The sequence below is a fragment of the Trichomycterus rosablanca genome, chromosome 14, assembly GCF_030014385.1.
Source record: "Trichomycterus rosablanca isolate fTriRos1 chromosome 14, fTriRos1.hap1, whole genome shotgun sequence".
In the NCBI taxonomy this organism is placed as follows: Eukaryota; Metazoa; Chordata; class Actinopteri; order Siluriformes; family Trichomycteridae; genus Trichomycterus; species Trichomycterus rosablanca.
This window is the reverse complement of record NC_086001.1, coordinates 6,453,802-6,596,952: the sequence shown is the minus strand read 5'-3', so window position 1 is coordinate 6,596,952 and position 143,151 is coordinate 6,453,802. Positions and strand designations below refer to the sequence as shown.

Sequence of the window (143,151 nt, the reverse complement as noted above, 5' to 3'; positions counted from 1 at the left end):
TGTGTGTGCACTTGAATGTGTGTATCTTCTTTATTCATGCACAGATAAAAAAAAGTGCAAACCAAACTCTGCATATTTGCGCATGCACTGCAGCAATGTTCCTCAGTTCTAGCCTGGAGGAGTATCTTATGACTGGTAGCACCCCCCCCCCACACACACCCACGGCACCTGATTCCCTTAGTCAGCAAATTAAGACACCTCCTGAGTTAGACAAGGTTTATTTATTTATTAGGATTTTAACGTCATGTTTTACACTTTGGCTGCATTTATGACAGGACAGGTACTCACTACACAAGGTTCATCAGTTCACAAGTTTAATGTCAAACACAGTCATGGACAATTCTGTATCTCCAATTCACCTCACTTGCACGTCTTTGGACTGTGGGAGGAAACCGGAGCTCCCGGAGGAAACCCCACCGACACAGAGAGAACATGCAAACTCCACACAGAAAGGACCCGGACCGCCCCACCTGGGGATCGAACCCAGGACCTTACATTTACGTTTTCGACATAAAACAGACGATTTTATTCAAAGTGACTTACAGTTGTGACTGTACAATCTAAGCAATTGAGGGTTAAGGGCCTTGCTCAAGGGTCCAACAGTGGCAACCCCTGCTGTGAGGTGACAGTGCTACCCACTGAGCCACCATGCTACTCGTTAGACAAGGTAAAATAAAAATGTACAGGACAAATACACCGATCAGCCATAACATTAAAACCACCTCCTTGTTTCTACTCACTGTCCATTTGATCAGCTCAACTTTCCATATAGAAGCACTTTGTAGTTCTACAATTACTGACTGTAGTCCATCTGTTCCTCTGCATGCTTTGCAATGTTCTTCAATGGTCAGGACCCCCACAGGACCACCACAGAGTAGGTAATATTTGGGTGGTGTGTCATTCTGAGCACTGCAGTGACACTGACATGGTGGTGGTGTGTTAGTGTGTGTTGTGCTGGTATGAGTGGATCAGACACAGCAGCGCTGCTGGAGTTTTTAAACACCTCACCTCACAGAGAAACAGATGGACTACAGTCAGTAATTGTAGAACTTCAAAGTGCTCCTATATGGTGAGTGGAGCCGATAAAATGGACAGTGAGTGTAGAAACAAGGAGGTGGTTTTAATGTTATGGCTGATCGGTGTAAGTGTGTGTGTTTGTTGCTGACAAATTACTGCACTACTACCAATGTTTTCAAATTCAAAGCCAAATTTGGGTCGCAGGCAAGAAACAACGACGCGGGTGCACGTCCATGTCTTCCTTTTTAAATAACACAATGATAAGATGAATTTTATTTCTTTTATCGGTACTTCTTTCACCGGTACGTCCTGGTCACAGGGCGCCAGGCAGGAATTACGGCTGCCAATCATTCACAGGTCATCACTCACTCACACTAGGTACATCTCCAATTTCTTTATCCCCTAAAATTCTTCTAAGCTGCAACAGTTCATTTCAAACCATTCAGGAGTGTAAAAAAGCTTTCAAAGAGGAATTAAAATGTTCCCAAGGTCCGGGTGGCTAAATTGGGTTTTAAGATGCTACATGGTGAGTTTTTCTCCAACAGTATAAGGAGTGAATTATTTCATCATCATCATCATTTAAATTCTAATAAAATGAAATTAAAACTGCATCTCATTGTTTACTGATCTTAAATAAGAAAACATCAAATTTATCTATTTATTAGGATTTTAACGTCATGTTTTACACACTTTGGTAGTTACACAAGATTCAACAGTTTAAGTTTAATATTAAACACAGTCATGGACAATTTTGTATCTTCAATTCACCTCACTTGCATGTTGTTGGACTATGACATGGGGAGAACATGCAAACTCCACACAGAAAGGACCCGGACCGCTCCACCTGGGGATCGAACCCAGGACCTTCTTGCTGTGAGGCAACAGTGCTACCCACCGAGCCACCGTGCTGCCCTAGAAAAGGTCAAATAAGGCACATGGGATTTTTTCTGTCATTTAGTAGTAGTACTGGTACCTGTCATGGTTACAGGAGACCCAGCACCAACCAGAAATAGTGGGCGCAAGGTGAAACCACATGATGGACAGGGTGGCAGTTTTATAAGGGGTAACACAAACTCACACTCTCTTCCTATGGCAATTTAGAGCAGCCAATTAACTTACAGAGGGTTTAAGGGAGGTGGACCTGGAGGCATCCCATGCAAAACATGACAAACTCTTCCAGAGACCTGGGGTACCCAGGACCCATGATGCTGTGGTCACACACTTCCTATATAATACCAACTTGTATTCATTTTTATTATTATTATTATTATTATTATTATTATTATTACTACTACTACTATTAGACACAGAGACTTATCTGGTTGTGTGTTAGCTGGACAGCAACATGGCTCCTGGGTACTAAGGTTCAATCCTCACTTAAGACTCGCAAGTTGTAAACTCAGCTCTGTTACACGCAGGCCGGGCGCCAGTACAGACAATGATTGGCTCATCCGAGAGTGGGATTGCCTGAGGGGATTCCTCATACCTGCAGCAACTGATGCAATTTGCTGGCTAATTGATGGCGCCTGCAGAGAGACGGGGGATGATGGGGATCGGTGTGTGACTCTCTGTGGACGATACAAATCTCCATATGAACCCGCCTAGTGAAAGTGAAAACAAGCAGCCGGCTACTGCACACATGTCGTTGGGGAGATTGGGGGGGGGGGGGGGGGGGGGGGGAATGCATGGGGGCTAGGCCTGCAGCAGTAGAGGAAGCAAAATATGATCGGGTGATTGAGTACTGCTACATTGGGAAAAAATGCAAAACAATATCACTCACTACCTGTAAAAGAACTTAATTTAAGTTCCTTCCGTGTGCATATGGGTTTATTCCGGGTATACCGGACCCACCCACCTCCCATAAACATGCAGAGGGTGAATTGGTTACTCCACACTGCCTCGTGTATGTGAGTGGGTGGGTAGGTGAATAAAAAGGTGAGGAACTTGGAAAGCTCGCTGTCTGACTGCGGCACTGATGGAAACACACACACACACACACACACACACACACACACACACACACACACGCCCTCTCTCACTCTCTCAATTTCAATTCAATCAGCTTCATTGACCTGACTGTTAGTTAGAATAGGGCCAAAACATTGAAAAGAGATTTTACACACCATAAAACAGATATTAATAATGAAAAGGAAAACAGATAATTACAACAATTATTGTTACAATAATAAAATAAAAGTACTTTCTATATTTCACATTCCCGAACACACACACACACACACACACATTCTCCCTTCCTCTCTCTTACACACACAAACACACACATTCTCCCTTCCTCTCTCTCTTACACACACACACACACACACACACGTTCTCCCTTCCTCTCTCTCTCTCTTACACACACTCACACACACACTCACACATTCTCTCTTGCTCTTTCTTACACACACACACACACACACACATTCTATATTCCTCTCTCTCTCTCTTACACACACACACACACACACATTCTATATTCCTCTCTCTCTCTTACACACACACACTCACACACACATTCTATCTTCCTCTCTCTCTCACACACACACACACACACACACACTCACACAAACACAAATTCTATCTTCCTCTCTCTCTCTCACACACACACACACACACACACACACACACACACACACACACACACATTCTATCTTCCTCTCTCTCTCTCTTACACACACACACATTTTATCTTCATCTCTCTCTCTCTCTCTCTCTCTTACACACACACACAAACTCTCACACACAGGTCCCAGCACAGGGAGAGCGCGAGAGCGCAATGCAGCACCGACACAGAGCTGGACAACAATAGGACAGAGCGCGTGTGGCTTTAAACAAAGAGCTCGTGCGGTGCAGATTATTGTTGTCTCGTGCAGACTGTTCAATAAAGAATGATGCGGCTTTATATGGTTTCCATGGCGACGTTTCATTCATATATATATATTACAACACGCAGATCAGTGGGAGCGCGCGCACGCCGTGAATGAGCGCAGCCCGGGCCGTTTATTCACAGTGAGCGCAATAACGCATGCGGTTGAGACCGGACGGGGGTGGGGTGGGGTGGACGGGGTGGTTTGAGTGGGGTGTGGGGGGGGGGGTACAGCAGGAATCCCTCCCCGCTCTATGCGCCCCTTTCCCGCAGGGAGCACAGCGCTACCGGTAACAAGAGAGGAGGAGTGGAGGATGAGAAGAGGAGCGGCGCTTTCCACTTGCCGCAGCCGGACTCGTTAGACATTCCACCCGCGTGTCTCTGCGTCCTGCCCCGCTCCCGCACCCGCACCGGCTCCTCTCGCATCACTCTCCAGTTTCCTCTCAGCTATTCGCTCAGCGCGTCCCAACCCGCCATGACGTCATCAAAGCTACTACACTAGCTCATTGTTCAGGTCAGAAGACTTCAAAGATCAGCAGCATTTCAGCGCTCCACATCAAACACTGACGACATTCCAATTCCACTCATTAAAGCAGCGGTTCATTCCGAAATGTCATGCAGTCTATACAATGCCTCCATTCACTGTATATAGACATGTCTGGAGTTTTTTGTTTGTTTGTTTCTTTTTGTTTCATTTTGTTTTGCAGTGGACCTAGACTAAACAGGGTCTAAAGAGCTGCTAATCAAACCAAACAGCAGTTTAAACAGGGTCGTTTCAGGCACCCCATTCATTTTTGCATTTACTTACAGTGATACCTTGTAACTCAATGTCCCCTAAACTCAAAATCTTTGAAACTCAACGCCCTACTTCGAAAAATGTGTACCCCTAAACTCAATGTTTCCCCCCCCTTTTCTCCCCCTTTAGCGCATCCAATTGTTCAATTTGCATCGTGCTTCCTCTCTGTCTATGCCGAACCCTGCCCTGACCGAGGAGATCGAAGCTAACCCATATCCCCTCCGAAACATGGGCAGCAGCCGGATGCATTTTTGCCACCCACACATTGATGAATGTGGCGCCACCTAGCGTGGCATGCGGAGAGACACACCCTAAGGGCACTCTTCCTCTAATCAGCCGGCATAGGTCGTAATCGCATTCTGACAGAGAGAGATCTCTGTTCTTTGTCCCGCCCACCAACTGAGCAACCGGCCAATCGTGGCTCATACAGCCACTCAGCCTCGAGCAGGTAAGGCAGAGCTGGATTCGATACGATGTACTCAGAATCCAGCTCTGGTTGCAGCGTGTCTTTTTACCGCTGCGCCACCTGAGCGGCCCTTAAACTCAATGTTTACCTTAAACTTAAAATGTAATCCGCTCAGGTGGACACACGCTGTTCACCAGAGCTGAGATCTCGAATACATCGTATCGAATCTCGGCTCAGCTTTCCGGCTGAGGCTGAGCGGCTACATGAACAACGATTGGCTTGTTGTTCAGATAGGGGCGGGACTAAGCCGGATGGGGACTCTCTCTCAGACTAGTGCGATTACGACCTCTGCTGGCTGGTTGGTGGCGCCTGCACAGAGATGGGAAAGGAGTGTGGTAGAGGGTGTGGCTCTCCAAACACAGTGATGTCAAGTGTAGGTGATAAAATGTACGATTGCTGTGCACGTGTCGGAGGGGGCTGAGAGAATGACCCACCACCCAAATAATACCTATTCTGTGGTGGTCCTGTGGGGGTCCTGACCATTGAAGAACAGGGTGAAAGGGGGCTAACAAAGCATGCAGAGAAACAGATGGACTACAGTCAGTAATTGTAGAACTACAAAGTGCTCCTATATGGTAAGTGGAGCTGATAAAATATACAGTGAGTGTAGAAACAAGGAGGTGGTTTTAATGTTATGGCTGATCAGTGTATGTCCTTATATACTTGCCCTGATCTATACCCTGCCTTAATCTGGTCACAAAGATCCACAGACAGTTCTTTGGACTTTGGGTTAGATCTTTCCTGACTGTGTAAATTAAGGGCCCTGGTGTGTGTTTTTCCAAACTGAGCACAACTTGGAGTGTCAAAGCAAAGGGTATGAAAACTTTTTTAATACAAAAATTCAGTTTTTAATTTTTAAAAACCTCAACATTTTAATGGTCTTTCAGTCTAAATAAGCTGTACTTTAATAATCTTGTTTGGGTCGTATCTACTCCTTGGCTGACATGCTAAACTCAAAAATATTGGTAGAGGGTTTTAAGAAAACCGCCGTTCTAATCATTATGTAAACTAGAAGCTAGGAGCTGAAAAAACATCCATGAAAGTTGCATCATTTTTGTAATTATCTCAACTGTTTGGTAGAGGCTCATTAAAAAAATACTGTCTGCACAAGTAAAAACATATTAATTGTTTGTTGTTGGTATAGTCCCAAGAAACTAAGAAATGCACATAAATAAATTTTTAAACATAATTATTTTGGTGAGACCATTAAAGTGTTAACACCCATTTTCACTTCTTCTTTACAGGCAATTAAGTGTATAATGATGAGTAAACATGCAACTGTATCTAAAAAATAGTGTACATACATATATCCATACATCAATCCCTGAATAAACAGTGCACACACGCCCGACAATGAAATTGATCTTGGAGAAAATAGGATTCGTTAAACCCACTGACCTTCTTCTATTGAGCCAACATCCAGTTCTGAAGCCTGAGTGGCCAAAGTAGGTGTTTTCACTGGTGGACAGGGGTTAGCATGCCACTTTGACTGGCCTGCACAGCCCTATACACAGGAGGGTTTCATGTGCTGTGTTTCCTCCACATTCACCTCATCAATCACACAAAATGATCTGCAATTTGAGCCAGACTAGCCCTTCTGTTTGTCTGTACCACACGCCATAGCTGCCATGTTCTCTGGCATCGATGAGTCTTGGCCATCCAACCTGCTGGTGGATACTCACCAAGGCCTATAAGCACATTTTGCTGTTTTGTAGATAATTTAGCCCAGTTGTCTGGCTATAACAATTTGGTCCTCATCGAAGTCACTCATGTCTACATTCCACACGTGCACTACAAGTAACTACCATCAGCTCAACATTTAATATATACCTGACCGTGACATGCACAAATATAAAATATTATATTATAAAATAGTATTGCCATGTAGGTTTTTACAGAGGGGGCTTAATGTTTTGTCTGATCAGTATACCTAGGTCCTCCAAGCCTCCAAATCTTTTAATACAAGTCTGTCTAGCACTAATAACCATGCCATGCTCAAATCAACTCAGATCACATTTTCTCTATTCTTATGGTTAATGAATGAACATCAGGATAGAAAAAGAATAGCCAGACAGCAAGATGAATAATTGCAGCAATGAGCATGTAGTCCAAATAAAAGTGAGTGTATGAAGGAGCTATTAAAGATTGGGGCCACATATTACCTGCAGAGCTTTAATCTTTCTCTGAACGCTCTCCAACAAGTTGTGGTGGAATGTTGGCATTATTTCAAAAGTCTGATGGATGAAGTAAATGGAGATCTTATTTGCAGTCTGGATATTAGAATTTCTTTTAAAGCTTTAATGATTTTTATGGTAAGCTGGACTTTGTATTGATGTTTATCAAACCACTTCTGAATAATTAGAGCAATATGTTTGGGGGTGTAATCACCTGAAATATGGGAGCATCTTACTGGATTATTTATGGATGCTTTACCAGTATGGGTCATACCAGTATTGTAATAAACATGTAGAGGAATTTAATGATACACAAGAATAATTATAATAAATAATAGAAAACGCTCCAGAAGAGCAGTCCATTATGCTTTGGGTTTAAATCTTAGCAGAGCAATCGGCCAGCACTAGACATGAATGGCTGGGGGAAGTCTGTGGATTGCGTAATAGGCCTGTGATTAATGGAACCCTGTCCAGGGTGTTAATGCCTTGTGCCCAGTGATTCCTGATGGACCCAGACCCATGCAGCCCTGACCAGAACACAGCAGTTGACAAAAATGAAATCAAATTAAAATCATGTATAATCTATTCATACAGTAACATACAGAGCTGATGTTGAGAATGTGGTTGAAGAAGTGTTGGTGCACGTTGAGAACATCAGGGGTGTGTCGAACACTTCCAGACTAATTTGAATTTGTGATGAGGTCGGTTTGGTTAATGGATTTGAGTTTAAGCAAATGGTTTTATTTGAATGAAGACTCTAATAAGGTGAATTCAGGCAAATCTGCAAACTTTCTTGCTTAATAGTCTGTATCAGTATTAAAAACAAATAAGCATGTAATGCACATTTGATTGTTTTTATTTAGCTCTGCCTGTATTATTTTACACTGATAATAAAAAAACAAAAAGAGTTCTACTGATGTATAGAAGTACAGTAAGAAAAATTATTCTTATTAAAAAATTAAAACACATTTTCATACTCCTAGATGTTTAAGCTGTAAAAATTTATTAACTTGCATTTGTAGATGCAGTAGCAAACTGTGTTTGTTGACAAGCATTTTCTAAAGTATTCCCAAACCCACATGGTTATAGTTATTAATATATATATATATATATATATATATATATATATATATATATATATATACTGTATATATATATATATATATATATTTCATTATATCTTTTCATGGGACAACACTATAGACATGGAACTTGGATATAACTTAGAGTAGTCAGTGTACAACTTGTATAGCAATGTAGATTTACTGTCTTCTGAAAATAACTCAACACACAGCCATTAATGTCTAAATAGCTGGCAACATAAGTGAGTACACCCTACAGTGAACATGTCCAAATTGTGCCCAAATGTGTCATTGTCCCTCCCTGGTGTCATGTGTCAAGGTCCCAGGTGTAAATGGGGAGCAGGGCTGTTAAATTTGGTGTTTTGGGTACTATTCTCTCATACTGGCCACTGGATATTCAACATGGCACCTCATGGCAAAGAACTCTCTGAGGATGTGAGAAATAGAATTGTTGCTCTCCACAAAGATGGCCTGGGCTATAAGAAGATTGCTAACACCCTGAAACTGAGCTACAGCATGGTGGCCAAGGTCATACAGCGGTTTTCCAGGACAGGTTCCACTCGGAACAGGCTTCGCCAGGGTCGACCAAAGAAGTTGAGTCCACGTGTTCGGCGTCATATCCAGAGGTTGGCTTTAAAAAATAGACACATGAGTGCTGCCAGCATTGCTGCAGAGGTTGAAGACGTGGGAGGTCAGCCTGTCAGTGCTCAGACCATACACCGCACACTGCATCAACTCAGTCTGCATGGTCGTCATCCCAGAAGGAAGCTGACACACAAGAAAGCCAGCAAACAGTTTGCTGAAAACAAGCAGTCCAAGAACATGGATTACTGGAATGCCCTGTGGTCTGACGAGACCAAGATAAACTTGTTTGGCTCAGATGGTGTCCAGCATGTGTGGCGGCACCCTGGTGAGAAGTACCAAGACAACTGTATCTTGCCTACAGTCAAGCATGGTGGTGGTAGCATCATGGTCTTGGGCTGCATGAGTGTTGCTGGCACTGGGGAGCTGCAGTTCATTGAGGGAAACATGAATTCCAACATGTACTGTGACATTCTAAAACAGAGCATGATCCCCTCCCTTCGAAAACTGGGCCTCATGGCAGTTTTCCAACAGGATAACGACCCCAAACACAACCTCCAAGATGACAACTGCCTTGCTGAGGAAGCTGAAGGTAAAGGTGATGGACTAAACCCAATTGAGCACCTGTGGCGCATCCTCAAGTGGAAGGTGGAGGAGTTCAAGGTGTCTAACATCCACCAGCTCCGTGATGTCATCATGGAGGAGTGGAAGAGGATTCCAGTAGCAACCTGTGCAGCTCTGGTGAATTCCATGCCCAGGAGGGTTAAGGCAGTGCTGGATAATAATGGTGGTCACACAAAATATTGACACTTTGGGCACAATTTGGACATGTTCACTGTGGGGTGTACTCACTTATGTTGCCAGCCATTTAGACATTAATGGCTGTGTGTTGAGTTATTTTCAGAAGACAGTAAATCTACACTGCTATACAAGTTGTACACTGACTACTCTAAGTTATATCCAAGTTACATGTCTATAGTGTTGTCCCATGAAAAGATATTATAAAATATTTGCAGAAATGTGAGGGGTGTACTCACTTTTGTGATACACTGTATATACACACACTGATCTGCCATAACATTACATCCACCTCCTTGTTTCTACACTCACTGTCCATTTGATCAGCTCCACTTACCATATAGAAGCACTTTGTAGTTCTACAATTACTGACTGTAGTCCATCTGTTTCTCTGCATGCTTTGTTAGCCCCCTTTCACCCTGTTCTTCAATGATCAGGACTCTCCCAGGACCACTACAGAGCAGGTATTATTTGGGTGGTGGATCATTCTCAGCACTGCAGTGACACTGACATGGTGGTGGTGTGTTAGTGTGTGTTGTGCTGGTATGAGTGGATCAGACACAGCAGTGCTGATGGAGTTTTTAAACACCTCACTGTCACTGCTGGACTGAGAATAGTCCACCAACCAAATTTATCCAGCCAACAGCAACCCGTGGGCAGCGATCGTCTCTGACTTTACATCTACAAGATGGACTAAGTAGGAGTGTCTAACAGAGTGGACAGTGAGTGGACACGGTATTTAAAAACTCCAACAGCGCTGCTAAGTGCATCCACCATCTAAATAATACCTGCTCTGTGGTGGTCCTGTGGTGGTCCTGACCATTGAAGAACAGGGTGAAAGCAGGTTTAAAAAGTATGCAGAGAAATATATGGACTACAGTCAGTAATTGTAGATAAAATGGACAGTGAGTGTAGAAACAAGGAGGTGGTTTTAATGTTATGACTGATAAGTATATATATCATATGTTTATTATGTTGGTTTTTAAACCAGTGCCCTCAGCGAGATTGAGTCACAAGCATTTATTATTATTATTGTTTTTCCTTGATTCTTGAAATCCTTTACTAATGTTTAAACTGTAGATGGTAACATGCCTAAATTCATTGCAGTTGTGCATTTGAGAAACAGACCATTTACTCATACAGTGGCAAACTATTCATTAATTAAAATACATAAATAAAAAACCCATAACTTGCATTTATGGTTGAGCTGGTGTTGCTCCTAGAAGTTTCAATTTTACATTAAGCACGACAAAATGCGCTAAACTGACTTGTTGGAAAACTGCAAGCTAAACATCAGTGAGCTCTTCAGTGCGACCCATTCCATGTTTGTCTATGAGATTGCATGACTGTACGCCTGATTTTCTGCACCTGTTAGCAATGTTCTCTGCACTAATGAGATGAAAAGGACCTGCCTTGAATTTGCATGTTAGCACCGACCTTAAGCTAAACCAAGTGTAAAAAGCTCAGTGCTGCAAAATGAGAGGCAGAGATCGGAGCGTGGTGCTTACTTTAAAGTCCATTATAGTCCAACTTCATCTGCAATGTAAGACAGGGAGTGAATAAAGTTGAATAAAATGGTAAATTAATGACCGACTCCTGCTGTGTTGGAAAAGCTAAACCAGACTATAGTGTGTGTGTGTGTGTGTGTGTGTGTGTGTGTGTGTGTGTGTGTGTGCTGTTAAGATGTTACAGTTCTGTACAGTACAGTTCTGATTTCATCTGAAGCTGAATGGAAGGAACACCAACAATCCAAAAGATCTTACTTCAGGTGCTGTTTTGATGATAATAGTGGAGACCCTGTCCAGCACTTTGCTCCAAAATATTGGTCCATGGCTTGATCCAGTGAGCTCTTGTGCTCTGTTGATGGAGACATTGTCATCCTGACCCAGACAGAAGAGACAACTTCTATCACATCATATTGATCAAATAAAGACCAGAATCATAAAAAACCCAAAGAATGCCAGTGAGCTGTCTTGTTACTGACCTGTACTGTTCCTTTGGTGTACACACACCCACTCACTCACCTAAAAATGATAAACAATGATTCATTTAACCAGATCGCATTTTCAGACATCTCTGTAGACCAGTGTCTATGGTTTGACGCAGTTTGTTTATGTTTGACATTCACAGCCATGACGTTTGAGTGACAGATGATGAGAGAAAACGGAAAGGAGACAACAGACAGGTAGAGAGAGGAGAGACGGAAGGAAGCAGAGGGACAGCAATATGTGAAATGCAGTCCTATCAAATTTAATAACGCTCACCAAAACTGGACGGTTGAAAATTAATACAAGGTCACAAGAATGAATACCTGGAACCATCCTGCCTTATTTGAACAGTTCAAGCTGCTGTTGGTGGAGCAAAGGTGTTGGTTTTTGGCCCACACTGGCCCACAAATATCAATTGAGTATGATTTGAATGGCATAAATTGTTTTGTTGCTGACCATGTGCTTTTCTTTATAGTCACAAATGACAATCTTTCAATGTCTACTCTCAGCATGATGATGCACCATGTCACAAAGCACCATAAACTGGTTCTGTTATCATGACATGGACCATATAGAAGCACTTTGTAGTTCTACAATTACTGACTGTAGTCCATCTGTTTCACTGCATGCTTTGTTAGCCCCCTTTCAATGGTCAGGACCCCCACAGAGCAGGTATTACTTAGGTAGTGGATCATTCTCAGCACTGCAGTGACACTGACATGGTGGTGGTGTGTTAGTGTGTGTTGTGCTGGTATGAGTGTATCAGACACAGCAGCTTCCACTCACTGTCCACTCTATTAGACACTCCTACCTAGTTGGTCCACCTTGTAGATGTAAAGTCGGAGACGATCGCTCATCTATTGCTGCTGTTTGAGTTGGTCATCTTCTAGACCTTCATCAGTGGCCACAGGACGCAGCCCACGGGGTGCTGTTGGCTGGATATTTTTGGTTGGTGGACTATTCTCAGTCCAGCAGTGACAGTGAGGTGTTTAAAAACTCCAGCAGCGCTGCCGTGTCTGATCCACTCATACCAGCACAACACACACTAACACACCACCACCATGTCAGTGTCACTGCAGTGCTCTGTGGTGGTCCTGTGGGGGTCCTGACCATTGAAAACAGCATGAAAGGGGGCTAACAAAGCATGCAGAGAAACAGATGGACTACAGTCAGTAATTGTAGAACTACACAGTGCGTCTATATGGTGTAGAAACAAGGAGGTGGTTTTAATGTTATGGTTGATTGGTGTAGTGGAATTCAATGCCCTCCCCAGTCACCAGATCTGAGTTTATTAGGGCACTTTTGGGATGTGGTAAATTTGCAGCAATTATATAATACAACCATGGGGAGTTGGGGTGTTACAATTACAAACCTCATAATGCATAGAAAATGATATGAATTTCTAACCTTTGGGCCAGTCATACACAAACACACACACACACACACACACACACACACACACACAAATTAGCAGTGAGGGTGTAGTTGGGCACCATCATGGTTAGAATACCTTTATTTGTCATATTTACATCTATACGTGTACAAGTACAATGAAATTCGTTTTTCACATTTTGCAGCTCATTTGGAAGCTGGGGTCAGAGCGCAGCGTCAGCCATTGTACAGCACTTCTGGAGATGAGAGAGTTAAGGGCCTTGCTCAAGGGCCCAACAGTGGCTGGGAGCTGGGATTTATACTCTCAACCTTTCAAGCCCAAAGCTCTACCTACTAGGCTACCACTGTCCCGTCTGGGTCTGAAGAGTTGTCTGGGAGTTCGGTTAATGAAATAGACAATATGGTCAAAAGTTTTTGGACACCCCTCCTAATTATAAAATAATTTGCACCCATTGGCTAACTGATGTTTAAAATAAATTGTACGCTTATACAGTAGCTTTGTGGCAACCGATTGCGAAAGGCCATGCTTAAAGTGAGGTCCATTAAGGCATGGTTTGCTAGTTTTGGACTAGGTGTTGAGAAACTCCAGTGGTCTGAACAAAGTCTTGACCACTTCCTTATTGAACACTTTTGGAATGCACTATAATGTCGAATGCAAGCCGGGCATTTTTAATGCATATGGTTTGGGCATGATATGTCCTACAAGCTCATGTTTATGAGAGAGCAGCCATTAAAAGATTGTCAGTTGTGGCCATAAAGGGAAGCTCACGGTCAGCAACTAAACAGCAACAGACTGTGCCATTAAAACAATGCTTGATTGATATTAGGAGCCCAGTATGTGCCAAGAAAAGCTGCCACATCCGATGGCTTGAACAGCGTCCTGACCTACACTGTTGATTGATTGAACAGTGTTGATTGCAGGCCAGGCTTTTTAACAGCTGTGGTTTTGGGATGGAATGTCTAACAAGCTCCTGTTTATGAGTCCACATACTTGTATGTACACCAAATCAGCCATAACATTAAAACCACCTCCTTGTTTCTACACTCAATTTATCAGCTCCACTTACCATATAGAAGCACTTTGTACTTGTACAATTACTGACTGTAGTCCATCTGTTTCTCTGCATGCTTTGGTAGCCCCCTTTCACCCTGTTCTTCAATGGTCAGGACCCCCACAGGACCACTACAGAGCAGGTATTATTTAGGTAGTGGGTCATTCTCAGCACTGCAGTGACACTGACATGGTGGTGGTGTGTTAGTGTGTGTTGTTCTGGTATGAGTGGATCAGACACAGCAATGCTGCTGGAGTTTTTAAACACCTCACTGTCACTGCTGGGCTGAGAATAGTCCACCAACCAAAAATATCCAGCCAACAGCACCCCATGGGCAACGACCTGTGACCACTGATGAAGGTCTAGAAGATGACCAACTCAAACAACAGCAAAAGATGAGCGATCATCTCTGACTTAACATCTACAAGGTGGACCAACTAGGTAGGAGTGTCTAATAGAGTGGACAGTGAGTGGACCCGGTATTTAAAAACTCCTGCTGTCTGATCCACTCATACCAGCACAACACACAATAACACACCACCACCATGTCAGTGTCACTGCAGTGCTGAGAATGATCCACCACCTAAATAATACCTGCTCTGTGGTGGTCCTGTGGGGGTCCTGACCATTGAAGAACAGGGTGAAAGCAGGCTAAAAAGATATGTAGAGAAACAGATGGACTACAGTCAGTAACTGTGGAACTACAAACTGCTTCTATATGGTAAGTGAAGCTGATAAAATGGACAGTGAGTGTAGAAACAAGGAGGTGGTTTTAATGTTATGGCTGATCAGTGTATATGTTTGAATAAAACAGGTATATGACAGGTATCACAGAGTGGAGGAGCTTCCCCTCTTACAAGATACAGTGTATCACAAAAGTGAGTACACCCCTCACATTTCTGCAGATATTTAAGTATATCTTTTCATGGGACAACACTGACAAAATGACACTTTGACACAATGAAAAGTAGTCTGTGTGCAGCTTATATAACAGTGTAAATTTATTCTTCCCTCAAAATAACTCAATATACAGCCATTAATGTCTAAACCACCGGCAACAAAAGTGAGTACACCCCTAAGAGACTACACCCCTAAATGTCCAAATTGAGCACTGCTTGTCATTTTCCCTCCAAAATGTCATGTGACTCGTTAGTGTTACTAGGTCTCAGGTGTGCATAGGGAGCAGGTGTGTTCAATTTAGTAGTACAGCTCTCACACTCTCTCATACTGGTCACTGAAAGTTCCAACATGGCACCTCATGGCAAAGAACTCTCTGAGGATCTTAAAAGACGAATTGTTGCGCGACATGAAGATGGCCAAGGCTACAAGAAGATTGCCAACACCCTGAAACTGAGCTGCAGCACAGTGGCCAAGATCATCCAGCGTTTTAAAAAAGCAGGGTCCACTCAGAACAGACCTCGCATTGGTCGTCCAAAGAAGCTGAGTGCACGTGCTCAGCGTCACATCCAACTGCTGTCTTTGAAAGATAGGCACAGGAGTGCTGTCAGCATTGCTGCAGAGATTGAAAAGGTGGGGGGTCAGCCTGTCAGTGCTCGGACCATACGCCGCACACTACATCAAATTGGTCTGCATGGCCGTCACCCCAGAAGGAAGCCTCTTCTGAGGTCTCTACACAAGAAAGCCCGCAAACAGTTTGCTGAAGACATGTCAACAAAGGACATGGATTACTGGAACCATGTCCTATGGTCTGATGAGACCAAGATTAATTTGTTTGGTTCAGATGGTCTCAAGCATGTGTGGCGGCAATCAGGTGAGGAGTACAAAGATAAGTGTGTCATGCCTACAGTCAAGCATGGTGGTGGGAATGCCATGGTCTGGGGCTGCATCAGTGCAGCAGGTGTTGGGGAGTTACATTTCATTGAGGGACACATGAACTCCAATATGTACTGTGAAATACTGAAGCAGAGCATGATCCCCTCCCTCCGGAAACTGGGTCACAGGGCAGTGTTCCAGCATGATAATGACCCCAAACACACCTCTAAGACGACCACTGCTTTATTGAAGAGGCTGAGGGTAAAGGTGATGGACTGGCCAAGCATGTCTCCAGACCTAAACCCAATAGAACATCTTTGGGGCATCCTCAAGCGGAAGGTGGAGGAGCGCAAAGTCTCGAATATCCGCCAGCTCTGTGATGTCGTCATGGAGGAGTGGAAAAGCATTCCAGTGGCAACCTGTGAAGCTCTGGTAAACTCCATGACCAGGAGAGTTAAGGCAGTTCTGGGAAATAATGGTGGCCACACAAAATATTGACACTTCAGGAACTTTCACTAAGGGGTGTACTCACTTTTGTTGCCGGTGGTTTAGACATTAATGGCTGTATATTGAGTTATTTTGAGGGAAGAATAAATTTACACTGTTATATAAGCTGCACACAGACTACTTTTCATTGTGTCAGTGTCATTTTGTCAGTGTTGTCCCATGAAAAGATATACTTAAATATCTGCAGAAATGTGAGGGGTGCACTCACTTTTGTGATACACTGTATGTGTGTGTTAACCATGTGTCTTCAATGCCACTCAGTCACATAAAAACAGTTGCAAATACCATTGATCAGGTGTATTTATAACTTATTTCTCTAACTCTAATGAGTCAGGAGCAATTTCTTTTCAAATGTAATTGTGTCTATAACTATAAGATAGGTGTAATTATATCTAGTTTCTAAAACATTCCAGCCTATTTATTTGTAAGACTGTAAAAAGTTTGTGCACCCTGCTGTAACTGTCACTTTCTGTGTACGTGCATGGACCGTGTCCTGTCCCACTTCTCGGATGCGGCTCTGTTGAAGCTTGTTACCATCCAGCACGCTTTTTGGTTTCACACATGAGATAAGGTGGCGTTAGCTTCTCCACGTCCCTGTCAGACGGAGGTGCTGATGCTCGGTTTGGAGACAGATTCTCTGCTACAGTGCAAACATCTGTTTCTCTCGCTCAGATAACAGAGAATTAATCATTCACACATCTCACGTTCACACGTTCATCTCGAATTTATTTCCAGAGCTATCAGAGTTATTTTCTTTTGCCACAATGCAAACTTCTGATTTCTGATAATGAGATTTATAATTACTTTTAGCATAGTGACTTTCTGGTAACAGTCTACTAACATGAAGAAAACAGTAGTGTGTGTGTGTGTGTGTGTGTGTGTGTGTGTGTGTGTGTGTCGAAGAGCGGCAGGCATGCAATAATGGTAGGAGTGTAATGATCGCCTGTCTGGCTTTCTATCCTTATTTACTATAGTCTGTCGTTCTGTCTGCCTGTACAGCCACCAGCCCTATCTAGCTGTGTTGTGTGTCTGTTTACTTGTCTGACTGTGTATTTGGTTTACCTGTCTGTCTGTGCCTATTCCTCAATCCACCTGTCATTACATTACATTACATTACATTACATTTCTGGCATTTAGCAGACGCCTTTATTCAAGGTGACTTACAGTACTGTGACAGTATATTGTCTAAGAAATTGAGGGTTAAGGGCCTTGTTTAAGGGCCCAACTGTGGCAACCTGGCAGTGGTGGGGCCTGAACCAGCTTTGATTACTAGTCCAGTACCTTGTACTAGCCCTTATCTCCTGTCTATCTCTTTGTCTGTCTATCTGCCTGTCTCTTCGCCTGAAATTATAACAGATTTAGACCAAACGAATGATCTAAGTTGCAGAGATGTTCACAAGTCACAAAATACGAGTCCGAGTCAAATCACAAGTCTTTAGGCTAGAGTCTGAGTCAAGTCGCGAGTCTTTAGGCTAGAGTCTGAGTCAAGTCACGAGTCTTTAGGCTAGAGTCCGAGTCAAGTCATGAGTCTTTAGGCTAGAGTCCGAGTCAAGTCACGAGTCTTTAGGCTAGAGTCCGAGTCAAGTCACGAGTCAATATAATCTACACAAATCATATATTGCAAATGTAGCGTAGAAATAAACAAATAATATGTAAGTTCAGATAAAAAACAACAACAGATTAGCGACTGTATTTTGCTGTTTTACTTAGTGCCTTTACTTTCCTAGGTACCAGTTAAAAGCTTAAACTGACGTTTTGTTTTCATTACAAAACAAAAGTGCGCAATAAATCAGGCACAGTGGCCAAAATCCAAAACACAGCAAAAAATCCATAACCACTGCTTACCTTAGCTTATGTACTTCCAGATGCTATTAAATTTATAACCGTGTGTCCCATTAGGAATATAATCCATTATTTTGTAAATGTGCTTATAATTAAAAACCTCCAAACTTTTCCCGGTTGTGAAGTAAAACACGAACTCATTAGAAAGCCAATCAAGCGTTTCATTGACACATGCTCATCTGTGTGATGCTGCAAACTAAATAAATACAAATAACAGCATTTTTTACAAAAAATTTAAGTCAGAAGGTCTGATCGGTTCAGAAAGCAGTTCTTCCAACCATTAGTGCCAATTCTGTAAGAGCGTTTCATTTACACCGGCTGTTCCAGTGAAGTGCACTACGTAGGGTATTCCACCATTTAAAGTGAGATTCCAAAGGTAGGGAGCGATGCGCATTGCGTGCGTTGTGGGTTAAAACGGCTGGAGCGTTATTAGAGAGCAGAAATGACACGATCAGATTATAATATATAATTAGTTGTCACAGGTAACTAAAGTTAACACATTCTGACGCTAGGGACTCTTGTTGTGCACGAGTCATTTTTTGAAAGTCACGAGTCGAGTCCGAGTCATTTGCAACGAGTCCGAGTCGAGTCTGAAGTCGCTGTGTGACTAATAATAATAAAAAATATGTTGCACAAATGATTGAAATCCCAAAATACCATGAACTGTGTGTCACTCAGAATTAACCTGCAGTCAAGGACAAAACACTTTCATCAGGGACGATAATCTATAGACCTCAAGCACTGAATAATAAAATTAAAAATTACCTACACCTACACACACACAGACAAACACACACACCTACACACACAGCAAAACTGAACACTATCCAAAATATGTGGTATTTGCCCTCCTCATGCCACACTGGGTTCACATATTGAGGGTGTGAAAAATTAATTGAGCGCCCAGAGGAGCAGCCTTGTCGCTAATCATGAGTGTGTTTGTATGTGTGTGTGTGTGTGTGTGTGTGCGTGAACCCCTTTGGTTTGAGCCGAACCCCACAGTGGAGAGAGGTGTTAATTAAATATGGCTGATCTGAGTGTCAGTGGAAAAATGAAATGAGTGTATACACGCTCACATGCACACACACACACACACACACACATTCAGTCAGTCAAAAATAAAATGCACTCAATTTACCCTTCAGGCAAGTCATGTTCTGTATCTAAAAGTTGCATCTTTACTTTTGCACTTCAAGGCTAACTTTGCTATCAAGTAATAGAAGCTAACAGCTACCTGATTAGCATTGTGCACACTGCATTTTAAAATGTACATTAGCCTGTTCTTGTTGTGCAATTGCTGCTTTAAATAAATAATGCCCTCCTACCCCTCCCACCTACCTCTGTATAATTGGAAACTGAAGTGCAATAACTTTACAAGTCGAGCAATAATACTGTTATTAGTACATGTGCAACACTGCTACACTTCGTTATATACTTTTTTATACATATACACCGATCAGCCATAACATTAAAACCACCTCCTTGTTTCTACACTCACTGTCCATTTTATCAGCTTCACTTACCATATAGGAGCACTTTGTAGCTCTACAATTACTGACTGTAGTCCATCAGTTACTCTGCATGCTTTGTTAGCCCCCTTTCATGCTGTTCTTCAATGGTAAGGACCCCCACAGGACCACTACAGAGCAGGTATTATTTGGGTGGTGGATCATTCTCAGCACTGCAGTGACACTGACATGGTGGTGGTGTGTTAGTGTGTGTTGTGCTGGTATGAGTGGATCAGACACAGCAATGCTGATGGAGTTTTTAAACACCTCACTGTCCCTGCTGGACTAAGAATAGTCCACCAACCAAAAACATCCGGCCAACAGCGCCCCGTTGGCAGCGTCCTGTGACCACCAATGAAGGTCTAGAAGATGACCAACTCAAACAGCAGCAATAGATGAGCGATCGTCTCTGACTTTACATCTACAAGGTGGACCAACTAGGTCGGAAAGTCTAATAGAGTGGACAGGGAGTGGACACAGTATTTAAAACTCCAGCAGTGCTGCTGTGTCTGATCCACTTTACCAAATTATGGACATCCCTCATTTTAACATGAGGAGCTTGCTATGGCCATAATATTTTGACTTTAATTGAAACTTTAATTGATATGACTTTATACTTGAAATCAAAACTTAAAAAAATATCTTTTTTCAGTAGCTCTAATATGCCGTCGTACTCCTTTGTGCTCTATTTAATTAAAAAACTCTAAAAGACAGTTACATATTACTGCCTTCTGTTTTTAGTTGCACTTTACCTACTTTTTGTGAAATTGGATTTGTACTCACAAAGCTACCAACAGCACTGAGTACAGTTATATATAACAGTTATATATAACTTGAAACAAAACATCGGCGTACACCAAAGACCTTAACACCTTAGGAGACGGCTAAAAATGAACGTGTGTACACGCACACACACACAACACTAACACGAACACAAAACTTTGTTTTCCGCAGGCTTTCAAAAGTTTGCCAAAAGCCATGGAAACACTGTTACTATGGGCACAAGAAGCATGGTAACCGCTGGCAACAGATGCTTACTATAACCCGGCTAAACCAGGCATCTTCACCAAACACTGCGCAGTATGAACAAAATTTAAAAAAATAATATTTTAATGCGATGTTTGGTTGGTTGGTTGGTTAGTTGGTTGGTAGGGAGAAAGCAAAACATCTTAAACTGTGTGGTACCCTTTAAACATGCCAGCAGGTGGATTGGCTGCTCAAAATTGCCCCTAGATGTGTGTAAATGTAATACATGATTTCATGGATGATGACATATGATAGACTACACAACTGTACCCACATTACACCCAGTGATTTCACTGTGGACCTGAAGTTGCCCTGACCAGGATAAGTATAAAAGATATACAGTATAAAATAATAAATATAAATAATAAATTCACCATTGAACAATACAATAGTAAAATGTTTTGGCAAGCACAGCTGGTACAGTGGGTGCCACACAGCAAAATGTTTGACCACTGTGCCACCATTTGCAAGGCGTAGCTTAGTGGTTAAGGTACCGGACTAGTAATCAGAAGGTCGCTGGTTCAATCCCCACCAGGTTGCTGCTGTTGGGCCCTTGAGCAAGGCCCTTAACCCTCAATTGCTCAGACTGTGTACTGTAACTGTAATGTAAGACGCTTTGGATAAAAGTGTTTGCTAAATGCTGAAAATGTAAATGTAAATTTGCAAAAAGTTCTTTCCACACTGTTTTTGGTTCCCACTTGGTACTCAGTGATCCGCCACCTGATGATCTATGACAGGGGTCATCAAACTACGGCCCAATGCTTTTATTTAACCGGCCCCTTTAACTACAGCAGCAATACATGTTGTCTGGCCACTGTTCATCTTCGAACTCACAGTATTATAGCGGAAACAAAATAACAGTAAAAACAAGAATTGGCCACCCAGAGTCTCCGTAGATTTTACGGCGGCGCTCCAACCGATGGCGCTACAAGCATGGCGGGTTCTGCGAGAGGAGTGATTGTGCGCATCAGAAATGACTGACCGCAGCCACTGCACTGTGTTGCAAAGCAGTTAAGTGGGATTCTGTTATAAAAATCATTGTGTCCTGTGTTAATTTCATCAAAGCTAATGCTCTTAACCACAGACCATTAAAGGAATTATTGTCCAAGCTGAATGCTGCTTATGAATATGTGCTTTACCACACTGAGATCCACTGGCTGAGTCGGGGGGGCGAGTTTTGAAATGTTTTAAAGATCAACGTGTTTATGCGGTCCAAAAGCAAAACTCAAGCACATTGTTTAATTTTTATGTTTCTCTTTCCATTGTGAGCTACCCCAATCTCAAGAAAACATGCACTCAAAATGACTTTTTCAGCCGCTCGGGTGGCGCAGCGCAAAAAAGTACGCTAGCACACCAGAGTTGGGGTTTCGAATACATCGTATCCAATCTCAGCTCTGCCTTTCGACTGGGCTGGGCGGCTGCATGAACAACGATTGGCTGTTGTTCAGGGTTAGGGGTAAAAAGTCGGATCATCGGTCCTCATAACTGGTGCGACTGCGGCCCCTGCTGGCTGATTGATGGCGCCTGCACAGGGCTGAGGAATAATGCTGATGGGGGTGTGGCCCTCCGTACACAGTGCCCGTCGGTGTATGAACTCGACTCGTGCAGGTGAAAAATGCAGTCTGTACTGACTGTACGTGCCGGAGGTGGCGTATGTCAGTTGAGAGGCATCCTCAGTCAGCGGTGAAGGGTCGAATAAGTATAGAGGACATAATCAGGGTAATTAGACACGACTAGATTAGGGGAGAAAATTGGGGGAAAAAAAGTGGGAAAAATAGAAAAATTAAGTTGAAACACCTTAAATCTTCAACCAGATCCAGACCCACTGATCAACACTTGCATCACCTATTAAGACTGGCAGTAACAAACGTGAAACCTGGCGCTGACTGTCTCGTCAGCCAAAAGCAGACTCAGTTCACACTGATTTTTGGAGAAACACTGTATGAGGTAGAATAATGGAAATGCTTAAAATAAATAACAAGTCTGCATTATCATTATGAACTACAATTATAAATAGCACAGACAATACATCCATTATAAATGGTAAAGAGTGTTTTTTTGTGTTTACTTTTTCACCTGCTGTCCGGCCCCCAGAAAGACTGAAGAACAGTAATCTGGCCCTTCGGTTAAAAAGTTTAAGGACCCCTGATCTATAATAAACTGCCCTTTTGTCCAGGATGTACATTTGCGCCTCTGATTATCAGGTGATTCTGGACCCATCACAATCCTGACCAGGATGATGCAGTCAGTAAAATAAACGACTGAATGAACAAATGAATTTTTGGAGAGCGAGACGATGGATGATGTCACTGAGGTTTCTGCTCCAACATGCTGAACTTCTGGAACAGTAACTCAGGGGAAGGAATGCACTCGTATTTCTTATGAACCTTTACAACCATCCAACATGAGTGTGTGTGTGTGTGTGTGTGTGTGTGTGTGTGTGTGTGTGTGTGTGTGTAAGTGTGTGAGTGTGTTGTGGTTGGCGCTGTAGTAACAGAAGTCTGGGCATGTCCACTAAAACACTGGGGTTTAAAATAGCTGTTAAAAATGTGAGGAAGCCAAAGAATCTATTCATCCACACACACATCCACACACACACGCGCGCGCGCGCGTGCACACACACACACACACACACACACACAGAATGCAAGCCATCAAACTGAGGTACACAAACAAGACCACACACACACACAGAATGCAGACCACCAGACTGATGTACACAAACAAGACCACACACAACAGCCTCATAAACACTGACCCACACACAAGATTTAAGATTCCACATTTGCCCGGTGAGCACAGACTCAAGTGGGTGGATGGGCAAGTGGACAGGCAAGTAGTGGGCAACCATGAAACCCTGATTCATGAATCCACTGAGAAACAGTTCTTGTGCTAATGATGCTTCATAATAAGGTGAGCAGAGTGGCTGAAATATCATTGACATTTAACAGCGGGTGGCTTTGAATTAAAATAAATTCTGTTAAATGGCTAAATAGCTAAATACACTAATTACTGGGGTGTGTGTGTGTATGTGTGTGGGGGTAACATGTGCCACACACATGCCATTATACACTGATCAGCCATAACATTAAAACCACCTCCTTGTTTCTACACTCACTGTGCATTTTATCCGCTCCACTTACCATATAGAAGCACTTTGTAGTTTAACAATTACTGACTGTAGTCCATCTGTTTCTCTGTATGCTTTGTTAGCCCCCTTTAATGCTGTTCTTCAATGGCCACGACCCTCCCAGGACCACTACAGAGCAGGTATTATTTAGGTGGTGGATCATTCTCAGCACTGCAGTGTTAATGACATGGTGGTGATGTGTTAGTGTGTGTTGTCCTGGTATGAGTGAATAAGACAAAGCAGCACTGATGGAGTTTTTAAACACCTCACTGTCCCTGCTGGACTGAGAATAGTCCACCAACCAAAAATATCCAGCCAACAGCGCCCCGTAGGCAGCGTCCTGTGACCCCTGATGACGGTCTAGAAGATGACCAACTCAAACAGCAGCAATAGATGAGTGATCGTCTCTGACTTTACATCTACAAGGTGGACCAACTAGGTAGTAGTGTCTAATAGAGTGGACAGTGAGTGGACACGGTATTTAAAAACTCCAGCAGCGCTGCTGTGTCTGATCCACTCATACCAGCACAACTCACACTAACACACCACCACCATGTCATTGTCACTGCAGTGCTGAGAATGATCCACCACCCAAATAATACCTACTCTGTGGTGGTCCTGTGGGGGTCCTGATCATTGAAGAACAGGGTGAAAGCAGGCTAAAAAGGTATGCAGAGAAACAGATGGACTACAGTCAGTAATTGTAGAACTACAAAGTGCTCCTATATGGTAAGTGGAGCTGATAAAATGGACAGTGAGTGTAGAAACAAGGAGGTGGTTTTAATGTTATGGCTGATCAGTGTAGACCAGTACAAGCTCAACCACCGGTCCCTGAGTGGGTGAATGGGCAAACAGGCAGGCAAGAACTGGGCAGGCATGCAGGCCGGCAGGTAAGTAGATGGCAGAGAGGCAGGACAAACAAGTGAAAGAACGGGCAACAAGAGCAAACAAGCTTTCAAACTAGAGAATGGGCAAGTAACTAAGCGACTGGCAAGCTAGAGGGTCACCGTGACACTGGTCCTGACCCTGGCCCCCTAAAGACAGAATAGCCTTTGCTTGAATTGTTTTACGAATGCAGTAGTAGTAGCAGCGTTCCCTAGTGTGGGTAATGTGCTGACACTACAGTGTGTGTGTGTGTGTGTGTGTGTGCGAGTGTGCATGAGTGAGACATTTGGCCTTTCATTAAAGTCCAGGTCAGAAAATCTCAGCTCTTTGGGCCTCAGGACCTATAGGAATTGGGACGCTTTTGAGAAATCAATCTCTGTTGTTCACTTTCTCCATTCAGGTCAAAACAGCACTTAATCACTTAATCTCTGGTAAACACAGATAGCCAGCAGGTGCCAGAAGTATATAGACACAAGAGCATCACATCTGAACCTTCATTTAATAATACAGAGTGGGTGTTTCTTTGCAGATATACCAGCCCCCACTTTTCTGGTAGGCTTTACTCTACTTTATAAATAATGACTGTGGGAATTCCCTACTATTCAGGTGCCAATGTTGTGTGATGCTTAGAGTTGGCATTCCACTTAATCTCAAAGATAAAAAGTCAGGCATCTCTTCAGGCCACAACAAACTCATCAAATCATTTCTAAAACTGGAAATAGCATTCTTCAAGCTGTTTTTAAGTCAGACATAAAAAGGTCCAAACCAGTACCAGGTCCAAATGGTTCACATTTGTATGTACTGTATAATTAGGGCAGCAAATGCAATCTGAGGATCCAGATTCTTTTGGAACATCTTTTCACTGTTCCAGAGTCCAGTCTGGGTGTGTTTTACACCACTTGAATGTAAAGATTGTGTGCTGCTGTTTGGCTATAAAACCTTGATCCATGAAGCTCATGAGAAACAGTTCTTGTGCTAATGATACTTCATAAGCAGGTGAGCAGAAAAGCTTAAATATTATTGACATTTAGCACTGGGTAAAGAGTGAAATAATATGGTGGCTCAATAATTCAGGGACTGGATTATTGATCTGAATGGTAAGTTTAAGAGTTTAACTAAGAGTCACCACTGCCAAGCTACCAAAGTTAGGCCCTTAATTAGTAACTGCTGGGATTTTATTCTGTCTCGATGTAAGGTGGGGTGACTATATTTTGCTTTTCAAAAATAAGGACACTTGGCAGGATGGCAGCATGGGCCTGATGGACACATGTACTGGGTGGAAGATTTGGACTGGGGGTGGGCAGGCATGCAAGTATGTTATTGAGCTTTAATAAATAAACAGCTATTTAGCTATTTAGTGTCAGCTTTGCAGGTCATGCATTCTGCTCCCCAAGGATCCCGACCGAGACAAAAATACAGATTTAGAAATCCCAGCCAGACGCATTTTTAGATCCCTATAAGAGGACATGTCCAGGAAAAAGAGGACGTACGGTCGCCCTATGTAAGGTCGCTTTGGATTAAAAGAAACTCTGTTAAATGTCTAAATAGCTAGCCGCTCAGGTGGCGCAGCGGTAAAAAGATACGCTGCAACCAGGGCTGGATTCTGAGTGCGTGGTATCAAATCCAGCTCTGCTTCACCAATTCGAAGCTGAGTGGCTGTATGGGCAACGATTGGCCGGTTGCTCAGTTGGGGGGGTGGGACAAAGAACCGGATGTGGGTCTCTCTCTGTCAGAATGCGATTGCGACCTCTGCCGGCTGATTGGAGGAGCCTGCACAAGAGATGAGGAAGGGTGCCCTTAGGGTGTGTCTCTCCTCATCCAACGCTAGGTGGCGCCACACTCATCAATGTGTGGGTGGCAAAAATGCATCCGGCTGCTGCTCATGTTTCGGAGGGGATATGGGTTAGCTTCGATCTCCTCGGTCAGGGCAGGGTTCGGCATAGACAGAGGGGAAGCACGATGCAAATTGAACAATTGGATGCGCTAAAGGGGGAGAAAAAAGGGAAAAAAAACCAAAAAAAAGTCTAAATAGCTGAAACCAGTATTTGGATGTGTGAGGATGGTGGCAAAAATGCCCATTTTGAAACAAGGCTGAAAACCAGTGTTAAATCGGCTGACCCTCAGATGACACGGCGTTTAAAACCAACATGCTTCTGTAAAGAAAATAAGCTATAACATGGCTCGAAATACTTCAGCAAAACATCGTCGGGGGTGGGGGGCCAACAGCTGGTATGTGAAAGTGCATGTACAATACAGATATATGACAAGTTTGTCCGATCACAGCTGCAAATACATCAGTGTTACGCACACACACACACACACACACACACACACACACACATACACCTGATTCAGTACAGATTGGCTCTCTCTGCAGTGTTTTAGATAATTAATCTCCAGAGAGACTCACTATGTGACCACAACACACACACACATCAATATTCACAAAACATCAAACACATCATAGTTGCACAAGCACAATCCAATGAGTGAGCCATGTGGTGTGAAACACACTCTTATGCAAAAGTTTGGACTCCCAAACGTCATTAAACACACTGTAAATTCCTACTTGGATCCAGGGTTTAAATCCCCAATGGTGCTATCAGCCTGTCTACATACAGACATGATTGGCTATGTATGAGTAAGAAGGGGTGGCTGAGGCTCCTTGATGGATTGGCGTCTTGTGTGGGGTTTGTTACTGCATTTTGGGCAAACCAGACTCACCACAACCCTGAGGAGGATAAAGCAGTGGTAAAACGTGAAAATGTGTTTCGAGATTTAAAATCCTTCATCTGTATAATAATAATTAATACATTAGTACATTTTATACTTTCTGATTGGACTTTACATGTTACATAATGGATCTTTTGACTGTGTCAAATGAATTCAGTGTTTACTTAAGCTTTAATGTAAATGTCTATACTGTACTTTATATAAATATTTTCTATAAAGCCTGTGCTGTCAGTATGAAAAGATTTCATCTCTATTTAATTATGTGCGATAAATCTGACCTCGGCTTACATCCAACATGAAGACCAAGCTTTTCTATTTTTACCTGCTCTCTCTCGGTCTCTGATGAATGAGTATGCGGCAGAATAAAAAAGGCGACTATATGCTTTTTCCTCCGCAGAGATAAAAAGAATATATAGAATATATATAAGGACATCTTGTTCGAGCTCTATATCATTTCTATAATCTGCACTGAACAGCACAGATTAACATGATTTCATTCTGCAGTGAAAAGCAGGACTGCTGTATAGACTCATTTACTTCCTGGCGAAACAAATGTCCATGCACTTTTTTAATTAGCAAGTTCAGCTATTTTAGTCTTGCCCATTCTAACAGGTGAAGTGAACCAAGCAGGCAAACACTGGCAGAAGAATGACACTGAAAGTTTTAATTTTACCCTGTCACCATTATTGGCTCCCACTCCTCCAGCAACTTGGCTCACTGCATTTCTGTCCTTTAATCGTGAAAGGAAAACATTTTAGAGCAACAGCTCAGCCATGAGACCACACACTAACACACTCGCTACCAGGTTTCAAGCTGCCTGTGGAAACAAGGTCAACAGAAGAACTGTTCATCAGGTGCTTCATGGGTCGGGTTTCCATAGCTAAGTCGACTAAGTGCAAACACATTCTTTTTAGTAATCTGACAGACTGATGTTTGAATCGAGGTTTGGTGGATGCCAAAATGCAATCAACCACTAAATCTGTGTTAGAACTAGGGCTGGCTCGATACCACTTTTTTATGTCCGATACCGCAAATTAAGTATCTGCCGATACCGATACCAATCCGATACGTCATTTCTTCTCTCAGACAACTAAGCAGTAATAATACATGTCTCAATGCACCATGGTTAAACTAGCTATCTAAATAACAATGCTCAGACTGTGGAACAAATATTCTGAAGGAATAAATACAGAACCTACAACATCACACTTATGCTAAACTGCTGTTTTTAATTTAACTTTTACACACAGAACATTTAGCAGCATTGTTGGTTTCACCAAAGTGTCTACAACTGGAAGATGTGGATGTCAATCAAACCCTTTCACCCTGTTCTTCAATGGTCAGGACCCCCACATGACCACTGTAGAGTAGGTTTTAGGTGGTGGATTATTCTCAGCACTGCAGTGACACTAACATGGTGGTGGTGTGTTAGTGTGTGTTGTGCTGGTATGAGTGGATCAGACACAGCAATGCTGATGGAGTTTTTAAATATCGTGTCCACTCACTGTCCACTCTATTAGACACTCCTACCTAGTTGGTCCACCTTGTAGTTGTAGAGACGATAGTTCATCTTTTGCTGTTGTTTGAGTTGGTCGTCCTCTAGACCTTCATTAGTGGTCAAAGGACACTGCCGGTTGGATTTTTTTTGGTTGGTGGACTATTCTCAGTGCAGCACTGACAGTGAGGTGTTTAAAAACTCCATCAGTGTTGCTGTGTCTTATCCACTCATACCAGCACAACACACACTAATACACCACCACCAGGTCAGTGTCACTGCAGTGCTGAGAACGATCAACCACCTAAATAATACCTGCTCTGTAGTGGTCCTGTGGGGGTCCTGACCATTGAAGAACAGGCTGAAAGCAGGCTCAAAATGTATGTAGAGAAACAGATGGACTACAGTCAGTAAATGTAGAACTACAAACTGCTTCTATATGGTAAGTGGAGCTGATTAAATGGACAGTGAGTGTGGAAACAAGGAGGTGGTTTTAATGTTATGGCTGATCGGTGTATAATTGTTTCATTGACATAAAACAAATAATTTAACTCAATTAAACTACAGGAAATTATTTGTTGATGTACACATTTAAAATAAATTAAATTTTTTTCCCAGTGTGTAGTAGTAGTAGTAGCAGTACTAGTAGGAGTACTGTACATTAATAATTGTATTTTTTTTTAAAGAAAAAGCTGCATGGTGGCTTACTAAGCTTGTTATCACTTTACCAATTACTGTTTCTTTATTTTACACCGGTTTTGTTAAGCTTTTAAAAAGAGTATTTTATTTTTTATTTCTTCTCATAGAGTCTTGGGAAAAATTCCGTCTGCACTGCTGGTGTTTGCCGGGGTGTCATATTGTGAGGGCATTTCAGGTTACTGATGAGCTGATTCTGTGGGATTGAAGTTTTACAGAACAGCTTGTTTCTCACTATTGAGAAATCATTTTTTGTAGATAATGTAATTTTTCAGCAAAATAATGACTGTGTGCAGCACCAGGTCAACCAAGAGATGACTGAAGTACAGGTCCATTATTCGGATGTTGTGGCCTGGATGGAATCTAGATTTATCTATGATGAGAATGTTTTGATTCAGATTAAACAGAAATGATTCGGACAGTTGCTTTCTCTGCTAAACAACAGAGAGAGGCCATTAAAAATGAAGAGATCAAGACTAATCATCAGGGTGTAAAAGAGTGTCCTAAGTTTTACTTCATATAAACTCCCATTAGCTGTTTTATAATAACTTATGTGACATGTTGCTTTTTTCTGAACTTTCAGCTATGTACTGATAATGATAATTACACTGCTGGGCTTTAATTAGCGATAGCAACGGCTGACTAGATTTTCTCTATTATACAACAACAGTTTAAAAGGAATAGAACAGAATACTGCATGTGTGTGAGGGTGTTAGAAACATCATGACCAGTAAAAAAAACCCAGAGAGATCAATTATCATGTTAACACTACACAGTACAGACAGACAGACAGACAGACAGACACACACACACACACACACACACACACACACACACACGTACACACACACACACACACACACACACACACACACACAGACGAATATAGAAACTAGTCTTGGTCTGCATGCACTGCATACAAATACAACTTTCTGGATCCGATTCAGCACCATAAGATGGGCTGTGTTCCAATTATTTCTGTCTGCATTGGGGTCTGAGTGTAGTGGCACAGCTTTTTATTTTATTATTTATAAAAAAGTAATACAGCTCGATTTCCTTTTCTAAACTTCTTACAATGCAGTTGTGTTCATCCGGAACAGTGTGCTTTGGACAAAATATGTAAGAGTTTGGCAATGGATAATGTAAATAGCATAATGTAAATAGCATAATGTAAATAGGAAAAAAGGAAAAACATTCATACCGGGAAATGGATTTGAGTGGTCATGTTTATGGAGTGCAGCCTTGAGCTGGTCTAGTGTACTAAAGGCAGCGTTCTGATGGTCGGTTTATTGAGAGTAGATTTATTTCAACTCAGTTTATTGGAAACAGGGTTTGAATGAACAAGTGCATCAATATAGATAATGATTATGTTAATACCACACAGTATGGACACACACACACAGACGAATATAGAAACTAGTCTTGGTCTGCATGCACTGCATACAAATACAACTTTCTGGATCCGATTCAGCACCATAAGATGGGCTGTGTTCCAATTCTTTCTGTCTGCATCGAGGTCTGAGTGCAGTGGCACATCTTTTTATTTCATTATTTATAAAACAGTAATACAGCTCGATTTCTTTTTCTACATTTCTTACAATGCAGTTACGTAAGAATTGGTTACTCAGAAGCAGGGTTTGGATCGCTAGGTATACCAAGGAGCAAGGTTCGTCCAGTACAGTGTGCTATGGACAAAATATAAGAGTTTGGCAATAGATAATGTAAAAAGGGGTAAATAGGATCATGTAAATAGAAAAAAAAGGAAATAGATTTGTACCGGGAAATGGATTTGAGTGGTCATGTTTATATGGAGTGCAGCCTTGAGCTGGTCTAGTGTACTAAAGGCAGCGTTCTGATGGTCGGTTTATTGAGAGTAGATTTATTTCAACTCAGTTTATTGGAAACAGGGTTTGAATAAACATCTGCATCAATATGGATAATGATTATATTAATGCCACACATTATGGACACACACACACACACAGAATCCGGTGACTGTCTGCATTGCATTTCACCAGAAGCTCAATGCACACAAAGGGCACTTTAAAAATAAATAAGAATAATCGGATTTGTGCAACATACACACTCGCGTGCACACACACACACACACTCTGATCCAACTTTCAGGATCCAATTCAGCACCATGAAATGGGCTGTGTTCCAATTCTTTCTGTCTGCATTGAGGTCTGAGTGCAGTGGCACAGGCTTTTATTTTATCACTTATAAAACACTAATACAACTTGACTTTTCAATACAAAGTTTCTCAATTTTTCTCCAAGTTCTTTCTCATTGTGTTGTTGTGTTTGGGTGTGTGTATGAGAAGCCAGCTTGAAGAAGTAATATAAATGTGTTGAAGCAGAATGAGGCAGTTTGGGTGTTTCAGGAACAGGGTTTTTGGGTGGTTTGAGGGCAGGGTATGGATGGCCACATGATTTACATTCACATTTACATTTTCAGCATTTAGCAGACGCTCTTATCCAGAGCAACTTACAAAAGAGCTTCCATAGTGAACATTACCTTACTCTAGTTTAAGTAGACAACAGTCCAAAAACACAAATCTGCTAAAACTCTGTTAGAACCAAAGGTTTTTTTTAGGAAATAAGAAATGAATAAGAGGTTAGTAGGTACATGTTAGTTCTCAGCTTAAGTGCTTAGTAAAGGCATGATGAAGGTATTTAATTGTCTTTTGAAGACGTTGAGAGACTCGGATGTTCGGACAGAAAGAGGAAGCTCGTTCTACCACTTGGGTGCCAGTAGAGAAAAGAGCCATGATGCTCATCTTCCTCGAGTTCTGGGTGGAGGATCAAGATGAGCGAGACTAGTGGCTTGGAGGTTGCGTGGTACAGAGCGGGGTGTGATGAGTTCTCTATGGTAGTTTGGAGCTGGTCCATTTTTGGCTTTGTAGGCAGCTACAGGACACCAGTGAAGAGAACGCAGCAGAGGGGTGATGTGGCAGTGTTGAGGTTGGTTAAAAACCAGGTGAGCGGCTGCATTTTGGATGAGTCGCAAGGGTTTAATAGTGGACATAGGAGCACCTGCCAGGTGGGAGGGAGGGAGTTGCAGTAGTCCAGCCGAGAGATTACAAGTGACTAAACAAGAAGCTGAGTGGCTGTCAAAGAGAGAAATGGCTGAATCTCCTTGATGTTGTAGAGGAGGAACTGATATGATCCTGTCATGTTGGCTACATAAGGAGAGAAGGTCAGTTGGTTATCAAGGACAACACCAGGGTTTCGTGCCTTGTCAGATGGTTTGATCTGAAAGTCATCAAGAGAGATGACTAGGTCTTGTGTTGGAGATTGATCTCCAGGAATGAGTAACAGCTCTGTCTTGATGGGACTAAGTTTTAGGTGATGAGTCGACATCCTTAGTGAGATATCTGAGATGCGAGCTGAGACTTGCGTGTCTGAAAGAGGAAATCACAGAATGAGCTGAGTATCGTCTGCATAGGAGTGGTAAGAGAAGCCATGAGAGGATATGACTTTACCCACTGGTGTCTGTGTGGTTTCATAGCAGGGTACTGGTGTCTGTGTGGTTTCATAGCAGGGTACTGGTATCTGTGTGGTTTTATAGCAGGGTACTGGTGTCTGTGTGGTTTCATAGCACGGTACAGATGGCCACATGGTTTGGGGGCAGGATATGGATGGCCACATGGTTTGAGGGCAGGGTTTGGATGGTCGTTTGGTTAGCTGGCCGGGTAGGGTGGCTGTGCAGGTTAAGGGCAGGGTACTGGTGGCTGCGGGGGTTGAGGTCAGGGTACTGGTGGCTGTGGGGGTTGAGAAAGGGTAGGAATGGCTGTAGAAAAAACAGGTTAGGGTCTGTTAAATTGCAATGGATTAAGAGTGGACCATGTGGTACCAGACCTGCTACAACCCTGAGCAAGAGGGAAAAGTCAGTACAAATAAATGAATCAATTTGTAAGTAATCTACGGAGGAATAACATCTATAAAATATTAAAAACCACACATGAATTTCAAATAAACAAATACACACGTCTCTCACGACAAGTCTTTCTCTCCCCGTCTCTCTTTCAAAGCAAATCCAATTTGCACTTTTCAAATGTCCTTTTGAATAGCTCATTATGAGGAGTGTGTGTGTGTGTTCGTAAGTCAAGGGCACGTATAAGTTTAGCTTAGCACGCAGGAATACATGTACACGCGCACACACGCACACACACACACACTCTAAAAGAAAATCACACATTTCTTTATCCCCGTGACCTTCATTAGCATGTCTACCAGACCTTCATCTCACAATTCCCTTCCCTTACTAACAAAAAGTTAATGCTTATGACAGGAACATGGGAAAAAACCCCAATACCAAGGCCGAGAAGAAAGTTGGACATTGAGGAGAATCAAATTAGGATTTCTGTTCTGCTAGTTTTTCTTTCTTTTTTGTCATATTTAATTAGCAAACTGCTGCATGCGTGGATGTTTTTAGACAATTAGACCAGATCATGCTGTTTATTCAACATTTTTCACACCAAAAATTAAGCAGCCTTTTTTTTTATCTATCTTTATTAGAGCCAAAGCTACTTTATATGACCAAAAATATCTGGTGGATATCTGGATATGAGCTTGTTGTGCATCTAACTCCAAACCATGTCAATCATGTCAATGTCAATATCAACCTCCACTCATACACACACAGGAAGAATTTATACATCTGTATAAATTGGGTGGGTGGAGGTGTAGCTTAACCACCCAAACTAAATAAAATGCACATATTTTGACTAAAGTGTATATAATAACTTGTAACGTTGGAGTGGTGTCCTTCTGCATTGCCATATCTGGCTGGCAGAGGAAAAACTGAGGCACAGATAATTGATGTTTTTACTTATATTAACAGTCACCAGCACCGATGACACAGTCAGTCCAGATAGTGCTTTTATATACACTGATCAGCCATAACATTAAAACCACCTCCTTGTTTCTACACTCACTGTCCATTTTATCAGCTCCACTTACCATATAGAAGCACTTTGTAGTTCTACAATTACTGACTGTAGTCCATCTGTTTCTCTACATGCTTTGTTAGCCCCCTTTCATGCTGTTCTTCAATGGTCAGGACTCTCCCAGGACCACCTCAGAGTAGGTATTATGTGTTGTGCTGGTATGAGTGGATAACACACAACAATGCTGATGGAGTTTTTAAACACCTCACTGTCACTGCTGGACTGAGAATAGTCCACCAACCAAAAATATCCAGCCAACAGCACCCCGTAGGCAGCGTCCTGTGACCCTTGATAAGTGTCTAGAAGATGACCAACTCAAACAGCAGCAATAGATGAGCGATCGTCTCTGACTTAACATCTACAAGGTGAACCAACTAGGTAGGAGTGTCTAATAGAGTGGACAGTGAGTGGACACGGTATTTAAAAACTCCAGCAGCGCTGCTGTGTTTGATCCACTCATACCAGCACAACACACACTAACACACCACCACCATGTCAGTGTCACTGCAGTGCTGAGAATGATCCACCACCTAAATAATACCTGCTCTGTGAAATACAGGGTGACCACTGAAATACAGGGTGAAAGCAGGCTAAAAAAGTATACCATGATACCGGGCTTTCTCCAGTCTGGCTTTCTGATGCCTTGTAATCCCAGTATACTTTAGTTCTTTCTGGGAAGTCCTACAGTCTGAAAAACCTACATGAAAGAGCGAATGGCCCCAGTCAGTGTGACATCTTTGTCTCCACAGCGGACCCCACCCGTAAGCCAATGTATGTATATATATATATATATATATATATATATGTACGTATATATATATATATATATATATATATATATATATATATATTTATGTATATATATATATATATATATGTACTGTATATATATATATATATATATATATATATATATATATATATATATCGGACCCAGTGTAACCCTGGACAGGATGAAGTGGTTGATCAAAATGATAAATGTGAATGTTTGGAAATCGATATAATTGCTATTTTCACCAATCAATCTACACTATTTAAGAATGAAAAACTCGTCCTTTATTCATTACTTAATAGAAGCACCTTCAGCAGCAATTTCATTCTTCTTTGATGTCTCTACAGTCTTTGCATTTGGGCTTTACCTTTCTGGGCAGTTTTTTCCATTCTTAATGGCAGATCCTCTCAAGCTCCTCTCAAGTTCTGTCAGACTGGATAGTGAGCATCTAAGAACTGTCTTCTTCAAGTCTCTACAGATGGTATCTGGGGTTTAAGCCTAGGCTTTGACTTGTCCAGACAAGGATATTCAGAGACTTGCCCTGAAGCCACTCCATTACTGTTCTGGCTGTTGAAAGGAGAGCTGTCGCCCAAGTCTGAGTTTTTGGGTACACAGGAGAAGGATGGTCCTGTTTTTGGCTGCAATAATCTGTTCCTTAGTTCTTACAAGGTATCCTGTCTCTGCGACTCTACTGGTACCACCATGTTTCACCGTAAAACTTTTATTAGCCAGGTGATATGTACTGCCTGTTTTTTAACCAACAAGCCCCCAGACAAACAAGACCTACATTTTAACTGTGTCCCTAGCAAAACAAGACCCAAAGTTTAACTGTGCCCAGACAAACAAGACCCAGAGTTCAACTGTACCACAAGATAAGTAAGACCCAGAGTTCAACTGTCCTCCCAAACAAACAAGACCCATAGTTTAACTGTGCGCCAGACAAACAAGACCCATAGTTTAACTGTGCACCAGACAAACAAGACCCACACTTTAACTGTACCCCTGATCATATCTGCTGCACTCAACACATGTACTACAAGTACTACAACTACCACCAACACAACATTTAATATATCCCTGACTGTGACACAATTCTAATGAAAGAGACTCCACCATGCACATTTTTGACTCATTGGTGTATCTACATATAAAAGCCTTACATCAGCCTTGGTTTAAAGTTTACTATATAAGACAGAAGCTGCATTTTCATCCATGTGATCAGCACTAAACATTCAGTCAGGCAATAAATTGCCGGTTTTAGTGCAGAAGCTCAAGGGAACTGAGATGTCGATTGTAAGCCAAGCCTTCTCATCAAACATGAGTGCCTACAGTCACAAATGCTCGTTTGACAACATGAAGAGCAATTTCACCAGAGATGATACAAAATATTGATATCCCAGAGGAGTAATGCCTGTTATTGCTGCAAGTGGAAGGGGGGGCTTCATATTAATTTGATTTTAAAAAAGAATGTCCAACAAAGCATATGGTCAGGTGTCTACATACTTTTGACCACATACTGGACACATTTCTTAGATGTTTTGTGGTAATATTTTGTTAATAAGAATGATTCAGCTTAGATGTACCGTTATTTCTCTTACTCAGTTTCTCAGTTTCTCAGTTTCGGTTGCCTTAAATGCTTACCTTTGCATTTATACCACCCTCCACACACACACACACACACACACACACACTAAACTCTGGAGTCAGCAACTCTACACTCCTGTACTCACTGAGGATTTCGCTCAGCTCATCTGTGTGTGTGTGAGTGTGTGTGTGTGTGTGTGTCAGTGTATTTGAATAAGTGAGGTCGCATAAGTGGTGCAGTATCATCAGAAGAGTAGGGACACTACTGCCCCACCCCACACAACACCAGTCAAACAGGGCTCTTAGTCAGTCAAATATAGTCAAATGCACCCTTAGGCAAATGAGCCCAGTAAAGTGACCAGTCAAATAGTCACCCTGGGCAAACAAAGCCCAGAGTTCAACTGTGACTCTTGGCAAATTTGACCTATAGTTTACTAGTGCCCCAGACAAACAAGGCCCAGAGTTCAACTGTACCCCAAGACAAGTAAGACCCATAGTTTAACTGTGACCCTAACACACAAGACCCATAGTTCCACTGTGCCCCCAGACAAACAAGACCCATAGTTTAACTGTGCCCCCAGACAAACAAAACCCATAGTTGAACTTTGCCCTTAGACAAACAAGACCCATAGTTCCACTGTGCCCCCAGACAAACAAGACCCAGAGTTTAACTGTGCCCCAGACAAGCAAGACACTTAGTTTAACTGTGCCCCCAGACAAACAAGAACCAGGGTTCAACTGTGCCGCCAGACAAGCAAGATTCATAGTTTAACTGTGCTCCCAGACAAACAAGAATCATAGTTTAACTGTGCCCCAGAAAAACAAGGCCCAGAGTTCAACTGTACCCCCAGACAAACAAGAACCATAGTTTACCTGTGCCCCCAGACAAACAAGACCCAGAGTTTAACTGTGCCCCAGAAAAACAAGACCCAGAGTTTAACTGTGCCCCAGACAAACAAGGCCCAGAGTTCAACTGTACCCCCAGACAAACAAGAACCATAGTTTAACTGTGCCCCAGACAAACCAGAACCAGAGTTCAACTGTGCCCCCAGACAAACAGACCCACAGCTTACATGATACAGTTGTCATGATTATTATAATTATTGTTGTTCATACATTTTAAAGTGTTACAGTGTTTAAGGGTGAATAAGATGGCATTTGATCTGAGTTTAGCTGGATCAGCATTAAAAGTGACAGGTGCAGAAAATCTGCACACACACACACACACACACATACTGCTGCGGCAGCGTAACTGTAGCATGCAGTCAGTCGATAGCATGCCAATTACAGGATGGACAGAACAGAGACAGATTAATGAGGAGAGAAAGTGCAGAAGAGAGAGAAAGAGAAGGAGAGAGAGAGAGAGAGAGAGAGAGAGAGAGAGAGAGAGAGAGAGAGAGAGAGACGAGGAATGAGAAAGATGGAGAGTGCGCAAAAGAGAAACGCTGCACAAAAAAGAGTGCAGAAGAGGGTGGGGGAAGGAAAGAGCAAAGAAGATAACGCAAGAGAGAGAGAGAGAGAAAGCAGGAGAGTGCATGACAGAATGGTAAAAAGAGACAGAGAGAGAGAGAGCGAATGTCAAGGTCAAGTTAATGGAGTACATGAAAAATCATGACAAAGTGAAAAGAGAGAGTCTTTAACGTGTATTTAGTAACTGTATAAATATTAGGTAGCACAGTGGTTTAGCTGGTAGTGTGTGTGTGTGTGTGTGTGTGTGTGTGTGTTACAAGATAGGTCTCAGGAACCTGGGTTCGAGCCTTACATCTGATCACTATAGGGCAGTTGTGGCCTAGCGGTTAAGGTACTGGACTAGTAATTGAAAGGTCACTGGTTCAAGCCCCACCACTGCCAGGTTGCCACTGTTGGGTCCCTTAGCAAGGCCCTTAACCCTCAATTGCTTAGACAATATACTGTCACAGTACTGTAAGTCACTTTGGATAAAAGCATGTGCTAAATGCCTAAAATGTAAATGTTTATGAGAGGTTTCACATCTTTGGATGTGGGTGAGTATGTATGTGTTGCCCTGTGAAGCCACACATGCTCAGAGAGTGGGATGACCAAACGAATGCAGTAAATGACAGAATCATAAGGTGCCTCAAATCAAATCCAGGTCTTAGTCAAATCACCCAGACTAAAATGGGCCACCAGTCCAAAAAGGTCCCTGACATGTAATCCAAAGTCAAATGGATTCCACAATCCAAGTGGCCCAAGTTAAATGACCCTTAAAATGAGTCCTGTCCTTGACACCAGTCTACATTAAATCATTTTGAACTCTGATGGCAAGCCAGACCTTCTAACCCAGTCACACTAATGCACTTGTGGCTAAATGGAAGTGATTCCCAGCAGTCATTTTCTGAATTCTAGTGGAAAGCTTCCCAGAAGGCTAAGAGTGATACAACAGAAAAAGGGCATCAACTTCTTTGTAATGCCCAAAGACTTACTATGAAATGTAGTAGTTTAGAAGCTTTGTTATTCTGGTATCTCACAATGCACTGCAGGAAGGAAGTGTGAAGCCTAAAGAAGAATACAGAGCTCGGTAATGAACTCTGAGAGGAATAGGATTTCGGACATGAAGCGACATAGGGTGGTTTATTAAAGACGTCTCATGTGGGTTCAAATATAGAGAGGAGGATTAAAATAGCCAAGTGAGAGCGAGCGAGAGACACAGACGAAGATGTACGGTACGGGTCAGAGGTTTACATACACTGTAAAGGAACGTGTACTTTCTGCAACTATTCTTTACTGTAGCAAATTTGTGAAGGAAGATTTATGGTGGGTTGAAATATACAGGGTCAAAAATATACAAACAGCAACTTAGAAATGGTTATATGGTGGTGTAGAAAGTTCTGTAATGTCATTTCATGTTAAGGCACGGCTTCCTAATGACTAATTCGTGATGGGTTGACCAGTGCTAGTGGTTTTTCTGTGCTCATAGAAATGGTTGTGGTAGCTCTGCAGCTAAGGTACTGAACTACAGTAGTATTCAGAAGGTTCAAGCCCCACTGCTGTCAGGTTGTCACTGTTGGGCCCATGAGCAAGGCCAGCAAGGACATGAATAAAGTGTTGGTAATGTGCAGATTTGTATTCCAACTTACACTCACTGAAACTTTGGATAAACAAAAAGAGCCTACATTTTCGGGGTTCTTCATCATTATTTCAGCATGGTAAAAATATCACCATAGCATTTAGCTGTTTTTTTCTGATACTTTAAGGGGTTTTATATAACATTAAACTATAAATTTTGTGTTATCTTATAAACTTTCTGAATGAAAAGCCTTCAATGCACAAAAATAGGCTGGACAGCCAAGGGGTTAACCCTCAATTGCTTGAATTGTATACATCTGCTCAATGCTGCAAATCTAAAAAAGTCACAAGAATTACAGTGTGAAAATCTACAATATGATATGCATGGATCCCGAAAGCAAATAATAAGCATAAATCATCTGTACAAACACTTGTTAGTATGCAAAAAATACATGCATTAGTGGTCTATTTGTCAAGCTTAGCAAGAAAACACAACATTTCAGGGGAGAAAACTGTAAACGTCCTCTGTCCACAATCAAACCATTTTAATTTTGCATGGATTTAGAATCAGAATGCAAGAAGAATAATCTGCTCCAAAATCTGCCCCTAAAGCTTGATTAAAGTTTGTTGACAAAGTATTCTTTCAGTAGGGAAAGCTCTAAGCCCATAGTATATAAAGCTTACTTGACTATGGACGATGACATTTGGGCCCCAGCAGCTTCTAGTTCATCAGAGCATATGGTAAAATTAGTTCTATTTATATGAGCACACAGAAGTCATCATTTGTAGTCAATCATATTCATTAAAGTGGAATTAAAAGGTGCTCGCCTTTATGGACAATGATTGGCTCAACCAGGGATTCCTCATCACTGCTGCAATTACAACCTCTGCTGGCTGATCAATGGCACCTGCACAGAAACGGGAGATAATGGAGATTGGTTTGTGTGATCGGTGTGTGCGATATGAATCCCTATATGAACCCACCTTGAGCAGGCGAAAAGAAGCGGTCAGCAGCAGTAGAGGACATAAAATGTGATTGGGTGATATGACTGGATTGGGAGGAAAATTCGGGAAACAAATGCATAAAAAAGAAAGTATGTATTTGAATCATTCAAATTAAAAAAAGAAATCAGACTCTTCAAATCAAATGAAATGTCATGATGTGTCACTATGCCATCAACACTTAATTGGCGATAACTGGCTGCACAGATGGATCTACCAGGCCCTGATAATGCAATTCAGGTCAATCACTGATGCTGTCAATCATGTTTCTTCTAGGTGTATGCAAACTTGTGGCTTTGATAGTATAGCCTTGTGATAAATCAATGGAACATCCAGCAATAGGAAGATGTCGAACCACAACAAGCTTCTAAAAAATCATCAACGGCAAGAAGCATCTTTTAAGCATTTTAAGTCTTTAAAACGGATGGAATAAAAAAAAGCATTTTCCTAAAAGATCCCTTCCTAATTGTTTTAATGAAGATGTCACTCCAAAAATCCAGTTTAATTAGGTTGAACTGACCATGGAATATTGTCGCTTCACAGCAAGAAGGTCCTGGGTTTGATCCCCAGGTGGGGCAGTCTGGGTCCTTTCTGTGTGGAGTTTGCATGTTCTCCCAGTGTCGGCATGGATTTCATCCGGGAGCTCCGGTTTTCTCCCACAGTCCAAAAACATGCAAGTGAGGTGAACTGGAGACTGTGTTTGACATTAAACTTGTGTAACCAGTAACTACTGTTTCTGTCATGAATGTAACCAAAGTAAAACATGAAGTTAAAATCCTAATAAACAGGGATGTTGTGTTGTGTTTGTTGTCATCCTGTAAAAGACCACTTGCATCAGATTAGAAATGTTCCATCCTGCTGATCAGTCGTGTGATCAGTCAGAAGAACTTTGGATCGATCTGCAGTGACTCAAACCAAACAAAGATCGCTTCTCTTCACTTTTAAGGGTTAATCATTCAGGCATGTACTGTAGATTCCCTTTCTCCTCTCAACTGCATGAGTGAAGGTATGAGAGCAAAGTATTGCCACCTGGTGGCACTGATAACTACATTTATCCTGTTTCTGCCGATTCAGTGATTTTCTACTTATTAAGGACACACGACATTGCACTGGGTTTTAATAGCTAAAGCCTCAGGGTACGTGTGTGATTGTTCAGTTTATATTATTATCTCTGGATATTAGCAGCATGGTATGGGCACAAGTGTGTTCAGCATTGTTTTTGCCACCGGGTGCATTTGCCCTATTGAAGAGAGAGAAAGAGAGAGAGAGAGATCCAGTCGTATTGTACTTGTTAATGACTGTTCAGTATAAACACTAAATAGCATGCAGCTTTATCTGTGCTGCACATGCACCATTACTAATGTACTTTCTAGCTGCTGCTTTGGGGATTTCACCAATGTTCCTAAGGCATTACATTCCCTCCTTGCTTTCGTATATTTGATGCATTAAAGAAAAAGGTCATGGTTAGTAGCATGGGATCCAACCTCTACAATTCAACCTCAGTAAGTCAGGCTATATGAAGAAATATAGGACCTTACTGAAATAAAGGAATTTATTACTCTTATTAGTAAGAGACATATGGAACACTAAAATTATAGTACAGTAGACCCTTGACTTACGAATTTAATTGGTTCTGAAGGGCTGTTCTTAAGTCAAAATGTTCGTTAGTTAAACCTGTTTTTCCCATAAGAAATAATGTAAATAGAATTAATCCGTGCCAGACCTCCCAAACCACCCCCTTACCTAACCTTTCTAATGTCTTAAATGGTCCGTTTTGTTATAAATACAAGTATTTTTTCCCTTAAATCTTAAATTATAGAATAGACATTACTGTAATAAACAATAACAAACAACAATACACAGTAGTACTGTACATAAAAAAACACATCACATTTCAGTACAGTACATGTGCTGCACCATACACCATAATACATTTCCTTCTTTTTATATAAAATGTATCTACCAGAAACAACAATAACTCTCATATTTCTCTATTATTTCCTTTTTTATTTCAGTAGTGTTGTATTTTGTAGGTGTAATTAAACGAAAGAAAGAATACTTTACTCATCCGATTTCCTTCTTCTCTCTCACTCACTGTCCCCTCTGTCTGATACACAGTGACAGCTACTGGTAGGAGTAATTATACAACAACAAATAATAAAAGATTTTTTTCATTTTCTCAACACTACGCTTTGGGGCCATTTTAATATTGAATTTTACAAAATATAAAGACAACACCGAAAAAAACACCGTCCGCTGTCCGAATGTTCGCTCACGGTATATATATATATAGAGAGAGAGAGACGGTTGGAGTCAACTTGTTCGTGACTTCATGTGTTTCGCAAATTTCGGTTTGTAATCAGAAATTTGTTCATACGTTAAGTTGAAAAAGATCGTTGGTGACCCAAAATGTCCGTATGGTAAACCGTTCGTAACTCAAGGTTCTACTGTACATGCAATTCAAAACTCTGAGAACACATCCATATGTGATGAGGAAAAATGTAACCTTCTGATCACACAGCATTCTGAGAATGTAGGATCCATAGAATGTAGGGGTCTTGGAATTCATGACTATGGGATGAGAGTGACTGAGAATATACGGTCATAAAAATTCATCTGTCTGTGATTGTAGGACTCTTGGAATACAGGATCATGAAAATACATAAGACTCTGTGAATAAAGGACTTTGGTAGTATAACGTTCTAGCAATATTGGATTCTGAGAATGATTGGTAATGCAGGACCACATAACACATGAGTGTGAGAATGCAGAACCCAGTGTGTTACTGAAACTGTTTATAAGTTAAGTCTTTTAACAAAGATACATTTAGACCTGCGATCCTAAATTCTTACGTACTGTCACATAAAATACTAAAATCAGTTTTAAGAGTAGCAGAACAGCTGTGAAAGCATTTTTTTTTTTAAACAGTGTTATTGTATTATCCTACCTAGTTGGTCCACCTTGTAGATGTAAAGTCAAAGACGATCATGCATCTATTGCTGCTGTTTGAGTTGGTCATCTTCTAGACCTTCATCAGCGGTCACAGAACGATGCCCACGGGGTGCTGTTGGCTGGATATTTTTGGTTGGTGGACTATTCTCAGTCCAGCAGTGACAGTGAGGTGTTTAAAAACTCCAGCAGCGCTGCTGTGTCTGATCCACTCATACCAGCACAACACACACTAACACACCACCACCATGTCAGTGTCACTGCAGTGCTGAGAATGATCCACCACCCAAATAATACCTGCTCTGTAGTGGTCCTGGGAGAGTCCTGACCATTGAAGAACAGCATGAAAGGGGGCTAACAAAGCATGCAGAGAAACAGATGGACTACAGTCAGTAATTGTAGAAATACAAAGTGCTTCTATATGGTAAGTGGAGCTGATAAAATGGACAGTGAGTGTAGAAACAGGGAGGTGGTTTTAATGTTATCAGACATGACTGATAAGTAATAAATATTCTAAATAAAGTTATTATTAATTAACCTAGGCGCCCAGGTGGGGCAGTGGGGTATTCCACTAGCACACCAGCGCAGAGATTTTGAACTCCTCGTTTCAAAACTTGCTGTTGCCACCAGTCGACTGGGCGCCATCTAGCAGGCATAATTGGCAGTGCCTGCAGCAGACACGGTTCTGCTAGGGCGGGGTGACCAGACTATGTGGGTGGGATCTTCAAACTCTGTGTAAGGACCCTGATTGGCAGATAAAGAGGCGCCTGTGCAGAATGCATAGGTGAAAAAGGGTTCCACCAAGGGCTGTGCGCGGGTCGGAGGAGGTGTGAGCAGCAATATACCCACCTCGACTGCAAATCGGGGATCTTCCAGCAGCGGAACACAACTGACTATGCTAAAATGGGATAAAATGCATAAATAAAAAAAAAAATAAAAAAAAAAACATAGAATAAAACCTTAACCGAACATGATCAACAAGTTTCTGCTCTCAATGCTGAGATTTACACACACAAGCAATACAATCGTAACACTTAACCTGTGTGTGTGTGTGTGTGTGTCTCAGCTTTCCATCCAACATAAACCTGAAAGGACAGAAGTTCAAAAATAAGCTTGCACAAACACACACGCACACACACTCACACACTTCTATCCCTACATCAAAAGGCTCTTTGAAACACACACACACACACACACATGCACACACACACACACACACACGCATAAAGCAAAGCAAGGAGCATCAAAATAAACAACTTTCATTTCTAAACACACACACATGGACAAAGTACAGAGCAAAGCCACCTTGCATTCACACTCCCGCACACACACGCATTTACTTGTGTAAATTGGAAGGCTATCTGAAAGAACACAAAGCTGCAGAACAAATCCAGCGAGTACTGACACACACACACACACACACACACACACACACACACACACACAAAAGTGGTGCAGCGTGATGCTCAGAATGCCACTGGGAGGATTTATTGTCTGTGTTGGGGGTATTCATCATTGTTTTGTTTTTTATTACCCACTCTATCTTGATCAGAGCTGCAGTGGATCCATAGCCTACCTGGAAAGCTCCTGAGTGAAAAGGACATATAGACTGCGGAAATGGTACCAATCCACAAAAGGCCATTGCAGACTTTTACTTACTTAGTCGAACGGCATGGTGGCTCGGTGGGTAGCATTGTCGCCTCACTGGGTTCGATTCCGAGGTGAAGCAGTCTGGGTCCTTTCTGTGTGGAGTTTGCATGTTCTCCCTGTGTCTGCGTGGGTTTCCTCCGGGAGCTCCGGTTTCCTCCCACAGTCATGACTGTACATGACTGTGAACTGATGAATCTTGTAACTACCGTTTCTGTCATGAATGTAATCAAAGTGTGTAAAACATGATGCTAAAATCATAATAAATAAATAATAATACTCAGTCAAACCAAGGGGCAAAGAGAAGTAGGCAACGATGAGGTGATGTGATAATTTACCTCTATGAAATGGATTTTTTTCTATAACAATATAGCTGGAAGTGATTTACATTAAATATTCTGCTCCAAATTCAGCACCTTAAAGCTTGACTGAAGACTAAAGTTTGTTACTAATCACTTGATCATACATAGTTAAGCAACATACACACACTCATCAGCCATATCTTCAAAACCGCCTGCCTAATATTGTGTTGGTCCTTCTCTTGCCACCAAACAGCCCTGTCCCTCAGAGGCATAGACTTCACAAGACTATAGAAGTCCTGTGGTGCCTTGAACTCTTTCTCTCTGAACTCATGTTTCTCAAACCAACACAGAGATTTTTTGTTGTGTGGCATGGTGCATTATTTTGCTGAAACAGACCCATGCCATTAAAGTCAGGACCCAAGGTTTTCCAGCAGAGCATGCCCAAAGCATCAAACTGCCTCCACCGGCTTTCTTTCTTGCCATAGTTCATCTTGATGCCATATGCGGTGTCCACATATTTTTGGGCATATAATGTAGATTTACTCTGACAGATGAACACATGCTATGTAAAGACAGTTTCTTTTTGGTGTGAGGTAAATGTACAGTGTGGTGTGGTATTTAATTGTCTAAAAACATCCATATGTGCAGCGTTAAAGAAAGAAAAACTAGCTAATAATGAACAGAAATCCTAATCTGATTCTCCTCAACGTCCAACTCTTTTCTCAGCTTTGGTATTGGGTTTTGTTCCCATGTTCCTGTCATAATCATTAACTTTTTTGTTCGTAAGCGAAGGGAATTGTGAGATGAAGTTCTGGTAGACGTGCTAATGAAGGTCTCAGAGACAAAGAAATGTGTGATATTCTTTTACAGTGTGTGTGTGTGTGTGTGTGTGTGTGGATCTAAACGTGCCCTTGACTTAATTAACACACACACTATACAAATTTGCATAATGAGCTATTGCACGTGTGTGTTGGGATTCTCATGTGTTGTTAATATTCTATGTATATTTATTATTTATCATTTTTTTTATTATTTTCTTCAACAGCTTTACGGTGCTCGGGTGGCTCAGAGGTCTATTACGCTAGCTCACCACCGCTGTGATCCAGGTTCAAATCTCAGTGATGCACTCGGCTAGCCGATAGGCTATAGCAGGGGGTGGGCGATGTTTGAAGCCCTGCAATGGATTGGCACCCTTTCCAGGGTGTCCCTGCATTGCTCCCAGTGTTTCTGGGTAAACTGGATCCACCCCAACATTAACCAGGATAAAGTAATTGATTAAAATGGGGGGAAAAAAAGAAAATACAGTAGACCCTTGAGTTACGAACCATTTACCATACGAACATTTTGGGTTACAAGCGATCTTTTAACGTACAAACAAATTGTCACTGTGTATCAGGCAGTGGGGACAGTGAGTGAGAGAGAAGAAGTAAATCGGATGAGTAAAGTATTCTTTCTTTTGTGCAATTACATCTACAAAATACAACACTATTGAAATAAAGAAGGAAATAATAGAGAAATATGAGAGTTATTGTTGTTTCTGGTAGATACGTTTTATAAAAAAAAGAAGGACATTTATTATGGTGTATGGTACAGCACACGTACTGTACTGAAATGTGATGTGTTTTTTTTATGTACAGTACAGTACTACTGTATATTGTTGTTTATTATTGTTTATTACAGTAATGTCTATTCTATAATTTAAGGGAAAATATACTTGTATTTGCAACAAAAAAGACCATTTAAGACATTAGAGAGGTTAGGTAAGGGGTTTGGGAGGTCTGGCACAGATTAATTCTATTTACATTATTTCTTATGGGAAAAACAGATTTAACTAACGAACATTTTGACTTAGAAACAGGCCTTCGCAACCAATTAAATTCGTAAGTCAAGGGTCTACTGTAGCAGCTTTATTCGGGTCAGGATTGCGGCAGGTCTGGTTCCACCAGTAAACACTGGGAACAGGGCAGGAACACCCTGGACAGGGTGCCAATACATTAAAATAAACCCCTGTTGGTTGCTGCATCCACAAATGTAAGTTAAATCTGTATTATGCACAGTGGAGACCACACATCCGCAATGTTTTACCTCCTACAGTTCACCACATTTTCTCTGTAGCAATCACTGCCAAGTTTCACACACGAATACACACTATAAACGAAAACATTCAGAATCAAACCACATTTACACACTAAATAAATAAACGTATGTGGAAATTCAAACGTCACATCCAAACACAAAGGAAATTAATGACAAAGCTGGTGGCTGGCATTGATGTCAGGGCTCTGTTGTCTGTCCTATTTGGCCGTTCTCTGACTTTATTAAGCCAGCTAATTTTAGCCCAACAATCAGGTTACTCAGCTAATGTATCATCTACTCTCAGATTTCTACAACTTTGCTAATCAGGAAGTCCTTAAAGCATCCAAAAGCAGTTTCAGCACATGCAAACAAACACGCTATATTGTAATGAAATTAGAAAAAGCTTATTTTGCAGGTGTTTTAATGCTGTGCGTTAAATCTCTCAGTTGTTGAATATCCAATAAGCAATTTATTAGCATCATCAGTAATTTTATTATCAGTTCATCTGTAACCAGAATGAGTGCAGTCAGCAGTGAGAGAGACCAGAGGGTAAAGCTAACAAAATTACCAGCAAACATCCTGTACTGCTGTGTGTGTGTGTGTGTGTGTGTGTGTGTTGGTCACACTGGGGTTCACATGAGGTAAGAACATTGTTAGATGTTGGTGCACGTCGCAGTCCGTGGTGTGAAAAATGGAGAAAGGGATCAGAAAAGTAGAGGAGAGGAACGAGAAACACACACACACACACACACACACACACTAAACAAACGAGCACACACCAAACACACACACAATTATGAATCTATCAATGACCTTCCTGAGGACAATGACACAGAAAGGAAGAAAAAATAGCAGATAAATTACGACCAGGGAGAGGCAGGACAAGCAAACAATCATTTAAACAGATAAAAGAAAGAACAAAAATAAAGAGAAAAAAATTATGAAAAAAAGGAAAACAGAATCAGGGAGAAAAAAGAAAAAAGAGGTAAGAGTAAAAAAAGAGCAAGTAGCGTGTATGTATTAAAGAAAAATAAATAAAGAAAATGAATGAAAGGAAAAGAAAGAAAGAAAGCTAATTAAATATAATTGTGTTAAAAAGAAAGAAAGAAAAGAATCAGTGCTGTATATATTGTGTAAAATCAGTGCTGTATACACAGATCAGCCATAACATTAAAACCACATCCTAGTTTCTACACACATTGTCCCTTTTATCGGCTTCACTGACCATATAGGACCTTTCATGCTGTTCTTCAATGGTCAGGACTCTCCCAGGACCACTACGTAGTAGGTATTATTTGGGTGGTGGATCATTCTCAGCACTTCAGTGACACTGACATGGTGGTGGTGTGTTAGTGTGTGTTGTGCTGGCATGAGTGGATAAGACAAAGCAGTGTTGATTGAGTTTTTAAACACCTCACTGTCACTGCTGGACTGAGAATAGTCCACCAACCAAAAATATATCCAGCCAACAGCACCCCGTGGGCAGTGTCCTGTGACCACTGATGAAGGTCTAGAAGATGACCAACTCAAACAGCAGCAATAGAAGAGCGATCGTCTCTGACTTTACATCTACAAGGTGGACCAACTAGGTAGGAGTGTCTAATAAAGTGGACACGGTATTTAAAACCACCACCACCATTGAAGAATAGTCAAAGGTTGTACATAGTGTCCTTATAGTGTGCACAGAGTGTTTATAGTGTGGAAATAGTAGGATTCAGCAAGACTCATTTGGCATTTTACAGTATTGGGTTGTGAATTTGATTTCAAATGGATATAAGTGCCAAGTTTATCTATTAATCTACACTTAATCACCCATAATGTTACAGATGAGTTTAAAAAGGCTTATTCACAAATGTTTGGACACTATTCAATACCTTGTAGATGCCCGTGTGGCAACAATTACATGATCTGTCTTTTAACACACCTAGATTTTATCAAATTTTTATTGGCAAATCCTCCCAAGCTCTGTTAGATTGGATGAGAAGTGTCTGTGAATCAGCATTAGCATACCACCTGTTTGAAATCACATCATCTCATTATTAGCCCTACATTTCCCCATCCCAACTTTTTTTTGGAACGTGGTGCAGGCCTGAATTGCAGGAATGGCTGTATCTAAAAAAAAAAACGTTGACCAGACTAATCATAAAAATCTTGGGTTTATACTGTCTGTAATAAAATAAAAGTCAAAGTACATGTAAGAAACAGTGTTTTACTGTATTTGCATTTTCCATAATGTCCCAACTTTTTCTGAATTGGGGTTGTATTAAGGATGGGGGTCCTTATTTACCCATTTAAATATGTATAATAGGATATAATAGTAGATGGGTGTTTTCTCTTAGTTGAACTGTAATTATGAGGTCATCAGTGTAACAGAACCTGAACACATCACTGCAAGTTTCAAAAAGCATTAAGTGCCATTTAGAGTGAGAAAGCACAGACCAAAACCTGCTCTGCAAAGTGTTTTTTAATCAAGACTACTTTCACAGAGATAATTATCTATAAAAATGGTAATGTATCCATTATCAGACACATTTGACTAGATATATTCATTAATTTAATCAGTAATAAAAGAATTAGCAGACTATACAGTTCATTACAAAAATATAATTTAATTTTTTAGAACTCTGCAAATATCAATTCCAAAGGAAGATACAACCTCCGTAAGAGAAAAGATGCATTTAAGAGGCAGTGGAAGGACTTTCTGGTGGAAGTACCAGCATTTCAAAGAGCTTTTACTGAGACTGATGCTCAGGGTGTGAAGGAAGAAAAGTGTACCAGCTTCACACACTCTCACTGGACTGCACAACCCAGAAACCCTGCAGACTCCTTTTTTCTGTTAAAGGACTCCTCTCGAAAAGCTGAGGTAGACGCAGGTTCTCTATATTTGCTATATATGAGTTTTCTGTTCTGACACCAGAATCAATGTACATATGAGCACTGGGTCATATATGGAGTTCCATAACAGAACTGTAAATGCTCAGTCAGCAGCGGTTAAACCTTTTTTTAGATTGCAGAGAGGAGGAAGAGAGAGGCGGCTCTGCAGAAACATCTGCATAAGTTAGATGAACCTCTGAAGCAGCGCTATATCATCAATGCTGCTGTTCTTCCAGACATTCATTCAGCTATAAGCACAGTTCCTGCCCCAACGACTGAGACAACCATGATCAGTGGACCGCATGGTCTGAGCACAGAGAAGTACCAAAGCATTTATCATTCAGTTGTCGATCCAGTAAGATTCGCTCTCTCCGGACGCTGCAACCTGCCCCTTGGCCGCACCATCAAGCAGCGCCTGTGGAAGGCTTTACAGTGTCCTACAATGAACGAGGAGGTGCAGTTAAACTCACAGGTCCAATATAGTGAGAGTTTCAGTGCACCTACACTGAGCAGCTTTGCTCCAATCATTGACGTTGACATCAGAGGAGAGCCCGTGCCTAAACAGCCTCAAGCGAAGAGACGAAGAAAATAATAATAATAATCATTTTCATCTTCTTCATTTTATTAATTGTATTTCATTTAATTAAATCATAATAATAAAGGAACAATATTACCGCAAGTATTCATTTGTTCATTGTCTGTTTTACCATCGCTGTATCCTGGTCCACGGTGGCTCGGTGGGTAGCACTGTCGCCTCACAGCAACAAGGTCTTGGGTTCGATCCCCAGGCGGGGTGGTCCGGGTACTTTCTGTGCAGATTCATCAAATCAAGTTTAATGTCAAACACAGTCATGGTATCTCCAATTCAACTCACTTGCACGTCTTTGGACTGTGGGAGGAAACCAGAGCTCCCGGATAAAACCCACCCAGACACGGGGAGAACATGCAAACTCCACACAGAAAGGACCCGGACCGCTGCACCTGGGAATTGAACGCAGGACCTTCTTGCTGCAAGGCAACAGTGCTACCCACCGAGCCATCATGCCGCCCCTCCTTAAAATTAAGATTAGAATAGTGAGAATGCTAGTGTAAGCAATATTGTGCTGAAATACTGCATACGGAACATGCACATGCAATTTTAATGCACTTTTAATACAATGTCCATTAGCGTAAATAAATTAGCCTTAATTAGTTCAAACAGGTCCCAGTCCCTAAATCAGTTTTTCCCTATTAAAATGTCCTTAATTAATTGGTCTTAATGCGTTGATTAATACATTTTGATTGAGCTCTACTATAAATGCTCTAAACCATTTTTCTGCCCTGCATCAAAGTAGTATTTGTACACATTCACCCCTTGTTCAGGCCTCCTTGCAAGCAGGTAGAAATCTACAGTGTACAGTGAGTGACACTTTAGTGCTATGTTGGGATCTATAAGGAATTAATCACACCAACATCAGAGCAATCTAAAGATAAAAGCCTGAGTACAGAGCCGAAAATAAACCTGAAATCAATCAAGAACCTTTCTGCTCACTTATCCACTGAGTCCAAAAATATTAGAACATAGGTATATAAAAGCAGCTTTATATATATATATCTAACCTGTCTAGATCTCTGTCAGGATCTCTCTGACCTGCCAGCATCTACCTTTCCGGCTGCATCCCTGACCTGCCTGTTTATCTGTATCTCAAACTGTATCTGGTTAAATCTCAAAGCTTCACTCAAAAGTATTGGCATCAGTGGCATTACAAAGCACTTAACTCAAAACATTTTAACATTCATCCAGTTCGACCTTGACTGAAAGAAAAGCTCGGTACATTTTGGCTCTATAGCCACTGTTTTCTTCCCCCTTGGTTCAGTGCGATGACTCAGCGTTAATCCCTCGGCCCGGACAAGTGATAAAACATTTTCTGCTTCAGTTTGTTCTGCTGCAGCGTACTTGAGCATGATGTTCTTTTAGAGCATATTCACTGCTATAAAAGATACAATTCCAAAAATTTTAAAAAAGTACTAAAAAAAAGTACTTTTAGTGCTGGAGGTGTTTGAGTGGGAGGTGTGAAAACTCAAGTGAACAGCAATTTCTGAACCTTGAACTGCAGAACTGATAACGTATTTAATATCTACATCACGTTCCAATTAGGGAAACCTCTAGACTGTCTTACTAAATAGGTGAGTAAAGGAGCTTCAACATGTAAACATGGACAAGTTGAAGTAAAATGTGCATTCAGGGCATTTTTTTCTACTTATATGTTCCCTAGAAGTCTTGACAGTTGGTGCCCCACCATCATTTTAGGCTGAGTCCAATTGGAAACATGAGCCATTCAGTCACAAGGCACTCACTACTCCAGGCCTGGCTGTAAAAAGATGGGTTGCTCCATTAAAATGAAGGGAAATCTGCCTCTAATAAATGAGCTTAAGTGTCTCTGGACTGATGTATAAAAGAGAACCCATGACTGAGTGACCAAAAGCTTTGCAGTCTCTGTTTTTCTGATCTGTGGTGCTGAAGCAGGAGCCAGGTCAATTTGTATTCCTGTTCTCACCTATGGAAATGGGTTGTGGGTATTACCCAAAAGAATAAAGTCAAGAGTACACATCTGGTCTAATTATACATATTTATACCTATATCAACCAATTACACACTTTCTTGCCTAAATTATACTAAGTGACCTTCCTCTTACACTCAACAACCAGCTCTCTAGTTGTGCAAAAATTACACTTGGTATGTAGTGATATCACATATTTTTGGCACATTTTTATATTATCTACAACTACAGAAGCTATAGAAGTATACGAAGCTGTGTACAGGTTTTATAAATGAAATCAATGATTTCTAAATGGCAGCTCATAAGTAGATGGGGATTTAAAGCTTGCTTACTTGACAGTGAACAGTGTCACCCATGTTCCAGGAGCTTGATACTTAAATGATACAGGGATGATGGATTGTTGATAAATTAGTTAAAGTGGTAAGAGTGAACACAGTGGCAATGAAATGACAATGGGATAATGAAAGTCAAGCCCTGGCCCTCTTGTCCTACATCAGCGCCTGACCAAATCATATTCTCTTTTGTTTGAATGAACACAAATTCCCAACACACACAAACAAATCTTGTGGAAAGACTCTAGTAAAAAGGGAGACTGTTATAGTTGCAAAGAGCAGGGGAAATAATTCATATTAATGGCCATAGGTTTGGAATGGTATGCCCAACAAGCATATGCTTAAGTGTCTACATACTTTTGGCATATAGTACACCATAATGAAGTAATGCTAACAAATAATAAAGTTTTTAAAAGATGCTAAAAAGACTAGAACATGTCAATCCCAGAAAATCCATTTTCTCATTTCCCACAGTAGCCCAGCTTAGCATGGTGTTAGTGAGGAATTAAGACCCATCTGGGAATGTCAGAACACCTATGGAATTAAGCGGTATTAGCCTGAGCTCCCGTCGGAGATCCTACACACTCCATTTACCTGCTGATCAGAGAGCCAGAGGCTAATTGGCCTCCCAGTACCGCACTTTTATTGGACAGTTTTATGATTAGTGTCAAACTTAATCACCCAGTTAAACTGAAACAACTTGCATTTACAGCCTGAAATAAAACCAATGCAATTAAGCAGCCATTTTTTTCACATTTCCACATCTACATAAGCATCAAGGCTAGACTGCAACAAAGAAGCTCCTGCTCCAAAATCAGTAATGACTAGGGCCCTACTAAATTCTGGGAAAATGTAGTTTACTGTATTTTATGGACCTCAATTTTAAAAATCACAGATTTTACAGATCTGTAAAGAAAGTGCAGTCATTAAATAACACACATGAACTGAATGATAAAATAAATGCAATACACAGCACAGCCTACCCTAACAACTGAATGTAACCCTAGAACATTCAGCAACAGTGCGAGGCTCCGGCTCAAATACGGACATACTCGTCCGTGTTTTGACACCCCGCCCCTCTGCGTCCACAGAATTGGTTGGGAGTTTTCCAAACTCATTTACCGGAGTAGTGTTTCTAGCTGCTTTAAACTTTGACATCTTGGACAATTTGACTAACCGATTGCTAACTGAATTGCTGTAGGATTGCTAGAACAGCCACATAGTGCCAAGTAACCAGCAAACCAGAGGCACTTGAATGCTACATGAATGTAAAATGTTAAATTGCTAAACACAAACTTTAAATTTTGAATTTCAAAGCAAATTGCATATTACACAGGAAATGGCTCATTTCAAGGTCCGTGACGCAATTAGTAATGGCCTTAGTAATGACTAACAGTTGAACAATAATACAGTAATGGCTGTGACAGTGATGACAGTAATAATGAAGTGATTACAGTGATAATGGAGTTATGGTGGCATGATGACAATAATGGACTGGTGATACTGTAATGAGATGTTAGACTCATTCCAATGTTTTTAGAGTAACATTTGTTTGTTTGTTTATTAGGATTTTAACAACATGTTTTACACTTTTGGTTACATTCATGACAGGAACGGTAGTGCTACACAAGGTTCATCACTTCACAAGTTTATATCGAACACAGTCATGGACAATTTAGTGTCTCCAATTCACCTCACTTGCACGTCTTTGGACTGTGGGAGGAAACCAGAGCACCCGGAAGAAAATCCACGCAGACACGGGGAGAACATGCAAACTCCACACAGAAAGGACCTGGACCGCCCCACCTGGGGATCGAACCCAGGACCTTCTTGCTGTGAGGCGACAGTGCTACCCACTTAGATTCAGATTACTTTATTTGTCCCCAAGGGGCAATTTATAGGGCATTAAAGTAGCTTAAGAACACACACAACTCTCAAGACACACAACAGACAACATTCACAAATAAGAACAGAAAAAAAATGCATACATAAATAATAAAGTGCATGCACTATTAAAATAAAACTTGTACGTGTAGCAGCATCAGCGCTTATGACCAGTCAGTGTTCAGCATTTAGGAGCTGGACTGCCCTGGGGAGGAAAGTTATCTTCCTTCTCTGCGTCCTGCAGTGTGGACAACGGAGTCTGAGCCCTGAGGGAAGCCATTCAAACTCAGGAAACAGAAGCCACCGTGCTGCTCTTTTAGAGTAACAAAGTGATGACAAAGAGATGACCAATGATGGAATATTGAAACAGTGATGATCGATTGATAATGAGGTAATAAACACGATGACTTAACAACAACAAAGTAATTGGATAAAATATGATGGGTTAATTATGCTGTAATAATAAAACACAGATAGTGATAATACAGTGAGGTGATAACAGTAATGATGGAGTTATGGCATCATGATGTTGATGGGACAGTGGTAGCCTAGTGGGTAGGGTTTTGGGGTATGAACTGAAAGGTTGAGAGTTTGAATCCCAGCTCTGCCATGCAGCCACTGTTGGGCCCTTGAGCAAGGCTCTTAACCCTCTCTGCTCCAGGGGTGCCGTACCCTGTGCTCTGACCCCAGCATTCAAACAAGCTGAGATATGCAAAGAAAGAATTTCATTGTACTGTATATGTGTATATGTATAAATGACAAATAAAGACGTTTATATTTATTTATTTATGGTTTGATGATACAGTAATGACAGAGCAATGATGAAATGATTACAGTGCCAACAGAGTATTGACTAATGACAAAACAGTGATACAGTGTTGACTTAATGATAAAGTAATGGCAGTGCTAGAGTGATTATGATTAGATTGATAATGCAATGATACGGAAATGACATCTGTAACATGATGCTAGATAAATGATAAAATAATGACAGTGATAATTCAGTGCTGACTGTAATGATTAAATGGTAACAGGGATGATGGAGTTATGCTGGTTTGATGATAGTAATGGATGGATGACAGTAACATTGACATGATTATGCAGTGACTTTTGTGGTCTATCAACACAACCTGGACTGAAATCAGAGTGAATTTCAGAGGGACAGGAGTAAACGTCCGCCGGCTTGTGGAGTGACTTAGATGTGACCAACAGTCTCACACTGTTGTCAGAGTGATTTGAAAATGTTTTTCAGTGTTTTCTGTACCATCTGTCTGGCTGCTCTCTGTGCTATCAGCACTGCTATTTGTGAAGCACAGCATGTGTTAGTGCGCTAAATACGTCCAAAACGTCTAACACTCGGAGAGACTTGATTAACACACCGCCTGAATACGTGTGTGCGTCTGTGTGTCTGGTTGTCTGTCTGACTGTGTATAATCAAGCAATGCAGTGAATACGCACTGACGATGAAAAACGCATGCAGTGATTATAAAAATGTTATATGTTAATATGCAGCAGTGCGTTAATCACTGATGTATGCAGTGATGATACAGTAACTGCAGTGATGACTAATGACGAAATCATGATAGACAGCAGTGAATGGTTGTGGTGATACAGTAACTGGATCAATAATATTAGTGGTAGCTTAGTGGTTATGACACTGGACTAGTCATCAGAAGGTCACTGATTCAAGCTCAGCCAGCGGCAAGGTGCCACTGTTGGGCCCTGAATGTAGTTTTTATTTTATCAGCCATTTTTATTCTCCTCTGGTGGGTCTGGTTTTACCTAGGTGCATGGCAAGAACACAATAGACAGGGTACCAATCCATCACAGGGTCCCCCACTAGGCAGAGCCAATCACTTCTGTGTAGAAAGCACTGCTGAGATTTAAACCTGGATCTCAGCGGTGGTTGGCTTGCGTAATGGCCCGCTGAGCCACCTGAGCGCCCAGTAATGATGTAGTTTAATGATAATGGAATGATCAGTGAGTGAAGATGGTAGTAACAAAATGATTTGCAGTCCTGTAATGACTGTGATGATAGTGATAGAATAGAATGCCTTTATTTTTCATATATACACAGATCAGGCATAACATTATGACCACCGTCCTAATATTGTGTTGGTCTTCCTGTTGCTGCCAAAACAGCCCTGCAACTGTGATGCACTGTGTATTCTGAAACCTTTCTATCAGAACCAGCATTAACTTCTTCAGCTATTTGAGCTACAGGAGCTCGTCTGTTGGATCGGACCACACGGGCCGACCTTCGCTCCCCACGTGCATCAATGAGCCTTGGCCGCCCATGACCCTGTCGCTGGTTTACCACTGTTCCTTCCTTGGACCACTTTTGTTAGATACTGACCACTGCAGACCGGGAACACCCCACAAGAGCTGCAGTTTTGGAGATGCTCTGACCCAGTCGTCTAGCCATCACAATTTGGCCCTTGTTAAACTCACTTAAATCCTCACGCTTGCCCATTTTTCACATCAACTTTGAATATAAAATGTTCACTTGCAGCCTAATATATCCCACCCACTAACAGGTGCTGTGATGAAGAGATGATCAGTCTTTACCTGTCAGTGGTCACAATGTTATGCCTTGTCGGTGTACATATACAGATGTACAGTACAACAAATTATTTTCTCCGCATCAGGGTCAGAGCGCAGGGTCAGCCTTGCTCAAGGGTTAAGGGCCTTGCTCAAGGCAGAGCTGGGATTTGAACTCTCAACCCCTTGATTGATAGCCCAAAGACTATGATGATAAAGTAATATACTGTAGTGACTGATGTGATGATGTAGTGATGACAGGATAACGGAATGATGATGCAGCGATGATGATGAGATTACAGTCATGACTGTGATGCTATGCGCTCTATATGGACTTCAGATGCTTTGTTCTTCGTCTTGTTTGAATAATGTAAAACACTTTTGTCCTGTTTACCGGCATTATTGACCATTTTGTTGTTAATTCTATGAACAAAAAGGGAAGGATTTGTTTCCCCGGTAACAACTCGCTCCTCATAAACATTACCCGCAGCTGTTAATAGTGCGGTTTTGTTTTTTAATGTCCTTCATAAAAGATTCAGAAATCATATGATAAAAATTTCATGGTAGTGAGAGAACGGAGAGAAAATAATCATGGAACAGTGTGTGTGTATAACAAGTAAATTAAGTCACTGACTCACAAGAGCAAGTGCATACGCATGCACACAAACACTTAGAAAACAGACACACACACAAACACACACACACACACACAACCACACTGCTCAGTGGCTGAGCATTTTACTACTCTATGGTGGAATTACATAAAAAGAACTTTCTCTCATGCCAAGTTCACACTACACGACTTTCCAAGTTGTCAAATCGCTGTACAGTTCACACTACTCGACTGGATCTCTTGTAATCGGGAGTCTTTCAAGTCGGTGTGGCTTTCACACTACACGACTGATCGGCGGTAGGGGGTTTCACACTACACCATCTATCACCAACTGGAATCGCAGGCGAGCTTTTCTGGTCTCACGAAACCGAACGCATGAAGTGACGAAAGGTTTAATGATACCACGTCCAAAAATGCAAGTAGCGAGTGATCAAAGTTTGTGCTCTGATGTGCAGCGTAAAATCAAGGAGAAAAAATTCATTAATCTGAGTGGATTTGGCAACGTGAACAGCATGGATTGTTGTATAGTGAGTTGGAGGTTAATAAATATTTTTGCAAAGCAACGTGGGTGTTATGTTTTGTAGAGAACGATAAGGTCAGAAATACTGTATAACTTGTGTGTGCACCGATGTATTCTGATATAAACTATATTATGTCCCTGTCCCACCTTTTTACAACTCCTCCCCTGCGTTTCCCCTCACCCCGTATCTTGTGTTCTCGTTGGCTGTTTGACATAGCACTCATTGCCAGTCAGGCAACTCAGATCCAGATATCTGGCAAACTAGATATCTCTCTTCGGCTCGGCGAGCCACTCGGATCGAGTTGTTGAGTAGTTCACACATAGCGATTGAGAGCCGAGTTTCGATCACCGAGCCGGCAAATCTAGTGCCGACCAGTCGCCGAGCGAAAATCAGGGCAAAAATTGTGTAGTGTGAACTAGGCATTAGTCTTAGTCAAAGTTTTGTCTTGACCCCGACAGAGATCATGTGGTCAGAGCTAAAATGAGTATTGCATAATATGTCTCGTGTCATTATTTAAAATCTTTAAGATATGCTGTAACAAGCAATAAAAAAAGCTCAGTTACTTTTCATACCACTGTACAATATATTTGTAATATATTCCTTTCTGAATTGCCCCTGCCGTGTACTTCTCTTCTCTACACGGATTAAGACGGGAGGAGACAAAGAGAAGGAAAAATAGACAGAAAGGAAATAGAATATAATAATATTATAATAATAATAATAATAGAGTAGAAATACCAGACAGATGAAAGATGGACCCAAAAGAAAAGAAAATAATAGAATGATCAATAAACAAAGGAAAAACCTGAGAAGGATATTTAGTAACATAGAAGGTCCTAAGATGTTATTTAGCTTTGTGGCATGGCCTTCCAAATCCTCATAATGATTATGATTGCTTACAGCTGGTGACTTTTCTGTGTCCAAATAATTATGGCTAGAACATGAAACCTTTGCCAAGGTTGGGAGGAAAACTGTGAGCTTAACATTTGCCGAGAGCAAATGTGTCTAAATGGTCAGATATAATCTAAAAACTACTGAAAAACTGGCTTGCCACAAATTAGAAGCAGCAGGAGCATGGTTGGTACTGTTCACAATGAAGCATCACAGTGGCCTTGGAGGTGGCTGCACACAAAAGCTCCCATTTTTAGCACCTTTAAGCAAGACTGAAGGTGCTGCTGATCACACTGACAAAGAAAAAGCAAGAACAGAGGGTTCTTTCTTTGCAGGAGCAGCAGACTCTAAACCCATGGTAATGTAAAGCTTGATTGACAGGACAGTGTCACAGTTAAGTTTGGCACAACCTTGAACTTTGCTAGAGTTGGCCATCCAGCCAAATTGGATGCCCAAGACAGTCCAGTCAGAGAGGGAAAAAAAAGAAACAACAATTACTGCAGGAGCTCTAAAAGTTCTGTGCAGAGATGGGAGAACATGTTGGACAAACACTCATGCAGGAATAAATAAATTAAGCATTAATTTATTTATTTATTGAGTTGCATTGAGTTGCAAGGCTGAAGCCACTGTTGAGTACATTTATTCTAACCATTTTAACAACATGTTTTCCACACTTTGGATACATTCATGACAGGACAGGTACAGTAGATACTGGTTACACAAGATTATTCAGTTCAAGTTTTAATATCAAACACAGTCATGGACAATTTTGTATCTCTAGTTCACCTCATCTTCGTGTCTTTGGACTGTGGAAGGAAACCAGAGCTCCCAAAGGAAACCCACACAGACACTGGGAGAACATGCAAGCTCCACACAGAAAGGACCCATGCCGCTTCAGCTGGGGATCGAACCCAGGACCTTCTTGCTGTAAGCCCACCAAGCCACCGTGCTGCCCCCTGTTAAGTAAAAGGCATCTGACAACCTACTTGGAATTTGCTATATTGCATGTATTGGGTACTACATAATTGGCTAATACAATGCCTAGTGTGAAACATGGTGGTGGCAGCATCATGCTTTGGGGATACTCCTAAGCAGCAGGGACAGGGAGACTGGTAAGAATTGAGGGACGGATGAAAGCAGCCAAATACAGGAACATCCTTGGGCAATGGTTCATCTTTCAACAAGACAATAACAAAGCACAAGCAAGTCTCTGCATGTCATTGATTAGCCAATCCAAAACTCAGATTTAAACCCTATTGAACATCTGTGAAGATGCCTGAAGATGGTACACAGATGCATGCCATCCAGTCTAAAGTCTTTTCTTTGCGGTTTCAACTAAATACTGTACATGTAAAAGACTATTCTCACTACAGTCTTTTAAATTACTATTATCTATTTTTATTTGTACTTTACTGGAATTAGGTATGTACATGCTAACTTGTTAGTTTTCCAATTAACTTTGATTATATAACCCCCCTCCTCCACGACACACACACACACACACACACACACACACACACACACAAACACAAACAGTTATATTGTGTTGCTTTTTGCTGCTGTGTATTAAATTGCTCTATAAATAGCGGTGTGCGAAAGGATTTTTTTCTGTGAGTGTTAATTAAGAGAAGCTCCTGTCAGCAGCACTGTGCATGATTATCTTCAGCACAACGTTTAATTACAGACTTTTCTTCTTACTTTCTTTCACACTAAGACTGCCAGATTTCTTGGCTAAAACTTGGCTAAGTGCAAGATCCCAGGCGAGAAGAGAAATCACAAAATATGTCATTTCGGATTAAATCGTACATCACATACACGGACGTAATTACACACCAGCAGTGCAGCACTGGAACAAAAAAATAAAAAATAAGAAGTATAGAGATGGGGGGAAAGAAAAAAGCTTAAAATAAACTAAAAGAGAAGTAGAGAAACATAGGCATGATTAAGGGACAATAGAAAAATTGAGAACAGAAATATAAAACTAATGAAATAGATAAAGTACACCACTAGCACATAATGTATCAGCATTAAACTCTACGTATCAGGCTGCACTTGGACCAGAGAGGAGCTGCTGTGTCCTAAATACCCTCCTATATACTAAACAGTGTGCTACATTCGACTTTGACCAATAGTGAGACTACTTATACAAGCACCTCCTTGTTTCTATACTCACTGTCTACCATAAAGAAGTACTTTGTATTTCTACAATTACTGGCATCTGTTTCTCTGTTAGTTTCCTTTCATGCTGTTCTTCAATGGTCAGGACCGACACAGGACCACCACAGAGCAGGTATTATTTAGGTGGTGGATCATTCTCAGAACTGCAGTGACACTGACATGGTGGTGGTGTGTTAGTGTGTGTTGTGCTGGTATGAGTGGATCAGACACAGCAGCACTGCTGGAGTTTTTAAATACCGTGTCCACTCACTGTCCACTCTATTAGACACTCCTACCTAATTGGTTCACCTTGTAGATGTAAAGTCAGAGACGATCGCTCTTCTATTGCTGCTGTTTGAGTCGGTCATCTTCTACACCTTCATCAGTGGTCACGGGACGCTGCATACGGGGCGCTGTTGGCTGGATATTTTTGGTTGGTGGACTATTCTCAGTCCAGTAGTGACAGTGAGGTGTTTAAAAACTCCAGCAGCACTGCTGTGTCTTATCCACTCATACCAGCACAACACACACTAACACACCACCACCGTGTCAGTGTCACTGCAGTGCTGAGAATGATCCACCACCCAAATAATACCTGCTCTGTAGTGGTCCTGTGGGGATCCTGACCATTGAAGAACAGCATGAAAAGGGGTTAACAAAGCATGCAGAGGAACAGATGGACTACAGTCAGTAATTGTAGAACTACACAGTGCTTGTATATGGTAAGTGGAGCTGATAAAATGGCCAGCAGAGGTCATCATTGCATCAGTTATGAGAGAGTCACTACCCGGCTCCCACCCTGTATGAACAACAGCCAATCGTTGTTCATGTAGGCGCCCAGCCGGATGGCAGAGCTTCGAACTGACGAGTTTGAAATGTCAGCTCTGGTGTGCTAGCGTTTGTTTTTGATTGCACCACAGTTTGTATTTTTGATCAGTTTTGTAAATAATGCCAAACAATATCATGTTGAGTTATTCTATCCACCTCGTCAAACAGTCCTAATTCTTTAAGACTTTGGTTTTTGTTAGTTTTTGCATTTTTTTTATCTTAATTGTTCCATTCACGTTGCGATCTTAATTGTTCCATTCACGTTGCGTTAACATGTATTTCTATAAATTTAGAAATGATCAACCGAGGACGTTTGTGTTAAAAATAACCTAAAGGTTGCCAGATTTCTGACAATGTGTTAAATTCACACTTTGCTGTGCGGTCTCTAGAAGGATCAGACTGCAAATTAAAAGCACTATAATGCGAAAGATGTCACACTTAACTGTTTTGCAACTCCATTAAAACTGTCTGCACAAATTAGATATGACATTTCTTTTTGGAAGCTTCATCACAGCAGAACGGTAAAATGCTGGTAGGACATAAAGTTACTGAGAACACTCCTGCCGTGCAGTCCCTGTGACAACTAGTAGGAAGTTTATAGTTATAGCAACATTGCTGACATGCAGTTATAGTTTGGGCTATTTATGTCAGTCCCCCTGTGTGAGTGTAAGATCATTTCAATTGCGTTACATCACCTTAAGGAGAAACAAATTAAGAAAGAAAAGCAGAGAGTGCAGATAATGGGGGAATAAAACAACTAATAAAACAACAAAAAGAAAATTATACTTATATATAAATATAGGGCCCATGATCCATATGGCTATTTCAAAACATTTAAAAAATGTATTGGCAATTTTAGGAACATACTGTATACTCATGCTAATATTAATAGGAACATGGTATTAAGAACAGAGTCCTAGTGCCACCACTCAGGTGGCGCAGCGGTAAAAACACACGCTGTAACCAGAGCAGTGATCTCGAATACATCGTATCGAATCTTATATATCATATGCCTGCCGGCTAGGCTGAGCGGCCACATGAACAACGATTGACCTGTTGTTCAGAGATGGGCGGGACTAAGCCGGATGGGGTCTCTCTCATGACTGGTTGATTGATGGCGCCTGCAAAGAGATGAGAAAAGAGTGCTCTCAGGGTGTGTCTCTCCATACACAACACTGAGCTGCACTGCACTCTTCAAAGTGTAGGTGATAAGATGCATATGGCATGCTGCCCACGTGTCAGAGGGGGCATGGGTTAGCTTCGTTCTCCTCAATCATAGCAGGGATCGGCATTGGTGGAGAGGAAGCATGACGCAATCGGGCAATTGGACGCACTAAAGCAGGGGTGTCAAACTCATGGCCCGTGGGCCAGATCTGGCCCGCCGCGTCATTTGATCCGGCCCGCGAGAGCTTAAACGACTGTATGATAGTTGGGATGGTTCGAGTCGTTACAGAGACGCGCTTATAATTTAATGCGCTCCTGCGCCTTTAAGAGACAACGTGACATCGTAGTCATGGCAACTAACTTTAACCTTCGCTAAGAAGCCATGTGACTTTTACGGCAAAAGAACGCGGGGTAGCGTAGTCAGTAATGTAAACAATAATAAATAAATAAATACAAATAATTATATTGCAATATAATACCCAAACATTGTCTGTAAGTAGTGGCGTTTATATTCTCAGTTGTTAGTAAATGTTTAGTGAGTATATCACAGCGTTTTAGTTACAAATTTACCGTAATGAAATACTGTTGTTACGTTACTATAGCAATTAGTATCTTTACACACAATTTTAACTCGTTATTTTACATTTGGTTAAATCTCATATTGTACCAGATGTAACACTTGACTACAGCTGTGTGCTTTTACTCTATTAGGTTCTTTATTGTTTTTATTGTTTGTATTTTTACTTCATTTTGATGCACACAGTGTATCACACAGCTGGGAAGCAAATAAACCGACTGTATTCTGAAGGGAGCTGTCTGTCTGTCTGTGTCTGTCTGTCTGTCTAGCTGGGAAAGGGGGATAAACTATTAGTGAGGGCAGAATGATTGTCTTAAAAATACACTGTAAAATCCTAAACAAACTGCATCTTTCAAAATGCATGCTGATTTTGTGACCTACAAAGTGACACAGCCCGCCAGTAGATGATGTTACACATATTTACACATGATCCTAAAATGTACAAGAAGATAATTAAGAAAATGAAGCATAAGGAGGAAATTTTATGAAAGTTTAAAAACAAGTTTGTGCTTCAGGAAAAGAAACCGGTGCGTCTCTTGTGTTATGAGGCTGTGTCTGTGGTAAAGTAGAACAATATAAATGCAGAATTCAGCCTCCAAGAAAAACAGCAATGTGACTGCAATCACAGCAGGATACGTTACAATCGGCCCTTTGAGGGCCACCATAATGCTGATGTGGCCCACGGTGAAAATGAGTTTGACACCCCTGCACTAAAGGGAGAAAATGCATAAACAAAAAAAAAACAGAGACCTAATAATATGACACTGGAAATACATGAAATACTGAATAATATATAAATAATAAATAATATGGTATTATTAAAAACATAAGGACATGAAAATGTACGGCCTCTGGAGTATAGGGTCTTGGGAATATAGATGGAAAGAGAGAAACATATTGTCATGGGAATGCTGAGTCGTAAACACATAGGATATTTGGAACATTTGTATTGAAGACAAAGCCTTTCTTTTTTATATATTTTGTTTATGTATTTTCTCCCCTTTTTCTCCTGACTTTTTAGGACGTCCAATTGCCAAATTGCATCACATTTCCTCTCCACTAATGCCGACCCCCGCTCTGATTCGAGGAGAACGAAGCTAACCCACGCCCCCTCCGACACGTGGGCAGCAGCCGTATGCATTCTGTCACCCACACTAGGCGAGTGCATATATGCAAATCAGCCTTGCGTACAAAGAGACACACCCTGTTCCACACTCTTTCCCCGCCTCTGTGCAGGCGCCATCAATCAGCCAGCAGAGGTCGTAGTGCATCAGTTACGAGGAGTCTCTATGCGGCTTAATACCCCACCCCTATATGAACAACAGGCCAATCGTTGTTCATGTGGCCGCTGAGATTCGATACGATGTATTCGAGATCCCAGCTCCGGTGTGCTAGCGTGTGTTTTTACCGCTGCGCCACCTGAGCGGCCAACAAAGCCTTTCTTAAGAAGCATTGAAAATACAGCCTTCTAAGAACATAGAAACCTATGGAATATAAGATCTTGGGATTATAGCACTAGGATTGTTTGACAGTTAGGCCTTGGAAATATAGGTCCTTGGAATGATATAATTCAGAAAAGATTACCATTGAAACATGTATAATTAAATAACTGAAACCAAGTGGGGACATACTGTATATTGCAGTTTTAAATTCACAATTTAAAACATAGTCTTGGGAATGCTAAAGTACAGGAGCGTAGAGCCTTGGGAATGACAGGAACTGTTATATAAACCTGAAAAAAAACAGCACAGATCATAGCAGTCTTGGAACAATACGCCTTAGCTGCAGGACACTGATATATGTGTGGTAGTGGAGATACAGCCCTGAGATCATATGCTGTTGAGGAAATATTGCATTGGGAATACAGAACCTTGAGAATCTGGTATCCTGAAAACATAGTGCTCTAAAAGCATAGGAACCTGGGACTATGTGGTCCTGAGATAATAGTACTCTGGAAACAGAGCTTTCTGACCATTTATTTTGGGGATATACAACCTTGGTAATATATAGTAATGGAAATATGGTCCTGTTAACACATTATTAGCCTTAGAAACATACGTTATTAATTTGGCCCTGGGAACCGAAGGCCATAAGAACATCTGGTATTGGGAAAATGGCCCGGCCCTGGGAACATACAAAAAAGAATTTGCCTCCTAGAATCACAGGGCTTTGACAATACAGGGATCTATGAACATTGGATTGTTGTTTTTTTTAGTTTTTTACTTTCAGTGACATAACAAAGAACCCCGGGAGGGAAAGTCGATAGCTACATTAAAAGTATTCAGGATTACAATGTGAGAGGAAGAGCCTCTTTTGTCTTCACTGACAGTTTAAACATCAGTTTATTCCCTCATTTTCATTCTCTCCGTCTCTGAGGAAAAGACAGCTAAGGAAAGGTAATTATCTTCTCACAGAGACAATCAAAGTAGAACGAAGTATTTGTACTGTCAGCATTTCAAAGGCCAGTACACACGAATCTTGTTACACACTTACACACACCTCACGACCTGCCCGTCACAGGTGAGAAAATGACTTTGCCGAGTCGACCTGTAATGAGCTTCTAGTAAGGTTGCATCACTGAGTGTGAACCACTTAACTCCTTATTATGGAGGGTAGAGTGAAGATCATGAGAGCCTACAAGTGTCATTTATCATGCGGTATTGGCCCTTTAGTCAACTGCAACTACAGATGCCAAGTTTTTTACATCCCATCCAAACATAAAATGTGTAGTGGAGTAGTGAATGACCCGTGTAGATTGCACCTAGCAAGTTGCCAGATGTTTTCCTGTGTGGTGCTCTTAAGACATCAAGCCTTTTAAGCCTTGTGTCTAGCATTATTGCCTGACCTTCCAAATGCAAAAAAAAAAAACCCTTCCAAAAGAATGAAGGCTTTGGTTTTAGAATGGGATCCAAAAATGGGATGTGTTACAAGCTGCATTATACACCGATCAGACATAACATTAAAACCACCTCGTTTTTACACTCACTGTCCATTTTATCAGCTCCACTTACCATATAGAAGCAGTTCTATAATTACTGACTGTAGTCCATCTGTTTCTCTGCATGCTTGGTTAGCCCTTTTCACCCTGTTCTTCAATGGTCAGGACCCCCACAGGACCACCACAGAGCAGGTATTATTTAGGTGGTGGATCATTCTCAGCACTGCAGTAACACTGACATGGTGGTGGTGTGTTAGTGTGTGTTGTGCTAGTATGAGTGGATAAGACACAGCAGCACTGCTGGAGTTTTTACATACTGTGTCCACTCACTGTCCACTCTATTAGACACTCCTACCTAGTTGGTCCACCTTGTAGATGTAAAGTCAGAGACGATCGCTCATCTATTGCTGCTGTTTAAGTTGGTCATCTCTAGACCTTCATCAGTGGTCACAGGACTATTCTCAGTCCAGCAGCAACAGTGAGGTGTTTAAAAACTCCAGCAGCGCTGCTGTGTCTAATCCACTCATACCAGCACAACACACATTAATACACCACCACCATGTCAGTGTCACTTCAGTGCTGAGAATGACCCACCACCCAAATAATACCTACTCTGTGGTGGTCCTGTGGGGGTCCTGACCATTGAAGAACAGGGTGAAAGCAGGCTGAAAAAGTATGTAGAGAAACAGATGGACTACAGTCAGTAATTGTAGAACTACAAAGTGCTTCTACATGGTAGGTGGAGCTGATAAAATGAACAGTGAGTGTAGAAACAAGGAGGTGGTTTTAATGTTATGGCTGATCGGTGTATCTCCCTCTCACACACACACACATACACACACGCACACACACACACACACACACACACACACACACACACAATGCCAGATCTAATGATTTTTTAGTGATGTACCGAAGCTCTTATAATCAATCACCTGTGTCTGTGTGTGGATGTAGGTAATGAGCCATCTTGGCCTTTTAAACATTGACTGGTCACTCGTCCTTAGATTTCAAACCCACCCCACTAATTGGATCTTGCAGCACGTGTCTTACAAATCTAATAATTTTCAGGCAAAATTTAACTGTATTGTTTTAACCAATATCAAAAAACTTCTAAAAATCTTTAAAACAATTGGATAAAACTGATTTATAACTTCTTTTTACCATGATTTGCTGCATTTGAGAGCCATCAACAATATTCTGGTACAAATCTGATTAGACCATTTGGTTGTCTATTGGACATGACTTTTAAGTCCACATTTTTAAAATAGGGTGGGGTTAGGACTTAATACAGTGGGCACCAACCACCGGGCCGTGGGCCCGTACCGGTCTGTGGGTCATTTATTGCCAGGCTGCACAGAAAGAATAAAGAATTAAAGAGCAATTAAATTACAAGAGCAATTAAATTTCCAAAACCCTTCAGGTGTTACTGTCTCCTATCACCACTAGGTGGCGGCAGTGTCTCGTTGCATCGAAAAAAGCTCAGGATTCACACTGATTTTCCATTCTTTAGTTATGCTATTTTAAATCCTCTCGCCCCGTCGGTCCATGAAATTATATCTTATATAAAACCAGTCCGTGGTGAAAAAAAGGTTGGGAAACGCTGACTTAATACACATGATTCCAAAAGCTTATTTTTTCCATAACAAAACCACTTTGACTAGAAGTATTTTAAAGGAATGTATATTTTATTCCTTCTTCATAATTCTGTCCAGTTTCTGCAATGCACAACCGGCAGCAAAAACAGCACCAGAGCATACCACTACCACTACAATTACTACTTCTACTACTACTAAAATTAGTCTGGTCATTGTGTACTAATAGTTTTATATCACTACAAAACTCTTGTCCTGAATTATTTAGATATTTTGTCTGTGATCATCAACAAACTTTTTTGCATGGCAGCCTCTAAGCACATGCCAGTTTAAAGCTTGATTGGCTGTGGATCGTGTCACTTGTTTAAACTGATTTAAATTCATAGCAGATCTTTCTTCTGATTGATGATTCTTGGAAAACTTGACCACCCAGACAAATTTCCCCTCAGCATAATGTTACAGTTTGTTTGTTTGTTTTTTCTTCTGACCCTGACAAAAGACCATTGTTCCATGTACTTTATAATGAGTACAAGTCAACTAGATCAATTTATGTGGGAACAAAAAGGTCACAAGTGGTGATTAAAGTTGTTGTGTGAGGAAACCAGAGCACTCAAACAAAAACCCAAATAGACATAAGAAGAATGATCAAATCCCAAACAGATAACAAGAGACAAGAGACAAGAATCGATTTAGCTCCACAGAACCTTGATGCATCACAACACCCTGTTCAAATTGTGATATATTTAGAATTGGTCTGAAGGACAATTTCTAGGTGTGTACGTGTGATTTATTGTAATTTGTCTGGTAGCTGATTAGCATATGCTAATATGTGGTCAGGTTTTGGCTCGACAGTAAGCAGATGTTTTTACGCCGTTGAGTCGGAACTGTGTGTGTTCGGCTAAACTGGACTAGACCTCCTGCATAAATAGTTCAGTAAGTATGTGTATGTGTGGTGTGTGTGTGTGTGTGTGTGTGTGTGTGTGTTATTTTGTTGTTTTGGAGCTTTGCAAGGTCAACTGCTCAAGCGTGGCGCTCAAGCTTGACAATCACAGCAGGAGAGAAACGGTTTATGAACACACACACACGCATTTCATTTTAACATTAAGAATCAATACAGCCATGCAGTCTCCATAAAAAAACTGGCAGTAGAATGGGTCCTTCTGAAGATCATGCTGACTTTTAACAGAATTTGTCAAAGTGTGCCACCTTTTAAACAAATCAGTTAATCAAATTTTTCTAGGAGCAACAACAGCTCAATCATAGCCACATGGGTTTGGGATTGTGACAGTTTAAGATTGTGAGTGCTGAATTATGTAGTATAGAATAAACATTCATCCTAGCACCATGAATCAGGTTTCTTTACTTGGCGTGCTGTACACAAACCTAAGATAAACATGTGCAATGTCAGGCGTCCTCTTGAGTGATGTAAAAGACACTCCAATTGGACTGCAGGGATTAAAACAGTTCACCATCTGGCAGTCTGATGGATGAATCTGGGTTTACCAAATGTCAGAAAAAGAATACAACCTGCTCAATAGCATACTGCCAACTTTGGAGGAAAAATATATATTAAAAAAATGTTAAATGCCATTGTGTAACATTCTACAGCACCAAATGTACCACCTAAGCTGCTGTATGTACATTTTGGACAAAGAAAACCTGTTTCATTAACTTATTCATTAACTGAAATCCCAAGACTGCTTTTAAATACACATCCCTTCCAATTGCATGTACCTGTCTGACTTCAGCAGTGTAATGTTAGTGATATTTATAAAGGTGACAGATGCTTGTGTTGCTGCGGGTGTATGATGCAGTGAGGGAGTATGTATTCATTCATAAACAGTGCTGTAGTTCATTATTCTGATTAATGAGAATATATTAATGCAGAACGCTCAGCTTATTCCACCTCCACATTCGACCTGTACAGCTGCTAACGACTCGCATAGACTCGTTACTTAATCACATTGCACATCGTTAACATAATTAGCCTGAATGAAAGATGAACAGGATCAGATGATAACTGTGTTACTATAGATAGATAGATAGATAGATAGATAGATAGATAGATAGATAGATAGACAGACAGACAGACAGACAGACAGACAGATGGGAGGGAGGGAGGTAAGCAGATTATATAGATAAATTGATGGATGGACAGATAGAGGGAGAAAGGTATGTAGATTATATAGTTAAATAGATGGAGGGAGGTAAATACATAGATTATATGGATGGATGGTTGGATGGTTGGAAAGTGGGAGGTATGTAGAATTTGATGGATGGAGGGAGGGAGGTATGTAAATGATATACTGTAGATAAATTGATGGATGGAGGGAGGGAGGTATGTAGACTATATAGAAAAATAGATGGATGGAGGGAGGTAATTACATAGATTGTGTGAATAGATGGAGGGAGAGAAAAAAGTACATAGATTATATGGATGGATGGATGGATGGATGGAAAGAGAGAGGGAGGGAAGGAGGAAGGTATGTAGATTATACAGATACATAGATGGAAGGAGGTAAGTACATAGATTATGTGATTGGATGGATGGATGGAAAGCAGGAGGTATGTAGATTATATAGATAAATAGATGGATGAATGGAGGGAGGGAGGGAGGTAAGTATATAGATTATATGAATGGATGGAATATATTGGGCAGCAAGTAAACAGTTAGTTCTTGAAGATGATGTGTTGAAAGAAAATGGCAAGAGAAGAGATCTGATTGATTTTGACGGGGCAAAATAACCGTAAAAGGTTTATAGGAAACATTCTACTGTACAATAATCAGGTGAATCGGTAAGAGATAAATGAATCAAGATTGGCTATAAGAAGAGGATTCACTAAAGGTTCAATCTTAGCTGTGAGAGAACTGTTCAAATAGGTTCAAAAAGACGATTTTCAACAAGATCGCAAATAATCAAAAACAAGTGTACATTATTTTGTTCATTGGACGCTGCTTCCCTCTGCTGGCCTGAAAAACAACAACATAAAAATATTCACGATATAAATTTCATTGTTAAAACGGTTCCTCACAATTTTAATTGCTTCATAAATGATTTAATAATTTTATGAAATGTAATTAAATGTACTAAATTAGCACATATTAATGTTCCAACAGGATAGTAGAATATCAAAGTTACATAAAGCAACGTAGCAAGATATCAACACGAACAATTAATTACATGTAATTTGATTGTTTGGTAGTAATGTATTATGATTTAATAATGTATTTCAATATATATCAGTTTTATTTGATGTTTTTACCACAGTTTTATCGTGTTCAGTGTCTCGGTGGGTCCGCCTTCCTCGGAATCACTGTGCACAATGCAACAACACACCCCGGACAGGATATCAATGCATTGCGGGTCCTTGGCCACCCCCAACCCCCCTCAGACATAGCCGATTATGTCTAAACCGGCTCATAGCACCGCTGGTGATTTAAACCCTGGATCCCAGTGGTAATGGGCTTGCATAATTTAGGCAAAGCCCTTTTCTGTTTCAGCATGACTGTACCTCTGGGCAAGGTCTATAATGACATTAATAAACGCATGGCCTTCACAAACCTCCTGACCTTTGCCACACTGAACAGCATTGGGATAAACTGGAACATCAACATCAATTGTTCGTTGTGTGTAAAATCCTTTTTAAAGGTAACAGGTAATCTATGGCTTTCCCACAGGCCAGCTTTCCACACATCACCATCACAGCTTTATTAGATCAAAACCATCAGTGTTATTGCTGTGCTGGGAATGATCCATCACCCAAATAACATTGAGTCAGTGGGGGTCCCGTTTCATTGATGGATTGGGTAACAGAGCAACAGAGAGACCGATGATGATGATGAATCCTTTTGGCTGCTCCCGAAATGTATTTGTGAGACCAGCCTAAGCTTTGGACAACAAAATTCAAGCACTGTTGTTACTAGAGGTGTCACATTTACCATTATACCACACGAACTCACAGAGCAACAGATTAGTCAGTAAAACCCACATCTGTATGGTGCATCTACAGTATATGGAATGTATAATTCATTACAATTGTCAAGAAAGGTATTTGCAGAAGAACACCAGGAGCACAATGTATTAATAACCGTGTCTGTTTACATTTTCCTTTACCTTATAGTTTTAAAGAAGCATTATATCAAAAGTATTTAATATTGATAGTTTAATGGTGGCTGAAAATGAATCAGTGTACAAATATATGCAAAAGAGGACCTAGGGTCATAGTTAAGAACTGGAGCTCATCCCCAAAGAACAGAGATGGGTTAACAGAGCATGCTAAGGTCACTATAAACCCAGACAGAGCAGCAAAGGTCAATAAACCAGCACTACATTTAGTTATGCTCGAAAACTTTCTGCATGGGGCTCAGATGCTGGTCACCAGAGCAGCATGTTGAATCAGTTTAGCACTCGGTCTGGTCAAGATTATGCAGACTGCTTAATGGAGCACGTAGATAAGGGCACCAGAGGTCAACAAAATATGTGAAACAAGCTAATGAGGATTACAGTCAGGAAAGCTGAGGGTTCTTGACCTATCTAATAAAAAAGTCGTCTTCGTTGATTAATAGCTAGAGGAGTTTACAGTCTGAACGAGGTCAGCTTTGCGATCTCCTAGAAGAAAATGATAAATGAACGACAATGTACATTAAGGTATGAACCACTTTTAATCAGAATCTGCAACAAGGATACAACAACCACGCTGTACTTCTGAACAACAACCGGCAAAGTATACACTGGTCAAGGGATGTCAATGATTAACCGGTTAACCGATAACCGACAAAAAAAATTCATTGTTCGATCGACGCCGTTGGTCAAAAATGTCTTTTTAATTCACATCTGAAAGCTGACGTTTGATTTCAGTCGATTCCCACTCTCAGCGAGCATGTACTAACTGTGTGTACAGCTGCAGTCTGAGAATTTAATCAAGAAAAGATAAACCTATTAAAACTAAAATGACATGGGTTTTGTATCATTGTCCAACATTGTCAATACAAGCTTTAATTTGATTAGCATGTTTAGTCAGAACTAGTAATGAACTGTTCGCTACCGACTCCGAATAAAAGCTACATCATGGAACTAAACTGATTCTGCTCGCTGTGTTTATTTACTGTTCTACATCACTGCTGTTTCCTCTACGCTAAGTGACTTGTTAATATGAAGTTAAATGTGTTTTAGATTTTTATGGGATGCTACAGACTTGTCTGTTATCTGTTAACATCGACTAATGACGGTCGGTTATCGTTATCGGTTAAAATAATTCAACACAATTTGCATCCCTATACTGGTCTGGTTTGCTTAACATCCACTGATGCACACAACACACATCTACAACACACCAACACACGGTTTATACTTAATTCCTGCATAGATCGGATTAAGAACGCGGGAATCGGAATGAAAACACAATGGTGAAGTTTGGTCCACAAAAATCACAGAAAATGATAATACATGGCTATATTTATAGATGGAATATATATGTATATATAAACATAGATGTATCTATATGATATCAGGTGAGAATTTCATATACATTATTCATATATTAGGTTCACAAGCGCAGATGGAAGTGCTGCGCCCCACAGGATGCTGGGAGTTGTAGGTTTTTTTGTGTTCTGTTCTGGATTTTTGCGTGTTTGTGCTTTTTAGCGGACGAGCGGCGTCTGTTTTAGCGAGATGAGGACGGAGCGCATGCGCGACACGTCTTTGGCCTGTTTGCTGGATTTGGGATTGAAGTCGCAGAGCCGGGCCACGCGCTCCCACTCCGTCCCGGGGCTGCTGTCGTCTGCCTCGGACAGGATGGCCTCCTCTGCCGCCCTGCGGCACAGCGCAGAGCACAAATGTCAAACATACACACACAAACACTTGTTTATACACACAAACACACTGTAGCCTCAGAGCTGCCCAAACTCACACACAATACCCACAACTAAAAACACTAAATATCTTTAATATATAATAATAATAAATATAAAAATATATATAAAAATAATAATAAAATATATTTACACTTTTTGTTTAAGTAAATTTATTTTGAACTTTAGTTTAAGGGTCTAAAATGACTTGTCCCTCGGTGTAACAGCAGAGGACACACAAATATACACACACAAATAAAACATTACATATATAGTCACCCGCATCATGCCAGGGCTTTCAAGCAAAGCCCAGTGGTGTGAGACCAAGCAGCTGGCAGCACACTGTGGGCGTGCATTGGCAAAACTTCTGAGCAGCTCTAATAGCAGTGCACCGACACGCTGGTAGTTTGATGGATCAGTAGTCTATGTGCGGCAGCTTGGGGACACTAATCCAGAGTGGATGCTGATTAAACTAAGATGTGTGTCTGAAGTAGCTTTTTTTTAATGGTGCTTCACCTAAAGATGCTAATTATCAAGCAGAAGCGGAGGGTTTTTATAGATCTTTCCAGAACCTTCGAGAAGTTTGTAAATAACATGTTTTCTAGATTTTTTTTTATATTTGCTTGTGCATTTTCTCCTGATTTAAGCATAGCCAATTAGTCTTCCGCTGCTGGGGAACCCGATTGCGTTCGATGAGGGTATATATTTGCCTGCTCCACGTCCCCTCCGACACGTGCGCAGTCCTTCAACCCCTTTTTTTCACCCATGCCTCGGTGGATTCGCACACAAAGGCTCATCCGCTTCTGCACAGGTGCCTTGGTCTGCTAACCAGGGTCCTTGCACAGCGTTTGAAGACCCCACCACTTGATCCGGTTTTTTACCACCCAGCAGACTCAATGGCCAATTTTGTCTGCTGCAGGCACTGCTGGATGGCGAACAGCCGACCGGTAGCAGAGCCAAGATTTGAACCAGGGTGTTTAGAATCTCAGGGCTGGTGTGGTAGCGGAATATCCTGCTGGGTTTTTAAGAATTGTAGACTTTGCTTGTAAGGAAGTTGAGCTATTTTTTAACCTTAAATAGTAAAAAGAAAAACATCATAAAAATTTTAAAAATGACAAAACATTTTTTTTTAAATCCAGAATCTGTTTGTGGCTAAAGATCGGAACGTATGCAAGTTTGGGCATCTGACTGCTAACAGCTATCACTCATTCATCCAACACGTACACCACAGACAGAGAAAACAAAACCTCCTAATGATAACATCCAAATTCTGAACCATTTGATAGGTTTAGCTAATCAAAACAAGCGTCGATAAAACAAAAAAGGAAAGAAAGAAAAAAGGTGTTACAGATTTTCAAAAGCGATTTGGTTGGTAAAAGCGGCCATGAAACAAAGTCGATGCATTTACTTTTAAATCCAAGATTTAGGGTGGAACTGCAGGTTGGCTCATGCTTAGCAGTCAGGAGTTTAAGTGAACCACCAAATAGCTGTGCTAAATCTGAACACACCAATAAACAACTGGAACTGAAAACAAAGAACCACGATATAATACTATAAACACAGCGATCATTGCAGATCTGAAAATCGAAGAGCCTTTGTTTGCTAGTTCATTTCATTTGCCGTTACAGACAACTACTACTGCCACCGCTTACAGTTAATGCTAACATGCTAAAACACACGCACACACACACGTGTCACGAGCACATCACCACAATATTGATGACATTCAAAATCTGAGCATTTGACAGAAACGGCTAGCAAAAAGCTTCGGCAGTTCAAACACCTCGCTACATATTAGCTTTGTATGATGTTTGAGATTATTCTGTTCTGTTTTTTTACTTAACTGGTCTAGGCGGTAGCAAGGATGGTTAATATGAGTGCTTAAAAGGTGCAGAGAAAAGAAACACAAGGAAGAAACAGAGCACAAGTCAGATATAAATCTAGAAAATGAAAAGAAATGAGAAATCTGTGCAGATGATCTGAAGCAGGCATGCTAATGAAAAAATTATTATGAGTAAAAAAAAAAAAAAAAAAAAACTCAAATGAATAAAACACCACACGTCGTATTTAGGTTCCTTACTAATTGAGCTTAGCTTGCAGCCTTCATAACAGGAACAGATGTACAGTTAGCGTGCCTTAAGATAACACCCCTCTTAAAGAGCAAGTCAGATTTTTGTAAACTGGAAAACAATTAGCTAGACTTCACGTCAAGCTTTCCAGTATGTGATCATAAACCAGTATTCCCATAAATCATAAGATGCACAAAGAAACACAACTTGGTATAAAGTCCATAAACACAGGACCCATGAGCAATGTTTGTTTGTTTATTAGGATTGTAACGTCATGTTTTACACCTTGGTTACATTCATGACAGGAACGGTAGTCACTCGTTACACAAGGTTCATCAAAGTTATATCGAACACAGTCATGGACAATTTAGTGTCTCCAATTCACCTCACTTGCACGTCTTTGGACTGTGGTAGGAAACCGGAGCACCGGATTTCCCAAATTTGGACGGTTTCATGTTTGAATGTTTCCAACCCCTGACGTTCTACCCTAAAATCCACTTCAGATTCACAATATTTTGTTAAATGTTTCAAGACTGCCGTTTGGCTTTAAAGAAAATAAGTAATTGGCTGTTTAATTAGATATAAAGGCTGCACAGCTAAGCTCATACTAAAGCCTTATGCCAAACTCTACTTTATCTAAACTACACACACACACACACACAACTAGCTAAGCTAAATCTACAGCAACACTAACAGCAACCCAACATTTACAACCCATAATGCTCAAACAGAATGCTTACCAAGACTATCTGATGCCACAGGTGGTGTTAGTGATGGTTCACTCAGTGTATTATAGATAAAGGTTACAACCAACACTGGGCCAATTAACCCAGACATGTATTAATACCCAAAGGTGTGACCCAACCTGACTAACAGGCCATTCTGTTTAGAGTACCTTACCTTATTATTATTAGTCTTTTACTGTCATGTTTTTACACACTTTGGTCACATTCATGACGGTACAGGTAAATTACTCGTTACACAAGATTCATTAGTTCAAGTTTAATGTCAAACACGGTCATGGACAATTTTGTATCTCCAATTCACCAACAAAAAGATCATGAGCAATTTACCAGATTGGTGCAAGCCAAAAGCTCAGCCAAGTTTATTATATGACCCATAGATGCAAACAGCTTCTAAGATGTGACCACATTAAGGTCGACATTGGTACACATTAACCTTTTCCAGCTAGTTCAAACCTAACCACATGGGTGCAACCTATAGAAACTCAGATACTACAGATTTAGCCAACCTTAGAAACACAATGTAATGGCGAAGACAGAAGCCAAGACTACAGTTGAAGGGTAATGCTAGGGGTGCAGAATAACACCCTGGGAACAATTCTAGGTTAGTATGATTACATTTGCTCAATGCAATTAAAGAAATGTAGATGTTTATTGTTGACAAGTTTGGTTAAGATGCCACTTTTAAGACACACAGTTACTGAAAAGTCAACACTAGTTGCACTTGACTGATATGCTAAAAGTACAACCATGTTACAATGTGAAATTTCACAGCTCATCTTGTAAACGAGAGCCGAAAACTAATAAAAGAGGAAAAAAAGAAAATAAGTATGGATGTATGACAAAAGCGCATCACAAAGCCACACAACCAGCAATGTTGTGAGGGAAAAGAAAATAAGAATCCTTTTCAGAATTAAAAGCACGTGTTTAAAAATAAAACTCAACCCAAAAAATAATAAATCATGCGCCGGTTCACAAATTAAAGCGCCGATTTGATGAGGAGTAGTAATTAAAAAAATAAAAAGGAGTGGAATGATGAAAGCCGGACAGATGGACGGAGCGAGAAGCCCAGTGTTAAGATATGATGGACGAGTGTGAGGACAAAAGAAAAGATGTTAGTTGAACAACATACACATAACCAATCAGGTGAGCGAAGGGCTGTTTGTAGAAATCCTCGTCCAATACCCTGGAAATCCCAGAGGAAGGGCAGCCAATCAGGAGAAAGCAGAGAGAGAGAAGTGAAAGGAGAACACATACATACATACATACATACATACATACATACATACATACATACATACATACATACAGTGTATCACAAAAGTGAGTGCACCCCTCACATTTCTGCAGATATTTAAGTATATCTTTTCATGGGACAACACTGACAAAATGACACTTTGACACAATGAAAAGTAGTCTGTGTGCAGCTTATATAACAGTGTAAATTTATTCTTCCCTCAAAATAACTCAATATACAGCCATTAATGTCTAAACCACCGGCAACAAAAGTGAGTACACCCCTTAGTGAAAGTTCCTGAAGTGTCAATATTTTGTGTGGCCACCATTATTTCCCAGAACTGCCTTAACTCTCCTGGGCATGGAGTTTACCAGAGCTTCACAGGTTGCCACTGGAATGCTTTTCCACTCCTCCATGACGACATCACGGAGCTGGCGGATATTCGAGACTTTGCGCTCCTCCACCTTCCGCTTGAGGATGCCCCAAAGATGTTCTATTGGGTTTAGGTCTGGAGACATGCTTGGCCAGTCCATCACCTTTACCTTCAGCCTCTTCAATGAAGCAGTGGTCGTCTTAGAGGTGTGTTTGGGGTCATTATCATGCTGGAACACTGCCCTGCGACCCAGTTTCCGGAGGGAGGGGATCATGCTCTGCTTCAGTATTTCACAGTACATATTGGAGTTCATGTGTCCCTCAATGAAATGTAACTCCCCAACACCTGCTGCACTCATGCAGCCCCAGACCATGGCATTCCCACCACCATGCTTGACTGTAGGCATGACACACTTATCTTTGTACTCCTCACCTGATTGCCGCCACACATGCTTGAGACCATCTGAACCAAACAAATTAATCTTGGTCTCATCAGACCATAGGACATGGTTCCAGTAATCCATGTCCTTTGTTTACATGACTTCAGCAAACTGTTTGCGGGCTTTCTTGTGTAGAGACTTCGGAAAAGGCTTCCTTCTGGGGTGACAGCCATGCAGACCAATTTGATGTAGTGTGTGGCGTATGGTCTGAGCACTGACAGGCTGACCCCCCACCTTTTCAATCTCTGCAGCAATGCTGACAGCACTCCTGCGCCTATCTTTCAAAGACAGCAGTTGGATGTGATGCTGAGCACGTGCACTCAGCTTCTTTGGACGACCAACGCGAGGTCTGTTCTGTGTGGACCCTGCTCTTTTAAAACGCTGGATGATCTTGGCCACTGTGCTGCAGCTCAGTTTCAGGGTGTTGGCAATCTTCTTGTAGCCTTGGCCATCTTCATGTAGCGCAACAATTCGTCTTTTAAGATCCTCAGAGAGTTCTTTGCCATGAGGTGCCATGTTGGAACTTTCAGTGACCAGTATGAGAGAGTGTGAGAGCTGTACTACTAAATTGAACACACCTGCTCCCTATGCACACCTGAGACCTAGTAACACTAACAAATCACATGACATTTTGGAGGGAAAATGACAAGCAGTGCTCAATTTGGACATTTAGGGGTGTAGTCTCTTAGGGGTGTACTCACTTTTGTTGCCGGTGGTTTAGACATTAATGGCTGTATATTGAGTTATTTTGAGGGAAGAATAAATTTACACTGTTATATAAGCTGCACACAGACTACTTTTCATTGTGTCAAAGTGTCATTTTGTCAGTGTTGTCCCATGAAAAGATATACTTAAATATCTGCAGAAATGTGAGGGGTGTACTCACTTTTGTGATACACTGTACATACATACATACATACATACATACATACATACATACATACATACATACATACATACATACATACATACATACATACATACATACATACATACATACATACATACATACATACATACATACATACATACATACATACATACATACATACATACATACATATAGAAAGACAATCTCACCAGCGCACACATTCACACACATGGACATTTTTACATGTAACGTGTACACATACATACAGACACAAAAGTATGTGAACACCGCTTTTGATCAGTAGGCTTGGATGAAGCATCAAATCTGCACCTTTAAGCTGGACTGAAGTGTCATGTTTTACCCACTTTGATTAAATTCATGACAGGACAAGTAGTTACTTGTTACACAAGAATAATCCGTTCAAATTTTTAAATGTCAAACACAGTCATGGACAATTTTGTATCTCCAATTTGCCTCACTTGCATGTTTTTGGACTGTGAGAGGAAACCGGAGTTCCTGGAGGAAACCCATGCAGACACCTCCATCTGAGAACTGAACCCAGGACATTCTTGCTGTGAGGCGACAGTGCTACCCACCAAGTCACCGTGCCTGGTTGGTACAGCAGCCAAGCGCATTTCGATGTCCATGAGGTAGGACGTTATATGATGCCAGGTGTCCACATACTTTTCACCATGTAATGTATATCGCCAAACATATAGACATGTGATCTCAATAGATAAATATATACACAGACAGACATGTAACATGACACTGGCTTTAAAACTTACCTCAGATACACATCATATAGATAAACTAGCTCCCTAAAGCTGTGTGAATGTGTGACTGTGTTATTTAAAATCAGGCCTATTTTACACACACAGCACATTAAAAGACCAGACATGTAACGGTGCTAAAAAAGTAAATGCCCCCTTTTTATTCACCTTTATATGTAAAATATAACTGTTACTCATCTTAAACCCTCTCAAAATACTTTTCTTAGGTTTAGTTTTTACAGAAATAAGGTTTAGATGCTTAAACTGTAAGTCAGAAAAGAGTTACAATGCCAATTTTATTGTACCAGGACTTCACAGGAACACTCAGGGCTCAGTGCCTTGTAAAAAATAATAATAATAATAATAATAATATAATAAAAAGTTTGTGGGGGTGCCAGAGAAGTGCAAATGTCTGTAACCACGTGTAAAGTTACACTAATAACTCTATATTCCAAAAACCTAAAAAGACTTTGCAAACATGGCATTCGTGGGAGCAAAGAAAAATAAAACTGTTAACTATGAGGAACATCAGTTCCCGGGTTCATGCCCAAAAACCATTAGTACAACCATGGAGCTAAAATGAATTCACAGTAATATAAAAAATGTGTCAGATTATAGAAAGTGCTTATTTAAAGTCATTTTTATTTAAAGCTCACGCAAGCAGATATTAACTTAAGGGCCAATTACTTTCCACATGAGTGATATAAGGGTTTCTTGAACTTTTGTGGAATATTGTGTTTGATAATCTGAAATCTTTTGTGTGATATCTGAGAAAACCAGAGAGGGTGCAATTACTTTTACTCAACATCGAACATAAACAACACAATCACAAACATTCACGCTCAGTATAGGCAGAGTAAACAGTAGGGAAATAAGTGAAACAGTGAGAAAAATTGTGTCATACATCTATTGTATGTCCTTATCTCTGCTACTGAGTATTACCAAGGCTAGTGATTCATGCTACAGCAACTACATACGAGTGTGTGTACCTGTTGTTAACTTTAGTTTTAGCTAGCTGCTCGTCTTGGCGGGCGTGCCACTCTTCCAGCTCCTGCTTGGCTTTCTCCTTCCACTCGACCTCCTGTTGACGAGAGTTTGCATCTGCACAACACACAGTGACAACAATGGTTTTGTCTTTTTATAAACATAACTACTGAGATCTCAGTTTCGCTTGCTCGGTCACTCCCACACACACTCAGGCACGCATGTACACACACAACATATTGCAAAATACCAAAGCGGCATAACTTTTGCATGTTTTCTGTTTCATTTCTATAGTAGGTCTTACCTAGAGCCTCCAGTCTATCACGCTGCTCCTCTCTCCACTTGCGCAGGCTTTCAGGCTCTGCCTGCATACGGTCAACGCTGGAGATGGCAGCGTATACATCAGAGGGACCGTTAGTCTGCAAAGCACATACACACATTACATGTTAAGTTCAAATGGTAAACAATCATTATTGTATTAGTTAGCATTTGGAGGTAGGGCTTTTTTGCATGGAAGCTTCTCATGCCCATGCATGGTACTTAAAGCTTATTTGACTGTGGGCAGTGTGACCCATTTTCTAACTTTTTCCAAATTTAAGAAAGACCTGTGTCTTGAACACATCCTCTTAGCAGAGGTGGGTTTTTTTTTTTTTTTTCAAATCAGACCCCATGTTCCGTGTACTTTCCCAGGTGCACTTGATTTAGCCCTGTTTCTATGTGCCCGGTGGAGTCAGCGGCTGGAGTCAATCCCAACTAGATTGAAAACGTCTGACCAGTCTTCTCTGACCTTTCATCAACAAGATGTTCTCCCACAGAACTGCAAAACTGCCACAGTGAAAATCACAAGCAATCAGCAGTTTCTGACAAACTCAAAGCAGCTTGCCTGGCACCAACAACCACGTCAGACTTACTCACATCGAACAGCAGGAAAATCTGATGTGTGACTATGAATGGAAGATCTTGACCCATGAATGGCTATACGTTATACAAATTGTTCATCAGTAAACACAGACAATTCTCTGGTGTCCTCCCACCTTTGTAAACACTTTGAGTCCTGCCTTTTGCCAATTCTTTACTGGTGAAGCCAGAACTGCCGCAGCCCCTACCAGGGCAAAGCGGTTGGTAAAAAAAATAAAAATAAAAACAGTTGTGTGTTTGTCGGGTTCATTACAGTATGTGTAGTTCAGATTTTGGTTTCAGTTGAGATGTGCTGTTACCTCGTGCAGATGATCTCCGTTTAGTGATCCACCTGAATATAGACAAAAAAAAAACAGAGAGAGAACAATTATGTAGAGAACATTGTATACATTGACAGCAAAACAAAAATATAATTATCATTAATTGTTTTATATTATTCTAATAATTAATTCCAATATAGAATCTCTAAAACTTTTTTTACATAATACAGATTGAGTAAAGCAAATATTAAAAGTAAATATTTATCAAAGTTCTTTCCTTCTTGAACACCACATGGTCAAAAAATGTGTGCACACCTTAACATGAGCTTTTTGGACACCAAATTTCAAACCTAGACCTCAGGTACAGCTCATGGGCAAATGACCTGAGTGTAAATTTTCCTTCTTTTAATAACAGCAAGTCATAAAGGTCCTGACAAAGCAAACCTCATTCCTCCTGTACAGGCACAGCCAATTGTACCTGTATGTGGGCGCCTGACTGATCAATAGCACAGATATATTCAAATATAAAGATTTTACCAAAGGTAAAAATAAGTTGGAAGGATCACAAAGAGTTGATGTGGTGAGTTTATCCCAACTGTAAGTAGGCCACTGGTTCCAAATGTCTGTAATAAGAGAACATCATTGCTCATTATTTATTCAAAATGTTCAGCCTGATTAAAGTCAGAGCCAGGAGACCAAACAGCCAGCTGAAAGGACACGCCTGACAGACTGCACTAATTATTTCTCTAGAAAAATGTTAAATATTCATAATTAGTCTATAAAATCTATTTTATTTCAATTTTCCCAATTTATTGTATCAATCCATATTCACAATTCCAAGCTTCTTTTTTGATTTCATTTTAAAGCAATATGAAATAAGCAGCGATGTGAAATAGGTGGACAGGGCAGCAATCCATCACATAGGCAATCCATAGCAAGACATAGGCAATCATGTCTGTGTGTAGACACCCAATTGGCCAATAGTAGTGGGCTACTAAAATGTATTGCTGCACCAACCGAGAGCCCCAAATTCCGTAAGTGTAAAAATGTGAGTTAGTCAGTTAAATGGAAAAATTAAATGCACATTTGTGTGTCGTCTGGAGGCTGCCAAAAATATCCACATAAACGCTGTATTACAATAAAAAACATTTATCCTCAATTTGCTTTCAATGATTTCTGATCTGTGCATTAATGCACACAAATGAATTCGTCATGATTTCACAGAGCTGCTAAACAAAGATCTACCATCATAAACGGTGTCAAAGCTCACCAATCCTCGGCACATGCAGTGAATTGCTGTGTTAGCTGGAACTATTCTGCTTCCAGTTCAAAGTTCTTCTGTAATTATCAACTACACACTCCAACTCCCATTTACAGCAGCTCCTTACATTATCCTGTTCTGCCTTAGTACTACTGCTCTTTATTCTAAACTATATGGCCAGCAGTATGTGGAAACCTAAGCCTTTGAGCTGGTTGGACATGCCATTCCAAAACCTTGTGCATTAATATAAAATTATCTTCCCTTTCTTTGCAGCTGTAACAGCTTTCACTCCTCTGGATAAGCTTTCCACAAGACCTTAAAGTGTGTTTGTGAAAACCTGTGCCCATTTAGGTAAAAGATCATTTGTGAGGTCCAGCATTGAGGTTGGCGAAGGCCTGGCTCTCAATTCATCCTAAAGGTTTTCAGTTGGTTTAAGGTCAGAGCTTTGTGCAGGTCACCAGGTCTAAATGGGCCTCACTTCGTGGCCATGAGGATCAGTCATAAGATCGGCAGATTGAGCTGCTGTGTTAGTAAAGAGGAAATCCTGTAATACAAAGAGAATGTACCGCATTTCCTGCTGCGCTAGCACTAATCATGTCGGATACAGATGGATTTTCTGGAACTTTTACCCAGAAAGATCTTCTTTCGTTTTGCTCCAGTCAGTTGAGAGCCCTGTCCAGGGTTCGAACCCAAACATACAGGCGCTACTGCTGCCATCAAAACTCAACTTAACATACTTCAATTATTGGCGGCACGGTGGCCTCACAGCAAGAAGGTCCTGGGTTCGATCCCCAGGTTGGGCAGTCAGGGTCCTTTCTATGTGGAGTTTGCATGTTCTCCCCGTGTCTGCGTGGGTTTCCTCCAGGAGCTCCGGTTTCCTCCCACAGACCAAAGAGATGCAAGTGAGGTGAATTGGAGATACTGTCATGTAACCAAAGTGTAAAACATGACGTTAAAACCCTAATAAATAAACAACATACTTCAATTACGAATTCCCATAAATATCTGTAGGCTTTGTCTCAATTCCCTCGGTCTTAAATGTGTAGCGCACTACATAGGGTGTAAACCGTTATAATATTGTACACTCATTAGTGCACTTAGAGATTGTTTGGCTGTTCGGTAGCATTGTTGCAAGACAAGTGCTCTATGTAAAGTGTAAAATACAATCAGTTCATATATTATATACTGCACTACGTAGGACATAAACACATTTGGGACGCGTCCAGTAGGTTCCAAAACATTATCGTGCAATACACGTTAAACACTACTACACTGAGAACACTAATCCTGTGACCGAATTTCAAATAACCGCCATAGCGGTATGAAGTGCACTAGGTAGTGTATTATTTTTCAACTGTGTATACCGAACGTAGTGCACTACTTAGCCAATATTAAGCGAATTGGGATACAGCCAACAAATATTAAAGTGAGGAGAACGTTAGACGTTATAATTGTAAAAAAACACACACATTATAGAATTACATTTAAAACAAAAAGATTACTGGATGATTTGAAATGTTCTTATATTAAAAATACAAGTGCCTTACCGTTGGAATCGATCATGTTTAAAGGAATTTCTCCTCCGTCCAAGATGCTGAATCCTTCATCATTTTCTATCCCGGCGATTTCACTCTCCTGCTGGGCCAGGAACGCAGCGGCCGGGTCCTCCTCCTCGGCTCCAACTCCGTTTCCTCCGTTATTCTGAGGAGAGCTGAGCATGTCGAAATCATCCATGTTTTTTCTTTAATAAAAACCTACAACCTACACAGAAATGGCTGAAATCTAGTAGATTGAAGCCCGGCTAGCCCTCGTCAACCGTCTGTCTCTGAGAGAAGGACGAACAGATGACGACAGCGCTAACCGTTCAACCAATCAGCGCAGTGCTTTTCTGACTGACATATTTCTCAGCCAATAGTTATTCAAATGCTTTCATAGTTGGCCAATAAAATGACTAAACAGTTTCCGTTGCTTGTCCCGTGATCTCACGCATGCGCGCCTGAAATACTGCAATATTAAATATGCTTATCTTTTCAAAGTACACGCCACTACACATACTAAGTAGTATGCTAGAATAGTACACGACGAAATGTTATCCACCTCCTTTAGCATACTATTTAGTACGCAAGTATGTGCGATGTGAACAAATAAAAATAAAAGTTATTTTTGTGTCTACAGTTATGAATTAAATGTACTGATATTAGTTTTATATATTTAAATGTAAATTAATAAAACTGTCAATTAATTCAATTTCATGTCACAATTTTATTTTATTTACTTATCCTACTTATCCTATTTTATTTTACACCCTACTGACCTTTTAACTGCACCATACATTTACATTTTCAGCATTTAGCGGACGCTTTTATCCAAAGCGACTAACAGTACTGTGACAGTATACAGTCTAAGCAATTAAGGGTTAAGGGCCTTGCTCAAGGGCCCAACAGTGGCAACCAGGTAGTGGCGGGGTTTAAACCGGCAACCTTCATATTACTAGTCCAGTACCTTAACCGCTAGGCTACACTGCCCACAACACACTTTTAGGCATTTTTTATGACTAATATCCTGCCCAATCATGGGCAGCATGTAATGTATTCTAATAAACTCCCACCTCTCAAAACATGCAGATGGTGGATTGGCAGCTTTAAATTGTCTGTGTGATGAAGTGAGTCCAGTGTACTACAACACACTCTTAGGCATTTTTATGACTAATATCTTGCCCAATCATGGGCAGCATGTAGTGTATTCTAATAAACTCCCACCTCAAAACATGCAGATGGTGATAAATTGTCTGTGGAATGAAGTAAGTACAGTGTACTACATTTTAATAATTAATTTAATTAAAAATAATAACCTATACCATCAGAATCTGCATTTAGCGGGTTTTAACAATCTTCCTTTGGGTTCATGAGCACCTTGAGATACAAAAAACAAATGGAGAAAGGTAAAAAAATGCAAGTTTATTTTTAATTTACTCTTTATTTGGCATGAGAGGTTGATGGCACCAGCTCTAGTTTAATCAGCAAGAGTTCATTCACTCTTTGGCTCGTTTGCCGTAAGTCTCCACTGCTTCCTCTGTGACACTCTCGTCCTCATTGATGTCCACCTTCACCTTCTTCCCCACCAGCTCAAAAAGGTCCTCAGGAGCAATGCCCTTCGGCTCGGCCACCTTCACCGTCAGCATGTCAAGAGTCAGCTCAGTTCCTTTAGGAATTGCTGTCTTCGCCACCACTGATTTACCCAGCTACAGAGACAAAGAGAGACATGAATACACCAGCTACACCAGATAATGATTTTTACCAGAACAGCTCACATAATACAGCTACTATTAGTACAGTAGCATGTAATTTGGAACACAGACCAGTCATTTACCAGTCTTATCTAATTGTTTTACCATAACTTTATGAGTGTGTATGTGTGTTAGTTTTTACCTTATCATGACAGGGTATTTCACAGGCCAGCATGCGTTTAATGCCATTGCCGAGCGATCGCTCCACAATTCGGACAGATCGTACCAACTCAGCAAGTTCAGAGGGGTCAAGGGAGGAGGCATGGTCGTTTCCTTTCCAGGTCTTATCCAGAGTGATATGACGTTCTAGCACCTTGGCACCCAGAGTCACTGCCGCCAAAGACACAGCAATGCCAGTCTCATGTCCAGAGTAACCAATTGGGATGTCTGGAAACTCCTTCTGGTACTCCTATTGGTCGGAACAGAGAAAGGGACAGTAAGTATAATAATTAGAAGAGTTTATTTTCTTATTTTTGTTTTCTTGTTCTTTCTTTGTAAATGAGGGACAATGCAAATGAGTCTTATGTAAGCAAAAGGACTGAAGATGAATGTGTTAGCGTTAACGAGCGTTAACGTGAGTACGGGTGCAATACCGAGATGACACGCAGGTTGATGTCCTCAGGTTCGAGCGGGTATGCGCTGGTACACTGCAGGATACAGAAATTTTTATTGTGTTTCTTCACGGTCTCATAGACTCTCCTCATTGTCTCCATTGACTGCATACCACTGGAGACCACCATGGGCCGACCTGAATGGAAGGAACGATAATTAAAACTAGACTGTAATCAAAACACTAAATACACACACAGTGTTACCAATACACTACTGATCTACACACAAATACAGAACAAAAACTACTCAAATTCCTCACAGAGCCAGGTTTTATGTTCTTTCTTACATGTAACATGTAACAAGCATTAGTGCTAATAACCTTTTTTAGCGGTTATCTCCAGGTAGGGGAAGTTGTTGGTGTCTCCAGAGCCAACTTTAAAAAAAGGCACGTCAAGTTCATGAAGAAATTCTACAGCCATCTGAAATAAAATCAAGCGTTAAAATTTTACAATCAGTCCAAAAACACAGCTATATTCATATGTATATTTTATGGTGTGCGCTTGTTTGGCGGAGCAATAAAATACACCCAGAACCTCTGAGATCCAGGGTTCGAATCTCTGCAGTGCTATCGGTTGATGGGTGTCTATACCGACATAATTGGCTACTAAGTGGAAAGGGGTGACAGAACAGCCTACCCATTGGGAGGTGCACTTGATAATAGAAGGGATGCAGAACGGGCATCAGGCGTAAAACCCATGCCTATTAGTATGTGTGTACAGTAGCATGAAAAAGAAACCTGAAACCTTATATTTATGTAAAATTATGTAAAAAATACATTTACTTTTAAATTTTCAGCATAAAGCAGACCCTTTTTGACAGTATATTGTCCAAGCAATTGAGGATTAAGGACCTTGCTCAAGGGACCCACAGTGGCAGCCTGGCAGTGGTGGGGCTTGAACCAGCAACTTTTCAATTACTAGTCCAGTACTTTAACCACTAGACTACAACTGCTCTAAAAACTACCTTACCTTAAACAAAATTTAAACAGCCTAAAATCCTTTTAAAACTTATTTTAGGCGTCAGTTTTTCTTTACAACATTCCTGCACATTGGGAGCAGAATGTGTGGTACTGTAATTCTGAGGTTGAGATCAAAACTAATAAATAATTTAGTTTTTTTTTAAATGCAATGCAGGCAAAGGAAAAAAGTTAATATATTTAACAGTTGTAACATTTAGTTTTGTGTGGAAAACATGACTCCTGACCTCGTCCATGCCAGAGGCGGTGAAGTAGATGCCAACTTCCTGAGCGTAGCGCTGCAGTTCTCTGTACTGATCGTGGCTGAACTCCAGGTAACGCTTGTGCTCTCCGTACGTTTTTCCCCACGAGTGTTTGGAGGTGTAAGGGCGCTCCAGGGCACGTTTATTAAATTTATACTCCAACTCACTCTTCTGAAACTTAGCACAGTCTGCCCCGCAATCCTGAAACAAAATCAGTAACATCATTTTAAATAGAACAACAACTTTTTATTACTTGGGTTTTAAATAAACCAAATAGATAATATTGCTGATTTATGCTGTACAGTTATGGTCCAAAACACTAACAATTCAGGCTAGATGGCTGGAGGGCAAGCTGTAGCCTAGTGGTTAAGGTACTGAACTAGTAATCCAAAGGTTGATGGTTCTAGCCCCACCACTGCCAGGTTGCTGCTGTTGGGCCCTTGAACAAGGCCCTTAACCCTCAATTACTCAGACTGTATACTGTAACATTAATGTAAGTCGCTTTGGATAAAGGCGTCTGCTAAATGCCTAAATGCTAAACTATATAAACACTTTACATTGTGTGATATGAAGGTGTTCATGTATGTAAAAGATTATATTAGTAATTTAGAGCTTCTACAAACAGTTTCTGTTATAATTATTTGTATAAACTTTTTCTCAGGCTGTTGCCACCGTGACCCTCACCAGGAAAGTGAATAGAAACTGAACTGAGCTCTATTTGCTCCTGCTTCTTATAACCCTGAGCTTTACTAACACTCCTGAGCTTCACCATAGGGTGCATGTGTGGATTTACGTTTACATTTTTGGCATTTAGCAGACACTTTCTTTCATCCAAAGCGACCTACAATACTGTGACAGTATACTGTCTGAGCAATTGAGGGTTACGGGTCTTGTTCAAGAGCCCAACAGTGACAACCTGGCAGTGGTGGGGCTTGAACCAGCAACCTTCTGATGACTAGATCACTGTACTTCTTCCCCTAGACCTTATTATACAGTGAGTGGCGAGTAATCAAAGGAACAAGTGTACATCTGTGCTTAAGACTCTACTACACAGATGTGACATGTTTTTCTAGAAAACATAGGCACTCACTAAGAAGAAAACGTGTAGTATTCTTCCAAATAATCAAATTGTGTACATTTTCTTGTTTGAGTCCAAAAGCATTGAATACTGTGCTCACGTGGGGTGCTACATATCGTCAGAGATCCTGACTGTCAGTGGAAGACTTTTTGGCCAGGTAGGGCAGCAGCATAGGTAAGTAGTTCAGTCCGCGCATGCGTACTGGCGCTCAGTTGTCAACTTTGACAGCAGCATTGTTTACAGTGCAAACTGCACTATAAGATTAATACATTTATAATTAAACCATATTAAGCATATTACACATTAAATCACTATCTTTAAAGACAATGTGAATATTTTAAAACTACACAAATAATCTTATATAAAACCTGAAGCTGAATTTAATCAAATTTATATAATAGAATAAGTTATTTAAAATTCTTATGTTAAATTATCATGAACAATAACTAATTAATAGAGCACGTAAAACTAAATCCTACAGCTAAAACTCTTGTAGGAGCAAAAGTTTGACATGCGTATAATTTATTTTAATAATAAATGAATAGATTTCTTACTTTAGCGAGCTTGATCATCTTCTTGGCGATCTCTAAATCTCCCTGATGATTCTGTCCGATTTCTGCTATAATGAAGCACGGGTGATCAGATCCGATCATCCTGCCAGGACACAGTTCAAACTGCAGCACCATCTTCTTCACTTTATATTGTGTAAACTAGATTTAGTGCTATAATCACTGTGCTACACTGCACTGTACAGGACTGAGTGAATAAGTGAATCATATAACTCTCAATCACTCATTCATATAGAGCAGAAGAGCCGGAACTACAGCTTCACTAACACGTTTAACCGCAACCTTTCATAATTAAAGTCTCTGATCCTTCTGGTGATACACGTTTAGTCTAGACATGAAATAGCCCGCAATCATTTTATTATTGTTATTATTATTATTATTATTATTATTATTATTATTATTATTATTATTATTATTAGTAGTAGTAGTAGTAGTAGTAGTTTTAGTAGTTGTTGTAGTAGTACTAGTACAACCCCTGGCAAAAATTATGGAATCACCACTCTTGGAAGATGTTCTTTCAATTGTTTAATTTTGTAGAAAAAAAATAAATCACAGACATGCCACAAAACTATCATTTCTCAAACTGTCAACCCTCTGGCATTAAGAAACAATAAAAAAAGAAACAAATATAATAGTTGTGGTCAGTCACAATTGCTTTTTTTTAGATCAAGTAGAGGAAAAAAATATGGAATCACTCAAATCTGAGGAAAAAATTATGGAATCATTAGAAAACACTGCACCATTATTACTTTGTTGCACCACCTCTGGCTTTTATAATGGTTTAAACTCTCTGAGGCATGGAGTTAACTAATGACAAACAGTATTCTTCATCAATCTGCCTTCAACTGTCTCTTATTGCTGTTGCCAGATCAGCTTTGCAGGTTGGAACCTTGTCATTGACCATTTTCTTCAATTTCCACCAGAGATTTTCAAATGGATTGAGATCCGGACTATTTGCAGGCCATGCCATTGACATTATATGTTTTCTTGAAGGAAAGTTTTCACGTCCTTTGCCCTATGGCAAGATGCATTATCATCTTGAAAAATGAAGTCATCATCACCAAACATCCTTTCAACTGATGGAATAAGAAAAGCGTCCAAAATTTCAATGTGGACTTTGGCATTTATTGAAGACCATCTCCCCTGTGCCTTTACCCGACATGCAGGCCCATATCATCAACAACTGTGGAAATTAACATGTTTTCTTTAGGCAGTTATCTTCATAAATTTCATTGGACAGACACCAAACAAAAGTTCCAGCATCATCACCTTGCCCAATGCAGATTCGCGATTCATCACTGAAGATCACTTTTATCCAGTCACCCACAGTCCACGATTGCTTTTCTTTAGCCTACTTTAACCTTGTTCTTTTCTTTTTAGGTGTTAATGATGGCTTTTGTTTGGCTTTTCTGTATGTAAATCCCATTTATTTTAGGTGATTTCTTACAGTTCAGTCACAGACATTGACTCCACTTTCCGGCCACTTGTTTCTCATTTGTTTTGTTGTGCATTTTCTGTTTTCAAGACATATTGCTTTAAGTTTTCTATCTTGATGCTTTGATGTCTTACTTGGTCTACCAGTATGCTTCCCTTTTACAACCTTCCCATTTTGTTTGTACTTGGTCCAGATTTTAAACACAGCTTACTGGGAACAACCAACATCTTTTGCGACATTCCACAATGATTTATCTTCTTGAAGGAGTTTTATAATCCTCTCATTTGTTTCAACTGACATATCTTGTGTTGGAACCATGATTCATGACAATCTGCTTTGTGCAACAGCTCTCCGAGGTGTAAGCACTCTTTTTAAACTGAAGAATAATTAGCAAATCTAATCTGCTGCAGATGTTTTGTTTTTAAACTGCAAATTACAGAGTGATTCCATAATTTTTTCCTCAGATTTGAGTGATTCCATATTTTTTTCCTCTACTTGATCTAAAAAAAGCAATTGTGACTGACCACAACTATTATATTTGTTTCTTTTTTTTATTGTTTCTTAAAGCCAGAAGGTTGACATTTTGAAAAATGATAGTTTTGTGGCATGTCTGTGATTTATTTTTTTTTCTACAAAATTAAACAATTGACAGAACATCTTCCAAGAGTGGTGATTGCATAATTTTTGCCAGGGGTTGTAGTAGTAGAAGTACTAGTCATAGTAGTGGTAGTAGTAATAGTAGAAGTATTATTATTATTATTGCTATTATTATTATTATTATTAGTAGTAGTAGTAGTAGTAGTAGAAGTCATAGTAGTGGTAGTAGTAGTAGAAGTATTATTATTATTATTATTATTGCTATTATTATTATTAGTAGTAGTAGTAGTACTAGTAGTAGTAGTAGTAGTAGTAGAAGTCATAGTAGTGGTAGTAGTAGTAATAGTAGAAGTATTATTATTAGTAGTAGTACTAGTAGTAGTCGTAGTAGTATAAATATTATTATTATTATTATTATTATTATTGCTATTATTATTATTAGTAGTAGTAGTAGTAGTAGAAGTCATAGTAGTAGTAGTATAAATATTATTATTATAATTGCTATTATTATTATTATTATTGCTATTGTTATTATTATTAGTAGTAGTAGTAGTAAAAGTCATAGTAGCAGAAGAAGTATTATTATTAGTAGTAGTAGTAGTAGTAGAAGTATTATTATTATTATTATTATTGCTATTGTTATTATTATTATTATTATTATTATTTTATTATTATAAACCCCATTTACAGAAAATATTAGGTACTTTGTAAATGCAATAAAACAAGAACCTTAGTGACCTTAGTGATGAAAACATAAAAAGCAAAATTGAATCTACGAAGTGAAGGTGTGATGTGCCCAGATAAACAGTGCGTAAATTATACAGACAACCTGTTATATATTAATCTAAAAAGCAATAAAAATTCATTTTAAGATTTTGCTTCCTTATGTGAACATCTGCAGGATAGGACTGATACACATCATTATTTGAAGAAGAACTGGATTATAAAAAGTTAAGCAATATTTGCATTAAGTCCTTTATTCTTAAACTTTAACTCTCAAATTACAAAGTAAATTTACACATCACATTTGAATAATACGCCTACTGACACCATCCCCTCTATAAAGTATGGTTGTGGTAGCACTGTTGTAGAGAAATCTTAAACTGGAAAACAAGTTTCTAAAACAATGGAATAAAGCAACACTGGAGGGTTTAAAATGAATAACACTGACGTCATTAAGTAGCCCAGTCAGAGTGTTTGTACAGCACCCAGCACTCCCTAACAAACCTGTTAAATGAGCATTCCATCAGTTTTAGAAGTTTAGGTTGTTAGGTTGCTTTTAACGTTTCTGAACATTCATAGCTGCGGCTCTGATGGATGCACACAACACAAAGTAAATAAGGTTGTGGGGTCGGCTGATGACATACTATCCTGGTCAAGGTTGCAGGGAGTCTGGCATCACTCTGAAACACATGACACCAGTCCAATGAAAATACACCCTGTCAACCTAACATAACATCATTCACCAATTAATGAGTTATATGCCCTTAAATTTGGCTAACTAGCAACCTGAACCCAACAACTGGGCTGTATAACCCAACGTTGTGCATTGTGTACAAGGCATTTTTAAGTACAATCTTGTTTAGCGTGGAATCATGGATCCGAATCCAGAGGTCTTGTAGTTTAACCAGTTTGTCAGGTATAGCTATTGTTCATATTTGCACGTCATCCTTTCAGCCTCCAGAAACTGGAATGCTTTGTGTACAAAAATAGCAAATATGAACTTTAACCTTAAATTAAGTTTCTACCACAGCACTGATGTTTTAGGCCACGTCATTCTTACAGCAGTTCTGTTTAACTTGTGATGAAAAACATAAAATATTAAAGGTAAACAGTCATGTCTGGCTATTCTCTAGTATTATAAAACACTGTTTAATGTTAGAGCTTTAAAAAATAAAATTTTTAACACAAACAATTGAATAATGAAAGCATTTTTATTGGTAAAACTATTCATTCTATTTTAACTATTAAACATTGTTTTGTTGGGTTCATGAGCACGTAATGAGTTACAGAAGGGATGGAAAGGTTAAAAAATGACAGTTACATAAACTGTTTAATTTTTTATTTATTATAGTTGATTATAGTTGGCATGAGAGGTTGATGGCACCAGTTCTAGTGTGACCAGCAAGAGTTCCTTCACTCTTCAGCTTGATTGCCATAGTTCTCCACTGCTTCCTCTGTGACACTCTCGTCCTCACCAATGTCCAGAGTCACTGCCTTCCCCACCAGATCAAAAAGGTCCTCAGGAGCAATGCCCTTCGGCTCGGCCACCTTTACTGTCAGCATGTCGAGAGTCAGCTCAGTTCCTTTAGGAATTGCTGTCTTCGCCACCACTGATTTACCCAGCTACAGAGACAAAGAGAGACATGAATACAGCAGCTACACCAGATAATGGTTTGTACCAGGACAGCTCATACTGTCAGTAAAGTAGCATGTGATTTACCTTAGCATGACAGGGTATTTCACAGGGCAGCATGTGTTTAACGCTGCTACCTAGTGATCGCTCCACGATTCTGACAGATCGTACCAACTCAGCAAGTTCAGAGGGGTCAAGAGAGGCGGCATGGTCATTTCCTTTCCAGGTCTTATCCAGAGTGAAATGACGTTCTAGCACCTTGGCACCAAGAGCCACTGCGGCTACCGACACAGCAATGCCAGTCTCATGTCCAGAGTAACCAATCGGGATGTCTGGAAACTCCTTCTGGTACTCCTATTGGTCAGAACAGAAAAAGGGACTCATTTTTTTTTTTTATAATTACTGTAAGAAAAGTTTGGTGCTCTTATTTCTCACACAAATATTTAAGTTCTCTTCAATTCATTTGAAATTAAATGAATGATTAGAAATACATGTGTTACAGTTATGACTTGTGTTGCACTGTGGTAATGAGTCTATGTGATGTCTAGTATGTGGCAAGTGTACATGCAAAGACAGGTGAGTTACAACAGTGATGACAGGCATGGTACCACAATGACAAGTGTGTTACCATAATGAACCATAATCACTTGTGTGTTATCGTAAAAACAAAGGTGTGATGGGTGTGGTACCATAGTAAGTGGTGTAAAACAACAAGTGTGTTAGCATGAAGGCAGGCGTATTATCATGCCGATAAAAATTAGGGTCATGTTAGTGACATGACTGATGATGACAGTTGTGTTAGCATGTGTTCGCATGATTACAGGTGTGTTGCCGTTAGCATAAGGATGGATGCTTTACCGTGATGACACGCAGGTTGATGTCCTCAGGTTCGAGTGGGTATGTACTGGTACACTGCAGGATACAGAAATTCTGATTGTCTTTCTTTACACTCTCATAGACTCTCCTCATTGTCTCCATAGACTGCATACCACTGGAGACCACCATGAGCCGACCTGAATGGAGGGAACGATAATTATAACTAGATTGTAGTTTCAGAACAATAAACACACTGTTTATTGGCAACTCCTCACGTCACTTCCGGTGGTACGCACGCTGAGACGCTAGCCTAGTAGTTTGTTTGTAGCCTTTAGCTAAATAACTTTTTATATACGTATGTTTTAAACATATAATTTATACGTTAATCTTCCGTGTGTTGTTGATTTAGTTTTATTTTGTTTATCGTAAAAAAGCGCTTGTGTTTACTAACGTAAATTCGTGCTGTGTTGGAAACTAGGAAACTTCTGCTACCGGCATCCGAACGAAGCCCGGTTTTGTTTGTTTTTGTACTTCAGCGCATAAACATCATAATTATCCAGAATTAAAACCGTTTTCGGTCCGCACGAAGCGCGTTTGTGTTTGGTTGTGTTCTGTATTTCAGCTCTTAAAACACCTCTGTTTTGTGAGGAGTTATAACCGTTTCTGTTCGTAGGAAGCGCGTTTATTTGTTTTGTACACCAGCGCATAACACCGTTTTCCTTTAGAATTACAGCCGCTTTTGTCCGAACGAAGCACGTTTGTGTTGGTTTGGTTGGTGGTTTTTGTATTCCAGCTCATCATCGCCTGTTTCATCCGGAATTAAAGCCGTTCTTCTGTGACTACCAGCAGAAGCGCCGGTGAATCCAACATAAACATCATCTCCAACTCATCTTGTAAAGCTAAGTATATTTCTTTGTTGTTATGGCCCCAGCAGGAGCGCTGTATCCATGTTCCGAGTGTAATATGTTCAGTTATTCCTTCTCCGTGTTTAGTGATAACTTTACATGTGATAAGTGTAGATTAGTGGTTAGTCTAACGGAGAAGATCTCAGTGTTAGAAGGGCGCATTCGGGCGTTAGAACAGACTACTACTAGTGAGGGCTTAGATTCAGCTGTAGCAGTCCCGAATGCCAGCAGTTCAGGTACAGAACCCCAGACTCCGGCATTAGAGCCCTCACAGCGGGGCGACTGGGTGACGTCTCGGCGACATAGTCGTAGGGAAAAGCACCGACCATCTCAGTTGCACGTGTCCAACAGGTTTTCCCCACTCAGTGAGCCACCCGCTGAGAAGCCTGTTAATGTAAGTGCTCTGGTTATAGGAGATTCTCAGCTCCGACACGTGCGTATTGCAACCCCCATAGAGACACCAGCAACCATAGTCACCTGTATTCCGGGGGCCAGGGCGCCTGACATCAGAGCAAACCTGAAAGTGCTGGCTAATGCTAATCGTAGATTTTCGAAGATTGTTATCCACGTCGGCACTAATGATGTTCGTTTACGGCAGTCTGAGGTTACTAAGAGTAATGTTAAAGAGGTGTGTGAGTTAGCTAGGTCGATGTCTGAGGCAGTAGTGTGCTCTGGCCCCTTACCGATTCGACCCAGTGGCGAAACCTACAGCAGGTTGTTGTCGCTGAACCGCTGGATGTCTAAATGGTGCTCAGAAAACTGCATCGATTTTGTAGATAACTGGTCCACCTTTGAGGGAAGGCCTGGTCTTTTGAAGCGGGATGGTGTCCACCCCACGTGGGAGGGTGCTGCTCGCATTTCTTGCAGCATAGGTGACAGGCTTTACCACCGCGTTAGTGTAGCGGCAGATAGTGTTAAATGACTATCCAGAGCCAAGACCAGGCAGCAGACTAACAGGCCTAACCGACTGTCTGCGAGTCGCCATCGGACGTCACCCGGAATCCTTAGGTCACAAACCATTGAGACTGTGTCTGTTTACCGTGGCAGGTGTAAGCCAAAACAAAATCAAAAAGTATGTCATAATAACTTAATTAAAATTAATCTAAATGAGCATCATGAAAACCCTAGTAAAGTTAAACTAAAGTTAGGACTTCTAAACATCAGGTCACTTGCATGCAAAACAGTAATTGTAAATGAAATAATTACAGATAATTGTCTTAGTGCCCTGTGTTTAACCGAGACCTGGGCTAGACCTGATGAGTATCTAAGTTTAAATGAAGCATCTCCTCCGGGTTACAGTTATGAACATAAGCCACGTCTTAGCGGTCGTGGTGGAGGAATAGCCGCAATTTATGATAAAGACATAGGTCTTACTGTAAAATCATCTCCCATAACAAACTCGTTTGAAGTTCTTATCTCTGACATAACCAATAAATGTTCATCTGATAAAAATAGTATGTTTAAACTGGTTACTGTTTATCGACCCCCTGGTCCTTACTCAGAATTTCTTAACGAATTTGCCGATTTTCTTTCTAAATTAGTCTTATCAACTAAGAAAGCTTTAATTGTTGGTGACTTTAATATTCATTATGAGGATAAGTGTAATCCACTCAAAATTGCGTTTGATTCTATTTTAGAATCCTTAGGCATCACCCAAAATGTAACAGGACCCACTCACCGCTGTAAACATACCTTAGATTTAATACTTACTTATGGTATAAACATAGACAACCTGGAAATTATACCACAGAATGACTTAATCTCTGATCACTCCCTACTAATATATGAAGTGTCCCTGTCCAATAATATACAGCAACCAAATCGTTTTAAATGTAAGCGCACTATTACATCTGCAACTGCAGCAGCGTTCATAAACTGCCTACCAGAATTACCAAATATATCAGCATCAGAACCTAAAGAACTAGATCAGGCAACTCAAAACCTAGAGACCGTACTGCGCACAACCTTAGATAACGTAGCCCCACTCAAAACTAAACTGATTAGGGAGAAAAAACTTGCTCCTTGGTACAATGACCACACATGCGCACTTAAACAAGCAGCACGGAAATTAGAACGTAAGTGGCGTCACACTACACTGGAGGTGTATAAGATTGCTTGGAAAGATGCTCTAACTGAGTATAAACATGCACTTATAAAAGCTAAATCTTTATATTATTCATCCCTAATAGAGAAAAATAAAAACAATCCTAGATTCCTTTTTGAGACAGTGTCCAAATTAACTAAAAACGTCAATGAAACTGAATCTAATATACCGCCCGACTGTACCAGTGATGATTTTTTAAAATTCTTTAATGACAAGATAGAAAAAATACGACTTCAGAGTCAGAGTGTGTCACTTGCCAATGTTAAGTATGGACTCACTCCGAGCAGCATTGGTGATAATAGTAACGAGTTAATCCAACTAAATTCCTTTAATCCAATCTCCCAAAATGAACTAACTGTGTTGATTAAATCATCGAAGTCATCATCGTGTATACTCGATCCTGTTCCAACTCGTTTACTTAAAGATTTACTCCCAGCTATTGTAGAGCCCCTGCTTACATTAATCAATGCATCCCTTAGCCTTGGGTATGTACCTAAATTGTTTAAAAGTGCTGTTATTAAACCCCTGATTAAAAAACCTAATCTTGATCCACATGTTTTATCTAATTATAGGCCAATTTCAAACCTTCCTTTTGTCTCAAAGATATTAGAAAAAGTCGTTTCCAAACAGCTATGTTCTTATTTGAATGAAAATTGTATTCATGAAAAATTTCAATCAGGATTTAGACCCAACCATAGTACCGAAACCGCATTAATTAGAGTAGTTAACGAGTTGTTAATGTCTTCTGATAATGGATGTGTCTCTTTTCTTGTTCTATTAGATCTTAGTGCAGCGTTTGATACGGTCGATCATAACATTTTACTGGAGAGGCTAGAAAATACAGTAGGTGTTAAAGGACTCGCACTCTCTTGGTTTCAATCATATTTGACTGACCGCTCTCAATTCGTTTATGTAAATAATAAATGCTCAGAAACTACAAAAGTAAAGTGTGGTGTTCCACAGGGGTCGGTACTTGGACCGCTATTATTTACACTCTATATGCTTCCACTAGGTGAAATTATTCATAAACATGGCATAAACTTTCACTGCTATGCAGATGACACACAGCTGTATATATCAGCCAAACCAAATGATACTGACACAATCAGTAAGATAGAAGATTGTGTAAACGACATAAAAAACTGGATGTCGTGTAATTTTCTTTTACTTAATTCAGATAAAACTGAGGTTTTACTTGTTGGCTCTAAAGCTGCAAGAGACAAGTTGTCTAACCTGGTGCTAAACTTAAACACGTTCTCTGTTACTCCCAGCCCAGATGTAAAAAACTTAGGTGTCACAATAGATTCAGATCTCTCCTTTGATACACACATTAATAATATTACTAGAGTTGCTTTCTATCATTTGCGTAATATCTCTAAAATAAGAAATATACTATCTGTTAATGACGCCGAAAAACTGATCCATGCGTTTATAACTTCTCGGTTAGATTATTGTAATGCTCTTCTAACTGGATGCTCTGGTAGATCCTTAAACAAACTCCAGTTAGTTCAAAATGCAGCAGCTCGAGTGCTAACTAGAACTAAAAAATTTGATCATATCACTCCTGTTCTATCATCTCTACACTGGCTGCCAGTTAAATTTCGCATTGATTACAAAATACTTTTACTAACCTATAAAGCGCTACATGGTCTGGCTCCACAGTATCTGAGTGAGCTTATTAATTACTACAACCCAGCACGTCCACTTCGTTCACAAGATGCAGGGTTACTTATAGTTCCTAAAATTAAAAAGACCAAAGCTGGTGGAAGAGCATTTTCTTACAAAGCTCCACAACTCTGGAATAATCTTCCTGCCTCTGTTCGGTATTCGGACACAGTCTCAATGTTTAAGTCTAAACTGAAAACATATTTATTTTCTCAGGCTTTTGATTAGTATAGACAAAGGCGCAGAGCTTGGGGGTTCTTGGTCATAGAAACTTGTGGTGATCAGGGATGTTGGGTCGCTGTCGTTCTGCCTCTCTTGTCCAATCACTCTGGTTTGGGTAGGAGAGGTGGGCGCTGATGTCCTGTGAAAGCCTTCATGACCTTGTTACCTGCTCGCTCTCCCTTTTAGTTATGCTGTAATAATTAGGGCTGCCGGAGTCTAAAACTCTCTGTAAAACTGTTTGTCAACTAGCATTGTACATTATTAACTACATTCTCTGTTGTTTTACCCCGAGGGCATTCTGATGGAAACCTGTTTACCCGCCGAGGTTAAGGATTAAAGTCGAGACTGCCGGGACAACGATGCTGCTCCTGTCAGATGTGACGGGTCTGGAGTAATTGCAACGACAAGAAATCACTACAGACTTTATTGAAGACTAGAGCGGATAACAACTCTATTATTATTTAATTGTTTATTTATCTATTTATTACCACTGTATGACTTTTAGATCATTCAATTCTGTGTTTGTATGATTTGTGTAAATCGTGTATTTATTTAAAGTATCCTCCAGACCACCCAAGAAGGATGGGCCCTGTTGAGTCTGGTTCCTCTCAAGGTTTCTTCCTGTAATTTTCAGGGAGTTTTTCCTTGCCACAGTCGCCCTCGGCTTGCTCAACAGGGGTTTTTGTATCTGTTGGTCCTGGATTTTGTAAAGTTGCTTTGAGACAATGTATATTGTAAAAAGCGCTATATAAATAAAGTTGACTTGACTTGACTTGACTGTTTTAAAATGTTTTTCTTTTTATTTTACCTTTCTTAGCGGCTTTCTCTAGGTAGGGGAAGTTGTTGCCGTCTGCAGAGCTGACTTTAAAAAAAGGCACGTCAATTTCGTGAAGAAATTCTACAGCCATCTGAAATCAAATAAAGTGTTAAAACCTTTCAATTAGTCCTAGAACATTAATATATATATGTATATTCTTAATAATGTGCGCTTAGGTGAAGCAGCAAGAAAGTCTGCCCATGTCCAGGTAAAAATGTCCAGAGTTAGAATCTAGCAGTGCTATCAGTTGGTCAGGTATCTACACAGACATGAGGCTATGTGTGCCAAACTTGTCAGTGCACTCTAAGTGCTGGTCCCACACAGGGAGGGCAATATATCTATTATTTATCTATTGCCCTTCACACACATATATTTGCCTCTAACAAATATGAAAACAGCATTTGTGAGATCAAGATCTGGTTTTGCTTTGTTTTTTTCTTGCTCTACACGTGATTTTATAATCAGCTTAAAACTGGATTAGAAAAGTACGGAGCCCCTTAGGGGTCACTAAGGAAAAAAAATATGTGAAGACAAAATCCGTACCCTCAGTTTAGTAAACCGTACCCTCAGTTTAGTAAACCGTACCCTCAGTTTAGTAAACCGTACCCTCGGATTTGTAAACTGTACTCGCGCTAAATGCGCTACAAGTTTTACTGCGCGCCTAAAACCCGTTTTACGGTAATACAGTTGCGAAACATTGAAGAGGATAAAGCATCTTTTTGCAGCTTAATATACTATATATTAGATATAATAACACACACACACACACCCATATATATATACATATATATATATATATATATATATATTTATATATATATGTGTGTGTGTGTGTTATATCTAATATATAGTAAAAAAAAGATGCTTTATCCTCTTCAGTGCTTCGCAAAACAAGTGGAATTGTTACAGACCAATTTGAAAGGTCTAAAATAAGCAAATCAAATTGTTATCAAAGCACTCCACTTTTTTCTTTAAGAGCATTAACTTTTTTATTAATGGAATACATTTCAGACATCTTTACTGTAGTAATCTTGGGTGATGGGATAGCAAACTTATTAAAAAGTCAAATCAATAACAATAAATAAACAATAAATAAATAAATCAATAAATAACACTAGTACTCATCTTGTGATTTTGAGACTATTTTACCCTAGGAATTTAGAATAATAGGATTGCAAACCAACGTAAAGTAAAATGCATATCAAATTATTATCAAATCACCCCATCAGACTCTTAAAGAATACTCCTCCTTATACTGTACATTTCACTTTACGTTGGTTTGCAATCCTATTATTCAAAATTCCTAAGGTAAAATACTCTCAAATCACAAGCTAAGTACTCGTGTTATTTATGATTGTGGGGTGGCATTTGATAAGATTTTGATTTGACTTTTTAATAAGTTTGCTATCCCATCACCCCAGCTGTAAAAAGATGCTTTATTCTCTTCAATGCTTCGCAACTGTATTACCGTAAAACGGGGTGTGGGCGCACAGTAAAACTTGTAGCGCAGACAATCCGTGCGTACGGTTTACTAAAACTTATAATATTATTATAAACCCCATTTACAGAAAATATTAGGTACTTTGTAAATGCAATAAAACAAGAACCTTAGTGACCTTAGTGATGAAAACATAAAAAGCAAAATTTAATCTACGAAGTGAAGGTGTGATGTGCCCAGATAAACAGTGCGTAAATTATACAGACAACCTGTTATATATTAATCTAAAAAGCAATAAAAATTCATTTTAAGATTTTGCTTCCTTATGTGAACATCTGCAGGATAGGACTGATACACATCATTATTTGAAGAAGAACTGGATTATAAAAAGTTAAGCAATATTTGCATTAAGTCCTTTATTCTTAAACTTTAACTCTCAAATTACAAAGTAAATTTAAACATCACATTTGAATAATACGCCTACTGACACCATCCCCTCTATAAAGTATGGTTGTGGTAGCACTGTTGTAGAGAAATCTTAAACTAGTTTTTAAAGTTTCTAAAACAATGGAATAAAGCAACACTGGAGGGTTTAAAATGAATAACACTGACGTCATTAAGTAGCCCAGTCAGAGTGTTTGTACAGCACCCAGCACTCCCTAACAAACCTGTTAAATGAGCATTCCATCAGTTTTAGAAGTTTAGGTTGTTAGGTTGCTTTTAACGTTTCTGAACATTCATAGCTGCGGCTCTGATGGATGCACACAACACAAAGTAAATAAGGTTGTGGGGTCGGCTGATGACATACTATCCTGGTCAAGGTTGCAGGGAGTCTGGCATCACTCTGAAACACATGACACCAGTCCAATGAAAATACACCCTGTCAACCTAACATAACATCATTCACCAATTAATGAGTTATATGCCCTTAAATTTGGCTAACTAGCAACCTGAACCCAACAACTGGGCTGTATAACCCAACGTTGTGCATTGTGTACAAGGCATTTTTAAGTACAATCTTGTTTAGCGTGGAATCATGGATCCGAATCCAGAGGTCTTGTAGTTTAACCAGTTTGTCAGGTATAGCTATTGTTCATATTTGCACGTCATCCTTTCAGCCTCCAGAAACTGGAATGCTTTGTGTACAAAAATAGCAAATATGAACTTTAACCTTAAATTAAGTTTCTACCACAGCACTGATGTTTTAGGCCACGTCATTCTTACAGCAGTTCTGTTTAACTTGTGATGAAAAACATAAAATATTAAAGGTAAACAGTCATGTCTGGCTATTCTCTAGTATTATAAAACACTGTTTAATGTTAGAGCTTTAAAAAATAAAATTTTTAACACAAACAATTGAATAATGAAAGCATTTTTATTGGTAAAACTATTCATTCTATTTTAACTATTAAACATTGTTTTGTTGGGTTCATGAGCACGTAATGAGTTACAGAAGGGATGGAAAGGTTAAAAAATGACAGTTACATAAACTGTTTAATTTTTGATTTATTATAGTTGATTATAGTTGGCATGAGAGGTTGATGGCACCAGTTCTAGTGTGACCAGCAAGAGTTCCTTCACTCTTCAGCTTGATTGCCATAGTTCTCCACTGCTTCCTCTGTGACACTCTCGTCCTCACCGATGTCCAGAGTCACTGCCTTCCCCACCAGATCAAAAAGGTCCTCAGGAGCAATGCCCTTCGGCTCGGCCACCTTTACTGTCAGCATGTCGAGAGTCAGCTCAGTTCCTTTAGGAATTGCTGTCTTCGCCACCACTGATTTACCCAGCTACAGAGACAAAGAGAGACATGAATACAGCAGCTACACCAGAGAATGGTTTGTACCAGGACAGCTCATACTGTCAGTAAAGTAGCATGTGATTTACCTTAGCATGACAGGGTATTTCACAGGGCAGCATGTGTTTAACGCTGCTACCTAGTGATCGCTCCACGATTCTGACAGATCGTACCAACTCAGCAAGTTCAGAGGGGTCAAGAGAGGCGGCATGGTCATTTCCTTTCCAGGTCTTATCCAGAGTGAAATGACGTTCTAGCACCTTGGCACCAAGAGCCACTGCGGCTACCGACACAGCAATGCCAGTCTCATGCCCAGAGTAACCAATCGGGATGTCTGGAAACTCCTTCTGGTACTCCTATTGGTCAGAACAGAAAAAGGGACTCATTTTTTTTTTTTATAATTACTGTAAGAAAAGTTTGGTGCTCTTATTTCTCACACAAATATTTAAGTTCTCTTCAATTCATTTGAAATTAAATGAATGATTAGAAATACATGTGTTACAGTTATGACTTGTGTTGCACTGTGGTAATGAGTCTATGTGATGTCTAGTATGTGGCAAGTGTACATGCAAAGACAGGTGAGTTACAACAGTGATGACAGGCATGGTACCACAATGACAAGTGTGTTACCATAATGTACCATAATCACTTGTGTGTTATCGTAAAAACAAAGGTGTGATGGGTGTGGTACCATAGTAAGTGGTGTAAAACAACAAGTGTGTTAGCATGAAGGCAGGCGTATTATCATGCCGATAAAAATTAGGGTCATGTTAGTGACATGACTGATGATGACAGTTGTGTTAGCATGTGTTCGCATGATTACAGGTGTGTTGCCGTTAGCATAAGGATGGATGCTTTACCGTGATGACACGCAGGTTGATGTCCTCAGGTTCGAGTGGGTATGTACTGGTACACTGCAGGATACAGAAATTCTGATTGTCTTTCTTTACACTCTTATAGACTCTCCTCATTGTCTCCATAGACTGCATACCACTGGAGACCACCATGGGCCGACCTGAATGGAGGGAACAATAATTATAACTAGATTGTAGTTTCAGAACAATAAACACACTGTTTTAAAATGTTTTTCTTTTTATTTTACCTTTCTTAGCGGCTTTCTCTAGGTAGGGGAAGTTGTTGGCGTCTGCAGAGCTGACTTTAAAAAAAGGCACGTCAATTTCGTGAAGAAATTCTACAGCCATCTGAAATCAAATAAAGTGTTAAAACCTTTCAATTAGTCCTAGAACATTAATATATATGTATATTCTTAATAATGTGCGCTTAGGTGAAGCAGCAAGAAAGTCTGCCCATGTCCAGGTAAAAATGTCCAGAGTTAGAATCTAGCAGTGCTATCAGTTGGTCAGGTATCTACACAGATATGAGGCTATGTGTGCCAAACTTGTCAGTGCACTCTAAGTGCTGGTCCCACACAGGGAGGGCAATATATCTATTATTTATCTATTGCCCTTCACACACATATATTTGCCTCTAACAAATATGAAAACAGCATTTGTGAGATCAAGATCTGGTTTTGATTTGTTTTTTCTTGCTCTACACGTGATTTTATAATCACCTTAAAACTGGATTAGAAAAGTGTAGTCTAAAAGTGAAATAATTTTGGCTTTTTAAAAGCACTGTAAGCAAAATAAAATGAAAAAAGTTAGTATATTTTTCAGTTGCAACATTTAGTTTTGTGTGGAAAACATGACTCCTGACCTCGTCCATGCCAGAGGCGGTGAAGTAGATGCCAACTTCCTGAGCGTAGCGCTGCAGTTCTCTGTACTGATCGTGGCTGAACTCCAGGTAACGCTTGTGCTCTCCGTACGTTTTTCCCCACGAGTGTTTGGAGGTGTAAGGGCGCTCCAGGGCACGTTTATTAAATTTATACTCCAACTCACTCTTCTGAAACTTAGCACAGTCTGCCCCGCAATCCTGAAACAAAATCAGTAACATCATTTTAAATAGAAAAACAACTATTAAATTAATCTAATAGATAATATTGCTGCTTTATGCTGGATAGTTATGGTCTAACTTTAAGATATAATATAAGATAAGATAAGATAAGATAAGATAAGATAAGATTCCTTTATTGATCCCCATGGGGGAAATTTGAGTGTTACAGCAGCTCCAGTACAGTAAGTACTTTGCAGCTATAACAGCCTCCACACTTTCTTCAAGATATTGAAGGCTTTGCTTAAGATTTTGGACTGTTTTGTTTGTTATAAATTAATTGAATGTGGCATTTTTATGCAGTTTTTTTTCAATGTTAAATTTTGCAAACAAATAAAACGTGTACTAAAGTTTGCAAAAGTTACTTTTTTATTAACTTAATTATAACTTTGTGACTGTGAATGTGTTTTGTGTGTGTAAAATATTATATGGTTATTTCCAGCTTCTGTGAACAGTTTCTGTTACAATTATTTGCATTAACTTCTTAAAACGTTGCAACCGCGACCCCCACCAGGAAAGTGAATAGTTGAATATTACCTGCAAAAAATTAGAATTTGGCAGACCGAACCCAGCGCGACCCTGATCAGGTCAAAGCGGTGGTAAAACGTGAACATGATGGTGACATAATAACTGTTAAGTACGCAATTCGTTCCACGCATGCGTAATGGCGCTCAGTTGACAGCAGCAATGTTTACACACCAATGAACATAACTGTTTACAGTATAAACTACTCTACAATTACATCTTCGGCACTTAGCAGACGATTTTATCCAAAGAGACTTACAGCTGTGACAGTCTACAATCTAAACCGCAACTCAGGGTTAAGGGCCTTGCTCAAGTTTTCTTGTGATCAAAACTGGTGACTAAATGCATCTGTACATGAACTAATTATTTTTTTCACTGTAATCAGGGACTGACACAAGGGAAAATAATTGTATGTTTATCAGTGCCAGACAATTTCCAAATTAGTGTTTCTCACTTAATAATACTAGTGGAGTTGGTGAAATGTACGCAAAATTATGGAAGTAAATCTGTCTCATCAGATTTTGAATTTAAAAGCCTTTGAATTTTGATTACTGAACTTTAAGCCTTTGAATTTTGATTACTGAACTTTTTTGCCTCAGAATTCAACCCACACATTTTACAATAACTCATTTTCACTTTCATTTTTTGATGTTAACAAATTCAAAATCAAAAATTCAAGTTTATAAAATTCAAATAATATATATTCAGGTTGCTCAAATTCGATAGGTCAAATTCAGATCACAAAATTCAGATTAAAAAATTCAGACTAAACATCCGGGACACGCAGGATGAGCAATCGATTCCAGAGCCGTAGAGAGAACAGAGTAGCGACACTCCCATAGAGAACCGCTGTGACGGGGGCGGGACGTTTCTCTGCACAGCTCCGGGTGGAGCTCTGTTCATTTCCACTACTGAGCAGCATTTTCAGCTGTATGTTGCTTTGTTTTAAAGAAATAATGAATTTGATGTCATTAATATACTTAATACTGTTATTGTTTAGCATTTGCTCAGCACTAAATGTTACATGTTTATCTTATTTAATAGGTATAACTGAATTTAGCTCAGTCAGTTAAGCTTAATTAATGCCACTAGAGTCTTTTCACCTAAAATGAGGTGATTAATCAAGAGTCTTGTTACAGAAATGATAATAAAACATTAGAGCCATAATAAATCATGCTACTTTTACTTTCACACTTAAGTACATTGGAAGGTAAATACTTTAGTACTTATACTCAGTGAAGTGGAGGTAAAGAGTATTTTACTTTTACTACTACTTTTACTGGAGTAATATTTTACCTTGGATATCTCTACTTTAACTCAACTACATGGTTTGTCTACCTTGTCCACCACTTACATTAGACAAAATGAACTTGTGCATATTATTATGAATTAATTCATGTATTACATGTAGGAATGAATTATTAATCACTCATGAAATAAGAGATGAATGAAGCTATTTCATGTACCTGCACAATAATGTTAAAGGTACGGGAGTGTGTTTATGAATCTGTTCATTCAGTGCAGGTAAACATTATGAATCCAGCCACATGGCTCAGTGTTTAACCAAAATGATGATTATTATTATTATTATGAATCCTCAGGAAAGTGAAGGGAGATTATAGTTTATGCAAAAAAAAAGAAAGAAAAAAAGCTCTTTAATCTCTGTACTGTATATTGTTTATACTACTTAATGATATGGCATTATTTAATGTATGCTAATATAATGTACTGTGTGTTAACAAGAACGATCTATTCATTATGTCATTATAAACATCAATCTTTCACTTCATATACCAAATGCAGTAAATGTAAAGGCAGTTGAAAATACCCAGAAATTGTACAAATGTTTATTATTTAGTGTTTAATACTTCATTCACTGCTGCTTGTCCCATCCCAGCTAGCCTTGTAATTGTGGCCCACTTCCGGCGCAGCTGGGCCGGAATAGCCCCCAAAACACTGCGATACCATTTATTTCCCGTTTTCTTCTCCTTTCACATCCTCATAGATAAAATAATACATTTATTCTACAGATTAACTACAGATTAACTACAGATTGTGCAGCAGAAAGTATTTTATTAAGATAATTGCAGCAAGTATAATAATAATAATAATAATAATCAGAATATTAAAAATAAGACAAATTATAAAAGTGAAACAAAATGACAACTATATTAATATTATATATAGAAAATAACATATAATTGCATATAAGAATGATAATTATCAAAGTGAACAATATTGTAAATATACATACTATACTACGCATACACAATACTACTAAACATACTACTACTACAACTACATCTACTAATACAGCCTACATACATACCATAAATATTTTACACACACACACACACACACACACACACACACACATATACAGGTCCTTCTCAAAAAATTAGCATATTGTGATAAAGTTCATTATTTTCCATAATGTAATGATAAAAATTAAACTTTCATATATTTTAGATTCATTGCACACCAACTGAAATATTTCAGGTCTTTTATTGTTTTAATACTGATGATTTTGGCATACAGCTCATGAAAACCCAAAATTCCTATCTCAAAAAATTAGCATATTTCATCCGACCAATAAAAGAAAAGTGTTTTTAATACAAAAAAAGTCAACCTTCAAATAATTATGTTCAGTTATGCACTCAATACTTGGTCGGGAATCCTTTTGCAGAAATGACTGCTTCAATGCGGCGTGGCATGGAGGCAATCAGCCTGTGGCACTGCTGAGGTGTTATGGAGGCCCAGGATGCTTCGATAGCGGCCTTAAGCTCATCCAGAGTGTTGGGTCTTGTGTCTCTCAACTTTCTCTTCACAATATCCCACAGATTCTCTATGGGGTTCAGGTCAGGAGAGTTGGCAGGCCAATTGAGCACAGTAATACCATGGTCAGTAAACCATTCACCAGTGGTTTTGGCACTGTGAGCAGGTGCCAGGTCGTGCTGAAAAATGAAATCTTCATCTCCATAAAGCTTTTCAGCAGATGGAAGCATGAAGTGCTCCAAAATCTCCTGATAGCTAGCTGCATTGACCCTGCCCTTGATAAAACACAGTGGACCAACACCAGCAGCTGACATGGCACCCCAGACCATCACTGACTGTGGGTACTTGACACTGGACTTCAGGCATTTTGGCATTTCCTTCTCCCCAGTCTTCCTCCAGACTCTGGCACCTTGATTTCCGAAAACAGTACTTTGGACCACTGAGCAACAGTCCAGTGCTGCTTCTCTGTAGCCCAGGTCAGGCACTTCTGCCGCTGTTTCTGGTTCAAAAGTGGCTTGACCTGGGGAATGCGGCACCTGTAGCCCATTTCCTGCACACGCCTGTGCACGGTGGCTGTGGATGTTTCTACTCCAGACTCAGTCCACTGCTTCCGCAGGTCCCCCAAGGTCTGGAATCGGCCCTTCTTCACAATCTTCCTCAGGGTCCGGTCACCTCTTCTCGTTGTGCAGCGTTTTCTGCCACACTTTTTTCTTCCCACATACTTCCCACTGAGGTGCCTTGATACAGCACTCTGGGAACAGCCTATTCGTTCAGAAATTTCTTTCTGTGTCTTACCCTCTTGCTTGAGGGTGTCAATGATGGCCTTCTGGACAGCAGTCAGGTCGGCAGTCTTACCCATGAATGCAGTTTTGAGTAATGAACCAGGCTGGGAGTTTTTAAAAGCCTCAGGAATCTTTTGCAGGTGTTTAGAGTTAATTCGTTGATTCAGATGATTAGGTTAATAGCTCGTTTAGAGAACCTTTTCATGATATGCTAATTTTTTGAGATAGGAATTTTGGGTTTTCATGAGCTGTATGCCAAAATCATCAGTATTAAAACAATAAAAGACCTGAAATATTTCAGTTGGTGTGCAATGAATCTAAAATATATGAAAGTTTAATTTTTATCATTACATTATGGAAAATAATGAACTTTATCACAATATGCTAATTTTTTGAGAAGGACCTGTATATATATATACAGTGTATCACAAAAGTGAGTACACCCCTCACATTTCTGCAGATATTTAAGTATATCTTTTCATGGGACAACACTGACAAAATGACACTTTGACACAATGAAAAGTAGTCTGTGTGCAGCTTATATAACAGTGTAAATGTATTCTTCCCTCAAAATAACTCAATATACAGCCATTAATGTCTAAACCACCGGCAACAAAAGTGAGTACACCCCTAAGAGACTACACCCCTAAATGTCCAAATTGAGCACTGCTTGTCATTTTCCCTCCAAAATGTCATGTGATTTGTTAGTGTTACTAGGTCTCAGGTGTGCATAGGGAGCAGGTGTGTTCAATTTAGTAGTACAGCTCTCACACTCTCTCATACTGGTCACTGAAAGTTCCAACATGGCACCTCATGGCAAAGAACTCTCTGAGGATCTTAAAAGACGAATTGTTGCGCTACATGAAGATGGCCAAGGCTACAAGAAGATTGCCAACACCCTGAAACTGAGCTGCAGCACAGTGGCCAAGATCATCCAGCGTTTTAAAAGAGCAGGGTCCACTCAGAACAGACCTCGCGTTGGTCGTCCAAAGAAGCTGAGTGCACGTGCTCAGCGTCACATCCAACTGCTGTCTTTGAAAGATAGGCGCAGGAGTGCTGTCAGCATTGCTGCAGAGATTGAAAAGGTGGGGGGTCAGCCTGTCAGTGCTCAGACCATACGCCGCACACTACATCAAATTGGTCTGCATGGCTGTCACCCCAGAAGGAAGCCTCTTCTGAAGTCTCTACACAAGAAAGCCCGCAAACAGTTTGCTGAAGACATGTCAACAAAGGACATGGATTACTGGAACCATGTCCTATGGTCTGATGAGACCAAGATTAATTTGTTTGGTTCAGATGGTCTCAAGCATGTGTGGCGGCAATCAGGTGAGGAGTACAAAGATAAGTGTGTCATGCCTACAGTCAAGCATGGTGGTGGGAATGCCATGGTCTGGGGCTGCATGAGTGCAGCAGGTGTTGGGGAGTTACATTTCATTGAGGGACACATGAACTCCAATATGTACTGTGAAATACTGAAGCAGAGCATGATCCCCTCCCTCCGGAAACTGGGTCGCAGGGCAGTGTTCCAGCATGATAATGACCCCAAACACACCTCTAAGACGACCACTGCTTTATTGAAGAGGCTGAGGGTAAAGGTGATGGACTGGCCAAGCATGTCTCCAGACCTAAACCCAATAGAACATCTTTGGGGCATCCTCAAGCGGAAGGTGGAGGAGCGCAAAGTCTCGAATATCCGCCAGCTCTGTGATGTCGTCATGGAGGAGTGGAAAAGCATTCCAGTGGCAACCTGTGAAGCTCTGGTAAACTCCATGCCCAGGAGAGTTAAGGCAGTTCTGGGAAATAATGGTGGCCACACAAAATATTGACACTTCAGGAACTTTCACTAAGGGATGTACTCACTTTTGTTGCCGGTGGTTTAGACATTAATGGCTGTATATTGAGTTATTTTGAGGGAAGAATAAATTTACACTGTTATATAAGCTGCACACAGACTACTTTTCATTGTGTCAAAGTGTCATTTTGTCAGTGTTGTCCCATGAAAAGATATACTTAAATATCTGCAGAAATGTGAGGGGTGTACTCACTTTTGTGATACACTGTATATACAGTGGTGGAAATAAGTATTTTATATTATTAATTATTATTATTAAGTATTTAATACACTATTGAATGAGCTTTAATTATTTTGCAGCTGTTGGCTAATGCAAGAAACTGTTTACCTTTTAGCTAACGTTACCTGAAGTGTATTAGTTCAGACTACCAGTTAACCTGAAACTCAATAGATAACATTACCTAACAGTTTCCATTTCCAAATTGCTCTCTATCTTAATCCAAAACTCATTAATAGACTTTCTGCTTACATTTTGCTAAGTAAAATGTTAAGATTCAACGTTAATTTACCAAACACGAACAAATAATTAGTCCTCTTTTTTAACGGCTCGCATCGCACTGTTGCTATGGTGACGTTGTTCCGCGTTTCTACGAGCACCAGCCAAACCCAGCTGTGGTAACAACTGGACCGGATCTGGCTACACTGATTCTGGCCGATTCTGACACTCGGCCGACTGTGCCGATAGAAAAGAGGGAGCTGGACCAGATGATTGTGCTAGCTGGGATATGAGAACATGACAGCGCGGGGTTTTTTGAAACTATTGGATGGATACATAAACCACGTGACCGTGTGGCGGCGAGAACAAGGAGTGTCGCAACTCTCTCTATCTACGGCTCTGATCGATTCTGTCTCAAATCGAACCGACACCCAGCCAATCAAGTTACACTCCAGCGATCAAGTGACAACGAAGCGGCTTCGTTTACAGCAGAGCCGTAGAGAGAGAGAGTTGCGACACTTCTTGTTCTCGCGGTCACGTGGTTTATGTACCCCTCCAGTAGTTCCAAACAAACCCGGCGCTGTCATGGGACAAGCAGCAGTGAGTGAAATATTAAACGGCAAATAATAAAATATTGTACAATTTCTGGGTATTTTCACCTGCCTTTACATTTACTGCATCTGCTTTAATGTCAGTTTGGTATATGAAGTGGAAGATTTTTATAATGACTTAATAGGTTGTTCTTGTTAACACACAGTACATTATATTAGCATACATTACATAGTGTGATATCATTAAGTAGTAGAGACAATATACAGTACAGAGATTAAAGAGCTTTTTTTTTTTTTTTTTTTTGCATAAACTATAATCTCCCTTCACTTTCCTGAGGATTCATAATAATAATAATAATAATCATTTTGGTTAAACACTGAGCCATGTGGCTGGATTCATAAGGTTTACCTGCACTGAATGAACAGATTCATAAACACACTCCCGTACCTTTAACATTATTGTGCAGGTACATGAAATAGCTTCATTCATCTCTTATTTCATGAGTGATTAATAATTCATTCCTACATGTAATACATGAATTAATTCATAATAATATGCACAAGTTCATTTTGTCTAATGTAAGTGGTGGACAAGGTACACAAACCATGTAGTTGATTAGAAGTAGGTAAAATATTACTCCAGTAAAAGTAGTAGTAAAAGTAAAATACTCTTTACCTCCACTTCACTGAGTATAAGTACTAAAGTATTTACCTTCCAATGTACTTAAGTGTGAAAGTAAAAGTAGCATGATTTATTATGGCTCTAATGTTTTATTATCATTTCTGTAACAAGACTCTTGATTAATCACCTCATTTTAGGTGAAAAGACTCTAGTGGCATTAATTAAGCTTAACTGACTGAGCTAAATTCAGTTATACCTATTAAATAAGATAAACATGTAACATTTAGTGCTGAGCAAATGCTAAACAATAACAGTATTAAGTATATTAATGACATCAAATTCATTATTTCTTTAAAACAAAGCAACATACAGCTGAAAATGCTGCTCAGTAGTGGAAATGAACAGAGCTCCACCCGGAGCTGTGCAGAGAAATGTCCCGCCCCCGTCACAGCGGTTCTCTATGGGAGTGTCGCTACTCTGTTCTCGCTACGGCTCTGGAATCGATTGCTCATCCTGCGTGTCCCGGATGTTTAGTCTGAATTTTTTAATCTGAATTTTGTGATCTGAATTTGACCTATCGAATTTGAGCAACCTGAATATATATTATTTGAATTTTATAAACTTGAATTTTTGATTTTGAATTTGTTAACATCAAAAAATGAAAGTGAAAATGAGTTATTGTAAAATGTGTGGGTTGAATTCTGAGGCAAAAAAGTTCAGTAATCAAAATTCAAAGGCTTAAAGTTCAGTAATCAAAATTCAAAGGCTTTTAAATTTCAAAATCTGATGAGACAGATTTACTTCCATACAAAATTTGTTATCTGGAGAGCACAGGAAAATTAATGAAAAAAAAAACTTCTCAGCACGAAAAAATAAGTCGTGATCTCAAGAAAACAACTTTTGTTATTTTAAGATCACAAGATAATAACACATGGTCTATCTGGATATCCGTTAATTACAGAGTGTACTAATAATAATCAGTCACTTAATGTAGCCTATAATTTAATAATACATTTAAAAAATAATAAACAGTAGAAATATTCTTACTTTAGCGAGCTTGATCATCTTCTTGGCGATCTCTAAATCTCCCTGATGATTCTGTCCGATTTCTGCTATAATGAAGCACGGGTGATCAGATCCGATCATCCTGCCAGGACACAGTTCAAACTGCAGCACCATCTTCTTCACTTTATATTGTGTAAACTAGATTTAGTGCTATAATCACTGTGCTACACTGCACTGTACAGGACTGAGTGAAGCCCACAACTCTTATGTACAGTGCCTTGCAAAAGTATTCAGCCCCCTTGAACTTTTCAACCTTTTGCCACATTTCAGGCTTTAAACATAAAGATATGAAATTGTAATTTTTTGTGAAGAATCAACAACAAGTGGGACACAATCGTGAAGTGGAACGAAATTTATTGGATATTTTAAACTTTTTTTAGAAATAAAAAACTGAAAAGTGGGGCGTGCAATATTATTCAGCCCCCTTGCGTTAATACTTTGTAGCGCCACCTTTTGCTGCGATTACAGCTGCAAGTCGCTTGGGGTATGTCTCTATCAGTTTTGCACATCGAGAGACAGAAATTTTTGCCCATTCTTCCTTGCAAAACAGCTCGAGCTCAGTGAGGTTGGATGGAGAGCGTTTGTGAACAGCAGTTTTCAGCTCTTTCCACAGATTCTCGATGGGATTCAGGTCTGGACTTTGACTTGGCCATTTTCACCTGGATAAGTTTATTTGTGAACCATTCCATTGTAGATTTTGCTTTATGTTTTGGATCATTGTCTTGTTGGAAGATAAATCACCGTCCCAGTCTCAGGTCTTTTGCAGACTGCAACAGGTTTTCTTCCAGAATGGTCCTGTATTTGGCTCCATCCATCTTCCCATCAATTTTAACCATCTTCACTGTCCCTGCTGAAGAAAAGCAGGCCCAAACCATGATGCTGCCACCACCATGTTTGACAGTGGGGATGGTGTGTTCAGGGTGATGAGCTGTGTTGCTTTTATGCCAAACATAACGTTTTGCGTTGTGGCCAAAAAGTTCGATTTTGGTTTCATCTGACCAGAGCACCTTCTTCCACATGCTTGGTGTGTCTCCCAGGTGACTTTTTATAGATATCTTTGAGAAATGGCTTTCTTCTTGCCACTCTTCCATAAAGGCCAGATTTGTGCAGTGTACGACTGATTGTGTCCTATGGACAGAGTCTCCCACCTCAGCTGTAGATCTCTGCAGTTCATTCAGAGTGATCATGGGCCTCTTGGCTGCATCTCTGATCAGTCTTCTCCTTGTTTGAGCTGAAAGTTTAGAGGGACGGCCGGGTCTTGGTAGATTTGCAGTGGTCTGATACTCCATTCATTTCAATATGATCGCTTGCACAGTGCTCCTTGAGATGTTTAAAGCTTGGGAAATCTTTTTGTATCCAAATTCGGCTTTAAACTTCTCCACAACAGTATCTCGGACCTGCCTGGTGTGTTTCTTGGTCTTCATGATGCTCTCTGCGCTTTAAACAGAACTCTGAGACTATCACAGAGCAGGTGCATTTATACGGAGACTTGATTACACACAGGTGGATTCTATTTATCACCATCAGTCATTTAGGTCAACATTGGATCATTCAGAGATCCTCACTGAACTTCTGGAGTGAGTTTGCTGCACTGAAAGTAAAGGGGCTGAATAATATTGCACGCCCCACTTTTCAGGTTTTTATTTCTAAAAAAAGTTTAAAATATCCAATAAATTTCGTTCCACTTCACGATTGTGTCGCACTTGTTATTGATTCTTCACAAAAAATTACAATTTCATATCTTTATGTTTAAAGCCTGAAATGTGGCAAAAGGTTGAAAAGTTCAAGGGGGCTGAATACTTTTGCAAGGCACTGTATATAGTGCAGAAGAGCCGGAACTACAATTACATTAACAAATGTAACCACACCCTTTTATAATTAGTGTGATGGCAGTAAGTCTTCTTTTTTTCTTGTTATTATTCTTATTATTTTTATTCAGTCCCTTTTTTATCTGACTTTTTTCTTTTACAATTTTAGGACATTGACACCATATTCCAGTCACCCCAGTAACAGTAACTTGTGTGACCAGATCTGGATTTCAATTATGACACATTACTGAATTAAGATATCTCTAATTATATTTTGACATTTAGTTGTATGGAAGCTATAGTTTAAGACATCTGCTATTAGTTACTATCCTAAACATAAATGTCAGATATGTAGTTAAATTGTGAGGTTATAATATCGTGAATGAATGATTTATGTGTTCGTGGGTATCTTGAATTATTATTTTGACTAGTTAAAACGTAGAAGATTAGGAATCATATTTAAGAAGGGTACAGGGTTATCAGTTCCAGCAAAAATAACCACAACATAATAATAATAATGAATTCCAGATATCTGAAATGTAAATAAATATTTATATTTGTTTATTAGGATTTTAACGTCACGTTCCACACCCTGGTTACACTCATGACAGGAACAGTAGTCATCACACAAGGTTCATCAGTTCACAAGGTTATATCGAACACAGTCCTGGACAATTTAGTATCGCCAATTCACCTCACGCGCACGTCTTTGGACTGTGGGAGGAAACCGGAGCACCCAGAGGAAACCCACATAGACACGGGGAGAACACGCAAACTCCACACAGAAAGGACCGTGCCGCCCATATATATATACAGTATATATTTATTCATTTTCACCCCTACCAAAACACTGTTTCCCTCACTGTAATTTTTACAGCAGGGCTGTTTATGATGAGAAGCACAAAATATTAAAGGTGAACACATTATACAAGACGGTTTAAAGCTAGAGCTTTAAAAAGTAGAATTGTTTTCTTTAATCTATTCATGAGAAAAAGCCAGACAGAAATGGGATAACTGGGCCGTTTCACCCTCTCTTTATCAAGCAGGGTACAATTTCTACTACAAATTATTTTATTGCATAATTAAAACTAGCAGTTAAACTCTACAGCAAGCTAGTTAGCATTAAGCTAAGTGTTATATTATACAATTCAAATCAGTAGCGAAGTTCTATCTACAACAACATAGCTAACAAGTTCCTCTAGCAATCTAGCTTACTTTGTGTTAACTGTTCTATTGTGTAAATCAAACCAACAGTCATGTTTTGCAACAGGGTATTGAATGTTAAACTATTATAGAAATCAAAAAGTTCAAAATGAACAAAATGCAAAATTCACATCTTTAGCAGTAGGTTTCTGCTAGTACATAGTTAACCAAAGTTTACAAACATTGGATTATAAGTCACATTTTTCCAGAGTGTTATCTTTGTGTAACAGTATACAATTGCTTTTAGGATGGTTGGTTGCCAGGGGGTGTTTTCACTGTTTTTTTTAATTAACACAAACAACTGAATATTAAAAGCATATTATTTTATTGGTAAAAATGACACATTCAGTCTTACTTCAATAGCAGAACATTACCAACAATGATAGAAAACTGCAGACAAAACAGGACAACCAATCAGGTTTTGATCTGATGTGAGCAGGGCTCAAGTTGACCAACAGAACAGCAAATTAGAAGCTAATTAATGTAACATCACCACTCACCCTTCTGTTTACTTGTGATGTGAGACTTTGACAAAATGTACAAAACTATTATGCTATGAAATGTATACGCTTTGTGCCATTCTGGTTTCTACACATAGTGTATAGAAACACTGTTAAAAAGCTTAGTTTACTAGCAACAAGTGAAGTTGTGTGAACAAATTGGGTAATGAGAACAGTAAACATGCTATTAACAGGCTCTTGAGTTGAATTCGTCTGTAAGACTTTGAACATTTGGCCTTTATAGGCTATGTAAGATAATTTCAAATCAAATTATCTTTTAATAAGCTATCACATTGGGCAATATTAAATTTTAAATAATTATGTCTGTAATTTCTGCTAATTAATAAATCATACAAAAGAATAAAAAGGTTAATAGTGATGTTTCAATCAACTTTTTAATTGGCTACTCAGATACAATCTTGTTAACCAGGACCTACTAGTTGACACTATTTTATTGCATTCTCCTTAAAGTCTTCATTAAAGCTTTGCAGCTAAATTCTGATAGTAATGTTTGAGCTAGTTTCCTTGCTTATTAGACATTCAACAGACTTCACTTCAATACATAATGTAACGGAAAAGACTGTAAGATGGCGAAGGAAACTAAACAATGAAGAAAAGAGCTTGACAAGGGCACATTAAAACAGAAGACGATACTACAAAAACTAAAGCTAATAATTAAATTGTCCATCTGTAATAAGTATAGGATTATATATAAATATAAAAAAATTAATATTGCAAGCCCTTGATTTATATAATATTTATATTAACTATGAAGACTTTTTCCTACAGTATCACATAGCATGGCACACAGCATCAGTTAGTGCATGCTCACCAATTGCAATCCACCTTCATAAACAAACACCTTCATATGCCATTATGATCGTATGAATTTCTACAGTGGATTAACACAAAAAAAAATTCCCATTCACAAGATTTGATCCCGAATACTTCTTAAAGGCACCAACATGGCCAGCCAAAAATAACTAATAACAATGAATTAATTCTAAATAAATATTTAAAAAGGAAAACAATGAAAAAAGCGAAAAAGTATAGAATATAAAAAACAGAATTACATGTAAAAAAAAAAAAAGACAAGCCTTCCGATTTAACCTTCTTGATGTGTGGAATTTGACTGATTCAGAGTATTGCCTGATTGTTGCCTAACTGTTATTGCCTAAATGACTGGTTTGTGAACATCTTGTTTAATTTGCCATAAGTCTTAGAATCAATTGTGATAAACACTCCAAAGATTTGGCAAACCGGATGAGAGCCACCTCAAGACTTGAAGAACTGAAGAGAGGCATTTTCAGACCTAAATTAAATGTAGACACTTCAAGACTTGAAACGGATGGGTAGTGACGTTTTATGTCTGAGAGAAAGCATGCTTTATAAAGAGAAAAAAAGAGGTACTTAAGTACGTAGGGCTAATAAAATTGAAAAGAGACATTAATACTTAAAACCTTGTAGCTAATCAAGAGTCTCTGGTAGCTCTAAGAAACAATTAGACGTCCTTCTAAATGTTTTTTGAGAATTTGCCCATGAGCTTTTGACCTTCTGGACCCTACATACATGGTCTGATTGCTCAGAGCTTCATAGCCTAACACTGATTAGCTGTTTTTTTTTTTAAGAAGAAAAAAATCCATATTTATGAACGGAGAACCTCGCACCCTCAGAATTTTAGTAAAGGCAGGTAAAGGCCAAAATTAAAAAAGAAAAAAGGGAACAGCTTTGAGATCAAAAACATGGCCTTCGACTGGCTCCAGGTATCTCAGTAGGTGCGGCGTGTGGTGTAGTCGAGTACCATGCTGGCAGCTCCCAGCAGGGCAGGACTGTCTAGGTCAGAGACGAGAACCTTTACATCTCTGGTGGAAGAGAGGGCGCGCTGGCTGATGACGTTTTTAACAGTACTTTCATAGTGCTGAGCAAGAATACCAGAGAGGATCACATGGGACGGGTTAACTGTGTGGAGGATGTTCACAATGCCAACACCAAGGGATGTACCAGCTGTGGAAGAAGAAGGAGAATATTATTATTGAAGTAAAGAGGTTTTGATTGTGAAGATCTTTAAAAATGTAACTTCTTATTCTTTTGAGCTACAGTGTACACCAACAGGAATAAACTAGATTAAATATTGACTTTTCAATACATATTCTCAATATGACTTTTAAAAGGCTATTTTAAAAGCGTAATGCTAGCCTTGTTAAGCCATTACAAAACCAGTTCTGATGTGGTTTTTGGGTCATTGTCCAGGAAAACACCCAACTGTATCACATTTTCAACACTTTCCTTCTAGATTTTCTCTCCAACCTTTGAAAAAAAGGTTTTATATGATCTTTGAGCCAGACATTACTTTTAAGTTACTCCAAGTGACATTCCTGACTTATGAGAAACTACATGTTAATGAGGGAAAAAGCAAGACAGGGTAAAAGGACTTTTTAATTTCACCCTGCATTGTTCTAGTCTAGGAATGTGGTGGAAAACCACGGAAAAACTCCAGATAAGTTCATGGAAATACGTGTGTGTGTGTGTGTTTGTTTTTCTCACCTGTTCGGAGCACTGCTTCTGCTTTACTGTTTCCAAGGCGAGCAGCAGTGATAAGGTGTGATGCGTTCACTTGTTCCTTATTATTCACACTCATTCCTTCCACCAGCAGCAAGTCTTCTACACTCAACATCAATTAAATACTGTTAGAAATAAATTTTATTAATTTATTTTTCTACTATGTATGTAGCACCTGTTCTTACCATCATGCAGTCTCTTTGCCTCTCTCTGTAGCGCTAATCCTGATGCGTAGGCCTCAACGCAGCCATGACTTCCGCACGAGCACTCCGGTCCGTCCAGAGACACCATGATGTGTCCAAGCTCGGCAGCGCAGAACGTACTGCCATGAATCAGCTCTCCGTGCTGGACTATTCCGCCACCGATGCCTGCACACATACGACACGGCATAGCATTAAGCACAGGACACGCATAACAGTTATTTCTCTATGACTAGGGAAGGACCGTAAAGTAGCAGCAGATAATTATACTGCATTATGCCTTAAAATGCAATGACCTAGAGTTTACATGAAAGATTTCTGTGACTGAACATTCATCCAAATTTTTTTTACAAAGCTTTTATAAATGTACTGTAGGCTTTTGGTGATTGTATCATTAAAACCCTTGTGTCCAGACAGTTTGTGGTAGTGCACAACTAACTAAAACTGAGTTCTTCCACTTTCTGCAAGGCAACCAAATACAGCATTTAGCATATGCTTTTATCCCTAACTCAGGGGCTTAACAGTGGCAACTTGGCAGTGGTGGGATTTTAACCAGCAACCCTCTAATTTCTAGTCCAGTTCCTTAACCTGGGTGCCTCCACTGTCCTAATGAATAATTGAATTTGACCACAAAACTGGGTGATGAAACACATACTTAATTGTCAGACAGTAAAGTGAGATTCATCACTGCTTCAGAAACCCATGGTAATGTGCTTTATACCTCTCAAGCTTGACTTTGTGAGTCACAAAGCTCCTTTGTGGAGCTGAGCTTTTGTTGCTACTGTACATTTTCACTTCACAATGCCAACACTTACAGTTAACTAGAGTAGCTCTAGCAGAATACACCTTTGAAGAACTTGACTGAAAGGTGGGATCATACAAAAATGACGTCCTGATCTAGTTTCAATATTTAACTACTAGATGTGGCCAAAATAAACTTGCTAGAAGGTAAGGGGTGGTTATATCCTTTAGGTATTCATGAAGGTAAATTCACAGGTGTGTGTTGATTCATTCTTACCAGTTCCTGTGATCACAGTAACAAAGTTTTCTACTCCTTTGCAGTGGCCAAACTTTTTCTCGGCGAGAGCAGCACAGTTTCCATCATTATCGACCCAGACGGGTAGATGAAGGGCGTTGGAGATGGGCGAGCGCAGATTGATGCAGCTCCACTCGTTTATCAGCTTAGTGGAGTCCAATATCAACCCATCACGAGGGTTCACCCTGCCACCTGTACTCACCCCTACAGGAAAAAATACAGAAGCACAAACGAACATGGATGGATACTGATTAGAGATGGATAAATGGATAGGTAGGTACACAGATACTCAGATAAATGAATAAATGAATGAATTAATGAATAAAGTAATGATTAAATGAAAATAGGGATTAATTGGCTAGACAATTAAACTTTTAGTTTATTGTTTAAATGAATAGATAATGCAGGGTAATGAATGGATAAATTTAAAATGCCTTAAAATAAGGAGCCACCGCTTTGCATTTTGTCATCAGGCTAATTGATCTCAAATGGTTTCCTTTTGTAGCCACATTAGCATTAGAATCAGTCTCCTAGACATCAAATAGACATACCAACTCCCAGAATTCTGCAGTTAAGGTCAACGGCATCTACCATGGCCCTTTTGCACATGCTTAGTATGAGCTCCATGCGCTCCTCGTAGGTTTTGGGGTTGGGCTGGCTGTACTTCTTCTTGATCTTCCCCTGTAATAGACCCTCAGGATGAGCAAACACACTCAGAACCTACTTGGTTACTCGTAGGGCTGTCGCGGTGAAAGAATTTCCCCTTGCGATATTCAACCTGTCTCAATATCGCGGTATGCGGTAATATTGCCATTTTTTTTTGTTTTTGAAAATTACTTAATTAATCTGCATTTTAGAGCTATATAAACAAGCTTTATTGTTAGGCTATGATTCGGTATATTATTGCTTTATAATGACAAAGATGAGACAGCTTTAAGACCAATGAAATGCGTGTTTAATGTTAAATACAGAACAGAGCAGGGATGCGCGTCTTTTCTCTATTAAAAAAAGGTTTAAATTTAGCTCCTAGGCTAGATATACACTGTGAAACGAAAAAAAAAAAAGTGTTTAGGCTAAATATTGTAAATACACATCTAATCAAAATATGGTAAAAAAGAAATATAATAAAGTCTGTAAGAGTTTAAACCTGCGTTATTATGCGCGCTAGAAGAACCAACACGTTCATCTGATGTGGTTTAGAGAGAATCTGAGTGGGGTAGCGATGTTCCCCTCGGTACTAAAACTCTCTCTGATGGGGCTCGTTACACTAATACACGTGTACTGTACCTGCATGCGACTTTACAATGCGACAAACTATCTATTTAGTAGGTATAATTAACATAACAATATATACTACATTTCAAGTTATTATTCGTTTCAATACATTTTTATGCAACGAAAAAATACATTTAAATCATTCCAGCAAGACCAGAAAGAGAATATTTGCAGGCTGCACTGCCATATTAACCGTCATTAAGTGTTTTAGTTCACCAAGGCTGTTTGAATATAGTCTAAATTACAAGTATTTATTGAGTGTGAACTCAATTTGATCATTAATAAACTTGCCTATAATTCCTGTTGCGATTGTTTACATTTTAAAACACAAAGCCTGACACTCAGCAGCAACGCATGAGAACAGGTTGCGGGAAAATGACGCTCCTAGCTCATTTTCATTATGAATTCATTTAACATTTATTACGCCCGAATGTAAGCGTAAAACAAGATGGACCCTGCAACAATATAAACAAAAAAAAATTGAAGAAAGAAAGAAAAAACGTGAACACCGCGGTGTTGCGGTTGCTTGGCATGCCCTGCGGTTGGCTGGTCTATACCGCGATATTTCAAAATTGCGGTTAGCGCGACAGCCCTAGTTACTCGTACACACTCTCTATACACACTCATATTGCAAACACACTAAACAAACACATCCAGGATGTAACACAGCGGGAAGGGTAATCAGACCTCTAACTGTAGACCCACCCTAATTAGTGTAATGTTGAAGTTACAGAAACTTTGGGTTTACTTTAATTTAAACTATGTACACTATATGGACAGCTGGTTTTGCCACACCCATTACTCATAGATGTACTGTATAACATCAAGCATATAGCAATTCTGTAATCATTAGCACTAATACGGAATTACAAAGCCATGGTTCAAAGTTAAATGGTTTTATGGCTTTAAGATATCGACTGCATATCTACATCTATTTGTACTTTGTGTTTGCTACAGACTCTAGTTTCTATATGAACTGATTCTGCTCACTGTGTTCATGTTCATCATCACTGCCATGTTCGCTACATTACCCGTTTTTTATACCGTTGTTAGGGCAGTGTCAGCCCAGTGGTTAATGTATTAGACTACTGACCAGAAGACAATTCATGGTTGGACCCTTAAGCAAGGCCCTAAACACTCAACACTTTGGTTGAAAGTGCCTGCTAAATTTCTTAAATGTGTAGAAAATAGTAGGATAGATAGTGGATAGAGTGTATATATACAGTGTATCACAAAAGTGAGTACACCCCTCACATTTCTGCAAATATTTCATTATATCTTTTCATGGGACAACACTATAGACATGAAACTTGGATATAACTTAGAGTAGTCAGTGTACAACTTGTATAGCAGTGTAGATTTACTGTCTTCTGAAAATAACTCAACACACAGCCATTAATGTCTAAATAGCTGGCAACATAAGTGAGTACACCCCACAGTGAACATGTCCAAATTGTGCCCAAATGTGTCGTTGTCCCTCCCTGGTGTCATGTGTCAAGGTCCCAGGTGTGAATGGGGAGCAGGGCTGTTAAATTTGGTGTTTTGGGTACAATTCTCTCATACTGGCCACTGGATATTCAACATGGCACCTCATGGCAAAGAACTCTCTGAGGATGTGAGAAATAGAATTGTTGCTCTCCACAAAGATGGCCTGGGCTATAAGAAGATTGCTAACACCCTGAAACTGAGCTACAGCATGGTGGCCAAGGTCATACAGCGGTTTTCCAGGACAGGTTCCACTCGGAACAGGCTTCGCCAGGGTCGACCAAAGAAGTTGAGTCCATGTGTTCGGCGTTATATCCAGAGGTTGGCTTTAAAAAATAGACACATGAGTGCTGCCAGCATTGCTGCAGAGGTTGAAGACGTGGGAGGTCAGCCTGTCAGTGCTCAGACCATACGCCGCTCACTGCATCAACTCGGTCTGCATGGTCGTCATCCCAGAAGGAAGCTGACGCACAAGAAAGCCCGCAAACAGTTTGCTGAAGACAAGCAGTCCAAGAACATGGATTACTGGAATGCCCTGTGGTCTGACGAGACCAACATAAACTTGTTTGGCTCAGATGGTGTCCAGCATGTGTGGCGGCGCCCTGGTGAGAAGTACCAAGACAACTGTATCTTGCCTACAGTCAAGCATGGTGGTGGTAGCATCATGGTCTTGGGCTGCATGAGTGTTGCTGGCACTGGGGAGCTGCGGTTCATTGAGGGAAACATGAATTCCAACATGTACTGTGACATTCTGAAACAGAGCATGATCCCCTCCCTTCGAAAACTGGGCCTCATGGCAGTTTTCCAACAGGATAACGACCCCAAACACAACCTCCAAGATGACAACTGCCTTGCTGAGGAAGCTGAAGGTAAAGGTGATGGACTAAACCCAATTGAGCACCTGTGGCGCATCCTCAAGTGGAAGGTGGAGGAGTTCAAGGTGTCTAACATCCACCAGCTCCGTGATGTCATCATGGAGGAGTGGAAGAGGATTCCAGTAGCAACCTGTGCAGCTCTGGTGAATTCCATGCCCAGGAGGGTTAAGGCAGTGCTGGATAATAATGGTGGTCACACAAAATATTGACACTTTGGGCACAATTTGGACATGTTCACTGTGGGGTGTACTCACTTATGTTGCCAGCTATTTAGACATTAATGGCTGTGTGTTGAGTTATTTTCAGAAGACAGTAAATCTACACTGCTATACAAGTTGTACACTGACTACTCTAAGTTATATCCAAGTTTCATGTCTATAGTGTTGTCCCATGAAAAGATATAATAAAATATTTGCAGAAATGTGAGGGGTGTACTCACTTTTGTGATACACTGTATATATATATATATATATATATATATATATATATATATATATATATATATATATATAGGGAGGGATCAATAAAGTATCTCTCTATCTAATGGGAAGTGGGTAAAGGATAGTGGTAATAGTGAGTACTGAATAGACGGTTGCAGAGTAATGGGTTGTGGCAAACCTAAAATGCACTTGCGTCCTCCAGTGGCACACACACTTTTTGCATCTTTAGTTTGTAGTATAGAGCAAGTGTACCTGCATGGTGACAATGCCAACACGTAGATTTGTGCCACCAAGGTCGATAGCCAGTGCGCTCTGAGTCTCCAGGATGTGGTCGATGTCCTGAGAGCCACTGTCCTCTCTCACTGTCGGAAAACTGAACGTCTTCTGCACCGGCTCATCCAGATCAATCTGCTGCAGGAACTTCAGGATCCGCTGCACAGCGTTACCATCACCGTAAATCTTAGAACTAAAAACACAGAATAGTGCTTGATTATGCTTATATACAAAGTGGCTAGACACACAATGACAAGCTATCATTGTAGTTTGCTAGGTAAAGAGCTAGCTAGTGAACAGAGCCGTACATTAATTAGCCAATTAATTATTTAAATGATTTTAACTGAACAGAAGGAGGCGAGTCGTACCAGGGGTATCGTTTTCCGAACTGCAGCTCCAGGGCATGTAGGATCTTATTCTGTTCATCTGCATCTCTCACGTGTAGCACGTTCTCACCTGTACACAACAAAACTTATGTCAGCTCTGCTGTCAAAACCGAACCAAAGGCACCAATACAGAAATACAGCGAACAGAGCGTGTCCATCATAAGTCTTTAAGCTGGAACCCATGTTGGAATCACCAAGGAGTTGTGCCTCATGTTACTGAATGAAAGACAAGGCTGCTGTTGATGGTGTTTAAGTGACCAAGATTAGCTCTTAGTATAAAGAGACGGGCCAACACTGTGCTTTATTGAGCAATACTTGAAAGCTAGCTATGATGGAGAAAGATAGCTAATCAGATGTTCACATGAGCAGATGGCAAGTTAATAACGTCACCGAGCAGGTAGGAGCCACCTCTGTTTACATTTAAGCAGGGACTAAATAAAAAAACCGCTCATGGCCAAAAAGTCCTGCAGTCTTCTAAATCATTTATATAAACAAAACCCAGGTAAAGGTATAAAGCTTCTAAACTGCACCATGCACACAGCTTTAGATATGCAATTGGAAACAAGGTGGTGAACACGACCCTGTTAAACCAATCATGATTCCCTCACCTGTTACCAATTCACCTGCTTATTGTGGGATGTGTCAAAAGTGTAAATTAAATATTTTATAAACGTTTCACTCTTATTTTGCCACATCCCAACTTATTTGAGTGTGTTGGAGGCATTAGATTCAAAATACATTAAATGGCCAAACGTATTTGGACACCTGAACTAAGGTTGTTGGTCATAACATTTAAAAAAACAACTGGTATTAATATTGTGCAAACTCTTTGTGGTCCTTTAGCTATTGCAATGGCCACTCTTCCTAGAAAGCTGATTTGTACGGCCGGGCACTGATGTTGGTCAAAAAAGCCTCAACTGAAGTTCCAGTTCATCCCAAAGCTGGGCTGAGGTCAGGGCTCTGTGAAGGCCGCTGAAGTTTGTTTAAACCGAACTTTTCTTCATGATTTTATAAAGCCTGCTTTGTGCACAGGGGCACAGTCATGCGGGAACAGGAAAGGGAATGCCGTATTGCTTCCCAGTTGCTGAAAGTTGGATGCAAATAACTTCCTTATTACACCTAGTAATCGTTGTGACAAACACATGAATTTAATAATTAGAAGGAGTGTCACAATACTTGTCCATATAGTGTATGTTTACATTTACAACATGAAGCCGAAATCTTTTCTTTATACTTTTGTCAGTTAAATGAGGGTTTAAGAGAATTAGAGAATCTATTTAAAAATGGACATTACGGGCTGCATTACAATGTTTTAGTTGATGACTGAATTGCTGAATCTCTTTAATGGAAGTGAATAACAGAGCATCATTTTAATTAATGGCCAGAAATGGGTCATCAAAAAAAGCCTGTGTGGGCCATAAGCAACTCAGGGTACCAGAGTGCACTCAGTAGGGCGTAGGTTACCTGTTTCACGGCCTGTTTGGCGCGAGCCCAGGTTAATGACGGGCGTCCCGAATGCGCCAGCCTCTCTTACTCCACAGCTGCTGTTTCCCATCATGCAGCCGGCATGAGCCACCAGCTGGATGAACTGATTAAAGGGGATGTGTTTAACAGCCCGAAAATTATGGTGCTGCTCGATACCCTTTTTCCTCATCACCCGCACCATCTCCTTACTGCCTACATGCAGAAAAGAAGGAAGAAAACATTAAACAGATGGAAACAGAGACGGTTGTGTGTATATGATGTGTGTGTACATGTGTATACATACCAGCATCGACGTTAGGAAATAGAATAAGAGTTTTCTTATTAAAGGAGATAAGAGCGTCCAGCATCAGATCATAAATCTTTATAGAGTTTTTAATGTCTGTAGTTACAGGATGTTGCAAAGCCACAATGTAGTCATGTTCCTTCACCCCGTCACCTGGAATACACACCATACATTTTGAGTGTAGTAAAACCATAAAACTACCATAAAACCCTAACACACGGACAAAGTGCTGTAACTGCTGGAGTCTCACATTTACCATAAAAACATTAAAACACAGAAAATATTCAACATAGAACTTGTCATGTGACAAACAGGTAAATTACTGTAACTAAATACTAAAGTCTTAAATATCTCAAACTTTTATCAATTACTAAGTGCTGTAAAACTCCTAACACACACATTCCAATCTTCCATGAAAAACACCAAGAAATATTTATAAAAAAAAACAACAACACACAAACTACTGTAACAAATTTGTTACCTGCACATTTTCAGTCCTGTTTATTCCTGTTTATTTAATTTAACCATTTTTACCTTCATCTACCAATCTAGTTGTAGATTGGTAGACGTATTGCTTATTTTTTGCAAACTACCAAAAAATAAGCACAACCTCCATCCTTCTGCAACATCACAGCTGCGTTGATACTAACCAAGCCAGGCCTTGATGATGTCTGTGTAGTCGTCACACTTATGCACGTTTAGCAGGCTGTCGTAGGAAGGGCATCCGGCCAGTAGGATGCGACTGTGGTCTTCACACATGGCGAGCAGGTGCCTCTGAGCTGCGTGGGTGCACACGGCATGGTAGTGTGCCAGTTTGGTGATAGCATGGCGGATGGAGTCGTCGATGGTTCCGCTCACCTCGCCGCCCTCTATGTGGAGGATGCGTACGTTCATCAGCGCGGCAGACGTGGCTACGGCCAGGGCGTCGAAGCGGTCGCCGTGGACCAGCAGGATGTGCGGTGCCAGGCGATGGAGAACATCAGGCAGCTTGACCAGAGCCAGGCCGAGAGATTCGACCATCGCAGCTTCGTCCTCGCCTCGTACGATGGTGTGCAGTCTGGAGCTGATGTTGAACTCGTCCTGCTCGATCATTCGGTAGGTATTACTTGACAAAGAGAAAGAAATAAAGGGAGAGATCCATTTATTAACACAGGGCTTGTATTTAATTCATCCAAAGCTTGTGCCAGCATTAAGATCAAAAATTGGAAGCTTGTTTAAAATAGCAGCAATGTAACTAAATTTGGGGAAAAACATTAACTGTGAAAAAATCTTTTGAAATAGAGAACGCAAATCAAAGGGGGGGCTTTCATATCTGCACACCCCTAGTGCCGGTCCCAAGTCCGGATAAAAAGGAGGGTTGAGTCAGTCACCTTTTCCAAATCACATACATGGAAGAATGATCTGCTGTGGCGACTCATACCGGGAGCAGTCAAAAGGACCATTTATGATACAGTTAGTCCTCTACAGAGGAACAAGTTTCTTTCCGAGAGCTCATTTAATTTGTTTAATTGTTTGCAATTCCAGCAAAGTTAGCATAGGCTTCCAGCATTGTAGTTAGCCTATGGCAGTTATCTCTGTACGGATATAACGTTTCTATGAAGAGGACGTGGTCTTTATACATAAAAAAGTTTATAATAACCAAAAATCTGTAGTTAAAGGTGTAACCATGCTAATGCATCTCCATATTTGAGAGCCCAGTTCAGGGTTCGAGCTCCTGGAACTCAGGCACTGCTGTTACCATCATGCCACATGAGCTCACACATCACAGTACTGTATGTTTTATCATTGTTATTAAGTATTAGGTGTTGCTAAGATGATTCTGACTCCTGGCAACCATATGGATAATGTTTCGGCAGAATACCCTGACCTCCGTTTGGCTCTATAAACAGCGTATGTTATAGTACAGTTGCTATGTAGGCTAACACGATACGAAAACAGTAAAAAGTTTTTCACAAATACTCTATGAATTCCTATTTCCTTGTCAATGGCCATTTCTGGCAATATTCATACCATACAATATTGTGGATATCAGATAAAACTTCAGACCTATGTTATGTCATTTTTAAGTTTAGTTTGAAAGCAGTCCACTCTGCTGTGACGTGCAAACTGCTAACAACGGTTTTTATGCGTCACTAAACTGGTGGATCAGGTTTTGTTGGGATTGTGTTTTCACAACCGTGTCTCACTGTGAACAAAGAATACAGAGATGACTAAAGTCGTCCATCAGACATAACTGGCTTAATGTCTTACCTAGGACTGAATCATTAGTATTGTCAAGGAGCTATGAGTTAACTAGTGCCACCGGTCTGCAAGCCACTGACAGACTGTTCTTTAACTGACCGATTGGATTCATGTTTTACTCCACAGCTAGTAACCCAATTACTAACTTTTCACATTGACATTGCTGATAACACACCATTTTACAAAGCACAAGTTTCATTTACAGTGTATCACAAAAGTAAGTACACCCCTCACATTTCTGCAAATATTTCATTATATCTTTTCATGGGACAACACTATAGAAATAAAACTTGGATATAACTTAGAGTAGTCAGTGTACAACTTGTATAGCAGTGTAGATGTACTGTCTTCTGAAAATAACTCAACACACAGCCATTAATGTCTAAATGGCTGGCAACATAAGTGAGTACACCCCACAGTGAACATGTCCAAATTGTGCCCAAAGTGTCAATATTTTGTGTGACCACCATTATTATCCAGCACTGCCTTAACCCTCCTGGGCATGGAATTCACCAGAGCTGCACAGGTTGCTACTGGAATCCTCTTCCACTCCTCCATGATGACATCACGGAGCTGGTGGATGTTAGACACCTTGAACTCCTCCACCTTCCACTTAAGGATGCACCACAGGTGCTCAATTGGGTTTAGTCCATCACCTTTACCTTCAGCTTCCTCAGCAAGGCAGTTGTCATCTTGGAGGTTGTGTTTGGGGTCGTTATCCTGTTGGAAAACTGCCATGAGGCCCAGTTTTCGAAGGGAGGGGATCATGCTCTGTTTCAGAATGTCACAGTACATGTTGGAATTCATGTTTCCCTCAATGAACTGCAGCTCCCCAGTGCCAGCAACACTCATGCAGCCCAAGACCATGATGCTACCACCACCATGCTTGACTGTAGGCAAGATACAGATGTCTTGGTACTTCTCACCAGGGCGCCGCCACACATGCTGGACACCATCTGAGCCAAAAAAGTTTATCTTGGTCTCGTCAGACGACAGGGCATTTCAGTAATCCATGTTCTTGGACTGCTTGTCTTCAGCAAACTGTTTGCGGGCTTTCTTGTGCGTCAGCTTCCTTCTGGGATGACGACCATGCAGACCGAGTTGATGCAGTGTGCGGCGTATGGTCTGAGCACTGACAGGCTGACCTCCCACGTCTTCAACCTCTGCAGCAATGCTGGCAGCACTCATGTGTCTATTTTTTAAAGCCAACCTCTGAATATGACGCCGAACACGTGGACTCAACTTCTTTGGTCGACCCTGGTGAAGCCTGTTCCGAGTGGAACCTGTCCTGGAAAATCGCTGTATGACCTTGGCCACCATGTTGTAGCTCAGTTTCAGGGTGTTAGCAATCTTCTTATAGCCTAGGCCATCTTTGTGAAGAGCAACAATTCTATTTCTCACATCCTCAGAGAGTTCTTTGCCATGAGGTGCCATGTTGAATATCCAGTGGCCAGTATGAGAGAATTGTACCCAAAACACCAAATTTAACAGCCCTGCTCCCCATTTACACCTGGGACCTTGACACATGACACCAGGAAGAGACAACGACACATTTGGGCACAATTAGGACATGTTCACTGTGGGGTGTACTCACTTATGTTGCCAGCTATTTAGACATTAATGGCTGTGTGTTGAGTTATTTTCAGAAGACAGTAAATCTACACTGCTATACAAGCTGTACACTGACTACTCTAAGTTATATCCAAGTTTCATGTCTATAGTGTTGTCCCATGAAAAGATATAATGAAATATTTGCAGAAATGTGAGGGGTGTACTCACTTTTGTGATACACTGTACATGAGTTCAGTGTGCTTTAGTGACATACCCGTAATCGTCGATGAGATGTGAGCCGAGCACCACCACATCCAGCTCAAACAGTTCGGGATGAGCCTTCAGGCCAAACATAATGGGAGCCAGTTTGGAGTAATCGGCTCGGTTACATGTTGCCACGCACACTTTCAGCCTACGCTTGCTTCTCTCCATCTCTCCATTCTCATGTTCCATCTTCGGCCCTGATGACCGCTGCATCTGCAGATAATACAGCTCCTGATTTACAAACACAACAGAAAGCGTTAATTAGCATCATGTATGTCGGAGTTCATTAAGCCTTTCTTCTCTGACAGTCTGTGTTGTTTTATGGCTTACAGAATAATATCTGAAAACAAAAACCACTTCCTTGAAAGTGTCGAGGCTCACCAGTGCTGAGATCTCAAGCTCGCTAGTTAGAACCTCACCTCTGCTACCAGACGGTGGACTCCTAGGCGCAAATATGATTGTCTAATATTTGCTGCAAACACTATTGGCTAATATTTGCCTGTGAGGGGGCTGGAGGGATTCCTCATCACTGCTGCAATTACAGCCTCTGCTGGGGATAATGGAGATTGTCGCGTGGTGCTCCATTCGCAATACTGACCCCTGTGTGAACCCATCTCAGGCAGGTGATTAAAAGCGATTGGCAAACACACACATTTTTTGAAGGGGGTGTTTTTAAGGTACAGCCCTTCTCAGGTCAGTGGCCTGCAGCAGTGTGCATTAATACAAATGAGAAAAAAAAAAAGAGTCTGGGCTAGCATGTGCTAAAAAACCTGACTGGCACTTACCAATGCCTTGTGCTCATCCCGGTCCCACTAATAAATTGAAATGATGACTGTAAGCCAGACCTTATCAGCTCACACCAGCACCCAAACTCAATTATCTTTTTCAATAAGTAAAAACTGGTAGATCAGCAAAAAGGGAAACTTCATATTATTGGCCTAGGGTTTGGATTTGATGCTAATGTCTGGTTCACTTACTTTTGACAATACATCATGTATTAAATTAATACTATGGAAACACCTCAGATCCGCATGCAAAGCCGTATGTACAAAGTCTCAAATGAGTGTTTGGTTAAACGCTCGGTCGTAATGTCACATTTGCTTAAGGCGAGGAAAATCAACACTGAAGTGGTTGACTGAGCCCAAATAAGCTCCTCTGTGCCAAACTGATGGATCAAATAAATGTCATCCTACCGATATAAAGGGACTCTGAATGATACTTTCAGGAAGATCAAATTTAGATCTTTCTGTAAATTACTGAGGTCACTGTGTGAAGTCACATAGTTGAAATGACGTAATAATTATAAGCTAGCTTGACGACACACCCTTCTGTGGAAAATAGGATTCCAGGACGGCTTCCACCAGCGAGGACACATGGTGTTGCTTCAAATGTGGTTAATGTGTAACTATACTGTGTAATAGCAGGATACAGATATCCTACTTGTCTTTGGTGTGAGACAGAAAATCAGAACCTGCATTACAACTTTCTACAGTGAAACCCACCATACCAGTTCTGATCTTTTATTACGCTTACAATCCACATTCCAGATAAGTACTTTTAAAGTTGAGTAGAGCTTGAAAAACTGGAATTCAGAATGAAAAAAAAACACTTCTGAACAGAACAAAAGTTCAACAATCAATGCAAATGAAACAACCATCTCTTTAAAAAAGAACATCTATTAATCTAGTCATTCAAAGACGGAACTACACATGAACACCTACGTAATAAGACTGTCTGTTCGTCTGTCAAACCACTTGTTTAACCATTCAAACTTCCACATACTAATAAACCGATCATCTGTCAAATCGTCTGTCCAGCCTGCCTTTAAACACACATCAGCCATGTGTTGTGCGGGACATAAGTGTTAGTCTTTCACACGCTGGCCACTCATGTATTAAAATTCCTATTGTATGTATCCATCCAACATGTCATTCATTTACTTTATACCTGCCATGCATTTATAGTTAACAGTGTTTCCAGGATCTTTTTTTTATTATTTCCACAGTGTAGGAGCGCAACAGGAGATTTACTCATCTAAATCCACACATACACACTCGCTCACTTAAATCTGAGTAATCACAGGCAATCAACCACATTCTGCCTGTTTTGGAAGGTATGCAGACATTAGAACAAAGCGCTCTCTGGAGCCAAGACAACATGAATAATGCCGTTCATGAAAATGCCAGAAATGAAATTGCAAATACGAGAGTACCAGAATTAAGCCTATAACGTGGAGCACAGTCACATGAAGCAGTCAGTTACCATGGCAATGTAACACTTCATTATGGCTGCTAATCCCATTGCTAACCAGTGTACACCTCTAGCTAAATAGATGTAAATGTAGACAGTTCAGATGATGGCATAAAGCATCATACAGCAGTAGCATCCACACTGAATCATAAGACCTAAACCCCTTCTAGCCCCCTTCCCTAAACACACACACACACACACACACACACACACATAAAGGAGGAGTCCTTCAGAAGCATCACAAGATCTTGGTGTGAGTAGGTTCACTACAGTGGGGGAGAGAGAAAACACAGAGAAAAATGGGTGAATAAAATAAAAAAAAATGGCAGCTGACTCACATGTGGGCTTCTTGGTTCCTGTCCCCCCAACATTTCCTTCCTTTCTTCAATCAGTTAATTAAACACTACGGTCTTTGCCTCTCTGCTTTCTCTGTTCTGGTCTACCATTGAAAAGAGAACAGGAGGGGGAGGAGCCAACTTCACACAAAGCGCACGGTGGGCGGGGCTTCTTCTGTCGAAAAAATCTGTGCCCCCGCCCCACCTACTTCTCAGCAAGAGACAGAAGAAGCACCAGACACACCCCATATTATCCATACTGTAAACACAGCTAGTATTCTAATATGCACTACAAATACTGAGTATACTCATGATTCCATCTAAACACACTGTAACCAACAGAGGATTTATATACTGAAATACAAAGCTTATAAGCTTAAGGCAACAGCAAGGTTGAATTTAGAATATTTATACATGCATCTTTATACTAGTATATATCACAGCAGAACTGCCCTCAGAGTTATTCTCAAAGTAATTTACATATAATAATCTAATAATGGGCAGCAAGGTGGCTCAGTGGGAAGCACTGTCGCCTCACAGCAAGACGGTTCTGGGTTTGATCCCCAGGCGGGGAGCTCCGGTTTCCTCCCACAGTCCAAAAACATCCAGAGACACTGAATTGCCCTATAGGTGAATAGGTGTGTGTATGTGTGTGTGTCTGCCCTACGATGGACTGGCGCCCCGTCCAGGGTGTTACTGTGTGCCTTGCGCCCATTGAAGGGCTGGGATAGGCTCCAGCACCCCCCCGCGCGGCCCTAATTGGATAAGCTGTTAAGGAAGTGAGTGAGTGAGTAATATAATAATCAGTTCTAATTGTATTAAGTCTACTCTTAAATTTAAAATCAACATTTACAAATCTCAGCAACAAATCCTTCATACCTGCTTATTTAATGTAATGTGAATGATTAAATTAAACAACACTTTTTCGCTCTCTGTTGTCACAAGAAAGAACGCTGTGCTGTACGATGGTCCAGCTATTGATATTCAGAAGGCCCAACTAGAGGAATTTAACAAAAGACCAATTTGCAATAACAGTAAAGTTGTCCCTTATCAGTGGGCTTTGTTATCGCTAACTTTGACAAGTTCATTCCAAATGGTGAAATGAACTTCCTCTGTCTGTCCGAACATCCGAGTCTCTTGCTGTCTTTCAAAAAACGATTAAAAACTCACCTCTTTACTAAGCACTTAAGCTGACTTGTACTTACTTACAGTGTATCACAAAAGTGAGTACACCCCTCACATTTTTGCAGATATTTAAGTATATCTTTTCATGGGACAACACTGACAAAATGACACTTTGACACAATGAAAAGTAGTCTGTGTGCAGCTTATATAACAGTGTAAATTTATTCTTCCCTCAAAATAACTCAATATACAGCCATTAATGTCTAAACCACCGGCAACAAAAGTGAGTACACCCCTTAGTGAAAGTTCCTGAAGTGTCAATATTTTGTGTGGCCACCATTATTTCCCAGAACTGCCTTAACTCTCCTGGGCATGGAGTTTACCAGAGCTTCACAGGTTGCCACTGGAATGCTTTTCCACTCCTCCATGACGACATCACGGAGCCGGCGGATATTCGAGACTTTGCGCTCCTCCAGCTTCCGCTTGAGGATGCCCCAAAGATGTTCTATTTGGTTTAGGTCTGGAAACATGCTTGGCCAGTCCATCACCTTTACCCTCAGCCTCTTCAATAAAGCAGTGGTCGTCTTAGAGGTGTGTTTGGGGTCATTATCATGCTGGAACACTGCCCTGCGACCCAGTTTCCGGAGGGAGGGGATCATGCTCTGCTTCAGTATTTCACAGTACATATTGGAGTTCATGTGTCCCTCAATGAAATGTAACTCCCCAACACCTGCTGCACTCATGCAGCCCCAGACCATGGCATTCCCACCACCATGCTTGACTGTAGGCATGACACACTTATCTTTGTACTCCTCACCTGATTGCCGCCACACATGCTTGAGACCATCTGAACCAAACAAATTAATCTTGGTCTCATCAGACCATAGGACATGGTTCCAGTAATCCATGTCCTTTGTTGACATGTCTTCAGCAAACTGTTTGCGAGCTTTCTTGTGTAGAGACTTCAGAAGAGGCTTCCTTCTGGGGTGACAGCCATGCAGACCAATTTGATGTAGTGTGCGGCGTATGGTCTGAGCACTGACAGGCTGACCCCCCACCTTTTCAATCTCTGCAGCAATGCTGACAGCACTCCTGCGCCTATCTTTCAAAGACAGCAGTTGGATGTGACGCTGAGCACGTGCATTTAGCTTCTTTGGACGACCAACGCGAGGTCTGTTCTGAGTGGACCCTGCTCTTTTAAAACGCTGGATGATCTTGGTCACTGTGCTGCAACTCAGTTTCAGGGTGTTGGCAATCTTCTTGTAGCCTTGGCCATCTTCATGTAGCGCAACAATTCATCTTTTAAGATCCTCAGAGAGTTCTTTGCCATGAGGTGCCATGTTGGAACTTTTAGTGACCAGTATGAGAGAGTGTGAGAGCTGTACTACTAAATTGAACACACCTGCTCCCTATGCACACCTGAGACCTAGTAACACTAACGAGTCACATGACATTTTGGAGGGAAAATGACAAGCAGTGCTCAATTTGGACATTTAGGGGTGTAGTCTCTTAGGGGTGTACTCACTTTTGTTGCCGGTGGTTTAGACATTAATGGCTGTATATTGAGTTATTTTGAGGGAAGAATAAATTTACACTGTTATATAAGCTGCACACAGACTACTTTTCATTGTGTCAAAGTGTCATTTTGTCAGTGTTGTCCCATGAAAAGATATACTTAAATATCTGCAGAAATGTGAGGGGTGTACTCACTTTTGTGATACACTGTACTTACTAACACTCTTACTCACACTTTGGTTCTAACAGGTTTTAGCAGATTTGTGTTCTTGGACTGTTGTTTACTTAGACTAGAGTAATGAAATGTTTACTATGGAAGCACTTCTGTAAGTCGCTCTGGATAAGAGCGTCTGCTAAATGCCGAAAATGTAAATGTAAGTTCTGCCCGCTGTGCCAGCTCCAATAATACCTGTCAGCAGAGCCACATAATCAGTACTGATACAAATTAAAATAAAACAAATAAAAAGCCAACATTTTAAAACATTTGAAAACTTGGGCTTGTGCTGGTTTGAGTTTTATATAATAACATTTAAATAGTTTTCATGCATTTATCTGTGCATAGAGCGGCACAGTGGCTTAAAAACAAAATTGTCCAAGACTGTATCTGACATTGGACTTGTGAACTGATGAATCTTGTGTAACAAGTAACTACGGTTTGTGTCATAGATGTAACCAAAGTGTGTAAAACATGACGTTAAAATCCTAATAAACAAATAAATACCTGCGCATACAAGAGGACTAAGGGAATTGATTACAGCTTTCCCCCTCAACAGTTCACTACAGCAACAAGCAATGACGAATAAATAGTGGCACACCTCTCACGAGAGCATTTTCTTACTTTTTGCTATTTTTTGACTAATGATATGTTGTGCTTCCAGTTGAAAGGAATTTTGGGTTTGGCCCATTTTTCTTGGCAGGAGTGTGTGTGTATGTAAACTAAAATAGCAACAACAGATCTTAAAAGAAACAGCACTGTTAATACAACCAAACAAAGAGTTGCAGCATATACTGCAATTCAACACATTTTATAATGTAACAATTTAAAGCACAGCAGAGGGGCGGCACGGTGGCTAAGTGGGTAGTACTGTCGCCTCACAGCAAGAAGGTCCTGGGTTCGATCCCCAGGTGGGGCGGTCCGGGTCCTTTCTGTGTGGAGTTTGCATGTTCTCCCCATGTCTGTGTGGGTTTCCTCCCACAGTCCAAAGATGTGCAAGTGAGGTGAATTGGAGACACTAAATTGTCCATGACTGTGTTTGATATAACCTTGTGTGAACAAATAAATCTTGTGTAATGAGTAACTACCGTTCCTGTCATGAATGTAAACAAAGTGTAAAACATGACGTTAAAATCCTAATAAACAAACAAACAAAAGCACAGTAGAAGACAGCAGGGTGGGGAGGATAATTACTGCGCCACATTTTGGTCAAACAAAAGCTTAGTACTGTATACCACGTTTACAGACAACCCAACCACTTCTCTTCCCCCTAAGTAAATCTACACAAAATCAGCTATAGGAACATGTGGTTGTGAGTTTAAATCCCGTCTTGTACCTGCATCTTTTTACCCAGTGCTGCTAAGATCTATACAGATCTGACACTCGATTAATAAACATTAAAAACAATTAACCTGCACATACATAATTATCCAATTCACAAGGCTGAAAGTATGTAAACACCACTACTAACCAGAAAATCCACCAGTGCTACAGAACCAGAAAATCAAGTCAACATCCAAGAGCTCAGCTCATGCCACCTCACCAACCTGATTAAAGTTCATTCAGGTTCTCCCATACTGAAATCACCCTATACAATGGGGTTACATTAAGATATAAAGCGGTCATTTTTATCCCAACAGCTGATCCGGTCAAGCAAGGGTCAATAACCTTTCTTTCTTCTATCTGCCTGATAGTTTAAAGACTGAACAGTAATACACGCATGTCGTAATGAAACGCTTCACAGAAGATAGGAGCCTGGTAGTCCACCAAATGTCATGTATATTATGTTCTCCCTTTACAATATGTTTATAAATAATTAATACAACAGTTAACATAATTAGCTCATATGAATGTAGTTAGCATGCTCTCTACTCCATTCCACTGTTGGTTTAGCTAAGCTAGCAGGCTACTGATTCCGATAGCATGGTAAACATTATACATCATAAATATGAAAAGAAAAATAAATGCTTCACCTTAATATCAGATTTACTTTACTTCATTCCCGTCTAATTCATTCATTCATTTGATAGTAAATTACATTCAAAAAATCAAAACACTATGAGTGATCCAAACACTGCTAACTCCCATAGCGAACTACAGAAGTCTTTTTTCATTTACTGCAGCTGCTGCTCCTCCAGCTCACTTCTGCCTCCCAGAGTTCAAACTGCGTAATGACACTCATCACACTGCGCAGTACTGCTGCACCTACATAACATGCAAAATATCAATATTTATTCATTTATTAGGATTTTAGCGTCATGTGTTACACACTTTGTTTACATTCATGACACAAGATTCACCAGTTTAACATCAAACACAGTCATGGACAATTTTGTATCCCCAATTCACCTCACTTGCATGTCACACGGGGAGAACATTAAGATAAGATATCCTGTATTTGTCATATATACATATACAGGTGTACAGTACAATGAAATTCTTTCTTTGCATATCCCAGCTTGTTTGAAAAGCCGGGGTCAGAGCGCAGGGTCAGCCATCATAGAGCAGACAGGATTAAGGGCCTTGCTCAAGGACCCAACAGTGGCTGCATAGGAGAGTCCATTTTTGAACCGCCAATCTTCCAGTTTATAGCCCAAACCTCTACCCACTAGGCTACCACTGTCCCTACACTAAGGACCCAACAGTGGCTGCATAGCAGAGTCTGGATTTGAACCGCCAATCTTCCGGTTGATAGCCCAAAGCTCTACCCACTAGGCTACCACTCTCCCTACAGTAAGGACCCGAACCCAAACTCCACACAGAAAGGACCCGGACCGCTCCACCTGGGGATCGAACCCAGGACCATCTTGCTGCGAGGCGACAGTGCTAACCATTGAGCCCTAGTGCCACCTGCAAAACATAAATAAAACTATATAAAATACACTCTACGGGGCAAACAAAGGGAATTTACCAATCTCTGGGAACCGTACATGATTATAATGACAGATAAAAATGCTAATCTCACTGAATAAAAATCTGTAAGCTGTGAACATTGTGAAAGGTTTAGCATTGTATGTGTATATTATTT

At 40.2% G+C, this 143,151-nt stretch overlaps 6 protein-coding genes and 1 long non-coding RNA gene across 11 annotated transcripts; 2 read left to right on the top strand and 5 right to left on the bottom strand.

Annotated features, from left to right (window-relative positions):
* Positions 1 to 74,214: 74,214 nt before the first annotated feature.
* Positions 74,215 to 87,171, bottom strand: clta (clathrin, light chain A). Of its 3 annotated transcripts, XM_063008276.1 has the most exons (7): positions 86,897 to 87,171; positions 84,128 to 84,159; positions 83,215 to 83,329; positions 82,916 to 83,027; positions 79,366 to 79,419; positions 77,266 to 77,301; positions 74,215 to 75,383 (listed from the first exon to the last, which is right to left on the bottom strand). In XM_063008276.1, exons 1-7 carry the CDS (start codon positions 87,081 to 87,083, stop codon positions 75,212 to 75,214), a joined length of 708 nt encoding a protein of 235 aa, XP_062864346.1. In that variant the 5' UTR covers positions 87,084 to 87,171; the 3' UTR covers positions 74,215 to 75,211. The 3 variants fall into 3 exon arrangements, with proteins under 3 accessions (XP_062864346.1, XP_062864347.1, XP_062864348.1); XM_063008277.1 differs by lacking the exon at positions 77,266 to 77,301; XM_063008278.1 differs by lacking the exons at positions 77,266 to 77,301; positions 79,366 to 79,419.
* Positions 87,172 to 88,285: 1,114 nt separating this feature from the next.
* Positions 88,286 to 92,322, bottom strand: nansa (N-acetylneuraminic acid synthase a). The gene is made up of 6 exons (XM_063008582.1): positions 92,098 to 92,322; positions 90,451 to 90,666; positions 89,567 to 89,666; positions 89,229 to 89,383; positions 88,778 to 89,044; positions 88,286 to 88,590 (listed from the first exon to the last, which is right to left on the bottom strand). The coding sequence occupies exons 1-6, from the start codon at positions 92,227 to 92,229 to the stop codon at positions 88,381 to 88,383; spliced, it is 1,080 nt and encodes a 359-aa protein (XP_062864652.1). The 5' UTR covers positions 92,230 to 92,322; the 3' UTR covers positions 88,286 to 88,380.
* A 3,737-nt stretch (positions 92,323 to 96,059) lies between these two features.
* On the bottom strand, positions 96,060 to 97,505 carry LOC134327107 (sialic acid synthase-like). The gene is made up of 3 exons (XM_063009185.1): positions 97,359 to 97,505; positions 96,588 to 96,854; positions 96,060 to 96,490 (listed from the first exon to the last, which is right to left on the bottom strand). The coding sequence occupies exons 1-3, from the start codon at positions 97,503 to 97,505 to the stop codon at positions 96,281 to 96,283; spliced, it is 624 nt and encodes a 207-aa protein (XP_062865255.1). The 3' UTR covers positions 96,060 to 96,280.
* LOC134326401 (uncharacterized) lies at positions 96,800 to 99,734 on the top strand. 2 transcript variants are annotated; one of them, XM_063008553.1, is made up of 2 exons: positions 96,800 to 96,904; positions 97,324 to 99,734. In XM_063008553.1, the coding sequence occupies exon 2, from the start codon at positions 98,238 to 98,240 to the stop codon at positions 99,141 to 99,143; it is 906 nt and encodes a 301-aa protein (XP_062864623.1). In that variant the 5' UTR covers positions 96,800 to 96,904; positions 97,324 to 98,237; the 3' UTR covers positions 99,144 to 99,734. The 2 variants fall into 2 exon arrangements, with proteins under 2 accessions (XP_062864623.1, XP_062864624.1); XM_063008554.1 differs by lacking the exon at positions 96,800 to 96,904 and having other exon boundaries at positions 97,153 to 97,397; positions 97,481 to 99,734.
* A 6,089-nt stretch (positions 99,735 to 105,823) lies between these two features.
* LOC134326114 (sialic acid synthase-like) lies at positions 105,824 to 116,949 on the bottom strand. Its single transcript, XM_063008322.1, has 6 exons — positions 116,803 to 116,949; positions 107,979 to 108,194; positions 107,365 to 107,464; positions 107,123 to 107,277; positions 106,352 to 106,618; positions 105,824 to 106,254 (listed from the first exon to the last, which is right to left on the bottom strand). The coding sequence occupies exons 1-6, from the start codon at positions 116,932 to 116,934 to the stop codon at positions 106,045 to 106,047; spliced, it is 1,080 nt and encodes a 359-aa protein (XP_062864392.1). The 5' UTR covers positions 116,935 to 116,949; the 3' UTR covers positions 105,824 to 106,044.
* On the top strand, positions 106,221 to 107,335 carry LOC134326115 (uncharacterized). The gene is made up of 3 exons (XR_010014493.1): positions 106,221 to 106,302; positions 107,088 to 107,161; positions 107,245 to 107,335. It is a non-coding gene; the product is annotated as an uncharacterized LOC134326115 (long non-coding RNA).
* A 3,190-nt stretch (positions 116,950 to 120,139) lies between the features above and the next one.
* On the bottom strand, positions 120,140 to 142,202 carry gne (glucosamine (UDP-N-acetyl)-2-epimerase/N-acetylmannosamine kinase). 2 transcript variants are annotated; one of them, XM_063008774.1, is made up of 12 exons: positions 142,097 to 142,202; positions 134,695 to 134,915; positions 131,279 to 131,733; positions 130,629 to 130,781; positions 130,325 to 130,537; positions 128,843 to 128,930; positions 128,454 to 128,667; positions 124,678 to 124,807; positions 124,109 to 124,330; positions 123,076 to 123,258; positions 122,876 to 122,992; positions 120,140 to 122,335 (listed from the first exon to the last, which is right to left on the bottom strand). In XM_063008774.1, exons 2-12 carry the CDS (start codon positions 134,895 to 134,897, stop codon positions 122,100 to 122,102), a joined length of 2,214 nt encoding a protein of 737 aa, XP_062864844.1. In that variant the 5' UTR covers positions 134,898 to 134,915; positions 142,097 to 142,202; the 3' UTR covers positions 120,140 to 122,099. The 2 variants fall into 2 exon arrangements, with proteins under 2 accessions (XP_062864844.1, XP_062864843.1); XM_063008773.1 differs by lacking the exon at positions 142,097 to 142,202 and adding an exon at positions 137,273 to 137,320.
* Between the last annotated feature and the right edge of the window lie 949 nt (positions 142,203 to 143,151).

Bases quoted from the DNA above. Each gene is read 5' to 3' on its own strand.
- LOC134327107 (XM_063009185.1), bottom strand. From the start codon at position 97,505: ATGGTGGTCTCCAGTGGTATGCAGTCTATGGAGACAATGAGGAGAGTC. The intron at 96,855-97,358 runs GTAAAGCATCCA...TCTGACCAATAG, and splicing joins TCAACCTGCGTGTCATCACG to GAGTACCAGAAGGAGTTTCC. The intron at 96,491-96,587 runs GTAAATCACATG...TTGTCTCTGTAG, and splicing joins AAATACCCTGTCATGCTAAG to CTGGGTAAATCAGTGGTGGC.
- LOC134326401 (XM_063008553.1), top strand. From the start codon at position 98,238: ATGGCCCCAGCAGGAGCGCTGTATCCATGTTCCGAGTGTAATATGTTC.
- nansa (XM_063008582.1), bottom strand. From the start codon at position 92,229: ATGGTGCTGCAGTTTGAACTGTGTCCTGGCAGGATGATCGGATCTGAT. The intron at 89,384-89,566 runs GTTATTAGCACT...CCTTCCATTCAG, and splicing joins GGAGATAACCGCTAAAAAAG to GTCGGCCCATGGTGGTCTCC. The intron at 89,045-89,228 runs GTATTGCACCCG...TCCGACCAATAG, and splicing joins TCAACCTGCGTGTCATCTCG to GAGTACCAGAAGGAGTTTCC.
- gne (XM_063008773.1), bottom strand. From the start codon at position 137,305: ATGTTGGGGGGACAGGAACCAAGAAGCCCACAT. The intron at 130,782-131,278 runs GTTAGTATCAAC...TGTGTATTCCAG, and splicing joins CATCATCAAGGCCTGGCTTG to GTGACGGGGTGAAGGAACAT. The intron at 128,931-130,324 runs GTAACCTACGCC...TGTTGTGTACAG, and splicing joins CCAAACAGGCCGTGAAACAG to GTGAGAACGTGCTACACGTG.
- clta (XM_063008276.1), bottom strand. From the start codon at position 87,083: ATGGATGATTTCGACATGCTCAGCTCTCCTCAGAATAACGGAGGAAAC. The intron at 83,028-83,214 runs GTAAGACCTACT...TGTGTTGTGCAG, and splicing joins TGATAGACTGGAGGCTCTAG to ATGCAAACTCTCGTCAACAG. The intron at 77,302-79,365 runs GTATGTTGTTCA...GCACCTTTTAAG, and splicing joins GCTCACCTGATTGGTTATGT to CACTCATATTAACCATCCTT.
- LOC134326114 (XM_063008322.1), bottom strand. From the start codon at position 116,934: ATGGTGCTGCAGTTTGAACTGTGTCCTGGCAGGATGATCGGATCTGAT. The intron at 107,278-107,364 runs GTAAAATAAAAA...CCCTCCATTCAG, and splicing joins AGAGAAAGCCGCTAAGAAAG to GTCGGCCCATGGTGGTCTCC. The intron at 106,619-107,122 runs GTAAAGCATCCA...TCTGACCAATAG, and splicing joins TCAACCTGCGTGTCATCACG to GAGTACCAGAAGGAGTTTCC.